The 144179-nt window shown below is 38.4% G+C and overlaps 3 protein-coding genes across 4 annotated transcripts in view; 2 read left to right on the top strand and 1 right to left on the bottom strand.

The window, feature by feature from the left end:
- Nucleotides 1-40797, bottom strand: part of gabrb3 (gamma-aminobutyric acid type A receptor subunit beta3) — a 60003-nt gene extending 19206 nt beyond the window's left edge. For both annotated transcript variants that reach the window (XM_061030330.1, XM_061030340.1), the window contains exons 1-4: nt 40297-40797; nt 11020-11067; nt 8878-8969; nt 8725-8792 (exon numbers count right to left, since the gene is read on the bottom strand). In XM_061030330.1, coding sequence (XP_060886313.1) covers nt 8725-8792; nt 8878-8969; nt 11020-11067; nt 40297-40391 — 303 coding nt within the window. In that variant the 5' untranslated portion in view covers nt 40392-40797. The remainder of the gene's footprint in view (nt 1-8724; nt 8793-8877; nt 8970-11019; nt 11068-40296) is intronic.
- gabra5 (gamma-aminobutyric acid type A receptor subunit alpha5) lies at nt 12191-46318 on the top strand. Its single transcript, XM_061030348.1, has 10 exons — nt 12191-12622; nt 15219-15303; nt 15511-15635; nt 18184-18251; nt 20274-20494; nt 27481-27563; nt 38054-38197; nt 43539-43691; nt 44027-44238; nt 45744-46318. The coding sequence occupies exons 2-10, from the start codon at nt 15221-15223 to the stop codon at nt 46032-46034; spliced, it is 1380 nt and encodes a 459-aa protein (XP_060886331.1). The 5' UTR covers nt 12191-12622; nt 15219-15220; the 3' UTR covers nt 46035-46318.
- Nucleotides 46319-57864: 11546 nt separating this feature from the next.
- Nucleotides 57865-134724, top strand: LOC132956690 (gamma-aminobutyric acid receptor subunit gamma-3). The gene is made up of 9 exons (XM_061030266.1): nt 57865-58147; nt 58378-58523; nt 80029-80096; nt 99295-99515; nt 110647-110729; nt 116090-116227; nt 120387-120539; nt 126119-126318; nt 130316-134724. Exons 1-9 carry the CDS (start codon nt 58095-58097, stop codon nt 130592-130594), a joined length of 1341 nt encoding a protein of 446 aa, XP_060886249.1. The 5' UTR covers nt 57865-58094; the 3' UTR covers nt 130595-134724.
- Nucleotides 134725-144179: the final 9455 nt, after the last annotated feature.

The following is a 144179-nucleotide window of genomic DNA, read 5'->3' as shown; positions in this document are numbered from 1 at the left end:
TTTCTGGCATTTTGGGTCTACTTGTATTGCGTCCTTTTTGACAGACCTTTAAAAAAGCTTAAAGGTCCCATATTATGCAAAAGACACTAACATGTTTTTCTTACACTAATATGTGTCATTAGTCTGTCTACAAACCCTCAAATTATGAGAAAAGCCCATCCTCTCCGTCTTTTGCCTGCTCCATTTTTCAGAAAATGTGTGCTCAAACAGGCCATTTGGAGACTTACCCTTCATGACATCACAAAGGGTAGTAACCCCTCCCCCAGGTGGGTGACACTCCCACAGCTAGGTGTTTGTTCTGCCCTCTGAGTCTGCCTTCTCACCGTAAACAATAGGACATGGAGCGAGAAAGCCCAAGCCACATCCAGAGAGGGGGCGTGGTCAAACACAGCTCATTTACATTTAAAGGTACAGACACAGAAACAGACTGTTCTGAGCAGGGCTGAAATAGAGGGGTTTATAGACCTGATCAAATACAGGATCAGAGTGGATTTAGAACAAGAAACTTCACAGACATGTTCTGAGGAGCTCTGAGACTGATTTACACTTGTTGAAAAGTGTTCTTTGTGACTTTTAAAAACTGCTCATGCCTGAAAATCATAAAAAAAAACCTTATCTGCAAAATGAGGGTCATCTCAGTTAAGAAAACGGCACTTAGCCCTAAAATGATACTAATTGACAAATCTAGAGTTATTCAGCCACAATTAGCATCATGTAAATCAGGTGTATCAACACAAGAAGAGCACTTTGAGCTCCATTTTTATTTTAAGCACCTTGTTAAAGTGACGAGTAGAGAAATTCTGCTGCTCAGAGGGTTTATATCCCTGCAGGGTCACGTCCCACTACTTTATAACAGTAAATGCAGCATTGTTCCAGCACAGTACAAAACTCAGCATGTTGTTCAAAGAGGACTATTTCTAGCTGACTTCTCCTTACCTTGTGAGTATTTGTGGCCTGAGGCTATTTGATGTGTTATGTGGCTGACTTATTAACTGAGCCCTTCGATATAAATCTGAGAACATCTGTAGTTTGAGTTTTTTAGGGCTACACTCCCCGCAGGCAGAAGGTGGATAATGTTAAAGTGTCAAACTGGAGGGCTGTTTTAGCATATGATGGATCTGTCTTCTCACTGGCTCAAACTGAGGATAGTGGAAAAACAGTGCTGGGGGGGATCATGCTTTACAGTTTAACGTCCTAAATGAGCCACGACAGGTGCTTCTTTAAAAGTGTAGAAACTCTTTTGGGTCACATCTAAAGGAGAGATCCCTATAGAGGAGCTCAAATCCATACATAAAGCACAAATATTATTGATTGTTCCAAAAGCAAAACGTGAATGTGTTATGTGTTTAAAATAACTACAGAATAGAAAAGCACACAGAGCACTCTTAATTTCCGAGCTATAAATAGAGCAGAGGAGCGAGTAAAGTAAGAAATATATTAATAATCCCATTTCCTAGACAACAAGCTCTGCAGCTCGCCCACACGGGCTATAACGGGCAAATACAACATGTGAATGTGGCTGTTTGGAAGCACAGCTCAAACACTGACATGCTCTCCACTTCTCTAAAAAAAGAGAGGGAGAGTGATTTGTGTGGTCTGTATATGGACCACAGTATGACTGAGCAGGGAGAACAGTCCTTTGAATTAATATACAAATGAAATCTCACTAAAATCTGTATTGTAGACATTTAAAGAGATTGAAAGGTGTGAGATGGTTGTTGGAAATCTTGCAATAACATATTGTAGTGTCACTAAAAAGCTTCCTGAAATTATGAATTTTTGAATACATTTTTTATAATCTACATTTTATCTCCTATTAATTTAAAAAACTGATCTCTCACTGAAATCAACTACACTCTGACGACCTCATACCCAGAAAGTAAAGCATACGAATTGTAAACAAACCATAAAACTTTATTGACGAAAGAGCTAAACCCAGAAGCCAAACAGGCTAACACATGGAATAATACCAGATAATAACAGATCACTTGTGTTGGTGTATGTTGCAGCATATACAGTTATTTTGAATCAGTTTCACTATTTCATAGTTTGACCACCAGAGAGTGCATATAAGAGATGATTTATTTGTGCTTTGAAACATCCCTCAGTGTGGTTCTTGATCTTTCAGCTTCTCTTGTCAATTACTTAGGCAATGCTAACGCTCCTCTGATTTCATGTATATATACAGTATATCTCTAGGAGAAAACCTAACACATAGTTCATGTTGTGAATCTGTTACAGTTCCAGTGACAGTATAGTGGAAAGGCTTGTGGTGTGATGCTAAAGGTAACATTATGCATCTTTAGCGGGCTGATTGTAATTTCTGTATTTGACAACCCGACCTCCCAGCTTTGTCACATCTCCACCAAAATTGTTTTGCAAAAGTTTTGTGTTCTTGTGTTTGTTGAAAAATGACACTCGTCTTACTTTTCCGTTTTAAACCTCCCACATATTGGTCAGCAAACTCTGTGCTCGGTCGCTTCTAATTAAAAATGAAACATTTAATTATTTGCACTTTTTTGCTTTTTAAGATAATTACAGAAGAAGAAAATACCTCGCTCATCTGCAAGGAAATAATCTGGATAGCAGCCACTTAGCCTATAGCCGAGCAAAAAGCAAAGAGGAAAAAAAGAAACAACAAACCTTTCTCTGTCAAAAAATAAATTAGATGCAAAATACAACTGAAAGTTGGGTCATTTTGCTAAATCATAATAACATGTTTAACAGGTTGGATGTTCAGTTCTGTGGCTGGATCAAACCATTACAGACCAGTTACTGCACGGTTCAGGTGTTATATTAAAGTTCCCCCCGTCCCAGAAAGAAGCCACTTTGAATTCAGCCACACAATTCCCCATGAGAGAAAGCGTACGGTAAACTAAAGAATAGTGTGTTTCAGTGTGAGGTATATGGAACAGAGCTGTGCATCATCGTCACAAGTATCCTGCTCTGTGAAAGATTCAGGGAGAGAAAGTTGATCATGAGCCAAGTTTACTTGTGTCGAGGAAACACTCTCTGCAGCATGCTCTGTTTTTCATATAGCTCTACTGTGCAGGGTCTGGAATACATCCTTAAACTGAAATTGTACGTTTTTTATTTCTACTTCATAAAGTTGTTTTTCAAACTCATGAAAACACACTGATAAATGAATTCTTAATAACATTAAATTGACACAGAAATGGCCCGACATATTGTCAATGTATGCCAGCTGTAGCCGAACTAAAGGCAAACTACTCCGGTGATCTTTATTAATTGAATGTGAAGAGAGAAACCACACCACTAACAGGAGTGTGTTGAGGTACATTAAAAGAGACAAGACGTGCACTGCATTGCAGATCTATCCTTTCTGTTTCCCAGCAACAACACCTTACACTAACTATTATAGGTAGTCTTTGATTTTATTTATGGATTAAAAGTTACTGCTAATAACACACAACACATACAACTACATAAAGACACAGTTCAGAGAATTCAGGCTCTTTCATGGCCTCCCTTTTTTTTAATCAGAAACACAAGGTAACTTTTAGCATCTGTTTCAAGGTACTCCTTTTAAGTCTTTTAAATGTTAATCTTTGAAGTCAAACAACTGTTTTAAGATATACCCTTTTCTTTATTAGACCTAAGCATGGAGCAAAGTTGCAGGACATGTCCATCCCGGCAGCTCTTTCAAGGACACCCCCATCCAGAAGCTCACTCAAACATCCCTGCCACTGCAAACGAGCTGGCCAATCAGAGGAAAGTGGGAACGTGGGGAGGGGCGCCTTAAAGAGACAGCAGCTGAAATGAAGCGTTTCAGGCAGAGGCTGAATTTAGAGTTTTCCCTGATGCCATGTGTAAGATAAATAAGAAGGTATTTGCGCTACACGTCTTGAAACACTTCTCAATACTAGGTGTCTCAGACTGACATATTTAATGTTGAAAGTGACTACATGTATAATAGAGCTCCTTTAAGTACACATTATAGTGCATTTCTCTTTGCACATAAACGCACAAATTGATAATGATTTGGTCGCATATTAACTGTTCAGTAGTGAAACAAATAATCTAAAGTAAAGACATAGTGTAAGTTTTATGAGCGATTTCATTGCGTTTAGTTCTGCTTGTTTTTTCATAAAGTTATGGCTTCTCTCTGTGTGGTATCGTGCGTCCCAGTTTTTGCCCAGGACAGATGACCTCTCCATCAAGCTGCACAATAAATGACTGACAGGTCTCATCCTCAATCCGACATCCATATGGAGGCCTCACTGGTCTGACTGGACACCACAAACGTCACACACCATGCAGGCTGTCAGAAATGTTCGCTTCAGATTTTTAACAGTAGACAGCTGCTTTTGATTTGTTATATTTCTATCAAATCATCCAAGCCATCCATGCCTAAATACATTAGAGACAAAAGAATATAAAGCACTTAGTTGCACAGAAATAACTTTTCACGAGTGTCAAGATGTTTTTAAAAGATTTGAGTCATTTCATCCACAGATTTCATACATCAGCAATAAGTCAGAAATGTATGAACTGGGCTCAAGAGAATTGACTTTGACGTGATATTTTTGGACAGCTAAGCTTGTAATATATAGTCTGGATTTGTTAAGGGATACTCTAGCACCTAGATTTATTATATTTTACAGAAAACATCTCAAATGGCTTATGGTCGAGGTGTGAAGGTCCTTTTAAAGGAATATCATAATAACAAAAGCCAGGTGTCAAGGTTTTGGGTTTGTAGCGAGGAAAAACAAGAGTGATGGAGACGGACGGTCAGGCTGTAACAAATACCGTAAATCATCATCTCTGAATCAAATCTATGTCAGCCCTGATTTGACTTCCTAGAAGCTCTATCGTAAATCTACTTTGCTCCTGGGTTTTTGTCTTGAATGTAACGTAGACAAACTCCTTCAGTGGTTGCCGACACTAATACTCAGAATACTCTGGTTAAATTGATCTTCAATTTCAGGCATTAAGAAACCAAAAGATGGAAGGAGCATTGACATGGGGTCTCTCTGCACAGTTTAAAATAATCCAACAATGTACAATGTTTCTACAAATGTCTGTGACCTCTTTCAATAAATTAAAAAATAACTACTAAAGATACTATACTATAAACAACTGTCCCACTCGAAATATATGTAGTTTAAAAATGAGAAAGAAAACAGGAAATGTTTGTCAGACCTTCAAAAGCGTCATGGTCTACTCTTGTTCAGTTAGTTTATACCTTGTTTTGTTGCTTGGTTGTAATTTTCTGTCTTATTTGGTCATTTTCTACCCTAGTGTTGCTTGTTTCCCTAGTGTGTATTCTTGTGTGTTTAGTTCTTTATGTTTTCCTGTTTTATTTTGAAGTTTGATTGTTACTTCCTCCCTTTGTGTGTTTCCCTCCCTTTTTGATTGCCTTCATCAGTTTCACCTGTGTCTTGTTTGACACACCTGTGTTTGATTGGCTCTTGGTTTGGAACTGAAAGAGTAAGCCTTTGTTTTTCACTTTTGCCTTTTGTTTAAATACGTCTTCAGTTTTAATTTGCACTTGGGTCTACCTTTTATTTTTGACAGTAAGATTAAGTATCAAACCTCTTTCAAATAAACAGCAAGGAAATGAACTACAGCAGATCGTACATACCAGTGACACTGCAGAGATGATACAGATTGATTTTTTGTGTGTTGCTTGTGTTTCTCCCTTTGCAGATGAAGTGCAGGTGAACTTAACTTTGAACAAATAGAACCAGATAAGTGAAAAGTGTCTCAGCCTGTTATCTGACCCACAGAGCAGGTCAGGAGTCAGGACATCTTCATTTAGAAAGACTAAGATAACAATGTGAATAAGTAAGCCAGCAATCTTCTTATTGTTTCTACTGTTCTTATTACTTAAGTCTGGTTACACACTACAAGATTTAAAATCTCACCAGATTTTAATGAAGTGGGAAACCACAGACATAAGGACAGTTTCAACAGACTGATTTGATTCAGCCACACCGCGAGACAGCAGTAGTAATTTCACAGAAACTCAGGCGATAAAATGTGACTTTAGAAGGAAAATAAATATGGAGGACGATCGCCGTTGTCATCTGGCTGTGTGGTACGTCTTCACGAGGTATAAAAAATTATTTCATGTTGTTTCCATATTTCCACAAGATCCTCTTCCTTTTCAATATTGCACTTGGTTTGGGGCTCAGTGGTGTTTATAAGTGCTGCCTTGTTAGTGAGCTGTGAAAGTCGCTCTCCTGGGCTATTGTGGATATCCCGTCCAGGCTATCTGATCTGTCTGATGCTCTGAGGCTCCAACTCAATGACTCTGAAGTGTTTTAACCTTCCCTTAATAAGTTGCTGCTTTAATTGGCTCATTGTTGACAAGTTTTAAGAGGTACAGAATTATCCAGAGTTCAATAAAAAAACAGTAAAAATCCCTGAAAAAAAGCAGTTTTGCTCTAAAGATCTGTGTTTCTCTGACATTCTTGTTGGGTTGCAGGTTGACAAAATAAAAAAAACCACAACTGAACAACCAAAGATGAATGACATACATCACTGAAGATAGGACAAAACATTCATAAATGTAGCCTACAGATAATTATAAGTTCCTATCCATTGAAGCACAAAAAGGGACCCTTTTATCTTAATAAATCCAAATGATGAAACCAGCTGAGTCGTGTATAAAATCTGAATCTCAGTTCTGAGAGGAGTGGAGTGTTTATCTCACTCTGCTGCTGCGTCTGTGCACAGATGCTTTAAAATGCACCACGGCTACATTTCGTCATGCAGACATGTCAGGACAGCGTGTCAGGGGCTATTTCCTGTTGGTAGCATGAGATCGGGCTTCAAGCTCCGTCAGCACTTCAGACCGATGATCGATGGCATACAGGCTTTAAAACCACAGAGCCCATTTCGTGCCAACCCAGTACACACACACACACACACACACACACAAACACACAAACACACTTCTTGTTTTTTTTAATATTTGAAATAAGATGACATGGCAGCAGAACTTGCTGACCTTATCTTCTAACAGGACTGGAGTCACACAACCAGTAAACCAGGTTTTACAACCAAACATGAGCAGAAGACCAAACCACAGTCGACAACACACGAAAGCATCTTTAAACTGCTTCCTGTTTACAAATCAGACCAAATAATTATTATTAGAGAATTCGAGAATGTTAAGCAGATTGTTGTATCTTAAATGATTTTAGATTTAAAACCACTTTCTTATAACTCACCTTTTTAAAACATTTTGTTCATGTAAGGATTAACTGTATTTATTACAAATGCTGTTGTTATGTAAGCCATATTTACATATTTTTTAGATCATCTCATTGTAGAAAGGTACTTTGCAAATGATTTTTACCTCTTTTGCTCCAACTCTCTGAGAAGTATGAAAGGTAATATGTGGATAATACTGCTTTATGTTTGAATAATAAGACCTTACCCAGTGATTTATACATCGAGTAAGATATTAACAGGAACAGCTTTAGGGGTGTTCTAGAGTGAGTTTGCAAAGCATCTGAAGAAAAAATGTATTCATTAACACCTTCTTTACAAACTGCAGACTGGATCACTGTGGAAACTCTCACTGAGTTGGCTAATTAGGAAGTGAGAAAAATGTTTCACAAGGTTACTGTACAAACCTTTTAAATTGATATTGTACATTTCATATTGTATTACATTTTAAGAATAACATTACAAAAACACCAGAAGGAATTTCATACAAAGTTTACTCATTTTACTCGAACTGTAAAGCATAAATCAAAGATTATCTATAACCTTCATTATCATCAAACATATTGAACATATAGAGAAAAGCAAGCCGGTAAGAAAACCCCGAAAACCCCGAAAACGCCTTCACAGCATGTCAACTCAATTTCTGTCCGTATTTTCTGTGAAATTTTTTATCTTGATTATAAAGAAACTAAATTATTATTTGAGGTAAGTGTGCATTTTGCATTAAGCAAACTTTAGTTTTAAAACTTGTTGATTTTGTGCTGTGGTTTCCCAGAATGTCTCCAAAATAAAAGACAGAGTTACCCACCTTATAGATTGTGACATTTTAAATAAGGACCAATGGCAAACATAAACACGACACATTCTATCTTTTAAAACCTGCAAAAACTTGCAAAACTGAGTGCTTTGACTTGTGGACCCAATCAATTGTTATTTATGAAAATCATTCATGAAACGAACAAAGTCATGACAAATTAAAAGTAGAATAAGGCACCTCTAAAAGAATCTGAGGTTGTGCTGGCCCCCCAGTCTGTCGGGTTGTGGGTTAATAAAGCAATTGTTGCACATATTATAAAGGGTCATTTACAAGAAAGAGAGTGATATGTGGTGATTATAGTTTATAATATTGGTGGTTTTTAATCTGAATTTGTTTGTATCTGTTTTTAATGGACTCCTGAGTCTGTCAACAAAGCTGCTGACAAACAGGATGTTGATGATGAAGATCCCTGTCACATAATTACACATTTTATTATCAGATTTATTTCAGTAGCCTATACTTTGCACAAGCCTATTCATCACTGCACTATAGTGTCTTATTCGTCTTGCTTATTTTGTGTTTTATTGTTGGTATTTAAGACTAGTTATAGGCTACAATGAGAGCTCAGTTCAGTCCACAAAAGTCAAATTCCTTGTGTGTGTTAACATACCTGGCCAAAAGCTGATTCTGATTCCGATTCTGAATTTAAAAAATATTTGAAAGTCCACATGCAGTTAATTGAGAGAAATAAAGAGTCTAAAACTTACCATATTGACTTCTGACACCATGTCTATACTCGCCACGTCTATACTCATGCCAACAGCAACCGGTCGACCTGAAATACAACAAATAAAGTTAACTACTGAAAAACTGTGGTATGATGAAGACGCAAGACGGGAAGCAATTAGGGTCAAACATACCTCCGAAGTCCGGCCGGAGACGGATATCATATCCTTTTAGCAGTTTGTCCACAGTTTCTTTGACAAAAGACATGTTACCCGGCTCGTTGACGCTGAAACAGAAAAAAAGAAAAAAAAAGAAAAGAATAAGTCTTTTTGAAGTGTTTTATACTATCACCTGTGTCCGGGTTGGAGTCTCAGACTCTCACCTCTGCGCGCAGCACATCACCACAACGACCAGCGGCAGACACACTAACTTAAAGCCCCATGATGTCCGGGGTCCCCACATCCCCGGTGTGGAGTCTGGGTGGTGGGTTGAATGACTTAAAAAAGGAGAAGCCCCGGTGTTCAAACTCCCGCTGAGCTCCGACAAATCAGGTGAGACTCCTTCTTCTTCCTCCACATGGTGTCTGACGGCAGGCTACACCTCCGGCTGTGTTAACATGCTTCATGAGGCAGAGACGTGTTTACCAGAGAGGAGTTCATCTGTGATGCAGCAGCGGAGCAGACAACCCTGACACACAGCTGCCCCGGATCTCCATCCTCCGCTAAGTTTTTCTTAAATATTCATTATCGCGCTTTAAATCCACAGGTCCTCTGCTGCTCTTATAAATAACCCCACACACTGAGCCTGCCCTGCTCACACTAAAGATAACTCTGAGTGTTGGTCTCTTCATGTCAGTGTGCCCATGTGACACACTGTATATTAGAGCTGTTTAATGAGCTGTCCTGAATTTATAATGTCAGATAGAGCAGCAGTTTAATGCTGTGAAGAAATACAGTGTGCAGAGGAGAGGAGGACACTACATGTTGTTAATCTGCTAGTTTATTACTGTAGCTTGTAGGTAGTTTAACTAAAGGGTGGATTAAAGGAAAGGTTGTCAATTTTTTTGAATTTCCACCTCCTGTTAGCTCTCTCAATCTCTCATATTACATTTCTTTAACACTCAGTGGTGGACAAAGAATACATCTTCATTAGGCCTACTTGAGTCAAAGTAAATATTCTACTGGTCAAATGTTCCTCCAATACAAGTGAAAGTTCAGTCAAATTATTACTTGAGTTAAAGTTCTGGAGTACTTCCTTTAAAAATCCATCAAGTATTCAAACTGTCTAAAAAAATCTTTAAAAAGTTGTTGAGTCAGGCAGGTACATCGGTGTACATTCTGCTCTATGATTATTTAAACAATTCTTATTTACATTATTTAAAGCTCAAAACGGATTTCCAGATTTGAAAATAAAGTGAACAGAAAAAGGAACAACCAAAAACACCTGGTTCAGGTACAGTACGGCAACAACACTTAGACAAACCACACCCAGCACCAGAATGGTCTAAAGTGGTCCAAAGCGTTTTTCTAGTAACATTTGGGTGATTGGGACAGCACATGTAATCATGAATTAAGGCTACTCTAAGCATATTTTGTCTTTCATTTTAATGTAATCTTTAACCAGTTCAACAGGGTTTAAATGTAGAGATGCACCGACTGCAGCAGTCAGGCCGGATACCGATGTTTACAATAACCATTTTGCCAATTCCGATACCGATGTTTGTTTCACGACTTCTTTTGGTGCAAGGCTCCCACAATGCCAATGCTTTTGTTTTTCTAATGTTTGACCATGACACAACAGATCAGAGTTTGTACAACATGTGACTTCCTCTGAACAGGTAGTCAGGTGTACTAGATGAGGTCAAAGAATTGATTCAACACAACATCGGCTTGGACATCAGTTCATGCCACATCACTTGCAGATGTTTTGATGTCAGTCAACAGGGCCGATATCGGCTGATACAGATGTTTAAACATTGGTGCATCCCCACTGAAAAGCCACAAAACGTTTACAGGCTGAGATAAATGCAAAAACATTTAGAGATCGTTTTCATCTTTAGCTATCATCAGATAATCAAAGATTGGAATGTTTGAGACTGTTTTTCTTCACCGATTGTTTTAAACACTGTTCCTGAGAAGACTTCAGGAGATCTGCTCTCTGTATCCTTTCTCTCTCAGCTCTTTTTTTTCTTTGCTACAGTATTCACTGTGGTGAGAGGAGTTCAATATCACTGCAGGGACCCAAAGTGCTCCTGAGCTGGACTCCTCCTAACAAATCAGACTTTTAAGGTCTTCTGCTGCATATAGAAGAAACATGTGAATGTAAGTGATTCTTACCTCGTATCATAGATGGCGAACAGCTTTTTGTTCCCATCAACTGCGTTCCTGTGAATACAAAAAGAGAGGCGTTACTGTCTTTGCAAAAAATTTAGTTTAATAATCTTGAGTCTCTAAACACAAAGCTTTCACCCATTTGTCCAAATCTTTTCTCTTCTTAAGAATGTGATAGAAATGGCTCTCTATATTGGACTGATTGTATTTGACCCCGATTCTGTTGGGGATGAATGCAGATTGATGAAACACATTGCAGAGTTATATTTGTTCTGCAGACAGACATTTGTGACAAACTGTCTCCCGCTGCATTCTGGACCATTAAACAAAGAAAGCAGGACGCTGTTTTTTTGGGTTTTTTTTTTCCAAGGTATGTGTCCCACTTCAGTCAGGCCAACAACAAACTGCAGCACCAAGCCTGCTGAAGCCGTTTCACAGAAATAACGATACAAGATCAATTTTTTCTTCCTCCGATAGATTCCTAAAGTAAAAATCGGAAAACTCTGTGCAATCTATGTGGAGGATTTAGTATTTCCAATTCAAACACCAATAATACTCCATATAAGGTCGCTGCTCATCACATATTTTGTTGCATGAGTCACTCAGGTATTGACAACAGATATGGACAAAGCTGTACCTCTTCAGTCTTTACCTTTTAAGGACTATAAAGAAATAAACAATGTTGTCGATGGTGGTCGGGTTTTGATTTTGTAGCTCATAAAGAGTTCTAAATATTAGTTTCAGTCTGTTTCATCACCACCTAAAACTCTCCAGAGGAGCTTTGGGAAAGGGACGTGAATACAGGACTTCTAACACCACTGCAGTACGGCAGTCACATTGATAAATCATTATTTAGTGCCACTTAAGACAATAAACTGTAAAAACGAGCAGCAGAACCCCAATGGTATATTGCAGTAACATTGCAGCAGCGTATATTGATTCTGTAAAACTCAAGTTTGTTGAAAATCAACCAAAATAAACAGTGTGATGTTTGGTGGCCTACATTTAACTGATAAAAGAGCAGAAGGTGATTAATAATGCTTTTCAGGGGGCTGCAGAGATCCCTCCTACGGTTCTCATTGTTACTACTCATATCCTTTTATTCCCCCCCCCCCCCTCTCTCTCTGACATGCCGCCCCCTCCTCTGCTATCTGCCTCCTCATCTCTCTCTCTCTCTCTCTCTCTTTCTCCTGCATCTCTCCTCCACGCATCCTCCTGCCTGCGCTGCACGCTTCGCCTCTTTAAATTCGCACTAAACTCTATTTGCATTGTACTTCGCCCTTTGGATACACTGCTGGATTTTTTTGTGCAGAGCTTGCTGTGTGCTGTGCGCTCCTCGGAGACCAAACAGTAAAGGATGGTCGGTCAGCAGAAGTGTTGGGACGCTTTTCTCGTCCCGCTGCCAACCTTTTAATCGCTCTGGGGCCAAATAAACCTCGCTGACAGAGAAATTAGTCCACCTCTCTTGTTTTTTTTCCTCCCTCTCTCCTTTTCCATCTCCTTTATACACTACCCACGCGCGGATGGAGGTGACGCTGTGCAGAATTGATGCCAAATAGTAAACAAGTGTAAATCTGCGGAGAAGTTTGACTGCGCATCGTCTTGTGTGGTAAGATTTTGGCAGCTGCGGCTCAGCCTGTGCAGCAGAGCGCTGTTACAACAGGCCACAGTACAGTGGGAGATGTGTGGGCATTGTGTGGAGAATGTTCCACTGTACGATGTAACCGAGCTGTGCTGGAGGAGCTGCGATGCTGTAGAGAACTGCGGAATGTGAGGTTCAAAATCCGGAGAGAGAGGGGTGTTCAGTCCTTCTGGGATTGGGATGTGAGTGCTTGAGTGAGTCGTGAATGAGGGGGATGCGGTGCAGTGTGCGTACAGTCACAGCAGAAACACTGAGGGGATTCACAGAAGGGTCCTGCTGCGGTGCAGGGGAGATTGCGGGGGTAACAGTTGAGCTTGTGGAGCACCTATATACCAGCACAGGTAGATGCGTTTCGCACCTTTTAGCCCTGACTTGATATCCAGCACAGATAGCCTGTTTCCTGTCACAAGTCATCAACTTCTACAGAGGAGGCTCTTGCAGAGGGTTGAGTGTGTAGGAGAGCAGGGAAATGATACAAATTTGCTACAAAAACAGGTTTGCATTGTGTAGACATCATACAGATGTTGGGCTGGAGGTTTCTTAATTGTGCATGTTGACACTTGATTTGCATCTGTTTTTAGCATTTGTGCACCTGATAAAGATGTATTGATCATTTTACACTTTTACGCTTCTATAAGGATCTTGCAGTGATATGGGCGGGATAGTACGGATGATGGTGAGATGTTTGCAAACCCGTATGGGTTTGAGAAAGAGGAACTTTGCACTATTTACAAATATGCTAACATCTGCAGGTCGTACAGATGTTCTGTCATGTCAAGCCAGCATTTAGTTGTGATTGTACCTGCATTTGTTGTGGCATTGGTGCACCTGGAAATATGAATTATAACTTAACGTTCTTCAGAAAAAAGGCTCTTCTGAGTGAGATAGCTGGGCCAGAAGTGGGTTCAATTTCCCATTACCTGTGCAGGTCTGTGCAGATGTTGGGCTGTAGTGTTTAGGGGAAAGAATGCATCAGTGTACACATTTATTTTAATGTTTTTTCATGAAACAGTGTGACTAGATTTGCTTCTGTGAGTTTGGGAAATATGGCAATTGGGCGCCTGACACCTGATTAACCTGATGAACTCATCATGTTACTCCTCTACAGAAGAGACTTTGGCAGCCTGTGGGTTCAGGCTCCAAAAAAAGGAAAACACATTGTTTCAAGTGTAGAGTTTTAAGGAGGATATACTCCCAGGTAATCAGCAGCTCCCACACATGTTGTCATGTTGGAGAGGCAGGATGGACCTATGTTCATATTTTGTTGTGCGCAGGTTGCAGCATTGAGCATTGCAACTCTGGATTTCCTTTGCGTGACTTTGCTTTTGTATTCAATTTGGCTTTTTCACACCTTTAAAATCTACAGGAAGTTCTTGTAGGGAGTAGAGTGGGTGTAGGAGAGGATCAACCAAAGAAAGGACACACGTTTTGCAAATGAGGATATCTGAGAAAGAGAAACTTTGCGTCATTCAGATACCAGTTTGTGTGCATGTCTTAGAGATGTTGTCCTGTAGTGTTGAAAAAGACAGAATGCAGCTGTGGTTACTGTGGTTACCAGGTGTGGATGTTCATGCATTTGCCACAGCTTTCAATTTGCTTCTGTGATGCACAAAGGTAGCATTTGTGCACTTGAAAAGATGACACCTTTAAACTTCTACATGAGGGGGCTCTTGCCTTAAATAGGGCGAGCTTTAGGAGACGGTCCAACCAGGATGGAAAAGTAATTTTACAAGTACAGAAAAAGTAACTCCACACTCATCATGTATCTGCTCATTTCTGCAGGTTCTAGGTGTCCTGTAGTGTTAAGGCAGATCATGCATGGGCATGATTTTGTGAAAGGAGGGTTGCTGCATTATCTCTGACTCTGGATTTACTTATGTGAAGTATACTGTTTGTGCATGTGCAGAGGATAGAGGATATCTGTGTTATACAGACATCTGCTAACATGTACATGTCTTACAGATTTTCTTCTGAGATGTAGCCGTGAAAACATTTGTGCTGATAATTATTTACTGATCACTTTACACTCTCAAAATGAGGCTTTTGCAAAGACATGGATGAGCTTTGGGAGGGGCTCAACCAAAGAAATGACACATCTGGAAGTTCAAAAGGAACTTTGCATTATTCAGACATCTAGTGACACCTGCAGGTGCTACAGATGTTGTTTTTTTAGTATTGAGAAAGGCAGAATGTATACCTGTGTGTGGAAGTTGCTTCATTTGTCATTGAGAAAGCGGGTATCTTATGTGAGATAGAGAATTATCTGGGCATCTGATAAATATTTACTGAATATTTTAAATCAGAATTCATGCAACGAGGGACAAACCGGACAAGCTGTGTGTTTATACCAGCAGAACAATGGTTGCGATACTGTTCCTTCATGCATTTCTAATATTTATTCATTATTCTCAGACTTCCACACTGCAAGGACAAGCGAGGCTTCATAATAAGGACTGCAGCTCTAAAATTAGATGATTTTGCTGCAGCTTTAATTTCAGCAGCCAGTCAACAAGGCTGAGTTATTGTAGCTCTTTTTTTCATTACTGAGGTTGTGTCTTTGCAGGAATGGGAGATGGAATGTGCTACTGCTTTGCAATGAGCCGACTGTGGGTCTGTGTCCTGCTTGTGAGCATCACCTGCCGTCTGAGGTGAGGAACTGACTCCTGCAAGTTTGCATCGCAACACAATACACTGAATTATTCACTCGTCTAGTTAATTTTATTCACCATGTCATATTTTCATTGATGCAATTCAGCTTGTAAATGACTTTTCTCATTATCACACTACACGCTTGTTTGGATTGAAGAGTTTTTCTCTCTAAAGCAATGACTTGAAAAATGCTCTTTTATACGCAGCCTCACCCAGGAAGTAGCTGGATCTTCCAAGGAGGCCGAAATAAATGACAATATCACCATCTTCACACGCATCCTGGATGGACTGTTGGATGGATATGACTACAGACTCCGCCCTGGACTGGGAGGTAAACAACACAAGCCTCAACACCTCCGCTATTTTTATAATAAAACAGTCACACTTTTTTTCAAGAAGAGATCTATGGAAATGTCTTTGTTAGGGTGTCTCAGCTCTGATGCTAAGCTAATACAGAGAGCTGTGTTCTTTTGGATTGAGATGATAGAAAAAGGTGTGTATCGACAGCGCTGCGTGACAGATTACATCCCTTCAGTCCTCACAGAGAACAATCCTCTGCACTGCAACATCTGTCTTCTGCTCGTTCCAGACAGGAAGAATGTGTCTCTGTACTCGAGGTCTCTGACAAAGAGACATGATCAGCTGTTTACAGCCCCTCTAAGTATGATTTAATGGCACCGTGAACACACCCTGAGGCACACAGTGTGCCGGTGTGACCTTGAGAAAGCCATTATTCCTGCCATTAAACAGCCGGGCCCATTGTTCTCAGCAGATACAGGCCGGAATCGACTCAAAAGTTCTCATCAGGGAGGAGAAATGAAAAGAAATAGAAAATGTTTCCCTTCTAGTTCTGTGATGTTTTAGTATTGCAGTTTTTTTTTCAAATAGTACATAAATAGCCTGCGAAATCATTATTTATCATGAACTCTGTCTGACTCTATATCAGAGTAAAAACATGATACTACAGTATATCACCTTTAAAGATGTTCATCCCTGGGATAGGTTGGGTTAGCTAGTGAGGCCAATATAACCTAAGAGTGAAAAAAAGTCTTTCTAAAAAGCTTCCTAACACGGACGCACAATCACATCCCTACAACATCAGCATGGTCTGCTAAAGGCTTCAAAGAGAAGTATTACTCTCAAATTCATTTACCTGCTCTTTTGTAATGTTAACAGACAATGAGTAAGGTATTTTACCTGCTTCTTGTAAAGTGTCTCGAGATAACACTTGTTATGAGTTGACGCTATACAAATAAAAATTGATTGATTGATTGATTGATTTATAAAGCACATCTAAAAACAACACGATCGCCTAATTGCCTCACAATCAAGCATAAATGACATTAAAACAACACCACAAAACAATAAGACCGATATAAAAACAACATTGGTAAGAAAAAGACAACAGTCATCAATCATGCAGCCGAAAACCCAGAAATAAATGTAGGTTTTGAGGATTGATTTGAAAACAGGCAGTGAATGGGGAAGCCCAACATAGTATCAGTTCTAATAATCAATATGTCTTCTAATATGCCTTTGTAATGATGCTTTAATTATGCTCATGCTGACATGCGTCATTGACTTTTTAGATGCTCTTAATCCATCCACTACATCCTCAGATACAGGTGATTTACATGGCACATACAAAATAAACATTTTGTATTTTACAAATAACTGAAGTTCAAGCAGTCAGAGTTTAAATTGTAAGGCAGTTTACATGTTAACATGTTGACTCCACTTTAGTGGAAAATGTGATGGTCTATAAAGGTTTATAAATTGATACTTAGGCTAGTGGAAAAAAGTCAAATATTGTTCATCCATAGTGACAACATATTAATTCAAATATTGACTGTTTATAAAGTAATTATTGTTAAATAAATCTCTTTAAGATGAGATAACCTTAGTTTTAAGTTTATCTACTTAAAATGAGGCAGCTGTGACACAATGGTAAGGGTCGGTATTCTGTCGGCCGGGGGTTTGATCCCCAGCTCTTTGTCACATGCCTGACGGTTCCTTGGGGAAGACATTGAACAGCAAGTTGCTCGTATGAATGTGTATTTATTGATCTATTTAATTCTAATGGTCACTTTACATAGCAGCCTCTGCCATCAGGGTGAGCATGGGTGTGAGTGTGTAGGTGTGACCTGTGGTGTGAAAAGAGCTTTGAGTAGTCAGAAGACCAGAAGAGCTCTTTACAAGCTCAAGTCCATTAACCAAAAAAAAACAAAAAAAAAGAATGCAACAAAGTCTTTATTCATGTCACCACTAGAGGTCACTTAAGTCAGACTGTTTTATTTTTTTGTGTGTCTCTACCTCAGTGGAAGTTGATTTACATTTTGTTTGTTTTTCTGTAACAGTCTGACCAGAAGTGGGAGATTATCTGTTCAGAAACCAAGGTGGCACGGAATCATTCTTTGTTTTAGGTGTAAGCAGTGATCGGCACTCTGTGAATAACTTACAGTATTCTGCTCGTTCATCCTGAATTAGTATTAAATTTAGTGTGAACGTTTATTTATTATCACACTGAGTGACCCCTCTCTGGTGTTGACTAAAGTTACTTTGTGAAAAAAAAAGAAACAACAATTGAGCAACGGTCATTACTTCCATCTTCAAACAAACAGATAACAGTCACATTTTCTGATCCGTACCTTATGATTGTGAAACTGCTGTAGCCAAAGACAGTGCCTGTTTGATTCAGGTTTCATTGAAGGAGAGGTTAGAACAACTGACGCCAAGTTCAGGCTCAGGGACTTTGGTTTGTATTTCTGATTTCTGTAACGTCCCAGAAAGCAAAATCCTGCGTCATTCCTGAAGAATAAATGTTGCCTATAATAACTCAGGAACTGTGTTTGTTAACAATATTCTTTCTATTCTTTCAGAAAAGGTGACAGAGATCAAAACCAACATCTTCGTCACAAGCTTTGGTCCGGTTTCTGACACCGAGATGGTAAGAAGCTACGTCTATAAAGTCCCATTTTTTACTCGTATCAAAAAGGTCAGAATATTAAGGGTCATTTAAAAGCCTCTATTGTGTAATAATACCCAATAATTACATTTCTGTATCTGTTTATATTTCCCTAAATGTTCTTTCAACACCATTAATTAGGGAAGATAAGATTCAAACTTAACCAGACACAATAAAATAATAAAAGAGGATGTAAACTTATTGTAAGTAGTGCTTTTAAATCCTGTGTACAAGCAGAGTGAACTGAATTCATCAAAATGTGTTAATTTGTATTGCAGTGTCGAGCCTACATTTACCAGGATGCACTCTGAGCAAATATGGCTGTATATCAAAGTCAGCAGTGTGATCCTCCTCCATTACATCCTCTACACTTGTGTTTTGGGATGTGTTTTTGGATCTGGTTTGCATTTTAAGCAACAGAGAGAGTGAAACAATGAAAGCAGAATTAGCTTTAAGTTCTTTAAGAGCGCAAGAAATGTCAAATGACGCTTTTCTTGATGCCAAAACAGTAACAGATTTATTTAGCTTTGCTCAGCTGCACCACAGACAAACTGGGCCTCATTCAACAATATCTTTGAAGTGTTAAGCTTGAATCTTTTCTTAAGAAAGTTTCTAAGAAAAGTCCATGTCTGATTCATGAGCCTGTTCTGAAACTGCAGCTTACACATGTGGTAAGGTTGAAGTTCGTGCCAGTTTTCCTAATTAGCATATAAAGACGCCCCTCTGATGCACATTTAAGGATATGAGACTTTGGTGTGCACAAACAGAACTCAAACAGGACTGAGAACAGAAGTAGAAAGATGTCGGGAATGTCCAAATTAAAATCTGAAACGATTACATGCTGGACGACACATATTAGAAACACTTAATGGAGGTAGAGCTAAGAGTGAAAAATAATCAGGCTGATTTATTGTGTTATATTATGAATGTATATGTAAATACTAAGTAGATGTCATGCATACAGGTTTCTAGCTGTGACTTATTTGCAGCTCCCATGGGTCGTTGTGGATATAAAACCTGTTCTACAAACAGACTGTATGTTGGATGATTTAAATCGTTAAGAGAATGCTGTTATCAGAAAATGATGCACACCAGGTGAAGCGAGATTCAAAAGTGTGGACTCAAATCTGAAGGAAAATAAGGCCAGAAATAGAAAATATTTGACCATATCACATTTGGCAGAATATATATCATTTTGGGTAACACTTTAAATTAAGGTCACAATATTCACCATTAAGCTGTTGCTTCAAAGTATAATGATGAGTAGCATACTGGCTGCTTATTAGTCATTAGTAAGAGCTTATTAGTACCTTTTTCTACGTGACCAATATCCTCCTCCTTACTGCTTATTGATAGTAAGTTGGGAGGTTGTTGTACATGAATTATGATCTTAATATGCTTTGCTCTGTATGGCCCTTTATAAAGTAAACAAAAGCATATATAAACATAATTCATTATTGGAATTTTTAACCTTTATTTAACCAGTAAAACCTCATAAAGATTACAAATCTCTTTTTCAAGTGTCCTTGCCAACACATGCTTCAAATGGATGGTACATCTGTTTTAAAGCAATGAAACATGACGTGTTTGTCATCTAAATATGTGTGTGTGTAAAAGAAGTCATCATTGTTTGCACATATGAAGTCACACCAAACATTACATTATTGAGATGACAGTTCATGTTTTTACATGATCAGCTCCAGCTCTTTTACAATAAGATTTAGATAAAAACACCAAAAATCGTCATCTCAGCACTCAAACGTGCATGAGTATACTCCTGATCATTTCTATATCTCGATCTCGCCAAAGAAAAATAATCCAAGAAAAGAAAACTTTTCTTGGAAACTGCACAAATAGGTTTTCAGCATGAATGCCTTTTGAAAAAAAGGTTGGTGATTGAGCCATTGTGACAGAGAACATTGGCTTTAACTGTGTGTGTGTTATATGACATACCTAACTGTGGTACACTGAGAGAAGGTTGACCATTGTGTATTTCCTCTGTAGGAATACACGATTGACGTGTTCTTCCGACAAAGCTGGAAAGATGAGCGACTTTGCTTTAAAGGCCCGATGGAGATGCTTGCCTTGAACAATCTTCTTGCCAGCAACATCTGGACTCCGGACACTTTTTTCCTCAACGGGAAGAAATCCATCGCTCACAATATGACGACGCCAAACAAGCTGCTGCGGCTGCAGGATGACGGGACTCTGCTGTACACCATGAGGTACGCTCACTTTTAACGCTTTAAAAACTACAGTCTAACAAACATAAATCACTGAATCAGGAGAGCTGATGGGAGTTCTTTAAAAAAATGTTGTGTGATCCAATTAGAGGCGCAGCGACGACTAAAGCCTCCATCAGCCTGAAGTGCTTCTTCTGGTAAAGCTTTTTAAGACCCCTGCTGCTCTCGTACAGCCCACTCACTCTCACTACACGTCTCAGTGGTGCATCGATGCGTCACCATGTTGTCCTCGTTCTGTAAACTGAGGTCAGAGGAACTTGAAATGTTTGCTTCGACCCAGCGCTCTGACTCTCCTCCTCCACCTGCCCTGCTCCTCTACCTATCACTACACCACCACATCAGAGGAAAACAAGGCCTTGAGAGGAAAACAGAATCAATGTTTTGGTCTAAAGCCAGAAAGTTTCACTTTCATATATTAAAGAGATGATTTTATTAATGAGTGAGATGTTTTATATAAGCTGCTATGGAAGATGTTAAAAAAATATGTTGAGCTTAATCAATATGGATTCATGCTAACAAATCTGATATTAAAGCTGATACAGATTTTATATTTTTGAGCTGGAATGGAAAACAGATTTTCTGCTTAGGTTGTTCGGCAACTTATCCACAGCCTTCAAAATGCAAAGGTACTCTGAAGGCTGCTTTCTTAAAACTATTCAAAGTTTTTTTTTTAAGATTATTAAAACACAACATTGTGGTCATAAAGACACAACATGACCTTTAAAGGCAGGGTTGGTCATTTTCGAAAACTAGCATGATTTTGAAATGAGCATTCCCTCAGTGCACCGTCTGCACCCACCCCCTTTCCCTCTGTGCTCCCTCAAAAGCCACGCCCCCTCACTTACATGCACAAGCGCCATTAGTCCAGAAGCGGACCTCAGCTCATGCTTTGAGTGTGGGCTTGTGCATGCATGGGGGGTAGAGAACAAGCAGGGAGACAGGGAGGCGTGTGATTGGTTCATCAGATCGGTACCTCGTGGCAGACATTGGTCGAAGTTTTTACACGCTTACAAACTGCTACAAATTATGGATTTTCTTTGTTCCTTTAATTAATGTCTGTCAGGACCTGAAGACAATTTCAACCAAAATCTTAAAAAATGGATCTGGAGAAAGTTACAGACCTTGCCTTTAAATGCAAACTGCAAAACCAAAGTCCATCAGGGAGAAAATAACTAAGTTCTTTGAATATTTGTAACCTCTGTATCTGATATATTTGGACAAACTTTTACTTAGAATTAAAAAGTGCAAAAGAATGAAAATCTGGGGCGCATGATTGTTTAGCGGTTATGTTTTGTGCCCCAAGTATGGAGGCTACAGTCCTCATTGCAGCGGCTGTGGGTTCAAAATCTGAACTTGGCCCTTTGCTGCACGTCATCCCCACCTCTCTCGTCCCAACATTTCCTGTCTCTCTTCAGCTGCCCTATCTAATGAAGGCAAAAAGGCCCAGAAAGAAACTTCAGAAAATGAAATCTTGAACATCTGACAGTGAGTTCGATGGTTAGAAGGAAGTAGGAAGGGATTTTTCATTGAAGAATTCAGCTGTTAACATATTCATGATTATAATAAGTTCTTATCTATAGAACTCCTCAAAGCCAATGTTACTAAGTGCTTTACAAAACATACAGTCGTAGCAGAAAAGTACACAAAATGAATAGAGACAACTTAAAACAATGGTTGACTTATAGAAACCTTTCCATGAAAACAAGTGTACTCTGGGGTCAGGTGGTCAGGCAGTATAAGTTCATTAAAACAGGTGTTTTGTTTATTGCCTCATAGTTTTCATTAAGACTCTTGCTGCTGAATTTAGCACAGTTCAAAATCCATGTAACACGCCATGACACATTTGTGATTGGACCTTATCGGCTAAATGATTATCAATCTTGTTTGCGTCATCTGTTACTCAGAAGTCACTTCAGACGGGGGCCAATATTTTGATTTAAAAACCTCTACATCCATAATTCCAGGATCAGTGTGTCAATTCTTTTGAGTGCAGCACATTAAAGTCATTAGAGTTCTAACATCGAAGCATCTCATTTACATCGACTTGAATGTCTGTTTCCTTTTCTCATCAGTAACTTAAATCCTCCAAATCGAACAATAGACAGAGAAGCTGGAGGAAACGGGCATGAGTGCATATTAACACAGAATATTGATCTGCTTAAATTGCTACAAATCTGCAGCAGATTTGCTCTGCACGCTACAAGCTATTCTAAAAGGGTTCACAACGGTCTGTTAATGGGTTTGTGTTCTGGGAACGAGGTTATTAGAGAAACATTTGATGTTTGTTTTTTCATAGAACGGACTGTGAGCAGTGACCCGGTGAGTTTATGAAAATAAGTCTCAGAGGAAAAGCCGAGTTTCCACCCTCCGACTCCTCTGAATCTAAAACCTAAAACATACCTGTGTGTGGGAAAAAAAGCCCACTGACAGCAGTAATTTATCTCTTTTGATTCAGTTTATAATTTCTCTGCTAGTCTCCATTGTTCTTGATCGTCATTATGATTTATTAAGGAGCCAGCAGCTCATTTATTGGACTTCACTAATTAAAGCCATTCGACGCTGCAGTTTACTGTTAACTCCCTCTGTGGACATTAGTCATGCTCAGAGAAGAAATGTCAGAAACAAAACTATATTAGCCAAAAGGACCTCACATTATCCATTAGAGTTGCACCTTATAATAAAAAAACCCATCTTTATTTCAGTAATTGATCTGGAACGAACACTAATTTATTAATGAAGATCACAGAAACTGCAGATCTCTCCCCGTGTGTTTTACACACCATGTCCCCCTCCTCAGGCAGAATATACACATTCATCAACAAACACACCTAAAAAAATAGATGTGCCATATATATTTAAAGCACAATAATTTCTTAGTTGTATTGTTCTTCTTTTATTGAATTTCTGGACTGTGGGAATACTTCTATTCACATAACTTCAACAGGGTTCATTTGTTAAGATTGTATACTTTGTGCTATGTTAGCATGGACTTAAACTTGATCAACTAAATGAAATAAACCTTCATGCTGTGGGTAAGCACACAGGGACAATGTGCTGTTACTTGGTGCACCTTAAAGTCCGTTATATTGATGTAAGTCACTATGGCAAGGTAAACCATCAGTTAGATTCAAATCCATATTATGCATTAGTATACATCAGTAAGTTCTGATCAAGTGTTCTTATTGGACAAGAGGCATTTCATGGGTGCTGATCAAGCGGCAACCTCCGGTCTTAAAAATTTAAGCCAATGTGGAAGTGCAACATCCTGCAGTCCGTCGAGGGTCGGCTTGAGGCACAGCATAAATGAACCTGGTGAAAGCATAGACTGTAAATATTAAGGGTTAAAGCCTGTTACAATAAACTGAATAGGTCTGATAAGTTATTGTCATCACGGGCACACACTGTAGGGGGGGTGGATTTATATAAACGGCTCCGTTTTGATTTTATGAACGGTACATGTTTTTCATAGTAAGGCGCAGAGGCGGGCGAACTTTACTGTTTTGTCAAGAAGCTTAAAACAGTCAGGCGTCTATGGTGCTGACGTCGAGCAGACATCACAGGGACTTTTCACAATGTGTATCACTGTACATCAGATGTACTGAATCCAGTGAGTTAACATCACAGCAGACGGAGTGTGTTCTGTTTAATGTAGCTGATACCTCTGAATCATAAAACACACTCGTATTTAACTCACTGCATGATGATATAAAAGACAGCAATACATGCACATAAACCAACGAAGCTGTTCTTTTGTAACCATGGAAACAAAGAAAGAAGCAAGAGCACAGGATAATGTTTGGGTTGCTTAGCAACAGATCAGTTTCAGTGAAGATGAGGTTTTAGTGGAATTGGAGCAAAATATCATAACCTGTTAAAATATCTTTATCTTGTCATCAAAATGAAAATGCTATAATTGTAATGCAATTGCAATGCTTGAATTATTAACAATGGATACATGTTTTCAAGAACCACATGTTAATCTTTCTGTTTTAGAATAACCATAAAACTTTTTTTTTTAATTAAAAATGAGTTTCATAATAAAAGGAGCCAAATTCAAATTGCCTGTTGGTTCAACCAACAATGACAGTGGCACAACAAAGCTGCAACCAGAGAATCTATTGATAAAAATAAACTTTATATGAATAGTCCTTTTGAACACAAAGTTCACAAAGTCTTTTTCATAATTAAAAAAAAGAAGTATAACAACAAAAGAAACTAAAAAAGATGAGTGCGGCTAATAAAGCACAACTGCTGTCAAGGATGCAAAATGAAGAATACAACAGTTACTGACTTTGAAAATAATTAAATATAATAAAAAAACTATTCTGTGGATTGACTAATTAGTTAATCATTACTCAATCAAATGTTTTCTGTGAGGCTTTCTAACAGCAGAAGGTAAGATGCTTGAAATGAAGTTGACTCAAAGTGAATCACAGAGGGACATTTTACACACACACACACACACACACACACACACACACACACACACACACACACACACACACACACACACACACACACTGCACACACACACACACACACACACACACACACTGCACACACTCAGCTCTCCCTGCAGCATGGACCAGTGAGCAGAGGCTGATTATCATACAGTATAATAACTCACTCTGTAATATATCACCTTCAGTATAATCTCAGACTCATCACTATTTTTCTTCTCTTCCTCACTGAATACCCATAAAGGCTGTTGTGTGTGTGTGTGTGTGTGTGTGTGTGTGTGTGTGTGTGTGTGTGTGTGTGTGTGTGTGTGTGTGTGTGTGTGTGTGTGTGTGTGTTGATGTGGGGAATATCTTCTCTAAAACTGATGACACAGCAGATGACCTTTAATATACTGAAATCCCTCGCCCCTGCTCAATTTACATCCTGCTTTATTTATACACTTGTATTAGCATATTATGGGAAAAGGCAGTATGGGCTCATACTTATGCAAAATAGTTCTATTCATAGTCGTATCACTGTATACAAGTGTATTTTTAAACTACTTCATATGAATGCATATTCTGTGGGTCAGTGTTGAGCTATATCAACAAACACTTTTGCATTAACCCTTTAAGATGAAGTTTTCTCTGTTAAAGTAAAATAGGTACTGCACACTTAACTACATGTTGTTTATGACTGCACCGTGATGAAAGTCTACAATACTGCTGTAAATATTGTGATATCGTGCAAGATTAGCACAAAAAAGCCTCTAATTGGTAAAAAATAAAGTCTTCAGACAAGGCAAACTTTGATATTAAATAGATTGTCACTTTTTTGTCATGAACATAAAAGAATAAAAAAACTGTGTCAGCACCCTATGATCAATATCACTAACAGACCTCTGCCTCCCACATCACTTTAACTCTTTAACTCTTTAACCACTTGTTAACATTTTTAAATACTACACAGGGGTTAGGCTCGTGAAGTTACACTTAAAAAAGAATCATATTCTACATCACCCTACAGTGTCAGACTCTGCATTTAAGACTCCATGTTTTTATGGCTGCACTGTTTTAATATAAGCAAAACATGTAAATAACATTTGCATCATGATGTACACGTTTTGATATCATTTGGCTTTCAGTCTTTTTTTAAATAGAATTCAGTGTGTTTGAAACACATTGTGTGGAACATCTGGAGTCACAACCACATGTTAAGGATCTTTTCATCTATGCGTGCTATATTATACTTGTTGTAGTTTCCTTCTAAGTTTGTGTGATTTATAAGTACAGATTTTTTCTTGTAATTCAAGCTTAACGACAGCAGAAAAATGAATGTCGTGGAAGTAAAGAAAATATTCCCCCTTAGATCTTTGTACAATCAAAGGACAAATTCAAAAACCTGAAATGTTGTGGTGGTCGGATGAACAAAAACTGGAATGGCTGTTTATGTGTGATGTCTCTTAGCTTGCTCATTTTGTCTCAAAGCTGGAAAAGGAGACAGGAGAATGAGTGTTTTATTTTGTTCCATGAAAATGAATACACTTCTACACACTCTGATCCTGGAGAGTTTAAATTCATGGTGACATGTAAGCTCGTAGAAAAACTTCAGACTAAAGTGTAGAACCTTGAAATACTACATATAATAGTGCTATGATATTGTTGGGAGATATCTAAATGTCTGTCTGTCATTGACACATTTCCTGATTCTGTCTGCTGGCATCAGTGTTGATGACAGCTGGACTGACTGTTATAAGTCTGTACAGCAGAGGGCAGCATTACATAAGACTGAGTGACTCATAGTGTACCCTCCTGATAAACTCACTTGGTGTTTTATCTCAGTCCCACAGACAGGTGGCAGCCTTACTCCAAAACATAATCCCCAGCTGTGGTTAAACTTTTTTTTTTATCTCATTATTGCACACATAGTAACATCATTCTTTTTTCAATGGGCTTCAGAACAGTGACCTCTAGTGGCTGCTTTTATCATTGCTCTGTGCTGAGGGAGAAAATTACAATTCACTCTGCTGTTTATTATCTGAGACACAATAATGAAGACAGAGCAGGATTCTCATTGGTTAAGGGATGTATACAAAATTAAACAGGCTTTATAAATAAAAATACATAAACAATAAAAGGACATGTTCAAAAATAGTGATCATTAAAAAAGTGTTACACACAGTCAATTTACCTTCAATTATTTGTCAGCAGGATTCATTCTCCTCACGACTATCTTCATCTTGATGCTTTTATCAACTATGTTTTATTTTTATTTCAAACCTATGTGATGCATTTTATTCAAATTTGTTCTATCTTAATTTTATGATAAAATTCACTTTCCATCGTATCGTTTTTATGACAGTGCACTTATTAGATCTTGTTTTTGTCTTGTGAACAAATGTATTTATGTATTTGTTTTCTATACTATAGAGCTCTTCTGACTGCATTTCTTGAATGAAAAGTGCTGTGCAAAAAAAGTTGATTATTTGTTTTATTATTCTGACTTTTCTGCATGACTTGTCTTTTCAGACTGACTATATCAGCAGAATGCCCCATGCAGCTGGAGGATTTCCCAATGGACGCCCATGCCTGCCCCCTTAAATTCGGAAGCTGTAAGTAAACATGCCCAAAGGCAAATGCACAACATTTAATAATTCAGGAAAAGGTCACATCTAAATGTTTCAACAGCATGCACAGTGACAAATGAGCATTTTAAAACATATCTCCAGACACGAGGTCACTAGTTAGAAAATGAGCCCACAGTTTTGACGTTGCATTAGTGTTAGTCTTTATATCCATTTGGAGGATTCAGGATCGATGTACCTTGGTGTGTCTGACAGCCCGTGTCCCTCAGGTGCTAAAACTATTGTTGTGGTGGTGCAGGAGACAGCCATGCAGACAGTGACACACTGCTCCTGATTAAGCCATTAATCAACATGCCAGGGCTGCTCTCTGCACCCCTCACTGCCTCAGCTACACTTAATGGGAAATATTTGAAACACAGAGTGGAAACAGCCCACACCAAGTCGAATCCTACACCTTGCACATGCACGGCTAAATCTTGTTGTAACTTGTTCCCAGCCTTTCACATGACTCCTAAGCTTTTAAAGGTGGTGTCACACTGCTGCGGCGCTGCAGAAAGATCTGGGGAGCTCCTGTCCTGTCAGCTTAAGATTAGGAATTTAGGTCTCCCTACTCTGACGTATGGCGGGTTATCCCTCGCGTCAGTCTGCTGCATGCACGACATGTAGCAGCTCCCACACCTGCTTTGGTCACCTAAACCCCCAGCTGGGGGATGGGTATAATCAGAGCAACTAACTGGGACTACCTCGGCTTGATTGCCCAGCAATCAGAGGTCAATTCAGTTATCAGGGAGCCCAAAAAGCCAAAACCTGCTTGGATTAATTAGAAGAGGTTTAAACACAGAGATCTTTATCCTGTGTCCTGCAAATTCTGTGTTACTGAGATTATAGCTTAATGAGTTACCTAAATCAAATTAATTTATTGATCCGTACAGGGATAATTATATTAATAAATACAATTGGAAAACTTCCAAATTATTTAATGCTTAGCCAAGGCGGAGCAGCTGTTGTATCATGTTTAAAAGTTTAGTGAAGCCAAATGTAATGAAAGTACGGTACGTCTCATGATTGTCAGCTATTTTTAGTTTTTGTAGACATGATATTGTAGGCAATTTATGAATAAATAAGATTATTTCATTTCAATCCCCTCAATCATTTTTTATTTGAGAATTGTAACTAATGAAACAAAACATATTCTCCTTTAATATTACAAAAGAACCTTTTGAATAATTTTCTTTAAAATAAAAGTTTATTTTTAAACAAATCTTTAATCAAATTAATACAAGTATATCTTAAATATGAAAAATCTGAAAATCTGAAAAAAAAAGAGGTGCAGCCTGTGTTTCAGAAAGTGGCAGAAAGCTTCTGCTGGTTAAAGAAAATTCAATTTCATTTGTGTGCCATATGTGTACTGATTTTTAGTGTTACTGTGAGGTAAATAATTGTTAAACATGCAAATATATTTATGTATTAGGGATGTCAAACGGTTAAAAATGATTGATTAATCGCTACATTTCTGTAATTAATTCACATATTTGAAATTCCATAACTGTTAGGCTTTTATTTAGAATTTTTGTACTTTCACAAACTAAGAGCACTTTACTTGCTGTTTGAATTCAACAATGCTTTTATTTTGAAATGAAGTAAGGACGTGCTGGTAGATAAGGTTATGACATTAACTAAACCACAGAAAAATAAACTTGTCGCACTTATAGTACTAAATAAAAACAGCTCAAAGGAACGGTAAAACGTGAAATGTGTGATGTCATAAGGCTGGACAATGACTACCGCCCACAAAGGTAATGGCACAGAATCCGGGCGCTATCTTCAAAAGAAGAAGAACTTTGTTGACCCTGATATGATTTTTAAAACCTAATGACGGTGTAAAACTACAGCCCGTGCAAGGTTATAATCTGTAAAAGTTACCGTGGTGCAGCATATCCTGTTTCCTCCGACTCCATTAACCCCCGCTAATCCTTTGACCTAATGGACAGCACTCAACCACGAGCTGCAGGCTTTCAGAGCGACAGCAGACCTGTCCTGTGCTGTTGTGTTAATCACCTCTCATGGACTGAGCTCTGCCATCAGCAGGCTCGCTCTCTGCCTCATGACTCTCTCGCTGTAGCAGCATGTGTAATACAGCTGTGTTTTTTATGACAATTAAAAGAAAGCGTTCTATAATTAGAAATGTTCTGAGTAATGTCAAAGTAATGAAATGAAGTGACATTTGCAATTTGTTGCTGTTGGCTGTGTTAAGCCAGGTTTGAGTTTTCGTGTGTTTCATTTGTTTTATTCAATATTCACAATTAAATGATGTCATTTCAGGACCAAGTAATCTGATTGGACAAGAGACAAAATTCATCAGTGCTGACAGTACAACAGCCCTGTGACCTTTTAACTTAATGTATCGCTCCGTTACAGAAGTTCTGACTGTCGTTATTTAACCACATCTAAAAGTCTTTGTCTAGATTGATCCAGCTCAAACTCCTGAATCCCAAACGCCACCAAGTCAGCTGTCAACAGACTCCAAACTCAATGAATGCATGATAAACAGACATATACAGATAAAGCCACAAACAACACTAGCATAGCTAAACGTAGCTGTTTTGCAGTAACACGCAGAAATACATGAAGAAGCAAGTATTTAAAAGAAGAGAGAGAAGAGTTTGTTTTTGACAATAGTCCAGATCCAGTCAAGTTGCTCTTCATGTAAGTATAGCCTTAGGAATAATTAAAAAAGACAAAAGCCTATCTGTTGTTGTTTTTAAATGTCAACAGTCATATGAAAGCAATTGTACACTTAAGGGTTTTACTGAATATCAGCACTACAGCAACATTATTATGATGCTAAAGTTGTTAGAACATCAACCTATATGATAGGCTACTTTAGCAGTAGCTCATTGCTTATTAAATATGTTTTTTTTATAAATGGTGAATTGTAATTTTCACATAACTACATTCTATACAAATGTAGGCTTCATTCTCCGTCAGTTTTCTTCTCTGTTGTATTTTTATGCTACTAAGTTTTAGCCTAGCTTATCCCCTTTCATCCCTGTAAACCACTCTGTGTGATTTTCTAATGAGTTTTATCTCTCCTTACATGTGCTCTCTCTTCGCAGAAAGGTGGATGAAAAAAACACAATTCCACTGTAATCCTTTCTTTTATTATAAAGCTACAGCTGCCGAGCATAAAAACTGCAATTAGTCTAGATAGAAAAAAAAAAGCTAGCTAGGCCAATGTCATTTAATTTACGTAGAACTAAAACTCATCAAATATTACATCTTCTTTAACTGACTACAGAAACCGTGGAGTCTGCAAAACATGTTGTTGTGATGATCTTGGTCATTTTTGCTGTTTCTGCCTCCTTCTTGTCTTATGCTAGGCTAAGCTAACATTTAGCTAGCTCTAGCTTCTTACAACAGAAAGCAGATGAGTGGTTTTGATGTTCTTGTATACTGTACATTTTGGCAAAGAAAACCCTGAAAATAAAACTCACATCAAACCTGACTATATTAAAAATATAGCAAGGTCTGTGGAAAATGGCGGAGGGAAAACTTCCCACAACACTCAGTTTCTTTTAAAATACAACAAATATATCCTCTATAGCCTTCTGGTGAGCTATATTTGAACAACTCTAAAGTTTTTCTCAGGTCTTAAACATATCCAGGTCATATCATAGCAAAATGCTCATTTTGAAATTAGTGTTCCACTTGTAAATTCCCTGAATTGCAAACAGAAAGAATGAAAGATAGAAAAATATAAAAATACACTTAAGTTTTGTTAATATGGCTTATATCGTCTTCCTTCATTATAAAAACATTATAGTGCTTGTTAAAGTTTGAAACTGTTAATTAGGTTGTATTTTTACGTTTCTGTTTGTGTCTCTATTACTGGACAGAACATAGACGTGTAAGAATGAAAAGGCAGCTTTAACTTTCCATTGAGAGGTGTTATTGAAAAGTCTGCCTAATTGGTTTAGTATGATTGGGTTTAGTGTTCCTCACATGGATCTAATTAAGCTCCTGAACATGAGCAGCTTTTGGCACCTAAAGGTCACCTGTGAACATGCAGTTTTTTTGTATAATAATTATTGTTTTAACCACAGATGCTATAGACTGGGATGCATTTCTAATCAGGGATTCCCTGTAAATGTCAGTGACTCTGTATTATAGGGCTGGTAGCCGTATACAGACTGCCGTCTCAGACTGGGACACCAATATTACGCCTTTGCAGAGTCTTTGTACGTCATGAACGTACAAAGATGGGATGATGGCCGAGTTAAGTTATTCGTCACTTTTGCAAGAAAATAAAAGGAGTCTGAAAAGATTTATAAAAGAGTATTTCCCAAACACACCACACTTGTTCTGAGGTATGATATTGTAAAATGAATGGTTGGTGCTCAACAAATGCAGCAATGCAATTTTAAATCTTAAGGTTAACGAGCAACATATACAGTAACAGTGTAGGAAAAGGGTAAAAAAACATTTCCAGTGGAAATAAAAGGATGCAATAATATCAGTTATATCTTAAATCTATTCAAAATCATACACGGCGTAAACAGGAAGGATGTGATCACATTACATGGTCATATATTATAGAGCCTGAAAGTTGAGTTACGTACAGATGTGAGACCAAAAACAGATCTTTGCTTAAGTTCTGTATAGTTAAGGTTTTTGGTACAAGATTCTCTCCACCTCGTCTCTGCACAGAAACACAGACAAGGGAAATGACAAGAGCCAATTTTATTTACGACTTAAATCACTGTAACTTTGAAAGAATCCTTTTTTTTACAGACAGCTTCATATGAGATAAAATTCTAAAGAAAGAGGAGAAAAGAGGACTGTTGATATACCTCCAGCTTGTTTATCAAAGGCAAATGGTTTTATTGGCCAAAAGTAAAAACCTGTTCATATTTGGCTTGTAAGTATTGTTCTAAGAAACTGTCTTTTAGGGGCACAGGATAGCCTAGTAGCCCATGTACAGAGGCTATAATCCACATCACAGCGGATGTGAGTTTGAATCCGACCTCTGCCCTTTGCTGCATGTCATCACCTGCTCTCTCCTCCCAGCATTACCTGTCTCTACTCAGCTGACCTCTCCAGTGAAAGCGCCCTAAATTGCCCCTAAATTAACAAAAAAGCAAACAACTACCCTACGAACAATTTTAGTTTTTACTAAATTAAAAAGCTTTAGTTTCAGTTCAGTGTTGCCGACCTCATACCAAAGGCTTTGATTGTCATATTAAGCAGAAATCTGTCCTGTTAAATGTCCACAATAAAAAATAAAAAAACATTTGATGTATTTTAAAGAGAAAAGAGCTGTCTCATAAACTAATACTCCTCAGACTCAGTAAGGAATCCTGCTTGAGTCTGACAGTGAACCAAACTAATTCTGGTGACATGTCTCTATATGAAGACAGAGCCAGCAGCCTAACCACTTAGCATGTAGCTTAGCATCAAGATGCAAAATGAGGAAACAACTTGTCTCTGTGACACCAAGAGCTGGTTTATTAATTTTGTATCTTGTTTTTTTATTCTAAATGAAAACTTTGAAAACAGTCAGTGGTTTCACAAAGTGTGTGGAGGCATTGATGTATAACTGATGTTGCCAGGCAACCCTCTATTCTTCAAAAGGCATCTCATAGTTGTTGAGTATTTTCAACTTGATGATGGCTCTGACGTCAGTGTTTCCTTCAAGATGATACTCCTACAATCTCATGGAATTAAGACACTTATGTTTTAGTAAAATCATTCTGGCTCACAGAGGATAATAAAAATGTCTATAAAACTTTAAATTGCTATAGATATGATTAAATAATGTTAAAGATATAGATAATCTATTTAGAGCTAAAATAACTGACTCCTTTTATACTTTTCACATTGAACATTAAAATATTTAAAAAAACAAGAAACAAATTTAAGCAGACTATGTCACCCTCTATCTTTTATTACACTGGATTAAAGTTCTAGGGTTTTTTTCATGTTACTTTTAGAGCAATGAATGGCTTAGCCATTACATAATGTGTCTTTTATCTTCCCGGGTACAAAGCGTAGCATTCCCCCACAGACAAAAAACACGCTCTCTGGACGGTTCAGGCACAGGCAGGATCATTATGAGGTGAATGGTCACTGTTTTCATTTTTCAAACCACATTTTGCTCATTGAATGTGACGTGGCAGTTGCATTTATAGGAAACTAACAAATTCAACCGCTCACGTAACACAGTTGCACAAAGACGTGTTTAAGACAATGCAGAGTGTCTCTGATAATCCACAGACTGGGGGACTGGACTCAATCTAAATTGCTGTGAAGTCTTCTAACACCACAGTTGCTGGATTAGTGCAATACTGTCGGATTGGACATTGCATGGCAGACGATTGAGAGAGTGTCACACACACACACACACACACACACACACACACACACACACGCACACACACACACACACACACACACACACACTCATACACAGACTTAGTGCAGCTACATTATGTGTGTGGTTTGTACTACTTTACAGTACTCATAGTTTTTGGATATTTTCTCGATCTAAGTGAACTTGCATGAATGAAAAGTGTTATTTATGTATCTGAGGCAAACTGAATCTGAGACTTGTGATCTGTGAAAAAAACAAGCGACAGGAAATCCAGAGCCAAAGGGTCCGACCCTGTGAGTGAACCTGGAATCATTTGAGGCCATCTCTCTCGGGCGTGCCAACATTCACACATAACACGGTACTCTCAGTAACATCTGCGTATTGTGATTCCCTACAACTGATTACATCAGCTGCAAACACGAGCTCTAAACGGTGACACCAAGTTAATCTCTGTGTAATGAAGCAAAGTGGGTGAAAGGTCAAGTGTTGTGTCACAGCAACGCCACATCCAACGCAGTGGAACACACACACACACACACACACACACACACACACACAGACAAATAACGTAAATGAGTGTTTGTGAGGTTCTAGGATCAAATCTTAATTTTCCTGTAGAAAATTTGGGCAAAATATTCTACATCTCTGTAAAACACTTAATTGACATTTCTGCTCTTCTACTTTATATAAAGTGATGAAAACGGTCCTGAAAGGATGAGGCCGGTGTTTTTTATCTCTTAATGTTCGAATTTTGCCTTTTTTAACATTTTAATTTTAACTTGGCACAGGATGGAATCAATCAGGATGTTCTTTTGTTCTTAGGCTATTGTTACCTCCAAGGGAAAAATTTAGTGGGCTATTCAAGGGGCGAGTTTTAATTTCAAATCATAATCAGACAAGCCTGGTTAAAAATGTATGTGTGTACTTTAATGGGGCAGGGGAATAACAACGGTATGGAAGCCCTAAGAGGATATGCATCCATACATTTTATTTGACTCTCTTTTCCTGCGATAGTTAGTAAATTATTGATTATAGTAGATTATTGAATTATGTTTTTCTCGAGCTCTCGACTTGTTTGTTCTTATCTTAGCATAACAACACTTGTCCTCATGAATAATGAGTTCATTTCTGTTGCTTTCTTGAGGTCTCAATAAATGAACTCCTTATCACAGGAAAACCAGATTGTTATCCCAAGACAACAAGAAAAAGAAGTGGAGATAACCTCAGAAGCTCATCATCACAGGAACACATGTAGGGATTTATGTCTGCTTTGGGCTTCCATACAAGGGGAATATTAAGATTGCAATTCTTTCTTATTAGCACTCATTCAACTTCAAAGTTTTTTCTTTGTTTGTTTGTTTGTTTTTTTCATTAAAAAATTCCATTAAAAGAGATAAAGCATCATTGATTTTATCATCCTGACAAAATGCTCTCTCTGAAAGCAACCCTTTCTTCAAAACCAAACAAACAACAGGTACATTAAATATTTATGAAAACTGGTTAAGTTGAATGTTTATTTAGAAGAACATGCTGAGACTACAGGACTTGTCTGCTCTGCATGGTCACTGACTTCGATTAGGAAAAAATGAAACATTTTGATGCTTTGTCTTATATGGAAGGACAAGAGTGCAGAAAAATATCTGACCTGCATGACTTTACCTCCTTACTGTGAGTTCAGATTGATTTATCAAAGCAAAGTTCACAGGAGGAGAAAATACTGTATGACCTGAAAACTTACAGGACCAGAAACTCTTATATAACGTTATTAACGTTACATGTTGTTCAACAAACTCATCTTTGTTTGAGAGGAAGTAACAACAAAAGCTTAATAAAAGAACACAGAGTTAATACAGTAAACATGCACACTGATGGGGAGTTAGTCTTTGTTCAGGCTCTGTTAATGTTTGAATTCATAGAGGTGGTGTCGTGATGTAGTTCTAATCATATCATTGTGACTGCTCCTCCTACACACATCATGAGAGATCATTTACAGTTCATCAAAGACCTTACACTTTTAAGAAAGCAGACATTCTGAACTACGTGCTTGAAGAACTTTTTTTACCTACTTAATATTGTAAATTAGCAGAAGTAGACAAAAAAGCTGTATACTGTAGGTGCAGCAGGAGTTCTGAAACTCCGCCATCTGAGCTCCTGCTGCACATCTAAAACTTTTCTGTTTGTTTCAGTGACCTCACCACCATCTTGAGGTTTAAACAACCATCTTCAACATTGTATTTCATAACATCCTCCATTTTTTATAGTCCAAAAATGAAAAACTAAAGGTACTTATACTTTAGACAGGGGTTTAATGTTCCAGCATTTATACCTCAATCATGTTTTTATTGAAACAAAATGTACAGATATAATGTGTCTCCTGAATCAAGAAAGAGTTCTTGTCAGTTCAAGACCTTAGAAATCTGCAGACTCCATCAAACAGACTTAAAAACAAGAAGATATAACAAGTTGACAATTCTGTAGGATATCAGCTGCAGGAATAAGCCAAAAGGTCAAACATGATAAATAATAATTGTATGTAATTATTGGCTCAAGCCTCCAAAGAAAGTTTTTATATGAAGATCTCTACTTCTAGTATATTTGTAAGGTCTGGTTTCTATACAGCCCGACGTAAACTTAATACATGATGAGTTCTATACAGGCATTTGTATGGAAGCCCAAAGTGGACAATCCTCCATACATTTAATTTACTCCAATTTCCTGTGATAATGAGAAATATCAAGCCATAATGTTTTAACTGGATTATTTGCTATGTAATCTAGAAAACAAAACAACAGTCTGGTCACTGTGATAGGACAAACCAATACATGCCATGATGCTTTCGTCAACACCAGTGAGGTGATGTTTTGTGCTTTTGCAACTGTGGGGATACAAAAATAAAAAAAGAAAGGAAGAAATAACATGTATCAATATATATCTGCTCAGGGCTTCCCTTGATTTGTTCACATAAAAGTACTGTTTTTAATATAAGATGGCACAGTGGTGCTGTGGTTTGCACTATTCTGGGCTGTAGGGTTGAACCTGTGAGCCATCTGGGGCCTTTCTGTGTGCAGGTTTCATCCATGTGCCAGAGTTACTTCTCTCTGAGGACTCTGGCCACATTTCACATTAAAAGCCATGCAAGTGAGGTCAATAAGAAACTCTAAATTCTTACGTATGTGTAAGTGGAGGTGAATTTTGCAATAGTTTGTGTGTATATGTTTCCTGTGATGCACATTGTTGGAAGCATGCGATATAAAGTAAGTTTTGCTTACTTACTTACTTACTAGCTCTAAAACATTGATTCCCAACCTAGGGTCTGGGCCCCCAGCCGCTCCTGTAACTCAGGTTTAAATTGTTTAAATTTGGTAAAAAAAAATTTATAAAATGTTTTACAGCAATGTATCACTTCTTTTGTGCGGCCCTGGCAGGGCTCAACTTTTGTTTTATATACAAGTAGAAGGTTTCCAAGGATAAATATTTGGAACAACGTCTCTTAAATATAAGAAATTGTTTTAAAAGTGACCACTCTATATGACAAAAAAATACAAATCTAGACGATAAAACCAATGATTGTTGTGCTTTTTGGCTAAATAAAAATTACTGACAAATAAATACAGTGGAACCAAAGTGGGATTTGTTATGATGTATATTGATGTCAATTTCAATACTGATACTGACAGTGATTTTAGAGGGGGGGAAATCTGCATTATTTACCTATCCAATAATTCAAAGATTCATTTTCATTGTAGTGCAGATTTAGATTTTATTCCTCATCTGTGGTGCTCTGCTTCGTGTACTGCAGACAGTGTTGAGAATATTGTACTCTACTGTCTAATGGAATCGAACTGTTTGCAAAAGTGTCTGATGACACACTCTTTAAAATACTCCAAGCATGGTTTTCTGCATTGCAGGATCTGCAAAAGAAAATCCTTATCAGCGCATTTCTATAAAAACACATATTTTAAAAATACTTGTATATATTTGTGAAAGGCCCATGTCAGCCAAATAGCATTGACTTACTGATATATAAAGGTGGGACTCTACGGGGAAATATGAGAAATGAAATAAGAAAATGTAAACATGTTTAATTGCTAACTTGTATCTGAAAGAACTTCAAAGTTTTGCATCTTTTTCTGTCTTGTTCTCACAGATGCGTATCCGGTCTCAGAGGTGGTCTACACCTGGACTAAGGGTGCAGCCAAGTCAGTGGTGGTGGCAGAGGAAGGCTCTCGACTGAACCAGTACCATCTGATCGGTCAGTCTGCAGGAACAGAAGACATCTACACCAGCCGAGGTAAACAAGCCACAGTAACCTGTGACCCAGGTACAGCTGGGATCAGATTAAAGATGACCTCCTACAGTTTACCTGGATGTGGGGCATTCCCTTGTGATTTCATGTATTACTCACTTGTTTCCTCCTTTACAACCCCATAATACACATAAACTGTATAAAAAAGCCCCTTTCCGCAAAATTTTCCAAAAACGTTCAGGAGGAAGAACATGACAGAAGATTGATTAAGAGGCTGGCTGGAAAAAGTCAAGGTAAAGTCAGGATGAAAAGCTCGCTGTTTAAATACACAAATTCAGCTCACTTCTACAACAAACTTCTCACTTGATTTCTTACATCAGTTCACATTTCTCTGATGACAATATGGTCTCAATCAAAAGATTCAGGTCTCCTTAAAATCAGCAGAATGCTCATTTGAAGTTGTGGATCAATTTTGTGCAATTTGGAGGATATAGCAGGTTGAGCTTCAAAGCGAGGCTACCTTGCAAGCAACAATTTTCTACCACAGCAACTTGGAAACTGTGCTATTAGTGCTTTGTTGTACTAAAAGACACTCTGAAGAGTCGCCTATTACTTAGTTTAAAGCCAAAGCTAACATCTAAATGAATATGACGTACATAAGGGTTTTTTCAAACACACTAAACTCCTCAGAATTTCCTAAAATAGCTTCATGTGTGAACGCCATTTTACTCCCCGCAGAAGATATATTTAAATATATAAAAATTCACTGACGTTAAAAAGCTGCTGCTGGCATGTGACTGGGGCACTCTCTATGCACATAATGATGCTGCTTCATTATTGTTTGCCAGTATGTTCTCTTTTGTTGATACAGTGAATATGTTGAACAACACATTGCATTAATATAATGTCAAAAACTGCCATCGTAGTACGGAGCTCCTGAAGTCCCAAAAAGTATTTTTTTTTAAATCTTGTGCGCACAAGATAATAACTTGATGATAAATTTTCTGTATTATAGCCTCAGTGTCTGTTGCTTGGTCCACAATTTCTGTGCCATCTTTTGTACCCCCAGCCCCCCTTAACCGAGAGAATGTTTTTGCTCTTAAAACACTCAAAGGCAAAGCTTACAAATTGTAGTCTACTAAACCAATGGGCAATTTCCCTCTGATGTATCGACTAAAATACGATTAATTGTCCACTGAAACTTCAGCAGGACCCCACCTCAACCCTTTTTTTTTTTTTTTTAGCTTTTTTAGCTCTGTTATTAAAGTGTTTGCTGAGCAGAGATGTTGTGAGAAGAACTTTTTTTATTTAAAATCAAGCTGGCTGGATAGAGACAATGAATGAATCAAGGATTTGAGAATGCCTCCCACTCACAACCAGCTGTCTCTTGGGCAGCCATCAAAAAGTAGAGAGAGGGGGGGGGGGGGGGGTAAAAAAAAAATCACTTATCCGGGGTCTGAGCCATTGGGTCTGTAGGGTTAATCCGCGTGCAGGCCCATCAGTTGTGCTTTTACTGAGTGACGTCACAGCGCACGGATTGGCTGCTGTGGTGGAGGGGCGTAGCTACATCTGCTTAATTCTGTTATGTAAAGAAGTATGATAATACATTTCTGCTGCTTGTTGCTGGAGAGTTTATCACAGAGGGGGAGTTCCTATATCTGTATTCAAACAGAGCTGATTGCTTTATACTGCCAGGAAAAATGATGCTGTGCACACTGGATCATGTATGAGAATAAAACACATTCTGTTACGTATGCTTTTGAAGCAGCAGGAGGAAATCCTGCCGGGCCGCCGGAAACACCCGGCGCTAAAAAAGAACAGATTAACACACAGGTTGCTATATATTTCTGTGTTCCTCTTTGCCCACCCTGTGCTGCTCAGACACTGAGCTAACACAGATTTAATTAGGGGTGCTAATCTGAGGTACAAACCCTCTTTAACAAGCTAAGAATAGCTCAGCCGAGAGCTCACACAGTGCCGAGGTGACCTTTGACCCCACAGGTTAAGCTGCTGCAGATTAATATAGACCAAGGCATTGAACTGGTGATATGCAAACTTGTAGTTTCATTACATTAACACATCAGAGCTCTCAGGCTGTTACAGAAAGCAGCAAAGCTCAACAGATGGTTCTGATCTTTACTCACCAGTTGACCAGCATAGCTGCGTTGTTCTCCGCTATGAATGGCAGTTCTCCACAGACACTCCAAAAACACAACAGTAAAATCCACCACAACCGCATTTTCACGCCTCACAGATTTCCATCCACTTCCAAGCCCAGCAGGCGGTCAGATCAGCGTGGAGTTGGCCCAGTCGTGCCACCACAGAGCAGGGCTGCCGGCCAGTAGTCCTCGGAGTGAAGGCGACACAGGTGCCCCTTTCAACATTAACATGATGCTTGTCCCCGCATCGCACGGAGCATCCAAACTTTAGTCCGACCCTCTCAGCCCCACTCCGCCTCACTCATCTGTGCACCTGCGTGAAATCAACTCTGAAACAGAGCTGCTGCAGAGTTCAAGCTCAGGAAAGAAAGCAAAGTATGTCCCCTTTCAAGAGTGGCCGGCCCTGACCGAACGGGTGGACTGTCTGTTGCAAACACACACACACACACACACACTCACACATTCAGAGAGAGTGAGAGAGAGGCAGAGCGAGAGAGGCAGAGTGAGATACAGGATGCAGATTGTGACAAGGGATTAGTGAGACAGAAAAATCCGATTTTGCCAGGAGAAAGCAGCAGTCATCTGTGGATTTCCTATAGTTTATCAGACTCTGCAGCTCGACAGGATTTTTGTGGTAATAACATCCTTCAAATGCAATCTTCAGTTGATTAACAGGATATGATGAATTCTACACCCACCTGCTTTTCAATAATTTAGCTCACATTTTGACATTGAGGTTGTCCAGTAAAGTTTACTCATGTATCCCTTAATCACCAGTCTCCATGGACTACACATCACCAACAGATTACTGAAGAAAATGAAAACAAAACCTCCCAAGCCTAGTTTAAAATGTCAACAAGCATGTGCCCAAACACATTTTTTTTTTTTACTTTATATGGGATAAATTAAAACCACATTTGTAGATGATTCATTGCTCAAAATAGTTGCCAGCAAATAAACTATTAATGCCCATTTAAGTTCAGTGCAGCATTTTAACAGTGCTCGTCTGTTGATGAAAATCGTCCTTTAAGCCTGAAAAATGAACTGATACACTTTGTGCTTGTGGCTTTAAAAGAAAAGAAACAATACAAATACATAAACCGTTTTATCTTTTCAGCTTGCAATGAGCCATACATTTATACCACCATTGTCTTCTAGAAATTACATTTAAATGTTGCATCAGCAATTAAATACAAATATTGAAACGCATGACGTGAACAGACGACTCTTCTCTTTTTCCAGAGACAGGATAAAAGTATTGAACAAAATAAAAAAGGCAAATAATGCAGAAATGCTGGTGGATGGTGTGTTGTAAAATTACCTACCTTGGGTGGAAACAAATTAAATAAATTCACGAAAACATTTTACTGATAATCAGTTCAAGCATTTTAGCTACATACCAAGTACATTGATTTAAAGCTGGTTTAGCTTGTTCAGTAGAGCAGGTGCTCAGTATACAGATGCTGAAGTCGTAGACACATCAGCCTCATGTTTCATCTAGGCCCTTTGATGAATTTCTAACCCACTCTCCGACATATTTCCTGTTTCTCCTCACAGACTTTATAAAACATAGACGAAGTCTTTGGTACGTCACTTATTGGATTCTAAAGAGTTTTCATGAAACACAACGATAGAAGTCACCGTATTGTAAATGCTGACTCAAAGTAACTTTCAATCCTATTAACAGCCAAAGAAGAGGAGAAGAGCTGAGCATTTAGCCTCCTGGCAAAGAGTTACAATGCATCAACATGCTTGTCAAATCAACCATGTCCCTAATTACACAAATTTATGAATAAGGCTAAATCCAAGGCTTAATGAAATCAAGAAAAATATGTTCTAAAGAAATCAGCCTCCTGTAATATGTGTACCAATAATGAATTAAGCTATTGATACTAAAATCTTTTTTTGTACCAGGGTGTAAACATGTTTATATCTGCTGTAAAAATGGGCACTTTAATATAGGACGTAATGGTGATTGCTTGGCTTCTGCAGCCAGCCTCAAGTGAAAACTCATGGAACTGCAGGGTTTTTTTTTTTTTAACAACTGCATTTGCTTCATTTTCAGTTCCAGAGTGATGTAAGTCTCTCTTTAGCTGTTCTTTAAATTACGACAAAGGCCAAAAAGATAATCAAAAAAGTAATCCTCACTATGTGAATTCTAAACTGTTTTTTATTTGGCATTGCAATTCATAAAGTATTTGCTGTTGAATGTATTAAAAGCTGTTACAATATGTAAAACTAATTTCAACTGGACAAGGCTGGTGTAAGTTTATGTCCTTTGAATTAAAGAAAAGTGTGTTGATTCATCCCTCAATCATTTCTGATTGGCCTTAATAGCCTGTGTAACTTCCATAAACAGCACTGTGGTTTTAGGTAAACATTTATATAATGGGTATACGTTATGTATTTTCTGGGAACTATTTTGAGCCATGAGCTATTTAAAAAGAATGATGCTCCAGTGAGTGTTTGTATAGCAATAAACACGGCCTTGTTTCATGTTAATGAGGCTGAATGATGAATATTGGTTTAGTCCATTAATAGCTCACAGTCCATTCATTCTCCGTGTCTTCAGGGAAGGCTTGTATTTTCTGAATCCGGCTGTATCTAATGGTAGTTTTCACTGTTGATGGATGTGTAGAATATTTTGTTGATTAGTATGTTAAGTGTGTTATCTTAAATGTCAGAAAGTTATGAAAATCCTTTAATCCTTGTTTCCTAATGCCTGAGATGACAGCCTTAGTTTTACCTTTGTACCTAAATAATACAAAGAACACACGCGACACGCCGACACAAATACTTGAAAGAATCTTGGTGTTCATGCGTTACTTTTAATGACAGCTGTCCTTTTCTATCAGAAAGGTATCCTTAAATGACTTATTTCCCTGATTTCCGACTCTATCCACTATCCTATCCCTACAATAAAGGCACAAAAAGCCCAAAAATAAATCTTTAAAAAAAATATATTTTTTTTTTACTTGACCATCAAGGGGGACGGGGGGACGGGCCGCCCCCCTAATATAATGGTAGGGGAAACACTGCAAAAGAATAGTCATATTTAAGAAGCTGGAAACAAATCATTTCCCCCCTTTTCTTAAAAATACTCAAACAGAATGAAGGATTACTGAAAAAGTTGTTGATTATTTTTAAAGATGTCTAAAGGTTTTTCAGAATACTGAAATGTTGACACTTTAGGAATTCCCACTCCTTTGTTTTGATGTTTATTGCAGGTCAATACACGGTGATGATGGCTCACTTCTACCTGAAGAGGAAGATCGGCTACTTTGTCATTCAGACCTACATGCCCTGTTTCATGACTGTGATCCTGTCACAAGTTTCTTTTTGGCTGAACCGTGAGTCTGTTCCTGCACGGACTGTCTTTGGTGAGTTTGGAAACACTCAGGCACATCTGTTATAAAAACAATCCTGGAAATTACTAATGATATGACCCTTTATTAGTATACTGTTCTGCAGGAATTTCACTGTCTAAAGATAAAAACATTTTGTGATCTGACGTGTGACTTTAATGCTCAATTAAGGATTATGTCTAAATTCTGAAATAAAAGTAGAATTAAATAATAACCAGGTGTTTCCACTGCATGATTTGTCTATAATACTCTGTAATGTGCCGTCCTTTTACAAAGACTTAATCTGTTGGAATTAAAACAGTGGAGTTAGTCTGGTTGAGTAAAAGTGACCCAGTTTTCTCGTCCACCAGGTGTGACCACAGTGCTCACCATGACCACTCTCAGCATCAGCGCTCGAAACTCGTTGCCTAAAGTGGCTTACGCTACAGCCATGGACTGGTTCATCGCAGTGTGCTACGCCTTCGTCTTTTCAGCCCTCATTGAGTTCGCCACAGTGAATTACTTCACTAAGAGGAGCTGGGCCTGGGATGGAAAAAAGGCAATGGAGGCCCAACAACCCAAGGTATACGTGTGTGTGTGTGTGTGTGTGTGTGTGTGTGTGTGTGTGTGTGTGTGTGTGTGTGTTTGACCTTGTATAACAGACATAGTGGGGACAAACACCTGAAAACTGACTCAGTATGTGGACACCAGAATATTCTTGGCACTAAAAAGGTTCTTAGTTAATTATGCAGCTCAAACTTGGTTCAATTGAATGCTATCCCGCAGAAAAAATGATGTCTGTCTGTTTGCCTTAAACGTGCAGTATGCAAAATCTGCTGCCAGGGTGCTCTCACTCCAAACAATAACAAAAGATGATGTTGAGGCTAGCTGGGAATCATGGGAGGGGGAGTGAGTAGCAAACGATATTTTGTAAATCATCGTTCGATTTTGAGAGGAAAACACAACAAATGAGGCCACGTTGTTTTCTTTTTCTCTTTTTTCTCTTTTTTTTTGCTTCTTCCATTAGAACGTCACTGCAAGTCTAATAACAAATGTATATGAAACATTTCGGCCTTCTTAAGTGGATTTCGCTAACATGTCAGCAGCTCAAAGGCTGTTTATTCACCCTATAAGCAGATCAGCATTAACATTTGCATTAGAGTTGTGTTGCTATTGCTCTTTAAACATTTCACTTTATGTTCTCAATCTCTAGTCCCAATCTTCTTCAATAGCATGTCCATCTTTATGAATTAAAGTCCCACCAGTCCATAAACCACTGGGTGACATCAGGGTGTCATCTTCCACTTCTTTCTATGAGGTATTTGTTCCTAATTGAATAATATATATAGCACCTGGATAGAGAGAACAGTAAGTCTCTGTAGAACTGAGGAGCGCTTCAGAGTATTGTGATTATTTTGATTGAAAAATGTGTCGAATAAATAAAAGAAAACTTTCATCGAGTGTTGCCGATGTTGCTAATGCGGTTTTCTACGTTTAGCTTTACTAGCAAACGCCAAAGCAGCTCAATCTCAACTCTTGGTTTGGGTTGTTGGGACTAGTTTGAAGTTGACTCCACATGCACTCTCGCTCCAGCATTTTCTCTTCTCTGTTTTTCATGCTAATAGAAGGGGAGGGGCAGAAAAAAATCCATGCCACACATAATTATTGAGAAAAAGATAAATCAGGCAATAAGTAGAAGTTCAGAAATGGTGGATCAATATATTCACAGTTCAGTATGATTGTGTTGTGGCTCAGTGCCAGTAATTTACTGCCAGGAGACATTGAACCCAATTCTCACCCTTCACCGACTATCTTTCTTTGTTCTGTGTATGTGTGTGTGTGTGTGTGTGTGTGTGTGTGTGTGTGTGTGTGTGTGTGTGTGTGTGTGTGTGTGTGTGTGTGTGTGTGTGTGTGTGTGTGTGTGTGTGTGTGTGTGTGTGTGTGTGTGTGTGTGTGTGTGTGTGTGTGTGTGTGTGTGTGTGTGTGTGTGTGTCTGTCAGCCTGTTTTATTTTGTTCGATAGAGGAACCCCACTTACTTCTTTTGGACATTGAGTACTCTTAATCAATGCCTTTCTTTGTCCCTGCAGAAAAAAGACCCTCTGGCTCTGTCTAAAAAGCCCAACAACACCTGTTCAGCTGGAGTGAATTACACAGCCAACCTAACCAAGGATGCATCCATCTCTACTATTTCAAACAGCACGGCTGTTCAGCTAAAAGCCTCCGAAACCAAGGCCCCAGACCCCAAAAAGACTTACAACAGCGTGAGCAAAATCGACAAGATGTCCAGAATAGTGTTCCCGGTGCTGTTTGGGACCTTCAACCTGGTCTACTGGGCCACGTATCTCAACAGGGAACCAGTGATCAAAGGAGCCGAGTAAGCTCTGCCATCATTCATCTTCCTGACCACCGCTTCAGGATATAATAACTGGATCCCATCAAATTCTAAGCCAAGCACTTAGTCTTTGTATCATAGCTGTGGATTTTTATATTATCAAAGTACAGATTTTCCACTACCATATATTCTTCTCTGATTCCGATTACACGACCTGAATCTGCAAACTGGCCAGTTCTGGGTACCAATCTGATACAAGACCAAGCTATATTCAACTAACCCTATTTATCACCTTGCTAAGAGATTGAATGTCAGCTCATTTTCTTTCATTACTAAAATAAGAATAGATAAATACATTAAGGAACAAATAATAAATCCATGTGGAGTTCTACTCGTTTCTGTTTAATAGCGTTAGAGAGAAACAGTTTTTTTTTATATAAATCTGCTTTATTTAGTGTTTTCTCTGGTTTTAATCACGAGGTCAGTATGTTTAAGAAAGGAAGAGATCTGTTTGCTTAATTTGGCTCCCATTAAAAAAAACTCACTTAGGGAAAACATTGAAAAAATGCAGACCCAAAAAACAAGCAAAGCTAAGAGCTGGGTTTGCAGACCCTCAAGATTTTCCACTGAAATAAGATGACATCTTTTAGGGCTAATATTTTTTTGTATCCAATCAGTGCAGAGAAAGCTGTGCAATCCCACATTTTAGATGATATCAGAGGCATATTCCGGTTCTGGCATCGGTATCAGAAGAACTCTTCATCAGATAACATTTGCATGTCTGTCGCTTCAGGGACATGTTGCCATGTTTGCCTTGCGTTTGTAAGTACGTATATGATAATATGACTTCTCCTTAAGGACAGATTAAAGAACTCAAGTCTGATTAGTTTTCCATCTCCTGATATTTAAACATTTTAGCATTTGGCATTTATTGTTTCTCGTCTACTCTACAGTACAGATGGTATAGCAAGGCCAAATGCTATTCAAACTATATTTTGATTGTGTTACCTGAATGCAGCTTTTACCTTTCTAACTATGACTTTGTACAAATGGGCTGGATGTCCTCAATGAAAGGCTGGGCCCAGGCCCATGGGACTTTGCTTCCTTGTTAAAAGCAGATGAATAGCCATGCTAAATGTGTTGCCTTCAGAGTGTCAAAGCTCATTATGAATGCACTGATATTGCCTGCAGTTGCTTTTTCAGATTTTCAGAGGCCAATTTTTTCAACTCTCAGTATATTGTTTTTTTTTGTTCATTTTTATTAATCTTTTTGTTTCTGTTTATGTCGAGATGAAATGGGGACAGAGTTGAAAGAACAAAGTGTTTCCAGGTCACCATATTGAGAATCCTGTATGTACTGTACGTAGTTTAACAAACATGTATATATGCTATGCTTTTAGAAACGCACCACTAAGCCTGTAAGGTTAGCTTCTATGTTATGCATACACAGCAACACAGTGTTACTCTAGCTTGAGCTTTAGCAATTTTGACAGAATATACAATGCTTTTTTAAAACACTGAAACATTTAAAATATATAAGTTTTTTGGATCAGTTTGTTCTTTCTATAAGCTTTTATGAAAACTTGCGAATGTTATGATAAATATTCCAATGCTTTGAGCGGGATCACTTTTTGTCATAATTTAGAGAGACTAAGAGACTTTTCATGTTGTAAGGCCGAAGAAAGAGATAGAAAGTCACAATTAAAAGGTTATTGCATTTTGACCTTTGTTATCCGTAGGGTTCCAGGTAACATCAAGTATTAATATAAATGTGTCATCATAAGATGCACAAGGTACCAATAGAGTCCTTATCACATCAGTGACCTTAAATAAAGGCAAATATTCCCCTCCAAAATGTGAAAAAATTATCATTATATGTAAAAGGAACAGTTTGAATATTGATAACAATATGCTTATTTACTTACTTTCTGAGACGTATGTGAAGATGTTGCCACCCTTATGTTTGTACTTTAAATATGTAACTAAAGCCAGGAAATTGTTGGCTTTGCTTATCATAATAGGCTGGAAACAGCATTTAAATTAAATATGTTTTCCCTTAAGAGTAAGCCCCTCAAAGGCTCGCTGATACAAATTCCTACATTAAATGTTTTAACTTGTAGAGAACAGAGCCACTTAAATTGTTCGGACTATCCCAGCTGTTGCACAAGCTAACATGATAGCATACTGTAACTGTCTTTATGTAATAAAAAAACAAACCTAGTTGTTATACACAACATAGTTGTTTTTTTTGCTTAGGGACAGTAGATTAATTAGTATTATAGAACGTCTGGAATACATTTTTAATCCAACTTTGTGTTAAGTATTGATTTTACATTCCAAATGATCTCACACATGGGTCCAGCTTGTAAAACAAGTTGCTGAAAGCCAGTGCTCCCCATCTGGAGAAAAAAATAATTGGGTTAAAATGTATAGTTTGTAATGAATAAGTGAACAAGGTTAAAAGTATCTTGTCAACAAGTGATTCTTGGCTGTGATGGGAACAGTTTATTTCTAAGCTGAACGTACAAGCTTTCCTTAATAGGAAGGCTTTTATGAGTTATTTAAGCTCCTGTGAGGAACTTTTGCATGTCATTCCCCTGTCTCTCTCCCTGAGGTCCTACTCTGCCTACTGTCCTAAAGGCTAACGCTAAAAAACAACAACACTATTTTACCAGTTTAATGCATCAGGCATGGTCAATATTTGCCACTGGAAAAGTAGAAAAAAAAGTCTGAAACCTACCCGGTGGCAGCGGTTACATGCATTTAAAATAACTAAAAAGAAAAAATCTATTTTGTCACTGATGGTCTGGTTTGCCTTTTTAAGTCATATAGAGTCATCAGTATCAATTTCAGTCTGTTTTATAACCAGTCAAAAACTCTTCACAGGAGCTATAAACAATCTCCTAATCTTACTGTATGTCTTTGACTTTGTCTTTTTTGTGTTGTTTTATCTGCTTTCCTTTTTGCCCCTCAACAATCTATTTTGAAGCATCTGCTTTCTTTTCTGGTCAAGGGTTGAATAAAATATGAATGTGATGATGATGTGACTTAATGCCTTCTGTGCAGCCGGGACACTATTTAATGCGTTTATGGAGCACACAAGATGTATTGTATTATAAAATTTAAGGTACAGAATGTTCTTTAAATGCAAATATCTGAAGCAATAAATAATGCTTTCATTATGGATAACTTCTGTTTATGGTAAAATGTCATCATGTGACTTTTAATTTGTCTTTTATTCCATTTTCGCAATAGTCTTTTTCTATATCTGACTATTCTCTGATTCATTTAGGCTCTGCTCTTCTCTCTTTGGAAGCACAGTGCTCTTCTTTCTTTTGGTAAAAGACCTGTGAAGGGGACTAATGAAAGGGTCTGATTCAAACCTTTACTTTTTCCTCGATTGTTATGCATACGTGATTCCAAATAAAGCTTCACTGACTCAATCTGTCTGCTGTGTTTGGTCAGAGAGCCCTGTGATAATGAAACACCCTCACCTTTTTATTTTTGACATGCTGTGACATGTTTGAAATGTCAGGTCAACACCAATCACAGATTTCTCTCAGTTTTATTTTCTGTGAGACTTAATTTAAGTAGTCACAGAAGGATGCAGCACGATTCAGTACATGAAGTATTAATCTACATATTTAAAGACATTTATGCAGCGGACGTGATAAAACGATGCCTTAATCTTGCTTGATGGAACAACAGCCTGCACGTACTGCCTCCTTTGATTACACACATGCACATCCAGATCATGCAGCTCTACAGTTGGCCAACTGGTAAATCCATCTTGGGGGGTCTCTGTGGTGGTGACATCTGGCTCACATCTGTTTGTCAAGGATTTAGCTCCATTTAAGTTGCTTTTCCATTCAGCTGGCCCTGTACTCTGCTGCAAATTAAGCTGTCACTGATGGCACCAAATGACATCAGTCATAGTATGGAGCTGTAAAGGCAAAGATAGGCTACAGTAGACTATGTGTTGGTGGAGAGGGGCTGTCCTTTCTTATCCACCACCACAGCCCTTATAAAAACACACTCACTCACAGAATGTCCTGTTGCACTGAAAAAAACCTCAAATTTAAGCAAGTGTATTTGTCTTATTTGTTGTAAAAAAAATTAAAATATTTATTTTAAGTCACGTTCCCCTGATGAAATATCTTAGTGTAAGATACAAAACACAAAAGTAAGGCCTGAAACAAGTAAAAGATACTGTATATGTCAATGGGGCAAGTACATTTCACATAATCAAGATATTGTATCTCATATCAAGATACTAAACAAGCAAATATGCTTGCCTATTTTGCTGATATTTCTACTTATTACAAGCAATAGTCTGGAATTCTTAGATAAACACGTTCTTGAGTCTCTTAATGAGAAGATGTCCAGTAAATGTCACACTTTAGCATTGGTGTCTCGGACATTAAAAAGTTAAAAAAGGGACCATTTCCCCGCCTCCCCCAACCCTCCCATAGGGTGCATTCGGATTGTCCCTCCTATCCCCTTCCACTATCCACTTTACCTTAACCCCAGGGAAAACATCATGAGGTTAAGGAAAAATGTTAGGAGACTTCTTAAAGGACTTAGGGAAAGGTGATCGCGTTGCTCTCACAATCCGACCAATGTGAAATAATCCTAATTACCAAAAGGTTGGCATTGAAATAATAGGAATAAAGGCTACCAAGCTACAAGTAACAAAAGTGAAACCATCACCTTCCTGTCCACTCAGAAATCAACATCAAAATAAGTACAATTGTATGAAATTAATTGTTACATTTATGCAAGATATACATAATGTTTTAAGCATACACATATACAACTGCACAAAGCATTCTTTTTTTCTCACTTTATTGCAATGTTCGTTTACAGTTTTCATTCACAACAGTGACTTCAGAATGCATTGCAACATTATTTTTTAAAAATCATTCTTAAGGGAATTAAACATGTTAAATAAAACATCATCTGGCAAAAAAATGTCCCTTATCCCTTCCTCCCTTACATGATCATTCCTAAGCAAAAAAGACAATTTGATCGCACCCTTAGTGTTTTCACTGAGTGCAGCCATTTGCAGGACAAAAAACCCAGAAGGGAGTGTGACTGCTTTTTTTAGAAGGTATATCGTTAGGATATATTTGATATCTGCTTTATTAATGTGTAAAATTTTGCATATTATATTATTATCTCTTAAAAATCAATCAATCAATGAATTCTCCACAAACAAGCATGAGCATTATTCAGACTGTGGCCCCGGGCCAAAAGAAGAACTGGGGAAGTGTTGAGGGTAAAAACTTGTATAGGCATTCTAATATAGGGCACTATTCATTATGGCTGCTATCTATGACACGTCTGCAGAACTGCTGAGTCAGGTGGGATGAGAGGACACTGCTGTGCCTTATGTTCAGACACACACTGCAGCTACTTTATCCGAACATGAAATATCTGAAGCTGCTGTATGTAGTCAACTGCTGCCATTTGATTTTAATTTGCTGAGTGAGCACTTTTTTATTGTAGCTGCAGAGCCAAGTGTGAATTTAACTTTACTCCACAGTGGCACAAAGGACTGTTATATTCTAGTGTAAAACATATATACCTGCACTTAAAATGATATCATCAAGCAGTTTCTTTCTGACTTGACCACTGCCTTATATTCAGAGGACACTTCAAACATGACTTTTTCAATTCAATTAAATTCAAAAAACTTTATTTGTCCCCGGGGGGCAATTCAGTATATTGTCATGTGAAAAGCCAAAAAAGTCATTGTACCAAAACAATACTGAACTTTATTGTTGTTACAAATTAAAAGTAGGTCACCTTGATTCATGGCTTGCTTTTATACGCAAGTGATAAAAGGTTTTTTAATTGAATACAGCACTAAGAGCACAGTTACAAAGCAGGTGATGAACAAATTCAACAGCAGTAATAACACAGAAAATTAATATAGAAAAATATAAAACAAAACTAAGCATCATAAAATGGAGGTCATAATGAAGGAAGGACAGCAACCAAAAACAAGGCGATAAAAAACTGTCCATAGAAGTCATATGAAAGTTAAATTAGACGTCTCCTCTTTAAGATTTTGTTTAAAAGTTTGCAAATTACAATAAGTGAGCACGATTATCATCACATGTTTAAAATGTACCCAAGCTTGAAAAACAGAAAAAGAGATGAGCCAAAGATTTGATTGGAAAAAAGGACAAATGACAAACACATTTTTGCACCATCATCTAACATTCAGCAGTTTTTAAAATCCCTGCACGATCAATACACTGTGCAGCAGTGTCCCAGTCATGTGTCATGTGTTTTTAATGGATGCTGGATGAAGGCTTACACAGTGGTCAGGTCACGTAAGCAGAGATTGTAAAAACTGTCAAAGGTGTCAGTAATTTAACAATGAGACACATGTTGTGGTCTCTTTGTGCACTGATGTTTATTTTATTAAGATATTCTTGAATGTAAATGCAACACTTATAAAAGTTTAATTACTTGTGATTCCAAACACAGTAATGAATCTATTCTTGAAAATGGTGTATATAATAATATAATATAATGTACATCTGGAAAATGTTCAGTCAGGAAGACTTTATTCTGCGTGTTGGTTTTATTGTCCATTCTCTGACTCTGTTGCTATGTTTCATTGATTCAGTACACTGTGCTCTCTGTAAGAACTAAAAATAACATATTGGTCGGTATTATGGCGGCCTCAAATGTGATTTAGATTTGACGCGGTGCAGTAAGTGGTTTTTTATAATGCAAGTGTAGTGAAATCTGAGAGACATAGTAGTAAAATGCTTACAGTTCCTTCTCAAAGAGATTAAAAAGGATTTGTGTTGGTACACGGACTGACAGGCTGTTATGGGACTGTTCTCTGTCCCTGTCTGCATTAAATAAAGCATCGCGATAGTTCATGGAGGAACTCTTTCACCCCATCTGGAATCATCTCAATGATTGGAGTATTGTTTCTACACACCGATCACTGCTTCACACACTCACTGCAGCTGCTGCTGGAAAAGCTTTATGGATGCAATTTGCCCTTATCGACTAAAAGAAAGTAAACAAACTGGAATATAAACCAGCATTTAGAGCGTTCAAAAATGTTACGGTCAAGACAAACAACGTTTCTTTGGCTTCATTCAACTGAATGAATCATCTTACAATAAATGATCAGCGGTGTCCTTGTGTTTCTTTTAGTGTTCTGTCATTCCTGCCCATTTATATACACAGTGTGTGTACTCCCATAGTAACTAATGACAGGATACGATATATGAGTTTCATATGTTATAAGATATGATACGATTAGATTCAATACCATGAGATAGGATAAGATTAGATACTACATAATATATGATATGCTACAATAAAATACAGTGTTTCCCATTATATTAGGGGGGCGGCCCTGATAAAATCAGATTCGATATAGATGGATAAATAGAGAACTTTAATTATCCCATAGAAGAAATGCATTTTAATAGCAGCTTCAACAACATTCAACAAATAAAAAACAGAGTTAAACTTTTAAAATAAAAAAAGAGAGATGATGCGAGTGGCAAGGAAAATATAGTCTCAAGGTGAGTTTAAGCAAAGTAGATAATAATATTTAAACAACAGGTGATAAAGGTAAATTACATTCAATAATAAACAGCAGGCAGGATATATTCTAACAGAGAGGTAAATGTAGAGGATAAATGAGTCCAGTTCAGTGACTGTGTGTTTGGCATATGTAAATTTCTTCTACAGTCTGATCGAGGCAGGTCAGAAAGATCTCCTGTATCTTTTGAACAGCGGTGGTTCATTATTCTGTTGCTGAAGCTGCTTTTCAGATTATGCAGCGAGGTGTGAAGAGAGGGGGAAACATTGTCCATGGTGGTCTGATGTTTTGAGAGCACTATGGACTCAACCACATCATCCAGATATACGATTCCATATACTGTATCATGCTATACAATCCAATACGATAACCGATATGATAACTAAATATATAACATGACAATAACAATAACATCACCATACAGTGAATCTGCTTGAAGAGATTTATTGCAAAACAACCATACAGCAATAGTTCACAGTGTCAGATTAACTGAAGATAATCTAATGCTTCTTCATCCTTAAACTGATTTTCACAGTTGTCTAGCCCGCTTTCTTCTTCTTTTGTTCTGCTGTTGTCTTCTTCTTTGACCATGTAACTTCTCCGATACCCTTATTCATGTCATAGTGCCACCATGAGGAGTCATGAAGTAGTGGTGCAGTGAATCGAGGCAACAGATAAATCAGTTGTGATTCAATAATTGTCTCACGAGAGTCCGGACAACAATCCACAACGATATACATTTTGCCGTGTCAATATTTTTGTCCCACCCTTAAAACACAAACGACACAAACCAAACTACCCTGTTCTGTCAAACTTTAAGCAGAAATAAATATTTAAATATTCCAATAATCATGCTAATGCTATCAAATTAGATTTAAAATCTTTCTTAAGAAATTCAAAATAAAACATGTTCAGACTTAGTGAACTAAATAAGAACAGGTATGCTGAGTCAGCATGAAACTATTCTAATAATACTCTGTCTCAATGTATTAAAGATACATTTAGAGTGTTCTTATGCAATAATAACTGTAATAACAGAATAAACATGCTCAGTATAATGCTCTTAAATCACTATAGTCTACACCTCACCTTCATCAGCACACCTGACCAAGCCCCTCCCCCAACATTATAAAGCCCGCCCTCAGTCCTGCCACTTCCTTGTTCCCTCCAAAACCAAACCAGACAATCAAGGAAGCACAATCTGAGTTATAAAAGGAACTTTAACCTTTTTGTAGTTTTGTTCAGTTGATATAAACGATGTGTTGTTTCCAATATAAACGTGTCTCTTAGTTACTTCGCTAGATTGTGAAAAGAGAAAGAAATATGAATGAAAAATGTAATATAAGTGTCTTTAGATCATGGTCATTATTATGTGAATCTATAAGTTAAACAGCAGTGTGCTAACATTAGCGTGCTAACACAACAATGCAGGCCACAGGAAATTCTCCACATTCTCAAATAAGTCCTCTTTTAAACCTTAAGACTCTTAATTTTTTAATGGCATTAGATCTTATGTTTAAACGTGTATGCAACATGAGGTTTTCTGTGAACTAACGATAGCAACAGCATCTCGGCTTTTTGAAAAAAAGTCATATGTGAAGACTGTGGTTGTGTATCCTGCAGTGTGCGGAACATGACTCACCAATTATCATTGTTCAGTAAGGTCCCAGTGCATTGATGTGAGAGATGCATGCTCTTATCAAATCTATATAAGCCCCTCCCCCTGCTGCTGCTGTTCTCCTGCTCTCCTGTTAATCCCCTCTGCTTGTTCTCCCCTGCCTGCACTTCTCCTCTTAACCAGCAGAGGGAGACAGCAGGCAGCTACAGCAGCAGCTGCAGACAGTCTTTAGTGTCACAGGAACATCACTGTCTGTGAAACATGTGGAGCCTGTAGCTGTGTGCAGAGAGTGTGAAGATGCTGGGGGTTTATTTTTCTGTCAGTGTGAAAGAGAATCTGCCGTTAAAGACACGATTCACATTATTTGGTTCCATCAAAACCAAACAAATCTATATTTACTGGCTGTCAGCAAGGGATTGTTTATCTCAGCAGTTAATTTCTACCTTTCAGGAACCTCGTGTATGTGTCAGAAAAACACAAGAGGCTGCATGGCAGAGAGAGAGAGTGTTTTGTTTTTGGTGTTTCACTGAGGCTCAGTCTGATACGTTTGTTCCCCTGGATGCAGCATGTTCTCATTTGTGTTATTTCTTATTTTCACCAGACTCCTGCAGTTCACTTCACTCTCTCTCTCCAGAGCATGTCTCTAAAGATAGAACAATCTTTATTTAAAGGGCAACTGCACAGATTTTCTGATATGAAGTTCAGTAAACTGGCTCCTGAGAGAGCTTCTCTATGGTGCCTGAGAAGGGCAAACATGCAACAACAACCTTTCTTTTCTTTTTTTTTAAACAGTTTACACAATTATTCTGAGGTCATAGTGACAGCTTCAGAGGTATTGGGCTTTTAGACTTGTCGTATATCCTGGATGTGTGGGAACATTCAGGGGCAGATGCTTTATGTGAAATGCTTGATTTATTTTGTATTTTGAGAGCTTTAGTCTAACAGGGTGATCACTGAATCGTAAACCTGCATTCTTTCTAGTGGCCACCAGAGGGAGACCCATCTGAATATAAATCAAAACAAATATCTAATTACTTTTTATTGCTAATTTAAAGTCTTCTTTAAAGCGGCATGTTTATTTAGTTAGTTACGATGTAAAATATTGAAATAAGCAGGATATGTTTTTGGTTATTATCATAATGGACATTAAATAGTTGATTCATATTAAAAGACTCTGAGGAGTTGACATGTTCTGTTTTTAAAAGCGATTGCTAGCTGAGGCATACACTGTCCTATTTCAGGAATGATTTTGAAATTGGGAGGACTTTTAGTTTGACTGTTCATCGTGAGCTGATCAACCCCAGATCTGCTGCTCTTGACCGCTCCAGTGAATTTCATGTTTGTAACACTGCATACTTTTGCAGTGAGAGCGGAGCCTCCAGATGATTCCCGGGTTCAGGGGAAGAGAGCGAGCGAGTTTCTGACGGTGTACATATTTCAGCAGTGCATAAGAATTGACTGTGACACACATAGATCTGACTTCAACGTGTCTGTGGGAGTTTTAAGCATAATCTTCATCGACTATTAAAGCTCCATCCCAATTTAACCCTGACAGTGTTAGCACTCAGGCTCCAAAATCACGAAAATCAAGTTTATTGTGCTTTGGTCATATTCACTAGTACAGTGTGACTTTATATTTACCATGACAGTTAGTCGTACATGTCCGGCCTAAGATTAACATTTAAATGAATATCATACTCATCAATGCACCTTGTTAAGAAATGTAGTGCTTGAGTTTTCTGATTAACTTGCTTGCAAACCTCTTGCTGCTCTACAGTCCAATTATGGTCACTTTTGACTCCACAAAAATGACATTGCGGCCGCCAAAAAATGATTGAGGCTGCTTTGTCCACCTCTATGAACCTGACCAATACTGAAGTTTAAAAATGAGGATATTTTGGCCTTTGTAGAAACAGATTTTCAATGTTTTCCTTTTGCCCATTTTTTACATGAACGCAAATAACTTTGTTTCTGAGTTCCTGAAGTGTTTAACATCAGTTGTGAAAATATAACAGGGACTTTACTGGAGGTAGACTGTGTAAACACAACACAAGGGCTCTCAATTACATTCACCAACAGTGCTACAAAGGTGCCTCTAAACTGTGGCAGGCAGCATGCCAATTAGTGGGATTTGGCAGCTTTGAAAAAAAGCTCCTGTAGCACTTTGAAGTGAAAGCTTTCAAATTAGTATTTGGGGACTGAAAAGGGCTCCAGAAAGGACAAATAACCTGTTCTCCGACCGCAGGCACATCATCTAAAAAGCATACATTATGGTTGGTAAGAGCAACATTTTAAACAAGACCAGAAGAAGCAAACATGGCATTTGCTTTACTATGTATAGGACTTGCAAAACGGGTTTACTTTGATGCAATTAATATTCCTGGCACATTTATTAACCCTATAGTTAAAACGAAATACCTTGCCTAATAGAACAGGCTTTAGGCTAATTAAAACCAGTCAAGAAATCGCAAGTGCATGTATTATTTTTATCCGGTACAATTTCCTAAAAATAAAGAGAGAAAAAATGGGGAAATGAAAGGAAACAAGTTTTGATCTGGTCAAAGTGTGCTGTAGACAGAGGTGTGACGCAGATTTCCCCCCGTTCCGGAGTTTGGGATGAATGAGGGGCTTTCGGAGGACGCATTCAGAGTGTGCGCACCTGCGTAAAACCAGCAGAGCCCGAAACAAGGATACAAGCACACACCTCACCCAGAGAGAAAGAGAGAGGAGCTGCTCCTCTGTGTGAACACGGCTTACAGGAGGGATCCGAAACGATTGATTTAAACAATGATTTCTGTTGGATTACAAACTATGAGGAGCTTTTCTCTCGGGTTATCCTCTGAGCAGCTGTGACCGCCGGACACAGACACAGACACATCCACACTTGTTGTCAACCTGCAACAAACATGACATCCAAATCACTGGCTTATGTCTTTTTGCTGTCTGCCCTGCACACTTGGTAAGTGGCAAATCTTTACTTCAAAACTGCCCTAAAAATACTGAAGGAAATGTTGTGTTGTGTTCAGGGATCCTGGAAAAATCAACTCTGCTCAAACGGTGACGTTTGTGAAGAAAACTTTGTGTTTTAACTTTACCAACGTGTCTTTTACGATGTTTCCGTGCACACAGTCTACTCAGTGTCCTGTGTTTCATTACCTGTATTCACTACCTTTCATTTCAACTGTGCAGCTCTCTGACAATCGAGTACGAAGAGGAATACGAGGATGTCACTGTAAACCAAATGTTGGCTCCCAAATCACAAGAAACGGACGCCACGGAAATACTCAACAATTTACTGAAAGAATACGACAAGAAACTGCGGCCGGATATTGGAGGTAATTCATAATTTTTTGTCTCTGCCCCCTGCCATGTTGTCGTATCTTGAAATATATCATTCACCAAACAAGACCTAAATTCAAGATAAGCAACAATAAAACGTCTCCAGATAACCTGTGTGAACCTCCAGATTCAGTTGGTATTGTTTGATAAAATTGCAGATGGGTTTATTCTAAGAGTCCTAAAGACACCATAAAACCACAATATATACAGTTGAATACCTCACAATAATAAAGTGTGGAAAAAAATGATGCAATGTACAGTCCTGAAGTTTCTGTAAACATCTTAAAAATCTATTAAGATGTTTCATAACAGCAGTCACATATAATGAGTGTGATTCTCTTCAAGGTCAGGCATCACAGCTTCGTCTAACAGCTCTATCCATCTTGTAAGTTAGGTGATGAGGTGACATCTCGTGTGTTTATGACACACTCTCACACCTCCATGACAGCTTATTGGCTGTTTGGATATCTAGAACAAGCCTCACACTATAGCTGCACACAGTATGTCATCGCAAATAGTATCAGGAAGCACAGTTAGACTAGAATAACAGGGTTTTTTTATAGCCGAGTCATCGTTTTGCAGAAGAAAATTGCAACATATTTATAAAGCTGAATGTGACATGCTAACATAATAAGTCTCTAATGTCAGTAAATGTTTCGGTTGTTTTTTATTTGGGGCGGTTAAAAATGCTAAAAATTAGGAATAGCCTGTCTCTTTTCTTTCAGGCTGTTTTGGCCTTCACATAATGGACACATCTGTGTGTATTACCCTTCCTGCACAATTGTTACTTGCGAAATGAATAAAAAAAAAAAAAAACACCTTTTATTAATGTTTAAGTGCGTATTCAATTCAAATCTGAAGTTTTTTTCAGAATGACACAACTCTTTCTGGACGTATACCTGAACTAATTACTATATCACATCTAGCAAAGTGAACATGTTTCACTGCTCTGTAGTCTAAGGAACATTTAATATGATGCTGCAATGCTAGTGCATTGATTTAGATTGGAGAACGGACACTTTCAACAAAGTGACCATTATAGAGAAAGCATGGACACCCTACAGCCAATCAATATTGAGTATTGACCAAGACATCTCTCAAAATAGGTTGCTATATAAGCTTTGAAATGCCAAGTTAAACTTAAAACATCCATAACTACAGCGGTATTAACCTGTTTATTAAGGGCGCTGATTTAATTATAATGTTACTCCTGTAATCAGTGTGGAGAAAAAAAAGTGTTTTTTCTTTCTAATAAATGAAAGATGTTTATTTACTGTGCAAAGTAAAGCAGCTGGATGGCGATGCTAATGATAAGGAATGTGTGTGACTGCAGTGAATGTACCGTGCACCTGGCTGCCATCAGGATGAATGGCTGAATATCTAACGAGGGAAAATACTGACCCACTTCTGGAAAGACAAAACTTTATTCACAAGGTTTACAAGGTTATTCCAGGAGAACCTGAATGTAACACGCTAAAAATAATTAGTCTCTAAAATGTGGGTAAAGGTTCCCAGTCATGTTTTTTTTTTCTTCATGTTTTTAAAATGCTAAAAGTTAGGGAACAGTATTTCTCCAGCAGAGAGAAACCCCCCCCAGTCTCTCAGTTGTTAGTTAGATTCTGACCTGCAGTAACAAAGGTCACGAAGAAGCTCATCAGCATCTCCTCATGAATATAAATTACTTTTGGAGGCTGGAACTTTGAGTGCAGGAGGGTGATATGAGTGTTTCTACAGACTTTCTCAGGTCTAATCTGAATGAGGAGATTTTCGGTGTTGTTTTTTCATCTCTGGATGTTTTCAGTGTCGAGATAAAAAAAAAGTTAGAATATTCTCGTATCTGTCCGCGATGTTTATGAGCTATAGTGGATGCATGCTCAAGATAGGTTTTATATAGTTCTGTCACTTGTTTCGCTTCAGTAATTGGTAGAAACAATTTGTGATATTATTGGGTAGGACAACAACAAAGAAGTTAAGTTCAGGTGTCCATCTACCTAAAGGGCCTGAACTATAACAGTGCACAGAGCAGCAGGTCCATCTGACACATTCAGTGATTCTAACTGCCTGTTATATTTCAGAGTGCCACTTTTGAAAGGACACACTTTTTCAGACGTGGTCGTTATCCTGGCTTACTGTTTGTCTGTTTTTGGCTGGTTGTGATTTCTCATATGTGATTGACAGTTTGCAGGAGAATGAGTTTGGAACTTCTCTCTTAAAGTTTGGTTTTCCAATCAACAAGTGCCGACACAAATGACTCTGAACACTACAACTAATCAGAGCAAAAGCAATATTAAGCAGTTGGTTGCAAGGTGAGGAAGATACAAAGTATAGACTGCAAAACACTGACATAGTCTCAGCGATGTTACGTATTTAATTTAATCATATTTTAAATGAGACACACTGTTTTTATTTTCCTCTCAGTCAACATACAACATATCCTCCTGTCAGTCAGCTCAGCAACACTCCCCCAATTAAGAGTCTTTTCTTCAATATGGCAAAGTAGATAAGTAAACATTTTTTAAACATGTTAATTTCCGGGCATTTCAAGATGCACTCTGATGGGGATTCCTTGGTTGTTGTTTTTTTGACAGTTCCAAGTGGCGCTTGAGGAACTGCAGTTTTTGCACCTCCGCATTGGCTTCATTTTTCTACACAGGAGGTTACCGGTTGGTTCAAACATTTATTTGGCTTCATGTTCTTCTTTATAAATAAATCTATGGTATGATATGAACTGGTCACAACCTTTTCTTAAGCAGTTCATTTAATATTGACTCTTACAGCAAATTCAGAGCTCTCCATGACAACCGTACAGTCATCTTTGGTGTTCATACATTTCTCTCAAAATGAAACCCCATGTACCTTGTATCTGGCCCATGTCTGACGAACTTAATGACTTTTATGCGCGATTCGAGGCTAGCGCTAGCACCGCTAATGTTAGCATGCCAACTGACGCAGCCAGCAGGATCTCCGAGGCCGGAGCGGCACACTCGCACCCGCTCACTGTGTCAGAGCATGACGTGAGGAGGACACTGAGAAAGGTAAACACCAGGAAGGCTGCCGGGCCAGATGGTATTTCTGGCAGAGTGTTGAAGTCCTGTGCCGACCTGTTAGCTCCAGTGTTTACCACCATCTTCAACATCTCCCTGAGTCAGTCTGTGGTCCCCACATGCCTGAAAAAAGCCATTATTGTCCCTGTACCGAAGAATGCCTCTCCAGCTTGTCTTAATGACTATCGCCCAGTAACACTCACCTCAGAAGTGATGAAGTGCTTTGAGAGAATCATCAAGATGCAAATCTGCTCCTTGCTCCCTGAGTCTCTGGATCCACTTCAGTTCGCATACAGACTGAACAGATCCACAGATGATGCTGTCTCCCAGGTACTGCACACCACACTCACCCACCTGGACAGAAGGAAGGGGGACTATGTGAGACTGCTGTTCATTGATTTTAGTTCAGCTTTCAACACCATAGTCCCCGCCCACCTCCATTTCAAGCTGATCAACCTCGGACTTAACACCTCCCTGTGTGCTTGGATCCTGGACTTCCTGACGAACAGATCCCAGGTGGTCAGAGTGGGCAGACACACCTCCAGCCCCTGCACCCTCAACACCGGAGCACCACAGGGCTGTGTCCTCAGCTCCCTGCTCTTCACCCTGTACACACATGACTGTGTGGCCACAAGCAGCTCCAACATCATTGTGAAATTTGCAGATGACACGGTGGTTGTTCGCATCAGCAACAATGATGAGCAGGCGTATACAGGGGAGGTTGGAAACCTGTCACAGTGGTGCCAGGACAACAACTTGCTCCTGAATGTCAGCAAAACCAAGGAGCTGATTGTGGAGAGGACAGCAGAGGGATTACACCCCACTGAGAATTGATGGGACGCTGGTGGACAGGGTGTGCAGCTTCAAGTACCTGGGGGTGCACATCTCTGAGGATTTAACATGGACAACCCACATAGACAGTCAGGTGAAGAGGGCGAGGCAGCGCCTCTATCACCTCAGACAGCTGAGGAAATTCAAAGTCTCTGTGAAGGTCCTGAAGACTTTTTATTCCGGAGCGGTGGAGAGTGTGCTGACTGGAAACATCACCCAGTGGTACGGGAACAGCACTGTACGTGACCGAAGAGCCCTGCAGAGGGTGCTGAAGTCAGCAGAGCGTACCATGGGTACAACACTCCCCACCCTCCAGGTCATCTTAGGAGGAGCACAGCCAAGGCAAACAGGATCATGAGTGATCCCCACCACCCAGGTAACGGACTGTTTACGTGGCTACCCTCTGGCAGGCGCCTTCGACACATCAAGGCGAACACAGAAAGACTCAGGAAGAGCTTCTTTCCTCAGGCTGTCCGGACTGTTAACTCCACTCTCCTCAGTTAAAAACAAAACAGAACTAAACAAAACAGAACTGTGACTACATGATGCACACACACCACACATTCCAATCTGCACATTGACACCCTGGAAAACTTTACACACTGACACTTTACACTGTTTACATTACTCTATATTTTATATTTTGTACATTCAAATAATTCTTTTTTTTAATTTTTTACATTATATTCTATATTACTGTATTTATGTGTATTAGTAATTTGAGTGTTTATTGCATGGCCTTGTGGAATAGTCCTTACATTTCACTGCACATCTGTATGAGCATGTGACAAATAAAAATCTTGAATCTTGAATCTTGAATGTGTTCTCGATCACTTCGTCTGACATCCTTGAGGCAGCACTGACAACTAATCAAATGTTTAAAAACATTAAAATGTATATATAGAGAGATTAGATTAGATTAGAAAACTTTATTGATCCCCAGCGGGGAAACTCATTTGTCACCTGGTCAGTTCATACACACAACAAACAATATCGACAGTACATCACAGTACACAACAAGTAAATAAATAACAAACACCACTGAAACCATTTGAATAATCATGTACAGCCATGAGTCAGAAACACAGCTAAAAAGAGATGGATATCAATTTATTATATCATGGTATATACATTTATTTATATTGTTGAGTAGACTTCTTTTCATATTCATTTCTATTTTCTTGTGTTAGAATAAATTAACTGTCGTTATCTTTTCAGTGATATCATTTTCTCCAAATACCTGCGTCTGTAACACCACATCTCATTATATCTCTCTATTCCCCCTGTATCTCCCCATCTCTCTATATCTCTTTATCTCTCTCTCTGTCTCTCTCTCTATCTCAGTATCTCTATATCTCTCTGTCTATAGCTCCATATATCTTTATACATCTCATTTTCTCTGTTTGTATATCTCTTATTCCCTATTCTTCTGTCTCTTGATCTCTATATCTCTATGTTCCTCTTTATCTCTATTCCTATATCTCTATATCTCTTTACATTTGTTTGTGTCTAAATATCTGTTTCTGTACCTCTTTCTCTTTATCTCTCGCTCTCATATATCTCTCTTTAGGTGTCTCTGTCACTATATCCTCTTCTCTATATATCTATATCATTTTATATTCACTCTCTGATTTCTTTCACCCCAGCCCTCCATCTGTCTCTCTAAATAATATCTGAAGTGTGACACATTGTTTCAGAATAATATGAGAAGTGTAGGTATGAGATAAAATGTTTGTAATTGAAACTTGAATGCAAAGCTGCAGTGACATTTAAAATCGTGTTTCCCTGTACAGTCGGTCTTATTAAAGTAGTTTTAACAGGCAGTTGTTAGCATCTGTTTTACTTCAGCCTTAGGCCAGTTGTTGCATTCTACACCTGTTACTATGGATACGGAGCCATGTAAAGAGGTGCTGTTCCAGGCGTACAACGAGGGGACAGAAGAGAATAAATATTACTGGTACAGTGGATGTCACTGGGGGGGCACACGTCAATGCCCTCACACATCGAGCGGTGGAAAAGACCTTTTGAGGCGGTCCTGAGAGAGTGGATTCATCTCTCACATCCTAAGTGCCTCTTTCTCTCTGTCACTTTGTCCATGTGTCACTTTGACTCCGATAAATAACCCCCAACCTCTCACTGGCCTCCATTTATGTAGCACATACGGGTTTGTTTATTTCACGTCCGCTCGCTCGGAGGCAATCATCTGATGCTTTTATTTATTCGATACAACTTGAAAGGTTTTAATAGCTTTAAAGTTTCCAGATCTGTGTGGTAGAGCAGTGCTTCCCAAAGTGTGGGCCGCGGCCCCCCTGGTGGGCCGTGTGGGTCCTGCAGGTGGGCCGCGTAAAGCCCTCCACCAAGTATAAAAATAAAATAAATATCACAATAATGATGATTTACCATGAGTCAACCCTTTAAGTGATTAGTAAGGCGTGTCATCACTATTCATGGACATCATGTTTAGTAAACTTCTGTGTCTCTCTTGCCATAATATCATGTTGTCATGTCCAATAATTTACCCTAACTGAAAGTGATACTTAAACTTAAGTTTGGGAAAGGCTGTTGTAGAGGAATGAAACCAGAACTTCTCCTTCCCTTACTCTACGCTCTAACTTCTGTCTCTTGTTGCACAAACAAACATTACTCACTGTAATAAGTTAAAGATTTTCCATCAACCTCTAGTGACCTATGGACAGTGGAACAACCCAGGTATTTACGTTGATAAATCATGCGGAGGCTTCTTCACATGATGAAAAGACTGAGGGGATATGAAGGAGGGATTTTGCACACTGAGGGTCTCTAAATAAACAGGTATTTATGGCTGTGGCGTTTAGCTTTTGGGAAGAACATTGAAAATAACAATATTTAACTTTTCCACCTTTAAAATAATAGTTATAAGGTCGATTTAATAGCACAATAACTTTCAACTGTGAGAAGGGTGTCTCTCCCATGGCCACAGCACGAGCAGGTTGCACATCCCTGTGGATATTGTTTCACAACAGCGATGTAACATTGGGCTGGATTGTTATTGTTGTCATCGTTGTATTATGTTTAGTAGCTTTAGCGGGTCAGAAAGTCATCTAACCCAAGTTATGTCTCAGGTTTGCATACAATTTAATAACTAATAATGGGGCGCTGGAGGCATAGAGGTTAGGCCACGCCCCTTGTTTGGAGGCTATCCTCCAAGCAAGGGTCCGGGTTCAAATCTGATAAGTGTCTCCTGTCCCGCAGTGCTAACCTTTGCTGAACCAGCTTGTTGCTCTCCTCTGCTGTTCGATGCTGTTCAGTGTTTAGCTGTTAGATTTTTTTTTTTTTATATAAAAAATTTGAGGTTTTCTGACAAGAAGAAATAGTGCATTAAAAAAGGATGGAAATGCCAGGGAGCAGGGATCCAATTTGTGCAGCCAACCGTGTTTAAAATATTAAACTTGGCTGCAGATTTTCATTTAAAAGATCGAATTCTAAATATTTAACTCATTTTCAAATTTGAACACGGTGAACACGAAGCTGAAAAATGTCCATCATAGTAACTGTAGCCACAAATGTTATGGGAATAACTTGTCAGTGCACAAATCGGAGAGAGGGTGATGTATTCAGCGCTCCAGGGAAAATAATGAACAGAGGAGGATTTTCAGGTTTTATGGATGTTGTCTTCGACATGCTCAGATGTCATGCGGCAAACAAAGTGTCTGAGTAATAAACACAGTGACCTTTTCACTAAACTACTTTGGGGACTCTCTGTTTTCCACTCTTTCTCCTTCACAGACACACACACACACACACACACACACACACACACACACACACACACACACACACACACACTCTCTCTTATTCAGGGGCATTTATAGGGCACTGGCTAACATGGAGGCTAATCGTCCAGTCTTCTGTGATGGGCAAATCTGCAAGCAAAGCCACTTTATACAGTGTGTCCCAAGGTTTTTCCAAATAAGAGCTCAAACACTTTTGGTTGTTTGAGTCTAATCGGATCCAAAATTGAATAGATAAAATCTCTGGCCGATGCGGGAACCGTCCACCAAGTGTTTTTTTTAAAATCAGGCCTTTACTGTTTTGTGAACCTGCTGACTAACAAGCAGCACAGAGACAGAAGGTCCTTGGCAGAGATAATTAATATCCTCCTTTGAATCATAGATCTGTATTCCACCCCGGCCGCACAGCCACAGATGACTAAATTAAGTTGTGCGGATAATTTCAAATCAGCGATGATAAATAGGATGTGGGCAATTAGATGTTTTTTTTTTTAATTCCCCTGACCGCAGACCACAGATAAGTAAATTAAAAAGTCGTTTGTTGTTCTGCGGCCCTCTGATGGCAGATGGTGCACTAAAGTCATTCGACCTTGTTCTCCTGAGCTTTAATGAAAGTGACTTTTGAAAGCTTGTAATGGCCTGTGGTTGAATAACAGGGGGGGCTTTCCAACACATGGTTTGAATGTTAAGTCATACTGGTGATATTATGAGACGGTCCACACTGAACAGAATCTGTGTCGACGTTGTGTTTGTGTGCCTGCTGTGGTATTTAACCTTTAATTACAACAGGATGGAAGGTGTATTTTAACTGAACTTTTCACCTGAACTCTACAACAACTTGAGTTAACGTGACCCAGTCTCAGTGTTATGCTTCATATGAACAAGTGCACCAGTTAGAAAACCAACGAGCAGAAGGATTTATTTTTTTAAATCCAGGAACCAAATCCTCTTTTCTAATCATTCAAATCTCTATCACAACTCTTTTTCCAAGAGAAAAGGCTTTGACTTGCAGCCGTTATTTCAACATAACAACAAACTTACATCCATTACGACCTTGTTGTCCATGCTAGCTGATGATGTGCAGTTTTGTTTTTTTCATTAGATTTTATTAAACGCATGGACATTTACAGAAAGAAAACGGGGGAAAACTTTGAAGTAAGAGAGGATAGGATAATTCAGACAAATTAAATGATATTACATGTGTTAAAGATATGATATGTGTCGAGTGAATCCCTCCATCCCTAACCATAAGCTCTGCCACCCAAAGGAGGGGAGTGTAATGGCCCCGCCCACTCAGAGAAGCTGTGTCTAGAGGCATTATAACAGAGTCGTCACAAGAGTAACAACTCGAGGAACCAACAGACCGAAGAAAAAAAGTGTTTAAGAACCGAAGAAAAGACTTCAGGATGCATATCATTGAAATTGATGGCAGAATCTTGATTTCAGATGTTTATTAGCACTTGGCTGCCGTCTCTGTCTTAGGATAAGAGAGATGAAGGAGGTGTGTCTAAAGAGAGAGCTTTGACTATGAGAGTCACATAGTAATAAGTCTTTAATAACAACATACTGCACTGACAGGTACAGCTGGAAAACATTGTTATTTTCAACATTAAAAAAATGATTAAGGAAGAGAAAAGAGCACAAAAAGGTTCAGTACATGTTGACTTGGACTAAGATGTGTACAGTTGTGTTTTTTTTAAATTTAGTTCCATACATTTCAGCGACGGTTACAGCGTTTAAGTGCAGGAGGCAAGCCATTATAAATCCAGCAGCGTTTTCAGCACAGCATGGAGCGCTGTCTTTCTCACAAAGAGAACCTGTGCCTGTTTGTGTGTGCATGTTTACATACCCCTGCACATAATTATTGTGCAGTTGTATGTGAATGTTCATGTTTTTTCTGCATTTTTTTAGTCTTCAGGCTGAAATAATGCTTAACTCGTTTGGATAAAAATCTTTTCCATGAAATGAAAATGTAGCACTGCGGAGGTGTCCTGAGTTTAGTGTTTTATTCTGTACCGGAGCTCTTCACAAACATTGTTTTCTACACCTCATAATGACATTTCACTCGACAGAAGCACCATTTGTCTCGGCACTTACTTCAGCAGTGAAGGTGTGCAGCTGTCACCTGCCCCTCTTTTATTTAAAAGCTCACTCTAGCTGCTCCTTCTCTTTTCCCATTGTAACCTTACAAAAGTTTAAAAAGTGGAAAATAATAGATAATGTGTTGTTTTGTAGAAACATCATATCTGAGTGTGTGTGTGTGCTCATGGCTGACCTGGGTTTGGGTTCAGTTGTTCATGAATGTTGTCAGTGGGAACATACAGTAACGGGAAATGTTTGCTATTTTTTTGCGTTAAAGCTTTAAGTACCAACGGTGGGATGTATTTAGTCAGACTTACAGTTTTAAAGATGAACATCAACTCTCGCCGGAATTAACATTTATTAAGTGAAAGTGTTTGTGTATCAAAGAGAGAATCCTTTCGATTTTGATTTCAATAGTCCAAGGTTTCATATTGAACTTCATGAAGAAAAAGCCTTAATTGGATTTTATTTCATATCATGAAAGATCAAAACATAACTTACCTCCCATCGATTCAGCTCCTTGTTATATTACAGCACTAAGATTTGCATGTTGTGTAAGTGAAACTGTTTAGTTTTCCTGTAAAGGTACCACAGCAAAGTTAACTCATGGAAACATAACAAAGGACTGTTAATGAAAAAAAAAAAAAGCATATAGATTATCAGGACAAAGAAGCAAAGCGTAGGTCAAACATATGGAGTGTATTATCAGACTTGTAATTTAATGTGTAAACAAACGAGAACAGACTTGGGCTTAGAGCAAGGACAACAAGCTTGATAATGTAACAAGCGTTATACATTCTACTATTTTGTAAATGTATTTAAAAGGAACATGAAAAAGATGTCAATATTTAGAATGATGGGGAAAAAAATTCACCAACAACAGTAAGAGTGGACTGTAAGGTAATTATTCAATGACAAGGAGTGTAAACGTGTGCTGAAATAAACATGATAAAATAAATAACACAACAGTTTGGTTCATTTATGGGTTTGACAGTGAGCACAGAATCATGTTAGATTAAGAAATAAAAAAGGGAGACAGTCGACGAAGCCAACCATTTTAGGTAGAGGCTGAAATAAAGGTTTCTATCGACACCAGAACAGTATAAGATAAATAAGACGTTTTTTTAAACTGCAAAGGAAGTAAAGCTACTCTTTATGTTTCACAGACTGACAACATGAAAGGTCAAAAAGAGCATATGAGGTCTAAATGGCCAACAGGGTACCCTGTTCATAGCCTCTACGTTCTCAGGCGGACACAGCTGCAGGAACATCCCATAAAAAATAAATCAAAACTCAACCTGCACCAGCCTGAGGAAGCTACAGGTGAAACACGTTGTTGGCTCACAATTAAATACACCAAAGTTATTTTCAGTGTTCCGCAGAGTTTAATATGGGATCTATTAAGAAAATGCTATGTGTAATTGGACTTGTTCACAAAATGAACAAAGAGCATACCAGAGAAAATAGTATGAAGCAGCTTATGATGTGAATGACAATTTCACCGGTCACTTGATATAAACATCATAATCCTCTCCTGCTCACTTGCAGTGAAATGTCCTTAATATTACACACTGTGTTCTCACATTAGCTGACCTTGACCTCACACAGATATTTCACTAGGGGGCCGACAGGAGAAAGCCTGGATGAAGTCAGGGTGAAAGATTTTACTGTTTGTGTTCGATGTGTTTTCTGCATGTGTGAAAATGGTTAATATGAAAAAGAATGGTGCACTCTTAACACCAGGGATTAAAGTTTAAAGTATCAGATTGTTGACTTTAAATCATAATTCTGTTGAACATTAATAGTTAGGTACTAAAGATTACCTTGTAAAAACCTTTAGGATTAGTGTTTAAACAGGAAAGTCATCTAAATGTGAATCCCTCTGATGGACTCTTCTCATTATTAACAGCTGTGTTTTCTCTTCTATTGTGCAAAATGTCAAGACAAAAGCACTTAAAAGCTGACACCATCTCAGTAATATAATAGGCTGTGAAAGCAGCGGGCCAGAACAGAAGAACGTCAGCCTGCAGAAAAGGATTTAAACAGTGAAAGTGTTGATTCAAATGCCACCTTCTCCCGAGAAAAATGTCCGAGCCTTTTGTTTAGAGCGTCACCTAGTAAATAAGTTTGTAACAAAAGAGTCTGTCAGAACGTGTCTGACGCGACCCGGCAGACGACAGTGATGGATTGATGTGGCAAACACATCGTGTGTTTGGTTCACTGTAATTAATCAGAGCTGCAAGACTGAATGTCGAGGACGAAACAGGAAAAAAAGATCTGCAGGTTTTAGTTACTGAAATGTTAAAGCACAGTCAGAATCATGTTTGATGTGGTAGGTGTGTGCTCAGCGGTTAAATTGTTTCTTTAAGGTGTGTCAGCCCAAATAATTTACTTTGATTCAAGATGTTGACTCGATGCATTTCATAAACCCAGTTCTCTCTCTCTATCATGGCTTCCTTCATCTTTTGATCCTGACAGTCCGTCAGAGGCAGAGGGCAAAACTCAACAAAAAATATTGACTTGTATATACCCTAAAAACAACTTTAAAGGATTTGCGTGATCTTTTTATGGGAAGTAAGATAACGCAACAAATGCTTTATGATTAATCATCAAAATTCAAGGTTGGTTTGAGTCATATAGGACTGACAGAAGAAGATCTTAGAGCTTCTGTGAGGACTTTACTGAGGAAGTTACTGATGCCTCTAAATGAGCTACAGAATCAAACAAGACCATCAAAACTAAGATTTACTATTTCTATGAAGTCATTTGAAGTCAGAAACCTCTCCCATGAGGTACAGGTGTCAGGCCACGTGGTTAAGAAACAACCTTTTTAATTATTGTATTCCTCTACAAATACTCAATTGAATGATACATTTGACTGTTAAATTAAATCAGAAAACACAACATGTACTGGACAAGATTAGCAAAAAGTTCCTAGGGTTCCCTGATTGTCTACTCTATCCACTTTCTGTTTGACAAAAGCCCCAAAAATATATTTTTTGAAAAGTTAAATTTGCAATTTCAGGATGTATTATGACATTATGTTGGGCTTCATTAAAAACCACTTATTTGTTTCCACTCTACACTTCAATTGAAAAGCAATCAATCAAACAAACTAGATCCCTTCAGTGAAAACTGTATTGATCATTGTATTGTCTCAGAAATATGAAGCTTTGTTTCAGACTGACCACCTACCTGATCCAAACGTATATACTTTAAATGTTAATACAAAACTGGAGCAATACTTTCACACTACTTCAGGCAAGGAACTTGAGCTGCACTGACGTGTCATTCCTCACAACCTCTTGACAAACACAGCATCCTTCTTATTTATAAATGCTGCTGTGCGGCTGTCGGTCTACCCTCATTTGTACTGGTCTAATCTGAACTGTGTTTTAAATTATTGTACATAGGTTTCTGGTCTTATTACTGCATGGGTATTGTACATTTCCTTGGTATAGGTCTAATTTGTAATTGTATGGGTTTAATCTTGATCTCTGTAAGGGATCCTTTAAATCTTCTTTCAGGTTAATACGGTGGGGGGGGGGGGGGGGGGGGGGGGGCAGCAGGTTTTTTAGATGTGACAATATCTCATGTAATGTGTGTCTTAAAAGCTGCTAATGGATGCTTTAAATTTCCCTCGGGATCAATAAAGTATCCATCTATCTCTCTTATTTAACGCTCTATTAAAGCTGCAAGCTCTCCAATCTCTGACTCAGCTCTGTCAATGCAGCGGCTGCCCCGCACCAGCACTGCACTCATACTGTCAGACCCACCACCTGCAGACTCTGGCTATGGGGGTTTAACATAATATCTCATCACTCCTTTAATAATAAGGGCTGTAATGAGGTTAGGACCCTTAAGACGCCAAACTCAAACATGTCAAGCCATTACAGAAGGACTGGTCTCACTGGATTCCGGTAATACAAAACATAAAGGCACTTTATGTCCAATCTCGCCTGACGCATACTGACTCATGTTGTATATATGGAGTAAGTGTAAATTAACATTTATGATTAATGATCTAACAGTGAACTTATCAAATGAGGTCATAGTGACGTTATTATTATTTGATGATGATGATGTTCAACAGGAACTCATTATACTGTACATCCTGCATAAATCCATGCATAAAATACTGAGTCATAAATTAGCATGCATTATTTTTTTAAGTTTTAGCTTTAGCCAAGATTTTATCCCCCCCCCCAAAAAAAACTGGAAAAAAAAGGGTTACCTTTTATTCAGAATTCCAACAAATACTGATAAAGCGTTAAACACACACAGATTGAACTGCATAGTGCAGCCTCCGTCCTTCACTTTCATTAAAGAGCCCTTCTTAAACTAGCTTCAGTGTCTCGCTGCTCTCTGGGTGACAGATGATCGGCCCGGGTACAGTTAGCCCCAGGGAGGTGATCTGTTCTGCTTTTTGAATATTTCAGAGCTCTTGGCATTTCTTCTAGTAATGAGCCCGGACACTGAGAGGAGAAGCTGAAGTTTTTGTGCCATAAGTCATTATTCTGCAGCTCAGAGTCTGAAGTCGGAGGGCGAGAATAGGCTGAGACTTTCCCACATGTAGTTATGTCATCGGGAGTTCCTGCTGGCTCGTGTGATTAATGAGTGGACGGAGAAGCGATGCAGTGGAGACCGGTTACTGCAGAGATGTGGAGAGACGAGAAACAGTCCAAGTTTGAGAGAGAACAACAATAAAGTTCTGTTTTGTTCTTGAAGGTTACAGTAAGCGAGAGAAGCAAAATAAGTCTGATTGTATACTGTAAAGGAGAAAATGAACCTCTGCCCTTTGAATTTCATGGTTGAGTTGTGGGGGCGATAAGGGGCCATGTGGTGGGGAAGGTAGTATCAGCATTGTCTATACTTGGAGCTCGTATAAACGGAGCCTGGGTCTGTTGAATGCTGTTTGAGTTGTGTTGGCCACTGAAGGCCAAATATAGGCCAAAAGCCTTGTGATGAGGTTTCAATGTGTTTGTGTGTTTATTTTAAATGACTTACTATTTTCTTTGTACCTCAGCAAATATTTCACTTTATGGTTTCAATCATAAGTTTCAACACTTTTCCACTGCAGCATTGTGTTCATGTTGCGAGTTATGGTGCCTTTGTGAGTTAAAGAAATACATAAAAGGAGAAGGCGGTAATTAACTACCTCAGCAACCAGGTTAGAGGTGTAGCGTTGTATTTAGATTTATTGTAAAACGTCCTCTTCTGCGTATTGTGATACTAATATCCAGTTTAGTTTTTCAGCTCATTTAGCATTCAAAGAGCACGTGATCCCCTTTTTTCCTGCACTGATAAGCCATTGTTAATATGCAATGTGTGCTGCACTCACTCCCTGCCCCCATCTTATTATTTGTGATTGTTGTCGAGGAGTTATTGGAAATCAAAGATGGATGATAGTCCTGACGGGGGAGCCATTGAGGAAAGAACATGGTGGGAAAAGCCCAACCCACTCAGGATCACACTCAGGCCAAACACAGATCAGAAGAATTGATGGGTTTGATGCTTTTGTTCGAGTGGAAAGTCAAATAAACTCATTCCATATTTCAGACCTTAGCTAACAGAGAGAGTTACCCTTGGTCAGGACAGACAATATAAATCTGTGTACGCGATTGCTGTTCCCATTTGCATACTTTTGATGTTTTTCCTGTTTTTGTTTAAGGTTGTTGCTCAAACAGTCTCTCTAAATGAGGCTGCCAGCTAATGTGGCCCCGACAAGGACATTTCTAATTTTATATTACCATAGAAAGGCAACTATCCAGCCACTGCCAAGTTCTTGTTTGCCGTAAATATCACTGTCAGCACGTCAAACAAAGAGACGCGGCTGTAGTTTGTCCTCACTCTCCAACAGCAGCTTAATGCACCTCCGGTTCATCAGGACGAGCCAGGCTGCAGAGCAAACCTGGACGCAAATTAGCTAACGTCTCTGTGGACCTGTTCATCATCCTCTGCCTACCTTAATGACAAATAAATCTCACCAGAGGTTACGGCTTCCCTCTGCCCGTTGCTGGATGATGGTTTATGTGTCTCCAAGTGGTCGTTCTCCATTGCAGAGCAGATTATACCCTCCCCGGAGAGAGTTCATTCTCTGTTATTCTTTTGTCTTCATGTCTTTATTTAAACTGCCCATCTGCAGACAATATACTTCTTCTATTTAAGCATCTGAGGAGGCAGCTTCCTGAACATCGGTTTATTTAAAAGATGACCATTAGAAATGTTTCACTGATTGCTTCGCTGATAAATTACCGCCACACAACCACTAATTATTTTCTAGTTAATGTTATCCTTTGTCCTGGAGCTAATGAGCGGCCTCTGTTTAGCTGAATGACTACTTGCAGCCTTGTTGCTGTTCAGTGTCACTGTAGGCAGGTGCATAATTATAGCCTGTAAAGTAAAAACAAAGCAGCTTCATTTCTAAACCTGCACTTTTTCAAAGATATCGAAATTAAATGCCACCGCTTAGGATCTATTTTAGTTTTTGTGCAAAAAAAACCCTCAAGCATTGCTACAATATCAAAACCATGAACAAAATAGTTGTGTTGTTAGTTAATGATAAACTGTTTGTTGATTACAATGCGTTCGACACATAGACTGGATAAAACATGGATGTAGTCTAGCAGTGTGACAACTCAGGATTATTTCCCGGAGGAGTTGTATATGTGAACGCAAACAGACACATTTTTCACTCAGACTTCACCTGGAGTTTCTCCGGCCAAACCCCTAGTATTTTTCCCACAGCAAGTCCGAGTGGGCTGATGTGTGAACGCCGCAGGATATTCTCTGGAGAATTCAGCTTGAGCCAATAGGAAGGGGCGACCACTACGATCTCCGTGCACGTAATTAAATGGCTGTATTATGTTTTCTGTTCGTCAGTATGTTCTTCTCCGCTATTTTGTTGATGTTGTCATTCCGTTGGATTACACATAGCATTGATATAAAGGCAAATATTTTCATTATAACGTTGTGTAGCGCGTTCCTTTTTTTACATCTTACCTTGGGAGACCACCCGCCTCCCCCCTCCCATCTGACAGGGATAGTCTCCAGCTGTGAGGAGCATACAGTGTGTGAACAGCCAGGTCAGGAGAATCTCCGGAGGGGTCCTCCTGATATTATCTAGATATTATCCGGAGTGCATATGTGAAAACGGCTTTAGTGACATTGACCCTTGCTTTTCTGCAAAGAGGCGTGATTGAAACACTGACTCTGCCTTACTTTCTGTCAATCTACTAACAGACAAAGAGGCAGAGCCGAGGCAGGCCGTAGGCCTCGATGAACAGCTACAAAGCACCCACCTGCGTGTCAGTTCACACTCCTAATGATGCAAATATATGCATAACTCTAAGCCTTAATGAAATCAAAATTGATGTTTTTTTTTTTTTAATCTTTCCCCTTTGGTTTTAATCAATAAAGAAATGAGTTATAGAGAGCAAACCCATATAGACATTATAACTTGGGTATTAATGGGGATTCCTTCCTTCTTGGAGACAGCCTCAAGTGGACACTCGAGGAACTGCAATTTATGCAAATGCATATTGGTTTCATTTTTCATTGTCGGAGGTTGCCGCTTGGTTGAACATTGACCCCTTTGCTAAGCCCCACCAGCTTACTGACTTACTGTGTAGAATGCAACACATGCAGATTGCATCAGTTGCAGATTTACAACAGGAGCTTAGTTTGCATGTAAGAAGTGGACGCAGCCACTGTGATGTCACCCATTGTGGATAAGTATTTTGCATTTTGATTGTCTTCATCTTCAGATTTTGGAGCCACAACCAAACATATAACAGGCTGAAGTTGGAGAAAATTAAGGGGTTAGCAGACACTTGGGTTTTCAGCAAACTTTGACTACAGCTTTTTGCAAGCTGCATCCAGAGTCTAAATAGGAGGTATGAAAATGTGTGGATCAGTGTTGTACAAAATTAAAAAGTATAACATTGAGCAGTTTAAATGTTTGTATCTGAGAATCATAATCACTCTGACTCATAGCTACTTCTCGTCATGTGACTTGTGTCTGTATGAATGAAGCACACAGATGCTTTTTTAACAGGCTGTCATGGATTCATATGATCACATGTCAGATCAAACATGGATATCACACTGATTTTTCTCTGAAGATCTGACGTAGATAAGTAGACAGTAGATTGTGGGTGCAGATGTTCCAGCTGGTCATCTTTTTATATCTGCACAGCTGGACCTGATGTCACATCTGTAGATGTCTAAATGAGTCACTATAGTTTCAAAGTGGGCACTAGAGACACAAGGTGAGGCTCATACGAGGAGAATGTAAGAGGATGAAATGCTGTCGGTGTATTTCTATAACACCTTTGTGTGTCAGACCCCTACAGAGACCTCCGCATTCCTACTTTTCTTTGCACTGTTTGAACTCGCATTACATCCTACTGAACAGAAATTACGGATACTAGTTAGTTGCATATGAACTTAATTCATAGGACAGCTGTGTATAACTAATATAATAAAGTCTATACTGAACATATTTAATCTAGAGGAGATTGAACTCTTTCACTCTTAGATCTATTCTCTCCTCTGGAGATGGTGTTCTGTGGCTGTTTTTTCTGTCCAATGGGGTTACAGGAATGCATGTTTTTTTTCCCTTTTTCTCTTTTTAAAAATAAAAGTAGCCTTGCATTTAAGATCCAAACTATGTTACGTTAGCATCTATGACGTACCAGTAAGCATGTTTTCCCTTCACATAAATAACCGTATCATAGTTTAAAACTCTTCAGATAAGGGCCTGTCGTTTTCTGATACAGTCACTAAGCTTTATATCTCTCACTTGTCTGAAAATCCGATGATGACATTTGCAAGCTCTGCCATCTTTTTGATGTATGAATCTGATATCTGGTATTCTTAGGGATACTTACAGATATTTTTACATTCATCATACGAAGACACTCTGTAAACGTTTTTGTATACGATATGGATCCATAACCTAAAGCTTGTTTTCACATGTGCACTTCAGGACATTCTCATGATCTGGTTGTTCACATATGGAGAGCTCTTAAAAGCAGCAGCATCATGTTCAGGGTCATCCAGCAGGGTTCTGCAGGGTTGTCTCTTATTCATTGTTTTGTCTCATTGGAAAACTACACCCGGTCACACAATGCACTGCTCTGCTGTATTGAGTCAAATAAGCTTTGCATTTCTGCACAAGGGCCTGCAATGTTCACGAATGACATTTTCTGGCATTGGCAGCTCCTATTTTCATTTCTTTACAAAGCTAATGATGCTCAGCGTTTTCAGGGCTCGGCATCCTAAGCACAAAAAGGTTGTTGTATTTACGCTGCACTCACAGTTGAAAATACAACTCAAATCAAGAAGGGGCGAGATTTATGATATGCACTTCATCAACTACAATGCTGCAGAAGAAATGAGAAACGTATCCTTTCCTCGCACATTGCTTTTATGTTTTCTTTGTAAAAATCTCCTTTAATAAAAAGCAAATGTTTAGCATGCAGTGCAATTTAAAACACTTTTTTTATGGCATGAAACCATAACTCGTTATGCTGTGATTTACAGAATTAACAAGAGACAACAAGAAAGATACCATGAGGGATTTTGATTCATTTTGTCGCTCGGATCTTTAAATATATAGGTGTTGTTTTTCTTTCCGGGGTTTATTGCAGTTACTCCGTTCAGTTAGCTCACCAGGTGTTGTGTGCTTGTGCATATAGCGGTCTTGAAAAGCTGTCTCAGCAGGGGCTCTGCAGAAGTGTTCTCCAGTGTGCCATCTGTTAGTATGTGATTGTGAACTGAACATAGGCACTGGAGGCTGGCAGGTGGAGAAACTCTTGCTGCAGATTTAATTGGCCAAGACGTGAAGGCTCCATAGACAGGTGATGTAAAGTGATGGAGGAGGCTCTCTGCTATGTAAATTTGATCACTCACGGCAGCAGTGTGTGTCACAGCTGTGTCTGAGCCGGTTTAAAGGTTCAACCTTTAAATGACACTTAAACACTCAGCAGGAGATCCTTGAGAGCGGTGAAGTCAGGAACCGCCGGGAGTGTTTCTGACAGCTGACGCTAGCTCAGCTGGGAGAAGTTTGATTTCAGACAATAAGGAAAAGAAAATGTTTGAATATGTATCGTGAGCATGCACTATGAGAAGGGTGTGGGTTGATGTTGTCCTGAAGGCCATAATGTGTGGCTGATAGACAACATGTCTAGCAGGACCTTCCTGGTGGAGGCGACATGTTGTCGAGGGTGTAATTATGTGACTCAGCCTCTCTGACAGCTCACAACAATGGTCGACAGGACACCCAGCTCTGTCTTCTCTGGTATCAATATCAGTTCTGCTGAGAGAGGCATGATTCACCTTGATTCAAATATCTGCTGTCACCTGTCAGCTTATTTAAAAAAAAGAAAATAAAAGATTACAAAAATAGTAACAAAACAAAAACTATGACGGTAAAAATTACTAAAATGTGACTAAAACTAACAAACATTTGAATCAACAGACTAGGACTAAATCTAAAATATCTGCCGAGATGAACACATGTTTGTAGTCTTATGTTTAACTCAATCTCGATTAACAGAACATGAATATAAATGCAGAATCTGGCTTAGCTCAGTTAAGGGGGTGATGTCATCACCACACCTGTGTCAGCCTCGACTATCAGTCCTGTCGCTGTGTGGTGCATATTTCACTTTCTTTCTTTTTCCTACATCTCCTGTCTCTCTCAGGCTATACAATCAAAACAAAAGGGGGAAAGCCTTCAAAACAAACTTTTAAGACGATGCAGAATTTGTATGCAAATGACATGGTTTTGGGAGAAGAATGATTCCTGTTTTTCACAATGCATTTCAGTAGCCATCGCCTGTATGCAGAAAAGAAGTCAGATGAGCTTAAAGGAGATCTATTATACTCACTTGCACCATTAATATGTCAGTCTGATACACTCATGAGTGCCCCCCTTCAATGTGCCCACTGTCCTCCGATTGGCCTGCTCTGTTTGCAGTCCATTCTGCCCAAGTCTTGTGAAGTTCTCGTAACATTTCGTTCAGAGCAGCAGGACACCACGTCTGGGGATTACACAAATATATATTTTATATATGTATTTTAATCAATCACTCAATCAAACCTTTATTTATTCTCAAAGGACATTGAGGTTTCCCTCGTATACAATGCCGTCGAGATTACAAGCACAGTAAAACAGGCAAAAACAACAACAAACACTTCAAATCAATTACAAACTGAGATCATTAAAACACTAACAATCCCTAAACTCTTTATAGAGTTTGCTGAAGAGCCTTCCAATCATTTGGGGCATCAAAAGAAAAGTAGTTTTACCAAGATCAGTAAAATCTCGAGGGACTTCAATATGGATCAGCATGATAGATCTCCTTAAAATCATTCTTTATTAACAGATTTCTGCGTGCAAGTGCACAGCTATAAACATTTTCTTTAAACTTGAACCCTACTCTCATTTCTCAAGTTGCGAATCAGACTGTAGACGAAACAATGCATGGAAAATTAAGTAATTGGCCGTATCTCTTCATACACTGGAAGCCCTGAAAAAAGATTGTTTTTACCTCCATGACATCACAGAGAGGGCCCGGGTTAAAAAAAGGACTGCTGATCCCCCTGAGGAATGCTTCACACAGAAGCTCCTCTCTCTTCAAAGGATTCAGAACAACAAAGTCTCATTGATCCACCTTCACTTTCCCCCACTTCGATTCACAAAAGAGGCAGGTACCCGGCTTAAAGTCTGATCAATAACTGTTTTTTCTTTCTCTATATTCCCACAGTTAAGCCAACAGTCATAGACGTGGACATATTTGTGAACAGCATCGGACCAGTGTCATCAATAAATATGGTGAGTCCATGTACATCTCTGTCACTGTGGTTACGTTCTTCTTCTTGTTTTTTTGACTGTTGGTCTGAAAATGTTGTAATGGTACAACAATGCTGAATCTGAGTTTTACTCTTTGAACTGAGTGTGACGGTGGACTTTGAAGAAGTGATTGTACCCACCAAGATGTCACACTGAGTATCAAGCTGCTGTTAGATTTCAGGGGCAGGAAGTCCCGCCCCCTTACTAGCTTGACAGCCATGCAAAACAACCTATCAGGGAGAGTGTTGCCATAGCAGCATGCAAATAATATTATGTATCATATTATATGAGGCTGTCTTTTATTTCTTCAGGAGAAAGACAAACTGTGTTTTCTCTGTCTAAACTTTTTGTTCACCACAATGGCTGCAGGATGTTTGACTTATTACTCAGAGACATTATTTTTATGAGGTCTAGCTGTGTGTAATAGGTGCTTGCAAAGGTTGTGACTCTGACTTCTGACTTTATGCTCCATTTTAAATCACATGTTGCACGAGTTTACGAGCCTGAAGTGATGTAGTGCTTAGGGAGTCAAGGATGGACATAGAAATAGAGAATGGTTTAAGATTTCAGGAAACTCGGGAGGGTTTGGGAACTGAATGGTCTTTAGTCCAGCGTTACAGAGAGTATAAACAGTCAGCTGGAGATAAAAGCTGTTTATTCAGGAGGGGAAATAGATTGAAAGTCTTGTTAAGAAAACAACAGATAAGGCATGTTGGATCAGTAAAACTTCTATCTGTCTCTGGTATAAAGACTGTGTGTGTGCAGTGTTGGGATAATCTTACTAAGCTGTATTCATGTCCTAGGGAATATTGTATGTACCATATTTACGAGTTTTGAGCGCATGAACAGCCCTCCAAAGTTGTTATTACAATAATACCGAAGATGTGAGTTGTGACGTTTGTGTGTCGTGTCAGGGCAGCAAAAAATGGCAGAAAGGTCGAAAAACGGTGTCAACAATTGACGATTACAAAATATGTATTTATTTTTTTTGTTCATAATGGCTGTCACTTATTTTTAGTAGTTGCAGCTTATATTATATGAATCTGTTAGCTGTTGCAAGCAAGCACACTTTTAACTATAAAGCATGCAAGTACAGTATATTAACATTGATCAAATATGCTTGTTGATGTTGTTCATTCTGCCGCTGAAGCACAAAGGAGCTCTAGGCTACTTTCTTTAGATGATTAAACATCAGCCACAAAACTTCTAGTGTTCATGTTCGGTGCTTTTTCCTGCCAACAGCTTGTATGTTATCATGACGACTGCACAACTGAGAAGTACGACAGTTCTGTGTAGCACATGAAGGCAGCATTATAACAAAATACTGTAACTCTACTAACTCTACTATTTGAATTATTAAGTTGGTCAACATGTAAATTGTTACTTTAAAGGACAAATACAAATTGGGTATTACTTTGTGTTTGATAATTTACTAATACTTGTTAATCCTGTCATCTGCTGTGCTTGATGTAATGTACTGTATCGAAATGAAAAGCAAAGTCATGTGCTTTATGTCTTCATGCCTGGAATATTCAACCTGCATACAGAAGAGAGGTTTAATTAAAATAAGTATTTTTAGTGCTACAACAGCAGCACTCAGACACTGTGTGTATGTGTGTGTGTGGGGGTGTGTGCGTGTGTGTGTGCGCGCGTGAGAGACGAGCTCATTTAAGGCGTCATTGTCAGAGAAGAATTCATATATAGTATCAGCTGTCATGCTTGTATTGTCTTTAATTACAAAGCTGAGTGTAATTCGGGGTGTCATGACTTCTCCTGCAGACAGACGCTGATTAATTCTCTACGCTCAAATGAAAAGAGGACGATTCACAGAAAAATAGTGTGCACACCTGTGGACAAAAAACTGTTTTAAAATTCAAATGAATTCCAATTTAAAACCCAATTCACGAGCTCACTACTGCACTGCAGCAGGTCGTTTAAAATAAAGGTGACGCTGCCTCCATCCTGCAGGTGCTTTCACACAATCGCTTGACGTCTGAACGACTGAAACAGAAAGTGAGCGTGAGTCATTTGATGTCATTGAGTCGATTCTATTTCAAACAAAAGCTGGAGGTATTTTTGTACCTTGAAGCCCTTACTGTATCTGTGTATATATATATATATATACATATATATAGATATATATACATTCCCCACTTACATCACCGAACAATCTATTATTATTTAATCAATCCTCCAATCGCTCTTTGTATAGCATCAATTCATGACAAACGGCATCCCGAGACACTTTACGGGTCTAGACCGTACTTTACTATATTATTTATAAAGACCTAACGTTTATCCATCAGGAGCACTATGCAACATTTAGCAAAGTGATAGAGGCAAGGAAAAACTTTCTTTTAAGACGCAGAAACCTCGAGCACCAGACTCATGATGAACAGAGACGAAGAGAAGAAGAAGGATAGAGACAAACAGAGCAACAACAACAATGAATCAGATTTGTAGCTACAATGTTATAATGGTAAAGACATGTGTAGTATCAGCAGTAACAGCTAACTGATGATCATAGAGAGATCAGTCTAATATTAATATATTAATGTTAGCAACAATGGGAGAGAGGGAGATGAAGAAAGACACAGTAACTCTAATAATATATTATAATTGTTATTGTCATCAGTATTTTAACTTCTTGTAACCTGTTTTTGAAAAAGGTGCCGTTTGAACCGAGCTTTATTGTTTCAATTATTGTTCAATTGATCAATATTGATGAAATCATATTAAATATTTAATTAGCACATGCTGCCAGTTTTAAAAAAAGTATCCAGTTATGTAAACTAAAGTTGTTCTCACACATTTTGAAGGCAGTTTTTCTGTATTCTAACCTGTGAATAACAAACAGCAGAAACATTTTCGGATTACACATTCACTAAGTGGAGCACAGAGCACTTTGGTCCAGAGCAACATTTACCACAAGCAGGAGGGATCATTTAAAAACATTGAATAACGTTTACGATAAGTGCCCGAAAAAAACTGCTTAAAGATCGGACACAGACTTCTGAACAAAGTTCAAACGTCACGAATACAAAAAACATAAAAATAATCCTCGATATGTGGCGCTGATGGGCTAGTGGTTGGTTTGTATGCCCCATGTACAGAGGCTACCAGTCCTCAAAGCAGACAGTCTGGGTTTGACTCCGACCTGTGGCTCCTTTGCTGCATGTTATTCCCCTCTCTCTCTCTCTCTCTCTCTCTCTCTCTCTCTGATTATCCATCCACTGACCTGTCTCTCTATTGATGGCAGAAAAGGCCCCTAAATAAATCTTTATAAAAAGCATCCTCAATATATTCATCAGGGTTAAAGTCAGCATCTCCCCCTGTTCTTCAGTGGACACGAGAAGTCAGGACGCTCTATAAACTGAGCTGCTAATCCCTTCTTTCTTTCTTTCTTTTCTTTTTATTCTTTCCTTTTATTTTGGACGGCAGTTTATGCCACACAGCTCTGTGACAAAACACAGCTTCCTTTTTTTCTGCGTTCTTTTTTTTTTTTCAAGAATAATTAGACATGAACATTTTTAGGTAGATTAAGTGTTTACATAGGAGTAATTAAAACGTATCACTGAGAGAGTCGAGCAGAGGAAAAGTAAAACAGGAGTTAAAGAGGTTTGAGATAAGGGGCCTTACATACAGTAATTAACCCACCTGGTCCAAAGTGAAACAACAAATATCTTCCTACCAAACAAAAAGTGTTATTTTACACAACACAGATATCATATACTATATTAATATATTCCTGTATTGTGGAGGGGTTCAGGAAGCAACCAGCGCCATAGTAACAGCTTTTTTACATGCAGAAATCATAATAAAAAACGGGTATTAATGAGTACATCCTGCCTGAAAATCTCGTTTTAGGAGCTTTTTTTTTTTATTCCCTCAGTAATCATCAGAGCATTTTTACTGGGAGCAAAAACAAACTAAGATATTCCTTACATTGTGTTGCCTAAGAAAATCTCCTTAAATTCCCTTCCACTGTCTCATCCATGCTCCTCAGTTTACTTCGTTTACTCCTCTTTTCCAGAGGAGGACCGGACAGAACCAGAAGGTCAAACAGTGTTGTGCAAGAGGACAGGAACTAGAGCATGGACATGTTGTTAAAATCTGCAGTATCTCCAGCTACTGGGGGAAATAATTCCAAAGTTAGACATCCATAAGGGCATTCATTTTAACATCACTCCTGTTTAAAGATTCTTTTATCACCCAGCTGTACCTTGAAGGACCGCCGACTTCCCCTGCTGGCACTTCCCTGCCCGAATCCTCTTGAACTTTTTGCTCTTAAAATGTCTAATGATACCTGTGCGTTGAATTTCAATAAACCTTGTTTTTCTGTTAAACTTCAATCAAATCATGTAGACCAGCCGAAGCTTATTGGCAAGGACAGGTGGGCGGTTAAGTTTTTCGAAGTGCTGCACACAAATTTGCCTTTAAAGAGTATTTTGACTTCTTTCCAGCTTGCTCCTGATTTCTAAATTGAAAAGAAATCTCTAAATAAGCCGTCATGAAATCTGCAACCTGCTATCAGCCTCCTGCAGTACACTCACCCTGCATCGTGTGTAAATTGGAATCCTGTCTGCTCTTCCTCAATTTCCTCTACATTAGGCACAAAAGGATGAAGCACACCATGAATGACCCATTCAGAAGACTGAATGTGATTTTCTTTTTTTTAAGCAGTAAACATATGTTGAGTTGTAGAAAGCTGCATTTGTTGTAATTATGAAGAAGACATTTTTATACTTGTGGCTCTTTCAGAGTCCAAGACGGCTTGGTGTCGTCCAGGATTTCGCTGCCAAATGGAAAGTGGTGCCAGTGTGTCCCTGATGCTATTCTCACCCTGTGGAGGAGCTGCCCACACACACAGGCCATCACACTCTGAACACCAGGACAAATACAATATTCATGCCAGTTCATTTCCCACTGTGTAAGCGAGCTGCTGGCAGGACTGCAGCAGCATCCCTCTGACTGTGTTTTTTTCTTTAGCTCCAAGCATAATTTTAATTCGTAATGTTCCTGACATTTTGCTTCTTACTGTAATTGTTTGGCTCGTACCTGCTGCGAGAGAAAATTGCCTTGAATTTATTTTGTCACTCACTTTCTGAAAATTAGTCTCCAGTAGTCGGTCAACTGGTTAGTTACAGGATTGCTCAGAAACAGGAAGAAAATAACGTTTCAGTCGGAGGCTCGAGTGATGCATTTAATTTTTCTGGCTGGTAGATTTAGGTAATGAAGTCATCAGCATGAGGATCATAATGAGGAGAACAAAAAGAACAGAGGAGTATTAATAGTCTGCTGGTGGGTTCATTCAGCATGTAATGAACTTGTAAAGATATGTTTCTGTTTTAACCGTGTTCAGGACTTTGTGTGTTACCTGTGTAACCACAGTACTGAGCATCCTCAGTCAGGTTTACAAAGATTTACAGACACGAGCCGATCTGCAGAAACACGGCTTAAAGAAAGAACGCGTGACTTTTTGATCCAGTAGATGTCGCCCTTGGGCACCAGCAGCATGAAACCAAAACAAATGCTGTTTGGCTGCACCTCTGCCGCTGAAGTCTCAACTCTCCAGTTGTCCTTATCTCGAGCTGCAATCCCCTGGGGCCTGCATTGTTGTGTTAGCAGGCTAATGTTAGCGCTCTTTAGTTAGCTTGTAGAATGAAAAAGTGAGCTGTACCACATCAGCTTAAACTTCTAGAGACTTTAAGATGGAGTATTTCATGACGGAGTGAGGATTGGAAGCAGACTAACTCGTCAATTAAAAGAAAGAAGGACTCAGGATGTACAAGATTTTTATAATGAGTATGATTGAGCAGCTATCAAACAATTAGATACAGCAATACTTATATTACTATATCTCGCCTAACAGATTAACAAGTGTATTTTTCTCATTTCTAGTCAAAAACGTCTCATTGAGCTAAATGTAAGCCGTGTTCACCTGACAAGTCCTGATAAATTATTTCAAGATATAAAAATCACAAAACTGTCCGAGTTGATATAATGAGTAAAAAAGGAAGCTGCGTACTCAGCGAGAAAAACTTTCCGTGCTTCATTGGTAGCTACATGCTATACTGGACACTCAGAGTTTGCAGTGTATTTAAAGGTAAAATATTATGTAAAATACATTTGCTTTTAAAGCTACAGTGATTAGTGCGTGCACCCCATGTATGGAGGCTGTAGTCCTCCAAGCAGACAGCCGGGGCTTGAATCCAACCTGTGGCTGCTTTCCTGCATGTCATTCCCCACTCTCTCTCTCTCCCTGATTTCGGACTCTATCCACTGTCCTATCTCTCCAATAATCTTCCTGGTGCTTTTTGTTTTTTTTTCCAGTGTGGACCCGAGGAGGTACAAGCCTTTAACGACCATGTGTGTGACAGTCTGAAGGTTATGCAGAGACAAACTGTAAGAACAGGGCTGAGAGAGAAAGAAATATGAAGGACATTTTTGAAGAGGGTTAATGTCATCAATTTCAATCTTTCAAAACAACTAGTGTTTCATTCACAACGTGTATTTTCTGTACGGGGGTTTAGAAGTAAAAGCATTTTTTCTCGGTGGTCCAGAGGGGTGGAGTCAGAGTCCTTTCCAGCATTAATTCAGATTTTCCAGTTACCCTGACTGTCATAGAAAACATGCAGATATGTCTTTTAAGGGGTTTCCAGTAGGGGTGCAAACGAGTACTCGGGTACCCGAGTCCATTAAATAATAATCGGTTACAAAAAAAATGTAATCGATAATCGTTTTGTAGTCCACATTTTTGTAAATGTTTCTTGTTGCATTGTGGGTTCTAGGATAGGTCTAATTCAAAACAGAAAAAAAGCAGCACGAGCGCAAAAAGAAAATGGATGACAAACAAAGCGCTGATAAAGGCTCTGTGCTGAAACGCGTCCGTTATTGATCCGTACGCTGCTACCCTAACAAAAATATCCATTTAATTAACCCCCCTATGAATTCACAATGAACAAAAAGTCCCAAACAAACGAAATATGCAATATGATCTACAAAAGTTCAGTTCAAATTGTCTTTTTAGTCCACAGAAAAAGAAGGACTTTCACTTTGCGATTACCGCTTTACTCCGCTAAACCAATGACGTTTGATCATCCAGGACAGAGCAGCAGAACTAGATGTTTTCCTATATTTTGGAATTTTAGATGATTATTCTTTTAATAACTACAAAATGGAACAACCTTATAGGGAGACAGAGCTCATAGCAGACAGACGAGCGAGATTGAGCGAGTGTGTCATTACGCACAGAGGAGAAAGATGAAACAGACAGACACTTAAATTGCTCACCTGTTCTATTGTAACTTCATTTCCCAGAGTAAAGTGTGCTCTACACTGCAGACTGTAGTCTTTGTTAACAGAATGTTGCTGTCAAAACAGCTTCAACATACGATGAGTGCGCATTGATGTCTGCACGTCCGCTCGCCACACTCACTGCTCTTAATTATAATAAATAGTGTTAAAACGGTCATAACACGTCTGTGTGAAGTTTTATTTGAGGTTTGCTGTCTGTTGAAGTAAGAAATGTCATATTTGAATGTTAATACAAAGGCCTCTTTCTAACAATTATTAAAATCCCGAAGATTCAAATGAATCAATAGATACAGTCGGCATCGCGTCATAGTTGGGGGCGGGGCCTCCCGTGGGGGAAAAGAATCACAGAAAAAAAAAGAACTACAAAATGATTACTCGAGTACTCGCTTTAACAATGGGAAGAGTAATCGATTAGAGAAAATTTTGCATTTCTGCACCCCTACTTTCCAGTCCTAACATATTGTATCCATGTACATAACACAACCTCAGATCAGCAGTTCACACCAGGTGGATGATGAAAGTTTGTCTTCTCATTCAAAGTGACCTCCATTTTCTTTAACGAGGGCACGAGGAGAGAACCACCAAGAGCATATGATGTGACGTATCAGAGCACAGGACGGATACTATATGCACTGTGTGCTCTCTACTGCATTATCGTAAAGAGGCCGTGTCACACTGCCGAGCTTTAGCTGCATGCTTTGCCCTACTTTACAGTTACAGCTGCAGTGTCCAGTGCTGGACTTACAGAGATGACTTTTAACATTTTAAAAGACGTGTTGTTCAGACTGTTTCAAGGGACGGCGGAGGGCAATCGTGCTTCAGTGCGGCACAGTACCGATTGCCATTATGACCCGACTTTAGACGCATTATTCATGCAGCAGTAAGTATGGATAATGCCATTATTCTTTGATAATGGACATCTTCAAGGGTGCTGTTCACTTATACCAGAGGCTTATATAATGAACCCTTGAAAAAGAAAAAAAAATACCATTAATAGGCCTATATGAGCACTCAATCTAATGTATTTTACAAGCATAAACGCTGTTTCCATGGTATTCAGTCTTCAAAACAGGTCATTCATGGTGTGTGTCATTCTTTTGTGCTTAATGTAGAGAAAATGTACCTGTAACAGACTAGTCTCCTATTCACACAGGGTGAAGGCTGCATGTGCAGCAGGGCGATGATAACAGGTTGCAGGAGTCATTTTAGATGGTTAGAGATTTCTTCACAAATAACAAATAAATCAACTTTGAACTAGGAGGATGAAAAGACATTTTAAATTGACTATGGTGTCAGTTGTAAGGTAATAGTGGATAACATACAGCCAATCCCAATAAAGTATGTACTCAGACACTGCCTATGTGTTATGTCACTAATATGTCTGCTCTATGCATGTACTGTACAGATACTATGATTCTGGGAATCTACCCCAGCTCAGACCACATCATATGGCGCTTCACTTTCCGCAAAATGTATTAAAAATCATGAATGATATCTTATTTTCATGGGGGGTAGGAGAGTCAGTGGCATATGCCTCTGATCTCTCTTTACAGAAATGAAACTCTGCAGCTCTGCAGGCAGCACAGAGCTGTGTGTTTTCATGGCAGGAGGCTTCCACCATGCTGCCTCAAATCCAGCTGTTTATTCCAACCTGAGCTGTTAGTCAGCCCAGTCACGCTCTGATTTGTATTCTGGTCATTTTAAACTGCGTGTAAACAGTGGCAGAATAATTCCCCACATATGAGAGTCCACATTAAGCCATGTGGAGGCTTTCAATAATGAGTAATACTCCTTATTTGTCCACCTGATGAGAAAACTGATGAGGAAATATTCTGTTCTAAGAGTGAATGTGTCAGTGTGACCTGACGTTTACACCTAGTGGACAGGAGAGAGGATGATGAATGATGGAATTAAACAATTCACTTTCCTCTCAGTATCTTTGAAAGTAGAACTGCGTCAGAGCAGAGGAGAGGTTCAGACAGCACTGACTGGCAGGTCAGCACATGTCTGACATGACTCAAAGTTTCTACATGCTTCTCACATGGTCTCAAGTTTGGAAGTCTGTTTGTGTGAACTTGGTTGGTTCATGAGCTCTAGTGTTAAAGTATGGAAACATTACACATATTAACCCATCCAATGACCAAACCCTGTTAAAAAAAAAAAAAACCCTCCAGTGTTGAAAAATGAATCTAATGTGGAAGTGGAAAAAATAAACTGCAGTTCCTCGAGTGTCCACTTGAGGCTGGTAGCCGGAGGTCACATAAACACCCATTCAAAAAATGCCCATTTTTACAGCTGAAATGAACATGTTTCCAGTCTGGTTCAAAAAATTATTTTGATCTGAACAGCTCATATCTTCTTTGGTGCACACTTTATCAGAGGGGAATTTTTTAAAACTCATACGTTTTGATTTTATATAGGATGAGAGTTATTCTTAAAGAGGCACTTAGCTGGCGGGACGATGATTCTCAGAGCCTCTAAAATCTTTAAAAATATTTATAGCTGTTTTAAGGATTTCAGATTTTGTCAATGTTGTGATGAGAAAAGTCTGGAGTGTACTCCCAGGGCTACTTGGAGAAATACTGTTGTCAACTGTTATCATGTTTGCTAACAGGAGCATGCTAGCACTAGCACTAGTCATGATAACTTTACCAGGATGTTAGTTTTGAAAACTACAGTATTGTGACTTTAACTGACTGACTGACTGGTTACAGTTGCTCTCATAATGTAGGCCTTACATCATTAGTTAAATAGATCCAAATGTGGATTTCTTTCTTTGTCCAACAAATCACTGTGAACAGAATCTCACAGGATGTGTAGTAATCTGCTCAGCTCTTGTGCTTAAGGTGAGTGAACTACTTTTGATGCTCCTACACTTTTCAGTGTTTCTGTCTGAGAGTCAGCTGACAGAGGGCTGCTGCAGTCATGCAGAAGAGTTCACCGTGGTGTGTAAGGATTTTTTTTCCCCCGCTTGAATGGACATATTGATTCAGAATGTTGTTGTCACACCACAGAGGATGAACAAAGGCTCTAAAAGTGAGTCTTACAGGTCAAACATGAGAGTCCTGCAGGATATTAGTTCATCTGCAGGTTAGGCAAACTGCAACAGGGAAGCATGCATGTGTGATTTAAAATATATGTAATATATACATATATCTTGTAACTGAGGCTAAAATGTTTTGAAGGAAAACATCAGTAATAATAGGTATTTACATGGAAAAATCTAAATTTGTTACAACATATTTTGTGACTCAACATGTTTTACTTCTTGACTCCTCATTGTTGTCTGTTAAATCAGCTCTCTCATGTCACTTAGCTTATGACCTTTTTAGACTTGTCTCTACGATGCCTTTATGTGAGCCCCGATCATCCCACAAGAAAGTTGCAGTAAAGCTGGATGATGCAACACAATGAGCAGGATACCTTAGCCTCCCTGTTTGGTCTTCAGTGATAAAGTCTGACCAGCAGTTGACATTCCAATTTATCCTGCAGTGATGATGGGGTTGAGGTCAGTGCCCTTTTCGAGCCAACCCTTAAAATCAAATCTGTGTAGACCTGGCTTTGTGCAAAAAGAAAATATCACCTTAAAACTATAAGTGGCTCTCACAAAGTTTAACCATCAAGTTATTTCTCATATTTTGGTCAATAGAGAAGAAAAAGTTAAACTGCTTGGTTATAAATTATAATTTTGAAGCCTTATGCAGTAAACATTGTTGTCTGTCCGTATTTTATCAACTTCTCCAAGGCCTTGATGATCACAGAATCGTATTACATCGTTTTAAACCTATTTTTTGTTCTCAGACCATACTGTAAGTAGTTTGCAAACTACCTTTCTAACTGGCTCAGACTAGCAGTTTGGGGTGTCATCTCTGATGTATTACTAATCCACAAATGGGTACCTCAAGGTTCAGTTATGGGCCCACTTTTATTTACTATCTGTATTAAAGGCAGAGTTGGTAATTTTCTCCAGACACACTTTTTAAGATTTTGGTTGAAATTATCTTTAGGTCCTGACAGAAATGAGTAATAATGTGCTCTGAAAAAGGAACAAAGAGAATCCATCATCTGCAGGTGTAAGCATGTAAAAACTTTGACCAATGTCTGCCACGAGGTACCAATTTGATGAACCGTTCATTCCTCCCTGTCTCCCTGCTTGCATGTTCTGAGTCTAGCCGACACTCAAAGCCTGTCACCGATCACTGAGGTTATTGTGAGTTTGTCGTCGGCTGTGCCTTTAATTGCCTCAGTGAAAATGTTCCAAATTCTTTGTTTCCTTGTTTTCTTGTTTTAATGCTGATGACACTGACATTTACTGCTGTACACGCTTTCTTCAGCATGAATTTGATTTAGTACAAAGAAGTAGTACAAGAACAGCTCTGTCAGCTGTGACTTGTTCTAAATGTAGACAATACTATACGTATGTTCTTTGCATCATCAAGGATGGCAGCAAAAAGCAATGTCCGAGAAAATTGGACAGTGAAGAAATTGAGTTGGTATCGCCTTTTAAATACTTCAGAGTTTTTACTTAATGACAGCTTGTCTTTAAGGTGGGCCATTCAGTATGTTGCTAAATAGCTGAAGACTTTACAGAGATTTTACTACAGAAATAAGTCCTGCCTCTCCTTTTATGTAAAAAGAAGCTAGAGCCTAACGGATTATGGTGATGTACTGTACATGAACATCTTTTTATGCTGCATAGTGTGCATCATTATGCACTGAAATGTATTACGAAATGTATATTCCAGACACATCACTGTACTTTGTATATTCTGAAGTCAGTTGGACTGATTTAAGTAGGCCCTACATGCTGGCTTGCACATTGGTATATCTTCATTTATAAAGGTATTCTGGGATGACAACCTTTCCTCACTTTTAATCTTGAAGGACAGACTCCACAACCTTCGTTTCCTGACGTGCAATTTGTGGTTCCCAAAGTTAGACCTGAGTTGGGAAACATAGCTTTTAGTTTTACTGCACCTTTAAACTGCTAAACTTAGTAACACAGATGTTTTTAAATCTTGAATGCAAACTTTCTTGTATTGTTATTTTATTATGTACTTTATGAGTTTGAGTGCATTTTTTGTGTGTTACTACTAGTCTTTGACAGGTCTTCCTTTAAAAAGAGATCTATGATTTCAACGGGACTCAACAGAAAGGTTCAATAGAATAAATCTTGAGAGGTAGCAACAGACAAAAGGGGAAGCTAACCCAAACCCTGACCATGAATGCAAGACCCAGACCATGTTTTTCAGGGAATGTGCTGATGTTTTTTTCAACCCTGAAAACACCCCCTCAGTCGGACTGAGTGACAAATAATTCACAATGTGGCTGTCTTGAGCAAGGGAATGACCAAAAAAAGGTGTGAAACAAGCAAAATCTGCTTAAATTAAGGACATCAATAGACTGTAGAGATTCCCACAGTCTTGTTTGTGACCTGGAATCTGTGCAAAACAACTGACTGAGTGAGAAAGAACACCATGTACTAGTGCTGTCTGAGTGCTGTTGAGTTAAATCTCTTTGGTAAATAAATGAGTTTAGGGGATCCTACTGCAGCCCTTCTACAGTCAGATAAGTTCAATGTTGATTTCATCAAGAAACGTTTGACCCAAACAGACACCCTGAAGTCCGAAGAAATGTCAGAGAAATCATCCACATCAAAGTATTTTATGTGTCATCAGGCTAAACGTTGACACTGTCACTCACTACAGGCTCTCTGCCACTCAGTGGGTGTAATCGCTGTGCATCTGTTATGCCTACAGTGACGTCACGGGCAAAGCCGCCATACGCTGTAAAGGTTTCTTACTCAATAACAAGGTGTACTTCAACAATACAGGAGGTATTTTCATGCGGTTTCAAACTTCTGATTAGTCAGCCTGAATGGATTAATCATGCAGGGTTTATTATTCATGTACAACAGTATCTTTGATTTTACTGCAGGTATATATAGTACCTCTAAATCAGCAGACTTATTATCGCAGCTCCTCTGAGGCTGTCGAGGTAAAAAAAAAAAAAAAAGACAACACTCTTCCCAGAAACCCCTGCTCTAGAGGCTGAAAGCAGCTGCAGGCGGCGGGGAAGGGAAATGAGATCGATACTCTTTCAGCATAGTTAAAATTACCTTCTGATGTGAAATTATATAAAAGATTAGGCTGGAAATATCGGTGCATTATTAGAGATCTGCCTCCCTCTCTCTCAGTCTGAAACTCACTGCTTTCAGGCATGATTGCTTCAGCTTATATTAGTTTATTTGATTTGCAGCACTTTTCCTCCTCTGGTCATTAAATCCTGGCTAATGTTCAGTTTTTTTCGAATCCCCTGAGCTCAGTACAATTAAAGGTCATGAGCGCCCCGCTGTTCTCCTGATTATAGACTTCTGTCTAATTGGTAAGCTACTTTAACTAGTGCAGAGACGGGGTAAAAGGTCAAATGCATTTCAAGCAGTGGCAGCAGTCTGAAAAGGTGTGATTTTCTGCAGGACAGACTGTTACTCATTTCACTCTTCTGTAAATCTTTGTCTGTATTGTTGCTAAAGACGACCCAAAGAACTCTGCTGGTGCCATGGAGTGGTGTGGCTCTGATAGTTGCATTATTATTTAAATGATTATTATTATTATCAGTATTCTTTTACATCTATAATTTGATATATTTGTCATCTTTTTGTTCGTATTGTCTTTGTAGCATAGAGTAGCATGCATAATTTTACAGTTAATGGAGTCATTTGCGTCCTTAAATGGCATCTTATTTCCATAAATGTAACACATCAGTGAAGTGGCTCTTTAATTAAAAACTCTGATACATTTGAAAACAAATTAAAGAGCAGCAGATGTTTGCAGATTAATTTATCACTGTACGCCTCAATTATGTTCCCATTTGTATCAGTGAAAGTACAGCTTTTTTTTCTGAAGTTTTACCATTCTCAACAGAAGAATATTAATCTTCATTTCAAGTAAGTTTGTTTTTGTAACAAACATTAATTAAGCACATTAATAATTAATTAATGTGCTGGCCTTCTTAATAAAACCTTTTCAATATATTTATTAAAACCGTACTGTCAAGTTCCACCCTTCTGTTCTGTGATTGGCCATGAGAGCCAATAGCTCAGCTAAATTCTTGGAAACAGAAAATGTGAACTGTGATTTAATATTTTAACCCGTTAATCATTAAACTAATCAATTTTATGGATAATGTTGGGAAACAATAATTACAGTAACTTAAAGCACAGCGCTACACCAGGGCAAGGGGGTGTTAAAGCCCCACCACAAATCTGTCCAGCCTCGGTTAAGCCCCCTCACGTATGTCTGCTTTTATTTGGAAAAAAAGAGGGAAATTAAAAAGCAACTATGAATTCATGAAAATCGACTATTCATAACACCCCAACATATTAGTCAAGCCCCCAGCACCGGGAGAAAAAAAATCCTGGTGCCGTCCCTGAGTAACTCCGATCCCATATTATCCTCATGTTCACCTAGCACCTTGTCTGTGAAACCTATGGAGAAGCTTTGCATGATTTGCAGCTCAGATATTCCTTATTTATTTTATCTTGGCATCTGTAAAATCCCTTATTTGAGCCTCTGCCTGGAACGGTTTAATTTAGCTGTCTTTTTAAGACCCCCCTCCTCGGGCCCACTTTGTCCTGATTGGCCAGCTCTCTGGAAGCCTTCCAAGTGGCAGAAGGCTGCAGAGCTGCCAGGGGAGGGTTGCTCTCCAGTGCAAGGAGAAGAGAGCCTATGAAAGAGGTTTCACAACTTATGTAGAGGCTCGAAGCTGTCTCTTGAAATTCTTGGCTTCATATCAGGGAACTATCGAGTGATAAGCAGAACAAGCCGTTTAACGGACTCTGCAGACTTATCCTGGGATTACTCTTAAAATAATGTTACCTCAGGACCTGAAACCTTGCACAAGTTAAGCATTGTAACACTGTTTTAAATGGGGATCCGCAAAATATTTCAAGGCACCACAACAGCTCAGTTAGGTTTAGGAAAGATCAAAGATCGACCTCAAAGTCTGAGGGAAACTTTGGACCTAAAGGTGCAGCACTAATCACTTCAGGCAGGGTGTGGGGTCAGAACACATTTTCTTTTACTGTTCAGGTGTTATTGTGTATCAGTAAGATGCAGAGTCAAAAGCTAAGGCTCAAACCCCTAAATTCCACCAGCTGCGTGTTTGGTCTGTCTCCGGACCAGCTCCTGCAGTCCGGAGCATTCTGCAGCAGAGATGCAAGGCTTCTTTCCGGAGCTGAAGCACAATGCATCAATTTACCACAGAAAAGATTAAGAGGGAAGTCAGACACTGAAACAACATTAAAACATCAGCTTTACTTTCAGAATAAAACACTCAGTTTTAACGGTCCAGAACAATTACCTTATGTGTGTTTGTTGTTGTGTTGTCATACTTATGCTTATTATATTGTTATTACTATTTTTATTTTATTTTATATTGTGAACTTATCTGTACTTCCTACTGTTTTTTGGTGTTATGAGCAACTGTAGCAAACACATTTCCCCTTGGGATTAATAAAGTATTTCTGATTCTGATTCTGATTTATTAGGGTTTTATACAGTTTTATTCCACTGCCTCTGACAGCAGTTGCGAGAACACAGATTGGTTGATAGCAGGACTGAGCTTGTACGTATAGAAGCCCCTAAGTGATGATTGAGCAGCATTACTTTTGTATAGGTCTATATTTAAGTGTTTAGGAAAATGCTTCTTCTTTTACCTTTAATTACCTTGCAGTTGGCTAATATCCCAACATGTAAACACTCTTAAAACTAGGCTACCTAAAACACCTCGAAAATGATGTTACTATTAGTCTGTTTATTTACTTTTGGTTATGTTCGTGACCAACATGGTTGTTTACTGTTGATACTTTGCACCTCAAGGTGTTAAAATCAACAGAAACCACCCACCTGAGGGTATACCATATGTATATGGTTTCCCCCTATATCACCTGAGAAATATGTTTGTGTCCAGATGTTGAGAAAAAAAACATTATCTTTCCCAGTTAACACTTAACCTCATTGAGTTTATCAGTTAAGTTGAATCAAGTTTAACTTTGTAACAGACATATTCATACTTTTAAAAACATGAGATTTAAGTTTATGTCATACATTTCTAACAACTGGTGAAAGAGACCCTGATGTGGTATCTAGGAAGAGTGTGAATTTAACACTTGGCAGATTGCATTATGGGAAGGCTATACAGTATTTTTCACAAACGACTATTTTACATTTTACGAAACAGAAGTTTAATTACAAGCTCGACACCTCTCTCTTTTATATACATGCCTGGATGCAGCAGTCACATAGGTCTGCTATATTTGTCGCTGTTTCCTTGTAATCAACTCTAAAACAATGTATTTTTTTTCAGTTATGTGTAATGCCTTGTTGTTGATCGTTTATTCCACTGTCCTGTCACTTGTCCTTTTGGATTTACAATGCTCTATCTTACCTGAGCACAGTGGTTCCCAAAGTGGGGGTTGGGACCCACCTGGGGGTTGCAAGACACCAAGAGGGTGGGTGAAGAAGATGCTATAAAAAATTCCATTAAAAAATAAATTGAGATGACAGCCTCCATACATGGGGGCGCGCGCACTAACCACTGCGCCACCAGAGCACCACAATAGACTACTTCATGCAATTATTTTATGTTTTTTTTGGGCTGTTGTGTTTGCAGTGTTTGAATCGGCCTTTATTGCGTGGGCAGCTGTGCGCTACATTGTCTGCCTTAACCACTTGAAGGGACAGTGGGGGTCCCCAGTCTCTGGCACCCTTCTTTCTGGGGTCATAAACAGAACAGCTTGGGAACCCACGGCCTTACCATCGAGATTGAGCAGAAAATAACTCACCTGGCTTGAAATCCACCCACAAGCAAACTTTAAAAGGTAATGGAAATGCTGCCCACACCGGAACATAAAGAATAAATCACGACATAAACATAGTGACAGTGCATCCCCGGTCTCGACCATGCATTCATTTGAAGTTTTGAAACTACATTTCCTCTTCTGCCTGTCAGTCGCCCTCCTGACTTTCCTGCTCCTTCCCCCCCCCCCCCCCCCCCCCCCCCCCGCCGTGCTGATTACTCGACCACAGATCTGCAGCTGGACTTACAAAAAGCGAATCGGTGACTTGGATAGATTGTTCTTAGATTAGAGGTGACAGCAGCCTGAATAAAGAAGTCAAAGGTTCCTGCACAGCTCCAGAGACATTTTAGTGAGGGGCACGTATGCCTATAACCTCCTTGGAAAGTTTCAGAGAGACACAAGTCGTAAAAAAGTGCTGCTGCATTTCACTATTTTTGTGTTATTTGTCTCTTTTATGGCACAAGGTAATTAAACTTTGGTACTGACTAAAACATCTCAACAACCTTTGAACTGATTGTTATGGTCACAGAGGATGAAGACTACCGTACTTGTTTTTAGTGTCACAAACAATACAACGTTTCCACTCATCCATTTAAATATTAAACAACTGTTTATGGGCTCAGTACCAATCTCATGCAGACTTACAGTTCCCAGAGGTTGAGTGATCCACTGACTTTCCCCTCCCAAGTTTTGTCTGAAACATCGCTATAACTACTTATAGGAGCCAAGTTACATTCATACATGTAAAAGTAAATAAATAAGCAGTGCAATTTTGGGTTGAAAGTTAATCTTTATAAAGAGTGGGTTTCATTGTATAAGTTAAGTTATAAAATGTATTAAAAGTCAGCTAAAGGTAATTTGATTTAATTCATGTGGATTTTCTGTAAAGTTAAAAGCAGTATGGTATTGCTGTTAGAGCAGTGAGGTAGGTTACCGTCCCTTTAAGAGAGAGAGAGCTCTTTAGTGCTGTAGGATTTCTCTTGAGGGCTCTGATGAACTCTGTGTATGCATTAACTTTATATTAACTGTGATCATTTTTACATACACACTTTGTTTTATAAGTGCAGTGTGTTGTCTGACCCATCTTACATCCTCCATCTGGAGTATAAGTTCTTACCATCTGCCAGAGGATACAGAGATTCCCAATGCAGAATGAACCATGTTGAAAAGTCAATTGTGCCCACCTCAATCAAAAATGAAATAATGCAACTTGAAGCTGTATGGGTTGTGCAATTCATAGCTTTCAGTGATGTGGCCAGCACGGAGGCTCGGAGGGCAAAAAGAACTCAGGAAAGTAGAGGCTACCTTTGAACACACTGTGGAGCTCTCTGGGATTTGTTTCTCACAAGCACAACCCATGCTTCTGTTCTTGGCGGTTAGTGCATCCAAATGAACAGCAACCATCTTTCATTAAAAAATATAAAAACTGACTTCACCCATCTGTTACTGCAGGGGGCTCTGAAGGCTCATCGGCAGCAGCCCCCGTGCTGGAAATGCTGTCTCAGACTAACTGTCAGACCACCGAGTCCGAGACAATCATGTCGTTTCAAATGATATTGTGTTGTAACATAGTGTATTGTTTTATGTAATGAATGCACACTTGAGACAATTTAAAAAAAAATCAACAGGCTTCATTGTTTTGTGTATTGACTGGAGAGTGCAGCCTCAGGGTTTCTCTTTTTCTGTCAGCTCACAGTGTTTAAAGTAAATCAGAGAGAGGTGTCAGGTGAGGTCTGTGCTCCACATGCAGGCTCTGTGATCGACTAAAATGATAAAAGATCCCGCTGGTGAATGTGATGAATGATAGACGACATACAGAGACGAGTTGCTGAAACACATAATCCTCCTATTCAGTGTCATTTAGAGAGAAAATCAATACGGTTGAGTAGCAGGTGAAGCTCTCTCACTGAGGACGGAGAGTAGATTTGGATGAAATGAAATGGCTTCAAGTCAAACAGCGCCGTGTTCACATTTCTATGTCTATTGTTCTATCTTTTTTTTTAGGAATATCAAATAGACATCATTTTCGCCCAGACGTGGATAGACAGCCGTCTCAGATACAACAGCACCATGAAAATATTGACTCTGAACAGCAACATGGTGGGACTCATCTGGCTGCCCGACACCATCTTCAGGAACTCCAAGAACGCAGATTCACACTGGATTACAATGCCCAACCAGCTGCTGAGGATATGGAACGATGGGAAGATACTTTACACCTTGAGGTAAACACACCTTTTTATTCTTGATCAAGTCAAATTAACAAGACAATTTGACACAGGAGTACAATACTTCAGTACAAAGTCAAGCTTCATGTTCTGCATACTCAAGCACATTTTAAAGTGAAATATTAAAGTTCTGTTAATCATTAATGGAGACCTTATTGCTTTCAGCAAAGGATCAAACACATTTCATAACTTCCTGTTAGAGACTGACTTTCCTAACTTTATCTCGACACATACCGCTTAACTTTGATCAAATTTAGACCATGGACCCCCCCTCTGATAAGGGGGGTTCTGTCATTGTGTTACTTATGGATGGAATTGAACTGAACAAAAATCTCTTGGGATCCCCTGGAACCCCCTCAACCATGCAGAAGATTACCCACCATGAGAAACACTGGATCAGAGTAAATGCTATCTGACTGTGAGCTTCTCCAGGATCAAACTACACAGTTGTGAGAAGGGTTTGTGAGTCCAAGGCTTGACCAGACGCGTCTCACCCATGGGTGTTGTGGGTGTTGCGACACTGAAACATATTTTCATCCCCCACACTTTTTACCAGTAGAGTCATCGATAAAAAAACCTATTGGACATAAGATTTATTAAGTGACAATTAAGCCAATCGTAGCTGTTCGATTACAGTTGAAGCACGGTAAAGTTACGCACATTTAATCCTCCTGTCACTCATAACTGGTTGAGTCAGAGCTCAGAGCTAACAAATGGATACATACTACATGTAGCATCCTTCTGAAAGAGAGTTAGTCACCCAAACAGATGTTTTTAAGATAAATCCACCTCACAAAACAACGTAAGTGTAACATTTTCTCCTCTTGGTTGTTATTTTAACTGTATTTATTTACTCCCATAACTTTACGATGTAGTGGAAGTCCCTTTTGCAGTTTTTCAAAATAAAAGCACATTACATTTGAAGACCGGAAATAAAGAGACTGAGGCATAGGGCAATAAGAAAAGCAAAATAAAAGCATCACAAAGAGCAGTTTTGAATCTGTTTTTTTTTTTAAAGCTCACTGGGTTACTCACAATGGATGTTCATAAAGTTAGTGTCTAATTATCTTTTGTAACTTTGTCTTGTTGTAAGATGTGTCAGCTAACATTAGTTATTGAATATTAAATGAAACATAATGTGTTGATTTGCTAGAGGGTGGTAATATACTCACATTAGAACACCCGCACTTTTAAAATCGCTGCTCCACCCCTGGGCTTGACATTATTGTTTTGCTCACCAGCCACTGTGGCTAGTGGTTTTCCAAAGTTACTAGCCACTTAGCATTTTTAACTAGACACAGTTTTGTTGTTAGGAAATCACGTTTGATAGGATTTAAGTTCACCATGGTACGCAAAAATGTACTAGATTTACAACTCTTTTAAATGTAAATGACCAAAGGACATACCCAAAACCAAGACTACATCAAATTTGAAACCTATATCAAATGTATGATGCATCCTACAAACGGTGCAGTACATAATTTTCTTGGCTGGATAATAAAGCAGCCATCGTGTTTCAAGTTCCATCGTCAGTTCTTCTCTCGTGTGAAATCTGCTCTCCAGGGTTTCTTACACCTTTTATGTGCTGCCAAACAGCTCCTTCTCTTCACATCTCCACCATGTTCACCACAGGAACTACAGTGTTGTCGGTCACTAGGGCACAATCGAAAGGCAGTAGGCTTAACGAATGGACCAATGAGCTAACACTGTGTGCAGTCAGTGTCATGGTGTCAAAAGTCAGTTGCAGCTTTGGGTTTGCTGGTGTAATTGTCAAGCCCTGGTTGTCACAATAGCAAATGTGTAAAGTTATATACGATCCAAGTTCAAATCAAATGGTATTTGATACCTGTTTCAATACCACTGCAACCAAAATTTAAGTCCTTACTAGCACCCAATATTGAGTAATTTCTTGTTTTTAATTACCAAAAAAAAGCATGCAAACTTCTGCAATCTGTCTAAATTGTACTTTGGTACTGAAATTATGACCTGAAGTTTTCTTTAAAGCTATGTCACTTTTTTATACTATAGATAATAAAATAATATGAAATTGTATGTTTTTTATGGAAGTATTGGACATTTGGCAACCTTGAGTAACACTGCCCCTTACGTTAGAATACTTGTTTTTATTTGTTAAGGATACAAAGTACTCAGAAGTTTGAAGCTGACGAAGCCATGGGCAAACACGTTCTTTTTAAAATGAAGACTAAATAAACAGAAGTAATTGAGCCCTCTTGTGGGAGGTGAATCTACTTATTTTCCTCCAAAAAAAGTTACATTTTAATGATGCTGCATTTCTTACAGACACCTTGCGGTAGCTGTATTGTTTTATTTATAGGATATAATAATAACAGTCTATGATCTAAAAGCTGTATCAACACTTCTCAAACTCTATAATGACCTTCAGTGTGTCCACTTAAACTTTCCCATATGGGTTCTCTAAGGCTTATAAACTAACCGATCAGTTTAAATTGTTTCAGACTTCTGCAGTCTTGATCACTATGGAAATTATGCAAAATAATTTGTGATGCAAACTTTCCTTAAAAAGAGCGGCGCAAAAGCAATCATCCCCTGTGATTATCAATAGTAAGTGCAAATTGCCTGCTCGAGTCTTAAGACCAAATTAGAGAGGCAGTCGCCCTCGTGCCCTAAAGCTCTCTTTGTAATTGGAGCACTCGACATTAATTTAAACGGCTCCTTCAGTAATCAGCAGCTCTACACCGTCCTCCACGTCCTTGACACTGTCCTTATGTGGTGAGACATTTCCACATTTTTTATAGATTATGTTGAGAATCAGAATCAGAATGAAGTTCTTTTTCAAAGTTAATTTTTTGGCCTTTTTGCCTTTTATTGGACGGGACAGCTGAAGAGAGATAGGAAATGTTTGGAGGAGAGAGTAGGAGATGACATGCAGCACAGGGACGAGGTCAGATTTGAACCCGCAGCCGCTATGACGATGACTACAGCCTCTGTACATGGGGTGTGACATAACCACCAGGCTGTGAGCGGCCCCCAGAATCGGAATGAACTTGATTGTCACTATACCAAGGTACAATGAAAATACATTTGACATCTCTCTCTCTCTCTCTCTCTCTCTCTCTCTCTGTCCCTGATTTCTGACTCTATCCACTAACAATACGTATTAGTAAACAGGTAAAAAAATAGACCTGTGTAAAACTATAAGTGTGAGAATAAAAGTGACAATTATGCAGATAGTCTCTGGCAGACTTATCTTGGGGGTCGTGAGCTGAAAAGTTGGGGAACCCCTGAGCATGTTGTACGATAACTTATAAAAACACATGCTAAAGGGATTGATGTGCGAGAACAGCAGATATTAAGACAATGAGATCATGCACTGTGATTTTGTGGTAACAGTCTGTGAGGAGGGAGGGGCTGTCATTGGTGTGTGTTGGTGTTTAAGGTATTTTCTCTATGTTTGTGGAATATGTTCTACAAGCAAAATGAGGGTTTACAGTGACCAAACAACAAATATTTAACTGAAATGAAGTGATTTTACTGTCATAGACATTTTCCAAAGTCAAAATATAATCAGGAGAGTTTTCCTGGAGTCGTGGCTCACTCTTATCATCTTATTTGTTTGATGACTGCCCAGTTGATGAAAAAGTGAAGTTCAATGATGTGATTACTATAGGGCATTTTCAATCTCCATGTCCTAAATCCCCACAAATATCTATAAAACACTAATATGTCCTGGTTTTTAACAGTCCCTGTCCCGGTTTTCACCTCCCAAAACTATGCACCATGGTTGCAACATTGGTTTCTCTCTATCAATCAATGCTGTTGCCGAGGTTTTTGCTGTTTTAACTAATAGAAAAACATCAGAATGCATCCTGAGTCAAAGTTCAACTGATTTGTCTTGGTTATCATACAAAGGGTAGCCGACCCGTCATGCCGAAAAGGGAGTCAGTGTTTTCCAACAAGCTCCAGGAGAGTTACAACAAAAGTACCTTCGGTCTCAGTACAGTCTTTTGCATACGCTGCAAGTCTCGATTTTCAGTCACCCACGGTGGAAATGCAGAAATCGAAGCCGTATTAAAACGGGAAAACGCAAAGGTGGATTCAAGCTGGAAGTAGCACTGCTGCAACTTCAGTGAGGCAGGCGTTAATGACAACCAACTTAAACTGGCTTCTCAGGAGGAGGGCACCCTTGTCTACCTCCTTGTGTGACCAGTTCAGGTCAACAATCTGTGGATCTATACTGTACATGCTGCTTTGTGGAAAAATGATAGTGTCCCGATTTGGAGGTTTTGAAATATGGTCACCCTAGATTACTGTCAACAACCAGGTGTACTTTCTCTATCTGGCACCAAAAAGAGCTAACACCTTTACTCTTCTCTTTCCTGCTGTTTGCACAGCAATGTCTAGGTCCAGTGTTTGTTATCAGAAAGAGTCTGTATGGACTTAAGGGAACGGGAATATTTTAAAAGACAATAACAAGGACAAACAAAAAGCAGTGTTGTGTCGCCTTAAAACAGGTGAACTGACCTGTATACTGTAACATTTTTGCTAGCTTTGAGCAACTATCTGGGAAATTCAGTCAACTAGTAGTGTAGTAGCAGCTACAAATCAGGGACTTTGAACAGGAAAAACTTTCCATTTATTTCCCCATTATCACGCCTAGATTCTTTGTTGAAGGTGAACACACTTGATAAGAGTAGGGTCTTAATGATATATATATACTCATATCATGGATGAATATAATCCCCCTATATCTGATATTAGGGAGGGATGGGGAAACTGATGTAGAGGTTACTCTCTTGGGTAAAGAATGGGACTTGGTTCTATCGGGGGTTCACTGTCCTTTATATGTGCGAGACATGTCTTAATACAAATCAACCTCGACTACATCTTTCTAAAGCCAAACCTGCAAGAACATTTCCTGACCTAAGCCTCATACATATGTGACAGGTGTAAACAGGCCCTAGCAACTATATATCTTGTGTTGTGGTCCTGCTCAAAACTCGCACCTTTCTGGTCCTTATTTCTTGACATCTAGCTGCATGCTGTGCCCTCTTACACTATTGCCATCTTCTGTGTTTTCTCTGCCCCAGCAGGTTTAAATATTCCTCCTTACTTCTAGAAGGTCATTTCATTTTCTTCTCTAATAGCTAAACCTTCAATTTTATTCAAGTGGAAAGATGTAACCCCTTCCATCACACAACCGATCAAAGATGTAATGAACAACATTGAGCTGTAAAAAATCTGATGCACCCTTAATGGATCTATTAACATATTCCACAAAACCTGGGACCCATTCATGAACTATTTGAAGAATGTATCTGGCCTGGAACTATTACATCCCCCCAGGTGGTCTCTCATATTAATGCTTGCACTTTTGTCTTTTTTTTGTCTCTTTTTTGTCCCTCCACTTTTATGGATTTGTTTGTTCATGTTTGTCTGTGTGAAAGATTCGTTTGATATTTGATCTGGATGTTGGGCTGTTTGCCAGTAATCTTTCACGTTTTTGGACATTTTAGTATATCGTTCTGTTATTTAAACCCTTTATAGATCAAATAAAAACAGGTGGAGTATCTTTATTCAGGTACCTGAGCGTGTAGCAGGGCGCACATCACCAGATAGCTAAACATAAGAACTTGACTGTTGTAATGCAAAAGATAGCTTCAATGAAGAGAAAATGTCAAGTGGATTTCTCGTTGCACGCTTGTTTAATTGAAGAATCAGCTCTGTATCCAGCCATTCTTAGTTCTTTATTATGTACAACGGCAAATTAAACAACACAGAATTGCTTCTTTAAATAGCTTTACAATAAAATGTATAATATTCCTGAGGACAATGATTAACTAAAATACTTACAAACAAAGCTGAGCCAAGGCATACACAGGAGGATGGCGCTGGATAGAGAAGCTAGTTAAGCTGGGAATAGCTGACATGAACTGAGCTGCTGATCTCGTGACTAACAGACATGTGACTCTCAAGAGCCAATCACAAGAGAGCATCTATTCTAACAGGAATAGGTTTCTTTTCAGAATAAAATAAACAGGGATGTTGCATTACAATCTTTGATAAAGAGTTGAAAACATAGAGTTCAACTTGTGTATTTAAACACTGTTCAAAAATAAAGCAACATAAACTAAAAGTAAGAATTATGCGACTTTTTGATCCAGCAGATGTCGCCCTTGAGCACCAGCATGAAACCAAAACAACTTGCGCTACATTGTTGTGTTAGCATGCTAATGCTAGCGATCTTTATTATGCTCGTATCTACACACTGCATGTACATTTACCTGAAATGAGCGTGATCTAGAAACACAGTTAAGCAGTGAGTACAGTATGTTATTCTTCTTTTCTCTAGTCCCTCAATTAAACAACTTTTATACGCGAGGGGAGGAGTCAGCCGGCCGTCCCATCTATGTAAACACAGTGTAGATACGGCTCGGGAAACATCACAGCCAGCAGGACTCGGGTGTCTCACTCATTGTAGATAGTCATAACTCAGAGTTATTTTCAGAGGATATACTTGATTTCTGCTACATTTACATGTAAAATGTCACACATTCATCCTTTAAAGTGAAGTTTGTGTTGTCTTTATGTGCTTCTTACTGGTGAAATGAAATAAAAATGAGATTTGTATTTTTTTTATGTGGGACATTTGAAACTCAGTTTGTTGTTGAACTTAAACATTCCAAAAAGGGTTTCAATTGAAAGGTCAGAGTGCAAATCTGAAGGAATCCAAAGATCTTTATGGATGTTATAATAATTCATTCTTTCCCTGGATTTGGATTGTGTTGATGCAGCAGGTCTGTTTTTCTTGTAATGTTATGATACTGTGAGAGTACAGTGAATCTTTAAATGGTAGGCTAAATCAAAAGACAGGTAAAAATGTTGTTTCTTTGTCTGATGAATGCGTAGATTGTGGTTGTTGTGATTTCAAGTCTAGAAGACAAATAGTTTATTTCATGTGTTGAGAAATGAGAATGAGGATTAAAGAAACGTTAAAGAAAAAAATAATAATTGAAGATTAAACCCGTAAATTAACGAGAATAAAGTAATCAATTTATGAGATTAATGTTGTTATTTTAGTCTACATTTCTATGAGCAGGCCACAGTCAAAGCTTGATTTTTCCACACACTCTTCTACAATGTTCAGTATTCAGGAGCGTGCAAACTTTGAGAAGTAATATCCGTTGATGGCATGAGAGAAAGACAATGAAATGTCATCGGGTATTAATTGTGCACTGGCCTGGCTGCAGTAAACAGAGATGACATTTTGTGATATCCATGCCTCTCCCACATGCATGGTATTGTCCCATTTCCATGCTTTAATGAGGTTTAAAGATCATATCAGAATGAAATTACAAAGTTTTCTTTCCACTTTCTTCTCCTTTTTTATTTCAACAATTTTACACTTTTCAATCTTCCTTTTCTCTCATGGACTTAATCTCCAAATCTCTGTATCCAAGAAGATAAAACATTGAATCCTATCCCCAGAAAAGTGTTTTCAACATACCTCTTTATGTGGTCTTCTTGTTTTCGCAGGTGTAGTATATTTCCATGGTTCGATGTAATCTTGATTCATTAAAGCATCAGTCTTTTTTTTTGGTCTTAATGATTCCCGCAGCCTCTTTTCCCACTTGGATAAGAAATATGACTTTCTGGTTTATAATTGGAGGTTCAACGTTACATGTACGTAATTACCGCCACAGGTCTATGTAGTCTGAAAGATAGTCAATTGCTTTTTCACACAATAAATAGACTTATAAAAAAGTAATGTGGCTCATTCATCACTGATGAGCCTCCATACTTGTGTGGTGATGACTGTCTGCAGAGACCCTGTCCTCTGTCTGGATTTTGATGTTTTCCTTTGTTTTGGTTGACTCTGGGTTTCTGGGTGTGGGGCAGGTGTGTTTCCCACAGCCAATGACAAGCATGTGAGTTTAGGAGTGGATACAATTCAGTGATTGGGGAAGAATCAAACCGGTGAATATGGAAGATGCTGGCGTAGCGGCAAAGAAGAGTAGTGAGGCGAAAAGCCACATGGATTGTTTCAAAACGAGGTTAAACCTTGGGTTGGCTTACACACACGGGCGGGGAGTTGGTCTGCTTTCTGACACCAGAGGTTAGCTTGTGAGTGATAAGGATACCCCTGTGATGAGCGCTGACATATTGCCCTGGTGACGTCATATGGAGCCTCTTCTGCAGTTTTGAGGTCCTGCCCCTCAGCTAAACAAAACAAATATTTAACAGTTTGAAGCAACATGTATCACGAGAACGGTCAATCATGTAAATTTACCCCTTTTTTATTATATCAAAAGGCGAATTAGTTGAAACTTCTTAGAAAATTCATCACTTGAACATTACTTTAGAACGATAACATGTAACTCAAGGAGAGAAACATTTCAGAAAACCTTATTTGACTTGAATGAATAGTTTGACCCATGTCCAATCTGTTGACTTGGAGGAGGCGGGGCTTATGACCTGTACTGTAGCCAGTCGGTAAAGGGCAGTCCAAGCACTTTGTCTTCACTTTTGGTGAGTCACAAATCAGAATTAACAATCAGACAACAATGTTTTGAATGTTTCCAATGTCTTGAATTTCCCTCGGGATCAATAAAGTATCTATCTATCCATCTATCCATCCTTTAGGATCCTTTTCAGAGTGTAAACACAAATCCTTTTGAAAGTCAGGTTAAAGACTATAATGAAGCAATAGTCTGCTTGTGGTTTGAAGGCTATGAATCAATATTTAAAAGACAGGACATTCACAAAGTGGACTGGACGTGTAGGTCTGTGTGACTGAAGTGTATTACATATATGTTTATGTACAGCCTGTACCTTAACTGATGTTTGTGCAAGATTAAACTCAAATCACAATCTTTTATCGAAGAAGTTTTGTTCCCCAAACCTGACCAAAACTGTGGCAATTTAAAACCCCATAAACAGTAACAATGGTAAATAGACTGCACTTATAAAGCACTTCTCTAGTCTCTAAAAATGCTTACACCACATGTCACATTTACCCATTCACACCATATTCATACACTGATGGCAGAGGCTGCTATAAAGTGTGACGGTCACTGCCTTACCTTTATAGTCAGGCTTCTACTAATTGGTTCTGTCTGCCTTGTTCTCAGAGGAATGAGCCAGTCCAATCCAGAGCTGCTGGGCCTGTTGCTCTCAGTGAATTAAAGCCTTGGCCATATATTAGGCAAACGTATTCTCACATTGCAGTGGGGATTATGGGACTGGTGGTGCCCTGAGCAAAAGTTCAGAGGGGACTTTTGTGAGTGGATACACACAAAAGTCCCCTGTGCACCAGAGTGCATCTCTATTATCTTATAAGTAATCATCTTATTCCTCTTAATCTTCTTTCAGCAATTTTCATTAACAAATGTTTTTCACACAGTAATAAAGCATGTGATGCTTGCTAGTGCAACAACAGTGAGTGCTGTCAGACGGGGCCCCCTTCCCCCCAGGATTTCATACTGGCATTGCAAACTTTGCACATTTTTTTATACTGGCCTTGGCCCCGAAGCAGTTTATTACGTTGCTTGTTGACAAGCTGCACCTCTGAATACATGTAACCTCGATATGTGGTGTAAGAGGTTGTGTACCATTCATGGATGTCTGTGAGCTCAGGGTGATTCGAATTGATACTTATTATTAAGTTCTAGTTACTTGTTTACCTGGTCTTCAACAAACCATTATTTTTCTATGAACAGTCGTGACATTATTTTGGGCTTGAATGTAGAATTCCTTTTTGAAAATGTCTTTTTTTTAAAAGCCAACAGTCTCACCACCCAAACATGTTCAGTTTATAACCATGTAAAATGTGATTCTGTAAAAGTATTGTTATTTTTGGGAATTATGTTGATTACATTATGGCTATAAAACTTTTTGCAATAAGCAGGATATGCCAAATAAAAACTCTTGAAACCAAGCTGTTATAAATCTAAGATACAAATATATATATGTATAACTTACATCAAGAGAACATTATATGTTGTGCAAACAAGCCAGGACTGTGTACAGGTTCTTTTTTTAACACACACACAAAACTCACGGCTGGATAGACAATGATTTTATTCTATTTGTGTACAACATTAAACTGCTGTGTAATTATATGCACAAATGATTTGCATACTGAACCTCAAAAGAGTAATCAATGTTTTAAATAGTTGCAATTAAGGTCCTTTTCAAAAAAAATTGTTTTTGATGAAAAAGCATTGTGTGAATCAGTTCCTGGCAAAGCTGTGAAGTGTACTCCTTTACAAAGTGAAATGATTAGTGAAGCCCTTTTTCCCAAAAGATAAAACCATACAGCCAGCAGCTGTTGATAATCCATGGTTACAGTCGTCTTTCTTCTTTGATATTTGGCACAATTAAACACTTTTCTCATGTTTTTTTGTCCATTGGTGGCACTTGTCATTTGGTCATTCAAAACCAAATGAAACTGGTTGACGGCTTATTCTTCACAACAGTTTTTCTTTACCCTTAAAAAAGTACCCCTTACTTTTAACACAAAGATCAATGGAGTATTAAGAATGGATTTATTGGGTGTACGTTCAGTTTGTTGACGATCATATTCCTGTCTAAGTGTGAGGAACTTTAAAGAGACTTTTAAAAGACTTGTGTGTTTTTTTACAAGTAAAAGTTCCTTTTTTTAGCATTTGTTTTCTTCAAAGAGCCATGAGGAGAATTTCAAGAAGCACTTAATAGAAAAACAAGCTGCAGAGTTCCAGATTTTTCCTGAACCTCTGCACCTGGCCTTCAGGAGGAGAGCAGCCTGTTGCTTCAGTGTGCACAGACACTCACATGTCTCACACTGACTGATTAAGGTCCTTCATGCTCTTCACTGTACGTTGATTATACGTTATATACATACATTATAAATTGTACCGCGATTTAAAAATTGCTACTCCACCTGAGGCTGAAAGGTATTTATTTTTTATTTAAATGCCCTTCATTACTGATGCACATATTCTTGTAATAGTTGTAGCAATCATCTGGAAGACAACTTAAAAGATGTAGACGTGTGCTGTAAAGCCTGTGATCATGAGATGAGGTCGCACCAGAAATCTTTGAGTTATAGAACAAATATGACACATATCAAACTGATTTATTTTATTGTTGTTGTTGGTTTTTCTTTCAGATTAACAATAAATGCAGAATGCCAGCTGCAGCTGCACAACTTCCCGATGGACGAACACTCCTGTCCGCTCATCTTCTCCAGCTGTGAGTACCGAGGATATATTCAATATAATGTTTTATAGGGTCTATCCTGCTGCGTCTGTCCTCTGCATTTATCTGCAGTCATCTCTTTACATACACAATGTCAATGAATACAAAAGCTCCTGGGAGAAAGAAACATTTCTTTGTGTTTACTGTAAAACTTCAATAAATGGCCCGGGCTTTTATTTTTTACTTCAATATGAGACGGACCTTTAGTTATTTTTAACTGTATACAAAATTATCTTTATATTTCATCCGCAAACTCTGTCAACACTAAATGCACAAGGGCCTTTGAGTGAGAGCTGCCTGGAATTGGAATGGGCTTTTTTTTTTTTTTTTTTAAGTTTAACAGTATATCTCTTTATCTTAGTATATTCCAGGTGATAATGCTGGTTTCATGTTTTCGCACTTAGAAAAAAAAAATCTATTTCTCTCTCTTTACACCCTGTTCTTTTCCCCTGTGCACGGCCTTTCAGCACCTCTTTCCGATCGGTTGTTTCTTGTCATTCTCTGATGGGTTTTCTCTTGCACAGATCCTTGCATGTGTACTAACTCTCAGATGAACAACACTTTTGACTAAAGCATCCGCTAAATGAATTGTAGAATTGTAGAAATGCATGACCCGTGCAGCAAGGCTTTAGTCCTCGTCACAACCTTGGGTTCAAATCTGACCCTGGCCCTCAGCTGTCCTGTCCAAAAAAGGCAAAAATGGCCCAAACATAACTTAAACAAAACAAAAAAGTTCCCACTGATCGAGTTAATGGATGTTGCCATCCGTCACTGTTATCATTACAGGGTACAGCTGCTTGTGTGAAAGAAGTAGATTGGAGTTTAACTTGCTCAGGGCTGGTAGCAAAGAGGGAGGTCACACACAGAGAAAGCAGTACAACTGGTGTAGTTGCAGCAGGCCCAGCTGAGAGATAATGAGAGTCTCAATCAGTCAGACCTTTATGTCTTTCTGAAGGCCCCACTCAGCAGGTAACAGCTGAGGACCCCTCCAGCTCCACCCACATGCCGACTCCAAACACCTGAAAGAGCAAGACCGGACTGAGAGACAAGCAAGCACGCAGACATGCAGGCAGAGTAGGAGCAAAGTGAGAGGGGTCGTGACAGGAGCCATGAGTGACCATATTTCTGGGCGGCAGTAGCTCAGTCTGTAGGGTTGGGTTGGGAACCGGAGGGTCGCCGGTTCAAATCCCGGTGCAGACCAAATATGGCTTCTCTCCATTAGTGCATGTCCATAGGATCCTGTTTCTGCATGTGTGTGTATATTTCAGCCTACGTGTGTGTTCATGACTTACAGAGTGTAAAAACTGAAATTTCCTCTTGCGGGGATCAATAAAAGTAAATCTTAATCTTAATCTTAATTTCCACAAGTTTGAGGATCTTAAGAGAATCAATGGTTTGATATTTAGTGAGGATAACTATTTTAGTTCGCCAACTTCTACAACAACTAATCCCTGGACTGTCTCTTAGAACAACTGAACACAAACAAGGTGGTCTTAAGGTTGCATCAACGATTTCACAAAAAGCATGTTTAAATAAATTCTTGTTCTATGTTCAATTCTTATATACACCTTATTTTACTTTTCCTGCTGGAAAAAAAACAATCACATGACAATAAAAGATGCAAAATAAGAATATTACTTCATGTTTGTGTCCAGTAGCCCCTGTGTTCATGGCTCTGGGTTATTTCCAGGCACAATTAGAAGCTCATTTTTGCATTCACTGAATACACTGAATAAACAATGACGCTACTAATAATGCAAATTATATTTGAAGGGCTTCAAGTGTTAACAGAATTTATAAAAGAGCTTTGATAAATAAGAAAGTACGGAAGCCCTAAGAGGACATGCATCCATACATTTCATTCTGCTTCATTTTCCAGAGACGAGTATATTTTAATAGTTTTTTTGCAGATCTCAATTAATTTATCTCATAATCGTGAGATAACTGTTTTTCCCGTGAAAACGAGTTAATTTCGGTTATTTCTCAAGATCTCGACTGAAATGTAATTGTTAACACGAGTCACATAAAGTGTATAGATGTACAGTATAACAGCTTAGGGTTTCATGATCAGAAAGACGTCCATATTCATGGGGAGAAACTGCTTCATGTTGCAGTTGTTCTGATTCTGATACAGGTTTAAACATTGACTATATGAGCACAAAAAAGACGAGAAATTACACAGAAGTTTGAGTGAAAAAAATACTTTCAAACGTAACCATTGCTCCAATAAAAACAGAAACGCGTATAGGAAAATAACGGCGTTGTCAGAACATGCAAACATATCATTGCTAACTGTTGTTTAAAATGCAGCCTAAATGCTTAGAGTCGGAAGGATCTCTAAATAACTTGAATAAAATATTATTAATGTCAAAGTATTGCACAGTTGATATATTGCACATAATGACGTACTGTTATGTCTGCTTCGCACAGTTTAAATTGCAATTATAAATAATTTATGGGTTCCTGACTCTGTTGGGTATCGTAGGGAAACAACATGTTGTTTTCTACATTCAAGCTGCTTTAATGAAAACTCGAAATGTGAACAGTGTGAGTCGGCTGAGGCTCGTCCAGGGGTGCAGAACTTACAGAAACTTAAGCATCAGTGCGTTAAAGGACGTGAGAGTGCAAAAACTCATCAGGACACTGCCTCATGATTGAAAAGAGAAGTAAACAAGTGTAGAGCTTAGCAAGTTGTCTTTAAATCAGAGAGTGTGTAACGTGCATCACTTCACTACTGAGTTCACTCACAGCTTAACACGTTTACTCGACAGTGTGAAATTTTCTTCTCTTCACAGCCGTAACCCGACCATAAAATGCACATTATGATGTTTAATAGGACTGTTTGGTGTGTTAATGTGACATTTCAGGGATTTTAGTCCATATATCCTGAATATCCATATATCCTCTGCGGTGGACCTCACACAGATCTGTTATCCTCATCACAGACTGAATTAAGTTGCTAAGACTTTGAACCTTGTGCAGCACATTAGAGCGTACAGCCTGCCTAGATCGGCTTCCTCACTGAAGGGACTCATCAGACTGTACACTGGTTTCCATGACAACGTCTCTGTTTTCTGATTAAGTCAGATTTGCCTATCTTTATTAGCCATCATGCCTCGTGGGGGGGGGGGGGGGGGGGGGGGGGGGGGGGGGGGGATTTGGAATAATCATCTGAGTGGAAGCAAATAAGAAGCCGAGTTGAACGGACAAACAACAGGTGGGCAGAGAACAGGTTGTGAAGACAATTACTAAACTAGAGCTGTTTTTGCAGCTGCTTACACATAGAAACAATATTCACAGTCCACAACAATGACCTGTCCAAAATAATACAGTGCCTCTCTGTAGCCATTCCTTATGAAGGCAGTTAATGCACTTTTGTCTCTGGTCACATATCATTCATATACATATGTACTATACATTTACACATTTCCTTACATTATTGTTTGTTCTTACACATATTAAATCTAATATTAGCCAACTACACTCTGTTACAGTACTTGTTACCAAAGGTTCTGCAGAGAGAACAAAACTGTGTTGTTTGATATCGTTACTTTAAGTTTAAAGTACTTCATCACGATGCGGTTAAGGTCCGATATTAAAGCATTCATTGTTTTGAATCGCATTAATTGCATGCTATTTTGTCCCTCTAGGCGCACCATAGCTTAGCCAATACACAAACAGCAGCAGCTCTGTCAGCACAGTGATGTAAAAAAACGACACCTTTGAATGTCTCATTTCACTTAAAAATAAAATCTCTCAGACACCTCGTGACATCAAATATTTCACTTATTTATTGTCCTCTAACTGTTTCGAGTCGTAACAAGTTCCTTGTCTCTGTGGTTAAGTTAATATTGTAACCAAGGTCTACCACCAGTTTCTTATTTTCTCCCTAAAATAAAACCAGCTTTGTATCCAAACAGGAAGTAAAGTACCCTTTAGGAGAGCGTCGGCCGTCAGTCCTAGTTGGCCTCTGCCTCTTCTTTTCTTTTTCCGCTAAGACTAAGGGCGTACAACACCAGCGCCATTTTCAACTCTTCATCAGACATTATTCTCGATAAGTAAGCTACCTATAATACGATGCAGAATGTATGTGGTGGTTGGGTGTCGGCTGTAGTCTTTGCGGTGTGTTCTAGTGCAGCTTTTTGGCCAAGACATGAGGCGACGCCACAGGCGGCCTTCGTCGCCACTAGTTCTTTGTCGTCTGCTTGGTGTGTCAGGGCCTTTAGCTTAAGATAGTACAAATATAAAAGCCTAATGAACTTTTTGAATTGCAAAATATTGGAATTTCAGACGTGGTTAAAAATGCAATGAATCCCCATTTGCTCGTGTCCACCTTCCATGCACCTTGTCCAGGAATCTGGATTAAAAAAAGCTATTTAGTGTGTTGGGCATCCCCATGTAAAAGCAAAGGTATTTAAGGGGGAACTGCTTTGGTGTAAACTTCAGTTTAAAATCTATTCCAGCCTCGTAACCTGGTGTGACACTGAGGGTTTAATGGTTTGTTTTAGTGACTTTTGAATTATTACTTTTCATGTCATTTTTTCTCTTTGTCTTGATTCTTTTGGTGTCTCGTGTGAAGCACTTTGAATTGCCCTGTTGCTGAAATGAATAAACTTGTCTTGCCGATGCCCTACACAATGTACTAGTCAATATTGTTAATTTATAATCACGAGGATATATCATCACGAGGATATAAAAACCTTTCAGCGTTGACGTTTCTACTGCTTTATTTGTGTGCCAAGCTGTTTGAACAATACGATTTTATTTTCGGAACGATCTGAATTTGAATAGCCGTTGCTGAATCTTTAATGACATCATTAGCAGGAAATGAGAAGAGCTGTGGTAAATGTTAATGAAATTCATTCATCATGCATGTTTGAAAACAATTAGCAGCTTGTGCAACATCTTCCCTGTTAATGTTTGTGTAAATTGACGGCCTGTTACATCACATTGCTATCAGGCGTGATCATGAAGTAGTTAGTTTTCCTCCATGAAATGATTATGTGCCTGTTTAAACCAGCAGTGACTCAGGCTGGTGCCAAGCAGGAATCATTAACCCATCATTAACCTCCCATGATCAATAGTAAAAACACTCCCAGGCTGTGTGCACGTCATGTGAAGGTCAGGCTCAACATCAAGACGGATTCAGTGCATTATTGAACCAAAGCTTTCATTTAATCCACTTTCTCTCTGCCTTCTGTCTTCCGCTCCAGACCGTCTTTTCATTAAACAGCCTCCAGCACAAGACTAATGTTGCTCTGGGTGGCCTTAGGTCTATCTCCACCTCGATATCCATCATTAGGATGTGCCATGTAGCGCCCGGGGTCACACACACATGCTCTTTGTAATTGCAGATGGATACCCGCGAGACGAGATGATTTACAAGTGGAGGAAGAACTCCGTGGAGGCGGCGGACCAGAAGTCCTGGCGTCTCTACCAGTTTGATTTTATGGGCCTGAGAAACACTACGGACATAATAAAGACCACGGCAGGTAGGATGTGTCTACTGTTTCTACTTGTAATCACTGACATATTAAAACCTCATACATTTACAATAAGACATATATAAAAAAACACAATTCTGAAGTATTTATTAATACACAAAGAACAAATTAAAAGTGTATTTTAAGAAAGGTGTGTGGGGACAGAAATATTCAATTAAATGACGGGAAATAAAGATGTGCGAGGGGTGTGATATCAAACCTTAGGAATATCTTATGCGGTGATCTTTTGGGATATGATTCGACTTTTGAATTTACGCTACAGAAAGATATACAGTTCGGTAAGGGACTGTATGATCCATAACATACGATATGATAGGATATCCTGTGTTAGTTTGTCTTTTAAAGGACACAAAAAGAGAAAGAGACATTAAAAAAAGGCACCCTTGATAATCTGTTCCACTATCAGTACATTGAAGTTTGAGGAAATCTTTCTTCAAATCAAAGAGAGGTCTGACTGCTGGGAATACTGGGAAGTGAGCAGAGCTTGAGACTACAAAGCTGGATAGATGCTTGTTTTTAAAATAAGGTCAGGAGTCTTTCTTTAGCCGTTTTCACACGTGCACTACTGAAAATATCTCTAGATGATTACTGGAGGACTGCTCCGTAGATTCTCATTCTCTTGCTGATTTGGATCATTTTGGGTCGTTAGCATGTAACGAATGAAGCTCAAGATTAGGTATTTCCAACCTGTCACTTGTTGTCAGTTTGTAAAAGAAACTAGGGGTGTTACAGTAGTAGCAGAAATCACATTCAGTGCATTCTCGTTTTAAATGTGAACAAGGTGTTCTTTAACAAACTATAGACTTTATATTTGTGAAATCAAAATTCAGAGAGACAGGTCTAAGAAAAGAAACTCTCTTATTGCATGGAAATGACACCAGATGACATGTTTGAATAACATTGGCTCCACAAGTGACCACAAAAAAAGGCAATAGACATAACAAGTAAATGTCCTCAGAGTTTTCTCTCACTGCACTTATTTCTACTTGCCACAATTGAAATGTGTTACAAATGAAAAAATGATTAAGCCGCTGTCGAGACCACCAAATCAATTCCAAGATAAACAGACAAATCCATTAGTCAAACCACTCGCTGCCCCATGATCGTCCATGTAATCCCATCAAAAAATAGAGAGTCACAAACACATCCGTACATCTCTTCCCTTCTCCATCTGTCACTGCCAGCTTCTGCATCCAGTCGTTTTTTAAACCACTTGACTTTACTTTCAACAACTTTTTTCTCACAGGAGACCCGCTGAACAAGATGTCCTCATTATCTGAGACTTAGTTATGAAGCTCAGTTTATACATGTCCTCTCCCACATGGAAATAGAGTTGTCGTAGTTCAGATGATCTATCATGTGATTTAAGTTAAAGTTGTTATTCTGTGTCAACGTTGTTAATGTGGGGACACCATGGTTTATTTGTGTTAAGCAAATGCCTTTAATTAGTATAGGGAACGCAACTTTATGAGAAATAACACGTGAGCAAACTCATGTTAAAACCACAGCCTGTATGAAACATGGACGCAGTCTCAGTGATGTCAGCGTCAATTATCATCCCTGTACATTGTGTACCAATCAAAAAATGACACTGAATACAGACTGAAAGCATCTGCCCAGGGACAACAGATGGAAATTAGCTAGTTTGCTTAAACTGGTACAAAGCATCTTTTCTCTTCTTAGACATTTTGTACACTGTCCCTGATTCAAATGAATTATCTTTACTGCACAATTGAACATTTTAACATGTTAATGGGACTGACTTGGATTATTCAGACAACCTCAAGTGGACACTAAAGCAACTTTTCAACTACTACTAATGACTACTACTTAAATACTTAAGTAACGACTTCAGTCAGGATCTAAGTAACGACTGTAAATCATTATACTTTTAGTGATGAAAGATACAACAAAAAACTCAAAGAAGTTGGTCTTTTTTGAATTTACATTTTTAGACACTTCAAATCCATTATTACCCCTTTACCTTTTCTGAATATTATTCCTTTTTAATATAGATAGAAATGGAAATAATAATAATGAAAATGTACTGAAACATTTAGAAGTGACACAAAATACAGCAACTGGTATTCCCAGGATAAAGTGCAATAAAAAAGAGACAAGGCATTTTAGGAGAGCGTTGCTCTTAAGTAACGACTTATGTAAAGACTTAAGTAACAACTTAAGTAACGATTTAAGTAACGACTTAAGTAACAACTTAAGTAACGACTTAAGTAACGACTTTAAATCAATTCTGCAACATTAACTCTGCGTTACCTTCGTGAATTGTTTCCTTCATGGGTTTTAAGGTTGTTACCACATGTTTCGTTGGTATCGAAAAGTACCAACGCTTATTAAAAAAGTCAAATTGTTTCATAAGATAAGATAAGATGAGGTGCACAGGATGCCTCCATTAAAAAATTGCAAACTGCACACAGTCTTTATTGCACAGAATATAATGTGCAATTTAGTTAGTGTGCAGGAGTTAACCTGTAATTTTGGATCATTAAAATAAGTCTTCACCCAATATTGCAGATTGTCAACTTTGTTGCCATGGTGCTAAATGGTGACCTCAGCCAGAACAATGAAAGTCTCTGTACATAAAGACAATAACCAGATGCAAATTAATGAACATAATGTATGTAAATAATGTTTATTTAATATACAAATGTAATTTCTCTGAGTAAGCCAAACATCATTTAAACTATGATTTAAGAATAAGAAAACAACATCTGTGCATGAATGCATGTGAATGATATTATATAAATTAGGATCCTAATAGTGTGAAAGACTGGTGGATTCTTTAGTCACCATTAAAAACTTCTGAGTCAGAGAGACACTTAAAATATTGAAGAAAATAAACAAAGGTCATGTAAGTGTGGTTTGATCTCATGAAAATCATAAGGATTATAAATTGTGGAAAAGAAACCACACATGTGTATCCCCTTCAGGACTACCAACATTCATATCAGACGGCATTAAATGTTCCTACCGGTCTGATTAACTGATATCACTTCTGAGAAAGTCAGGGTGAAGCTGTACCATTCTGCATAAAGCTGACTCAGCTCTTCTTTTTATAGAAATGTGTTTCGTCATTTGCATTTATAATTTCTCCTGTATAATAACCTGCACACCCACACGCTCCTTTTTCACACCTGCAGGTACTAAACACCTACAGTGTTGTACTGTAGAAGATATAACAACACTAAGTCACAAATGAATGTGTTCCTGCTTATTTCAAATGTAGCCGGTGAATATACATACCTGATGTAGGAACACATCGGGAATGACGTGAGCAGAAACTGAATATATGAAATTGTCACATAGTTGTTATTCATTTAGATTATAGATAATTGATATGTGAACGCGGTATGATGTTATTAAAACACACAAGTCTTTTAGACATTTGTAGTTCCTGTAACGTCCTTGTCATAAAGAATGAAAACTACAGCGTAAAAGTAAAGTGTCTTCTTATTTAATAACATTACGATCACATAACGCTTAATCAGTTGTAATGTCTCGTTTTGAATGCATACATAAATATAATCGGCAAAAACATAAATCACCACACATTTTATAACATTTGAATAGAACAATTAAGGTTTGTCATTTCAGTCTAATCGTCTCAGATGCATCATATGAGGAGTTACAGGACTAGCTGCTGAAAAAAGACATTAAACACCTAAATGTATCATTCGTGATTATCTTTTTATCATAATACTACTGTGCTGCATATGCTGGATGTTCACTTCAATTTTCATCCATTTTTTTCTACCAACATTTCAGAAGATATTCTGAAATGTATAATTTATTTTGGTAAGGCACTTTTTTGCAACAACACAACTTAAAAATATCTCAAATAAAAGTGTAAAGATATACTGCGTTTGTCCACACATTAAGTTTCTCTGCTGTGAGATGTGTTGTGTATAAACCTGCCTCGCCTGGATGATGATCACTTAAATGTACATAAGTTTACTTTATCACTAATTTAGTGTTTTTTTTTTAAACTGTGTGTAAATGCTTACTATGGAGGTACAAATGTTGCTTTTAGAGTTTTTTTTGTAATCTTGAGCCTCATCATTGTACCCATGCTTACAGGGATTTACGACATGTGCAGTATGTGCTCAGTTGTGTTTGTTTGCACACTCAGGTGACTATGTGGTGATGACGGTGTACTTTGACCTGAGCAGGAGAATGGGTTACTTCACCATCCAGACGTACATCCCCTGCATCCTCACCGTGGTCCTCTCCTGGGTTTCCTTCTGGATCAAAAAAGACGCCACGCCAGCCAGAACGGCTTTAGGTACTTTGAAACATGTTTGATACATGCACCATCTCAAGGTCATGCTATTGAGCGTTTCATTTGCACACTTTTATTATGTTTTGCTCCATCTTTATGTGCAGCTGTCTTTACTGTTTGTTTGATAAACTGGGTCACTTCATTTGCTTTTTTCTATTTTGTTTCAACTGCTTAACTATTTTGTTCATGCTCTCTGTTTGTTGTCGTGCAGTCCTGTGGAACATTTGCATCAAGGTAATGAATTTCATACATTTTTATTTTACATTTTCTATTTTAAATTGTATCCATTATACACACCACACAGGTTGTCTTTGCACGGAGGTAAGGTAAGGAAAAAATGCCCGGGAAAGAAAGCAATTTCAAATTTTGGACATGACAAAAAAACATCAAGTGTGTAAATGTGAAAAAGTCCAAATAACTTTATTATCTTTTTGTTGCCAATTTTTGTTAGAAATGATAGCTGTTTGAAATTGAGCGCCATCAACCCACGAAAGGGACAAATCTACAGAATGACACAACTCGACTTTCTGGTAGCACCTTTTGAGCGACTCACTGTGCAACAATTCTTTCTATTCTTCTCAGACTAAAATAAATCAACATAGAAATGGTACACAAAATGTACAAAGACATAAAGAAATCTAACATAACAATTTAGAAATCACTCAGGTAAATCCATACAAAGTAAAACATGGAATATAAACACCACCGGGAAAAACATATGGTAAATAAAAGAAAAGTAATCTCAGACTAATTAATTATTCTAAATTATAATGATACAGTTTTTGTTTTCCTGATTTCTAGAGGAAGTGAGTTGCAGAGTTTAGGTGCTAAAAAGCAGATTGCACTCTGACCTTTACTTCACAATATGATATTAATCCCCACAGTACGATTGGATTTGGTTTAATTTAAACTAGCTTGAAACAGAAATTGTACAATATGAAATGACACAAAACCCTACTAAAAATTATATTCTGCTTGATACAATATGGTATGATACGATACATAACGATACCGTACGATTTGATCATAGACTGTAAATATTAATGGCTGACGCCTGAGTCACGTCAGCCATGATGGAAATCCTGTCTCAGCCTTCAGTCAACCTAACGACAGGCTGAGAGCTGGAGCCTCTTGAGTCTGGACGAACTGTTTTATCGTGCCAATCTGTCAATCATGTCAGATACAGGCCTCACTATGAAAAGCATGTAACGTTCAAAACTCAAAACAGAGCCGTTTAAAAAAAATTCACCCCCCACACAGTGTGTGCCCGTGATAACAATAACTAATCAGACCTCTTTAGTTTTTTGTACCAGACTGTAAACACGTTAATCTATGCTGTAAAAACTGTTTTTTTGCCAGTCATGTGTATGTGACTTCCGGTGTTCCTGGAGCTAGCCTCAAGTCGACACTGGACAAATGAGTTTGCATTTCCACATTGGCTTCATTTTTCAACACCGGAGGTTGCTGCTTGGATTCAATAAGATACATCACTATATGATACAATACATGACAATACAAAATTATATTACCCTACAAGTCTGTTATTCTCATTTAAACATGATACAATACAACACCATTTAATTTGATATGATGACAACTGACACAATATAAAACAATATGAGACGATACATTCTGCCTTTGCTTCATACAGGTCTATTCTAACTGATAGAATATAAGTTGCAGTACCATTTTATTAGATTTGACACGACACGATATTTAATTAAAACAAACAAGTCCAGTCTATTCAACACAGTATGATACGATATAATACAGTTAAGTTAGATCAATTTAGATTTGACCTGATGCGAAATGATACAGTACATTATGATATAAAATTATATCATACTTTTTTTTTCTCACGGGATACAAAGACATTCAAAAACAAAACAGTTCCACTCAAAATAAACTGAAAGAGTATTTCATGAGGAACAAGGTAAAGTAAAATAACTTTTAAATTCTGCTGTTACACAGATTATGTTGATACAGCAGTTACGGTACGTTCTTTTCTTTATTATCTGGCTACAGCGTTGTGAATCAGACGTAGTTTTCTTAGAACAATGTGTGATTTTATTCTGACAAATTTGCTGCAAAGGATCTGAATCAGCTTCAGATAAAAGAGGTATGGATTGGGGGTAATGAACGGATGTCAGATGAAGGCTGATTGTGGGAGCACAGGAGCTGTGTGGGAGGAAAGATAAAGCCCTTCAGGTGTAGAAAAGGACAGCTGTGAGTCATGCTTTCCAGCTCAGATTTGAGTCTTAATAACTGGTAGTTACAGGACTAGTTTAGCTCAGTAAGTACTCACACACACTGTTCAGAGTTTTTCTTCTCTTCAAACCTGCTGCTTTTCTATCGTTCACAGCCTGAACTCTGAAAATCTGTGCCACAGCATCAGCACGAGGCAGTTAAGTGCTATCACTGTGGCAAGCAGGGGCTAAAGGAAACGTGTGAGATGTCTGCCTGAAATAGACGAGGCCAGCTTGTTACCATGGGAACCTCGGCGAAACAGTCACAGATGTGTGTGTTTTTTCGTCTTGTGGGCATCTCTTTAATGCTCGAGCAGGAGAAGAGCGGAGAGAATGAGACCATACTTGAGATAAAGAGGCTTTCCTCACGTCTCTCAGTGACGTCATCAACGTCTACTCTTCAGTCAAAATGAAAATGTCAGCTCCTAACTTAGCAGCTAAGGGTGTCTAAAGGTTGTTTAACTTTAAATAAAACAGCTGGATAAAAGGAAGGTGCAACTTCCTGCAGTAAATCAAGGAAATGGCACCCGCTCACTATGTAAGTGAAACCTGCTATTAGAGAGATTTTCATCAGCCAGCCTACCTTTCATGAATTAAGCACTATACCTAATACTGCTTGAAGGGCTTCAAATTCATTTTTAACGCTGCAATTTTTTGTAATATTCAGACCTTAAAAATAAATATGACATTTGGCTAAAACAAGTCATTCAAATTGTTGACTTAATGACTCCGTTGAACCCACAGAAATGTCACAGCACCATCATCTAACCTGTACAGAAAGTTTTCGCAACTTTCAGCTCGGTATTTAGTTTTGCGGGCCGCAGCTATTATATATATTATATATTTCTAGTCCGGTCTTGTTCCTCCATCATTATCTCAAATGCAATAGCTGTTTCTAGATTAAGTGAATAAAGCTCAATTATTAGCTCAGTGACCACCCACCCTTTCAGCAGTTCTGTTTCTAGAAGTAAATTTCCTCATTCAACTCCTCCATTATCCTATCACAAAATCCTTATATCAAGAGATTGAAGCCTGGAACTAAGACAACCAGCTACGTCAATGTTAGTGACTATAATACATTTGATACGGTGCAAAAACGGCATTGGTAAAGGTACAAGACTGTTCACAAAATTTTGTCCAGAATCAAGGAACTACCCATCCCACAATCCATTGTGAATGATACGGCTTCTTCTTAAATGTAACTTTGGTCTTTGTTATAGTGTTTATATACTGTTAATACAAGTGTTGTAATGTCTTTTAGTTTGTGTTGTGTGAATATATACATTACATTCACTGGTGCATGACAATGTCAGTAGTACATTCTGTGTTCGCTAACTAGCTTTCCATGCGAGCTCCACCAATCAGGGACATTGCTGTGACACTTAATGATCGCTGGTAGTGTAGATATTTTCCCCCGAGATTGCGATAATAAATCAAGTGTTGAACTTGTGTCTTCTAAGGGTGCATATACCATCATTACACACACAGGTAGCTCGTGGTCATTCCACCTTCGACGGTTATGACATTATGGCTAACAATCAATTCCACTATGAAGGAAAATGAATGGGATGTTTCCTTCTGAGCCACACTGTTGAGCCACATAACACGCTGAAAACATTTCCAGTGCACCAACTGTGCATAAAAGAGGAAATAATTATATCAGACACTTGCAGCTTAAGAGCCACAGATGTCCCTCAGCTGGAGCTGACGGAGACCAAAGTCAGAGCTTATAGGAGATGGAGTTTTCCTTGATAACAAAGCCCTGATATTATAGCTGAAGGGATATGATACTTTACGTACACTTGTCAGATGTCCAGAGACTTTAAATGAATTATAATGTTCAACAGTGCCCTGTGTGTTTATTAGCAGCTGTAAGGTAACCAGTTCCATCCCTGTCAGTATAAGTAGAAAATATTTCAGTGCTGTGTTGACTCAGGATGATCAAGTTTACAGTCTCTTTGGAGATGCAAAAACTTTTAAAATAATGCAGCATGCAGGGAAAGAAGAAAACATATTAACTCAAAGTATAACACTCACAGGTGTAGTCAGGCTTCCTCATTGTTCATGCAAAAATTCCCTCTCAAGTTTTGTTCAAAGAAAAAAAAAAGCTGCAGAAGTCTGAAGTAGAAATGTTCAGAGAGGTAGAGCTGTCTTTTTTGAAAATTCCCTCTTCGGTTTTCCCCTTTCTCGTCCATGGTCATTTCATTTTAAACTATAATAATAAAAGGGATGGTGAAGTTTGGCAGTTTTTACCAGAATGGACTTTGAGGAAGCACAGCTCATGTTTTTGTATGTGAAAGTCTCACAGAATAACTTTGAAGTCTGTGTCGAACTCTGGCTCTGGCTTAAGGATTTTTTTACTGTAGGGTTTGGACATTTTATACAATTCTCAAAAAGGTTTTTATTGTGCACATATAAAATGAAGTAAATCAAACAATCAAATTAAAAAATATTATGTGCATAAAAGGTTGTTAAGACTTTTATCATTGTGAAACCTATTAGAGGTAAACAGTGAAAAGCAATTTCCTAATGCAGTGTTTGTTACAGTGCTGCATCTCGTGCCTAATTGTTGCTGAACAGTCTAATGGCAGAAAAAAAAATGTGTTAACTGCCATCAATCCATAAACAGTAACAAAAATGTATTTCAAATATGACAAAGCACCAAGATAAGGTGATAACAACAGCTCTAATCTCTGTGAAATAACACATAATGCCTGTTCAGTAAGTTTTAATTCAGTTAGAGGAAATATTTAAGAATTGACCTCAAATGATTTTTAGTATCACATATGAGCAGATCAAGAATTAAAGAGGACATATTATCCCCCTTTTCCACCTTTTCAAACAGTCCCCTGTGGTCTAAATGAAACATCTGTGCTGTGCTTTGGTTCAAAATATAACATGAATCAAGCACCAGAGGAGGTTTGTGACCCTGTATAAACCAGCTCTCTCAGAACGCTCCGTTTTGGTGTGTGTGTCTCTTTAAATGCAATGAGACCCCCCTGAGTTTTCCCGTTAGACATCACTTCACTCTGTAGCGAGATTAAAAATGGCAGACCTTTTTTTCTGGGCTGGGGGTGGAGATACCGGGGATGGGAGGTTATTTTTTTTTACCAGAATCCAACTTGTGACATCACAAGGAGAGCAAATTTGAAATAGAGCATTTTTCTCTGTGTTGTAAGACTTATGCAGACCATAAACAAAGGACTGGATGGATTTATTTCACATTATGTGGGTCAGTAGATACTCAGGTTACCCAAATATATGTTCAAAAACACTGTAAAAGTGGATTCTTCACAATATGTCCCCTTTAAGTTTGTCCTTTCTTCTACCTTTCAGGTATCACCACAGTGCTGACCATGACCACCCTCAGCAGCGTGGCCCGGACCTCTCTGCCCAGAGTGTCTTATGTCACCGCCATGGACCTTTTTGTCACTGTCTGCTTCCTGTTTGTCTTCGCTGCTCTGATGGAGTACGCAACATTAAATTACTACTCATACAGCACTCGAAGACCCAGCTGCATGCACCCGAAAAGATCGGTGAGTATGCCTTGGAATACATGTACTTTGTTTCAATGCAAATATTAGATATTATTGCAGCAATATTGATAACAAACTTATCAGTGATTTATTTGTAAAACCAGTTCAAGTTTATGCCGATAAAGTATAACTTTTAGTGTTTTAGAGCTTTGGTTTTGTGATCAGAAGACGATTAGAAAACCTCCCAGGCTTGGTGATGTGAGTCTGTCTTTTAGAAGCTCTTCTGATAAGACCGGTTCTATTTTAAGAGACACTGCATCAGTCTGAACAAGCTTCCCAAAGACAGGTCTTTTCTAGACCATCAACAATAGAGGCACGGGTTTCAGACTGCCACTGTACAATAAAGTCAAGCTTTATCCCTTAATGATAAAACTGCCCTGACATTGATGCCCTAAAGATTAAAGTGTGCCTCTGTTGATGAAATGTGAGATTGTTGCCTTAGAAAATACACCTGTCTTTTATCAAACTACATAATATGTATACATTCAGAAGCGTTTGACAGTTGGTCAAAATACTTAACATGTAAAACGTGTTAAAATGGAAAATGAGCAAGAATTTGAAATAAAAACAAGATACCTGTTCCCAAACAGAGAACAAGCCGCATCCGAAACCCCGCATCCCAACCACCCCCCCATGCCCCACTGATAAGTATCATAAAACTACCATTTGGCCCCTTTTTGTCATAGCAACCCCAATAGATCCATGCGAGCCAGCCAACAGTGACAATGCCGATACTACCCTACTAATTGCCTCCCATCAGACCCCCAACCCAAACATCAGACCGATGGGCAGCGAGCAAGCGGCAACCTCCAGTGTTGAAAAATTAAACCAGTGCCGATGTGCAAAATCCTGCAGTTCATAAAGTGTCTGCTTGAGGCTGGCTCACAGAGCCCCGGTAGTCAAATACACACCCCAGTCAAATAAGTCATATTTTACAGCATAAATTAACGTGTTTACAGCCTGGTACAAAAACAATAATAGTCTGATTAGTTATTTTCATTATGGGCACCCACTGTACTGGGTGATGTTTTGTATAACTCACCCATTTTGATTTTGTGAACAATACATGTTATTCATAGTTAGGTGCTTAGCTGACCTGATTGACAGGCGTGTTGTGAAAGTTTGTCTAGAGGCTTAAAACATGCCTCACCTCCAGCTCTCAGCCTGTCGTTAGTTTAACTAAGAGTTAAGGTGAGACAGCTTTTCCAACATGGCGGCTGCTGCCGATGAACCTGCGGAGCCCCCTGCAGGAACAGATGGGTGACGTCACTCAGGCTTCATTCATTAATATCTACAGGCTATGGCAGCAAGATGTCAGCACACAGGACACCGTTGAGCCCCCACTTCAACAGTGTCTTAGCCAGCCTGTCAATCTATCCTATTTTTAATCAAATAAAGGCAGAATTCAAAGAGATACTAAATTATCTTGATTTATGTTAGATTAACACAAAATAAAAAACAAAATAAATGATTAAAATATTGAAATTTTGTTCAAAATAAAGATTCTAAAATCATTTTTTGTGTCCTGTATTTCGTTTCCCTTTATTCCTGGCAGAGCTTTTCATATTCAATCTAATGACTCGAGAGTGTCTTCACTAAACTCTCCAAAAGAAAACTAAAGAATAAAAAACCTTTTACTGCCTTTACACATGAAAATTAGATTATTATTAATAAAGAGGAGTACACTGTGAAAAGATCTGTGCTTTTACTTCTGTGACCACAAAGGAGCTTCTTTGAGTCTGAGGTTATCCCAACATTTAGATTTAGAATTTTAATAAAAGTCTGCCTTACAAAGTGGAGACATGGATTTGAAGGATGCCTGTATTTATTGAGCATGAATAACTCTGCAGTGTCACTATGGTATTATTCTGTTACCCCAGTTTACACTTAAATACAACAGATATAAAATACTGAAATTTCACATAAATAGTGCTGATATCTTTGTCTCATTTCAACAATTCATTACTAAATAATAATTTCCCAGCCATGGTAAACCAGTATGCCCATTAAAGCATAGCATAGGTTGAAATTTGGCTCGAATAAAACAGAACAATAATCAAAGACATAATTTTCTTGTAAGAAAATGACAATATTTCCCCAACAACTCAAGGGGTTCAGGAGAAACTGGAAATTAATATCACATAAGTCACAATTCAATATTTATTAAATGTCCAAAAAAAGGACATCTGTTAATTGTAAAAAAAAAAAAAAAATCACCCACCATAACTCTTCAGGTTGATATAATGAAACCACTGACTTTCATTACAAGTCAGAGTTTTGTCACACTGACATCGATGAAATCCAGTGGAAATCATGTGCTGTGACAAAGCTTTGGTTTAATAGATTAACTCCAACATGCCTGGTTACTGCTCTGAAGACTCCCATCTTTGTCATATAAGTTTGGTCAATGGTCAAAGTGTAGGCGTTTTTGCTTCACACGACACCATTTTTAACCTCTGAGTTTTGATTGCGTGCGGTAATAATAAGACGAGGACAGCTTCTGCTTTTCCAGGGGAATATATTCTGTGTACAGAATATTTGAATCAGTACAACAACTTCAGTTGTTTGGTTTCTACATGCACACATCTCCTCATTGAGCCTGAAGCCGTCTGAAGAGAATAGAGCGAAAACACAGGAAGTTACATCACCAAAATGTCAAAGGTCACATAACAAAAATACAACAAAATAAAACTCCCCCCAAAGAAATATACACATATACAAGTTTATACAAAGAAAATAAAGTGTGAACCAAATTGGACATTTGGTGAAATATAACATTAACCAGGGCGTTACAGAAGGATTTTACATGGAAAGGTATAGGAACCCCTCTGGCATCAGTTTGCATGTGCAGGGCTCTGCAGTCTGCTTAAATAAATATGTTAATCTTTTATGGTGCACCGATGGCTCAGGTGAAAAAAAATCTATAGATTTCTAGAAATGGTACCCACAGTTTGCAAATCTGTGTGCACAGATGTGCCAAGCAATGGTATACATATCTTAACATCTTTTTACCTGTTTTTTTTTCAGAGCAACATGTGTTACGCATCTTATTGAAAAGGTTTCAAACTTTCTAAGGAAGTCCAAATTGATTCACACAAGAATCTAACACAAGTTTCCTGGATGAAAGCGCAGGGTTTGTTTGGCCCATTCTTTGCTCAAAAATTCTACCCAAGAGGGTTTTTATCTGTCTTTGTACTGACACATAAGACTTTAAAGGCACGGGGTGTGAGGCTTCTGCTCAGAGCAACAATGTGGCTGCACTTATTAAAATGGTTAATATCAAACATGTTTAATATTAATGATCTCCTGTTGTGTGTGGGGAACCCCGAGAACAGCTACACACACACCCTGTGGATTGTCATCTGAGACGAAACCATTCCCAAAGGAAGCACAACAACCGCAACAAATCAATTCTTTCCCTCCTTCACCTCGCGCCCCATTTACAGCCTATTTATGCTGTCAGCTTCACCCATAGTTTATTTATTTTTTCTTTGTGAATTTTCAGTAAAAAAATATTGCCAATTCTTTCTGCCAGCTGTCTGCCATACTTGTTGTCCGACTGCAAGAGAGTGTGTGAGAGTTCCAGGTTTAAGAGTCCGGCCTCTGGACGCTGGTTGATGGTGAATGGAGTCTATTTGTGAATGGTGTGCTGTTTGGGTCATTGCTCTCCTCAGGTCCTCAGGACCAAAACTGTAAAATCGATCATTATTTTTTCCTCATGTGTGGAGTCTCACATTTTCAACACCTGTTCAGATTTCAAAAATCTTTTAGGCTTAAGCTAGATGACAGCATCTACAAATTGCACACGACTGGTACCCAGCTTCTTGTTTTGAAGCATTGAGCCACTCACACATCTGATAAAGTGGATGTGTTGTGAGATAGAAAAGACTAAAACATTCAGAATTTCACCTATAAAAGTAGTTTGTCTGTAGGAAAGAACCTTATTTGATGACTGAACAAGACTTGAGCTGAATAATCACTTTTCTCGTCTTCACAGAACTATTCAGTCCTGGATGTGAGAGCCCAACACACCACCATCACTTTAAACAACTCCCTGTACTGGCAGGACTTTGAGGACGCTTGTGTCTATGAGTGTTTGGACGGAAAAGACTGCCAGAGCTTCTTCTGCTGCTTCGAGGAGTGTAAAGGCGGAAGGTGGAGGAAAGGACGTCTCCACATAGATTTACTTGAACTGGACGCATACTCGCGTGTCTTTTTTCCCACCTCCTTCTTACTGTTCAACATTGTATACTGGGTGGGTTATCTCTACCTTTAGCACTCTGCAGGATCAGTTCAACTAAAGAAGTGCAAGATGAATAAAGAGGTAACACCAAATAAACTCTTTCCTGTGGTACCTGAAGCAGTAGCCTGGAGACAAACGGAGAGGACAGGCCTGTGCCAAGAAGAGATTTCTGCCTTTGTGACTTCAGGTATGAGAATACAACACAATACTGACTCCCTTTAACATGCTGTACACAGAGGAGGATGGACTGTGTGCTAATGACGATCTGAAGACAAAGAGGGAAATGTGCTTCGCACTGCTCCCTGAAAAGTTCTCAATCAGGAGGATGACTTATGTTGTAGGGAGAGTACCGGCACGTTATTATCCAGCCATCAGTCAAATCCAGTTGATGAAAATCCAAGGACATTCAAACCATTCATAGTGCCTTCCTCTGGAGGGGTAGATAGTATCTGCTACAATAATCAGGGAATAATGATTTATATGAGAAAAAAGAAGAGCCTGGCTTTGACTGATTATGGCTGTTCTCATTCAGAGCTTTGAGGTACATTTATAAAACAGCCATTTGTTGTAACAACTTCATGAAAAATCATTTGGGTTTTATCTCTTCTCACTTACTTTCAGCCATTAGTCATGACTCATTCCTCCTGCATGCTACACTATAAGCAGCCCCTGTAGCCTACACTGTAATACATAAAGTGGTTTCCAGGGAAGAGGAGTTGGTGTGAATTAACCTTACAGCAGAATTTATATGTGCTTTATTGTCTTAATTGTTTTAGGTTTAGTTACGCTTGTGTTTATACAGACACATGTTGACATTCAGGCACAGATCTCTCATTAGACACAAAACAACACTTTAATGTAAAAGTCCCTTTATTAAATGCTGTGGGGTCAATCCTGCACAGGGCACCAACTGTGACATATTAAAGGATATCCTTTCTTTTAGGAATTGTTTTCAGATTATTTGTTATAATCGTTTACTTTACTTCCTTTCTCACAGTCGGATAAGAAGAATGATACCACGCTCATGTAATACTAGCCTTTGGTTACCTGCCAGTTTGCCCAGCTGAGCATAAAACCTGAAGCATGCTGACACTTCTCCTGATTCCACAAATTGTTAAGATCTGTTATTACATTAAAAGTGTTTTAGCCTGAATTTCTAGGAATGATTCATGAGTTGTGAAAAACATAAAACTATGGCTTAATGTAATTAAGGACAGGGCGAAAAACACAGCAGTTCCTTTTCTCTACAAACTACATTGTCATATATGGACTCTGTGTGATGAAGCACCCGGGGAACAAAGGCAACCATGGGTGTAGTTCGATTTCATTTCGATTTGATGTACTGTCGTTGCAGAGCAGCCACTTCTTGCCAGAGCTCTGAACACAAACTAGCTGAAGTGAAAAGGCAAGAACTGGGTGTTTGATTTTCTTCCTCTGTGAACGAAGTGCACAAATTAAATATAATGGCTGGCATTAGCACTTCTCCGCAGGCACAAATGTGATAATCACACTCGTTAGTCTTTGTCTCGGTTGGTTCTAGTTTAAAGGCAACTGACAAATTAACATGACCCTGAGGAAGTTGTAAATTAACCACAATAGACTTATAGTTTAAATATTTACTGTTTATTTTAATTTGATTTCCCTTTGTTTGGATTTGGCATTAGCAACCGTTGAATTGCCTTAGTGTAGCCAGCCTAGGGCTGAGATGAACACATATTTACCTCTGATTATAACCTCAGCATGGTGAAAACATCACCTCAATGAAGGCTACTTCTTTGCCCGGGGCAGTGAGAAGAACTTTTTATATCCCTTTTTCAAGTTTCGTTTCTATTACTTTTGTTTTGTACTGTATGTACCAAATATTTCACATATGTGCCCAGTACATTTTGTTTTCTGAGAACAGCCCCCCAGTAAATTGGTTACACTTGATGTTTTGATACTTCACATACAGTAATGGTGTAATGGTGTGGTGGACAAAATGTGTTTTGAATGTTGCTTTTGACTTGTGGAGTATTTGACAATTGCTGGTAATGATGCTGCATTTACATTGTGGCTATATGAATACAATAGATATGAAAGTGAATGTTTATTAGCAGGAGAACAGTACAGCTAGCACTGATATGAAGTGCCCCAACTGTGCCTATACAGACAAACAAGATGCTGTGTGAAAATGGATTGATAACTGAAAGGGGAGTCGATGGTTAAAATCTGATACAAAGGCATAGCTAAAGGAATTAGCACTTCCTCGCTAAAAAAAGAAAGATATGAAAATGTAATGATGATTAAATTGGATAGGTGCAAAATTCCATCCAGTTTGATCGCATTATAAGATTCCTGTCAGGCAGCTCAGTTTAATAATATAATGCAATAAGACACTTAAAACTCTAACCGTTGTTTCTTGCCATTTTTGTTAGCTAACATTGCTGTTTGATAATGTCACAAGACACGCACAAATAAAAATGATATCTTCACGTGATTAAATTGGATAGGTGCAAAATTCCATCTAACAGTGGCATCTAATTACTGTATAAATTGGCCCACCGTTTAATAGCATTATAAGATTGACAAAAAATCCTAGCTAACAGTTCCTAGCAGGCAGTTCATTTAGCCTACAAAATGCAAAAAGATGCTTAAAGCTTAAAAAACAAATAGATAACATTGCTGTTTGATAATGTCAAAAGACACTAACAAACAAAACTGATCAATTAGATAGCTGTTAAATTCTAACTTACATTTGCATGTTATTCTTTAAATAAAACCATTTGATGCTTTACTAAGTACAGTAAGAAAAGTGTACACACCTAGCTAAAGGTAATAGCACTTTCTAGTTTAAATAAATTGGATGGGTTTAAATTCTAGCTTCTTGGAACAATACAATTTGCTAGTTTTACAATAACATGAAAAAAGCAGGAATTTCAATCTGACACATACATTATTTCAATGCTAACTTTAGCCTCCTTTTTGATGGTATGACGTGATGTAGACGTGTTTACCTCACAGTAGCACCTATTTCAAGCTAACAATACAGTTTTTTATAGTTTTAAATATAGGACAAGAATGGTATAATTCATGCACATTAATCAACATATTGGCAATATGCACCTCTGTAAATATGCTAGAATTAGCACAATAGCAAATGTTCATCCTTAGGCCTAAAATAGGCCTACTAACAAAAAACATGACACAGTTAGAAAGGAGTAAAAATCCAGCTATTGCACCTATTCCTGGTACCAAATACTGTTTGATGGTCCTATAAGAAAGGAAGTCTACTTTGCTAAAATAATAATAATACTAGGAAGTGGACTGACACCTCTCCAGCTATCAGGCCAATTTCCCGACTTGGTCCGTGCTGGGACTTGAACCGGCGACCCTCCAATACCGAACTCAAGTCCCTACAGACTGAGCTACTGCCATCCCAAATGTCATACTTTCTAGCTTACACTACTGCTACATTATTTTACAAAAGACAATGATATAGGAACTCCTCCTTGCTTAAAAAAGTGTTGGAAATTTCAAAACTTTATGTTAATAAAGGAAGTAACACCATTTTGTGGCTAACAACACCAGTAAATAGGTTTACATTGATATGGAAGGAAAGGCTTAAATGCCTTGCTAACTGTAATGTTAGCCTGAAAGAGGTTAAATGCTAATGTTAGTGGAATCTTTCAGTTGCTAGTAAATGTGGGATCAGTGAAATGCTTGAATGAAACACTTATTCAGCTTGACTATGTTTATATAATTTACAAACTGATCTAATTTATAAAGAATTTGAGCTTCAATAATCACTAAATTGATCATCATTATAACAAAATTGGAAACAAAGGCTGTGTCCAAAACCGCATTTCATACTCGATGAGATGTCAAATTGAGTATGTAGCACGATCCGAAATCTTTGAATGCAATTTTGTGTAAAGAAGACATGCCTGCATGGACAGCAGCCCATAATAGGTTTGCCAGTTTTTTATTATTTTACAGTAGCATACTGATCATATTAAACTGCCCCCAAATACATTGCAGCTCTCAGACGTCGGAGCTCACCAGCAAGCCTGCTAGTGTGAAACAAATAAATAACTGTAATGTAATGTTTTATATGTTGTCAAATAATATTAAAATTACTATGTAACTGAATTCATAATGAATGGATGTATTTTTTTGTTAGATTCTATTTAAGGACTAACGGTCGTGCTAGCTTGATGCTAGCTTGATGCTAGCTTATCAAACATAGCTTTGACCGGAGGGACGTCACATGACCCGTACTTAAGCATGCTGCAAACCACATATTAAGGATCGAGATAGCAGGCAGTATACTGTTTGAGTATGTAGTAGGCAGTATGTTAATTTGGGGTTTTGGACACAGCCTACGTTTTTTTAGCCACAATGTGAATGCAAAACTTCTGTTTGATATCACATTAGTCTGTGTTTAGAGGTGTTTAATGATTGTTCATTACTCTGTGGACCACGGATGTTTCTGTGTACTGAGGCCCTTCCACTAACAAATGGATTGTGATGCAATAAGGTAATTTGATTGGTGCTAAACTTTACAATAACTTGTACATTTCCATGAAAGGATGGAAAGCAACTCAATAAGCCAACATTAGACAACGAACAGATAGGAGAGGTGTGAGACAGGCTGGTTTATATGAACCCATTTGTATGTTTGTATTGTGCAAGTATGAACTTTCAACAGCGCCTTGATTGTTAAAATCATAGGACCTTTGACTTACTCATTCTGGTCTGACTCAGTGTTAAAAATAGTATGGAAAACACTAGCACAACAGCAACATGCATAAAAAAGTACTCACAGTATTTTATTGTAACAATATCAAGAGTTGAATATGCAGCTCAGTCTTACAACAGATCCTGAAAGAGTCATCACATTTATCAATGTTCATGGACATAAATTTCCCTTTTATTCCCCTTTCAGTCAGCCAAAATTTCTGTATTTTTGCTAAGCATATATTTTATCCGTTTATGGAAGTCAAGGGATGTTATGTAAACCCTGAAAGTTAGCGAGGTTTGAGATCAGAAGAAACCTCAGAGGAAAATGGTCAACCGTTGTATTGAAATGCTTGAGTTTAAAATTCTGGGCAATATCATATAAAAAGGGAAATTTGTTTCCCTACACAAATCTATTCTGTTTTCATGAACATATCAACAACTACCATGCAACCAAGATGCTACAGAGCATTTTCAGTCTAGGTCCCTATTCTTACATTTTCTGTTAGATCTTTTGACATTTATCTGTAGATTGGAGTCGGTGTGCAGGTGTTACCTTTGACCTATGAGTTTACAAAAAACAAGTACTCATCCCATGATGAAGCTTTTTCTGTTGCCAGGTTTTAGATCCAGACAAAATGAATTCAATGTGTTTAAATTGACTTAAAAGATTTACTGTGGAGCCTTCGGCGTTCTCATCTGAAGATGACAAAACCCCAATTCTGCCTTCCCTGATATTTCTTTCATCATCTTTTTTGAACTGGACAGTTCACATTTCTCAATGTTACCTTCCAGGCTCTGGGAGAGCAAAGCAGGTAAACACAGGGAGGGATTCGGCTGGGATTTGATCTCAGGCCAGTACGGACATGTGTGTTGCTCCTGACTGAAACAGTGAACGAGCTCTGGGCATCCACTCATCTGTGCTGAGGATCAGCAGGATTATGCAGATGGCCATGTGGGAGACCAACATTTAGACATGAAACTTATCTGTCGGTCGCTGATGTGCTATAAATCCCTACCAACAAAGCAGTTTTTGTGATTTAGACATTTGGTATTAAAGCCTTGAGAGGTCCGTGACAGAAACACATTTGTTGCTCTGTTATGAAAGTCTGATCGAAAATTATTTTTATCAACAATTTCAATAAAACAGACTGTGAAGGACATTTCTAAAAAAAAAAAAAAAAGAACATTTCTATGTTCCTTTTTTTCTATGTGAGAAAAGAAAAAAGAACGAAAACAAGAGAAAGAAGAAAGAAAAAAGTTTTGCCAAGAGGGGAACATTTTTTATTATTTCCAAAAGTTTTAATCTGTTTTAAACAGGGTGGGGGATCAACCACATGATCTAAATTATTCCCTTTTCTTTTATGATAAAACTTTTCCTTGTTTTCTTCCACACTCGTTACAAATGAAGTTTATGACGAAATACGAACATAATTTTTTTTAAAACACATTTTTTATTTGCTAATTTTTTCCTTCACAATGATTTCTGAGATTTAAAAAAAAAATCCCCCCAGGACACTTTTTATTGTAATTTTACAGATTTAATAAAAGGAATGTAGGAAATGTTTTTGACACTTGCCCCTCAGGGCTTCTGTTCTTTGGTTACTTTAATGGATAATTCTTGCAGTTCTGGTGATTTAAAGTTTCATAAACTCAGTGCAAACACGGCATAGATTCTAAGCCACATTCAATAAGTATTTTTGTGATGAATAAGCCAAAGACATGTCCGTTTTTTCTCTGATTTTCTGAATCATGTTGAGGGTATTGTTGTCTTTGGGGTTTTAAACTGGAGTCAGTGCTGTACTGTGGAGTATCATTTGGTGGGAAACTTTGGGCATGAAAGAAATAATAAATAGCCTAGAAGTGTTTTAAGATGGTCGATGTTATGTGAAAGTTCAAACACTGCTGTATCATCTGTGGCAGTAATCTACTGAGGTGTGAGAGAAGTCTCTGCTTCTGTACAAAAACAGTTTTTTTTCTACCACAAGTTTTCATTCTTTAGTCGAACTTTTACTCTCTGCAGTGTATTTCAACATAGAGGTGAATCATATTTTGGTTGATTATCTCCTCTCTAACTTACTGTACCAACAACACTGAAGTGTACACTTCCCCTGCTTTGTGTTTTCATTGTGGCTCCAGTGTGACATAGATATCTCATTACTCAGTGGAAGTGCAAGTGTAGAGACTGTACTCCTCAGCAGCGTGTTGTCCTGTGAGTGGGGTTGTTATGATGATTTTTCTGCTTTGGCTCCAGCATCTTCAAATCATTTCTGATGCCCATGCTATTTTCATACCTGTGTTTCTTTTATATCTGAAACGTACTTTACTACCAAGGGAAATTAAACATGGAATAAAGTTTTTTTTCATAAATGTACATTAGTGCAGTCCATTTTGTACTTCTAATCATCTTTTGTTTGAAGCAGCTCGAAGGATCTTTGACTTTGTGTTGTTGCCCATTTATCTGAGGTCTGAATCGCATTAGATCATACGGGAGAGTTTTCAGGTTCAGGTTACTTTATTTGTTCCCGTAGGTATGTTTGGTTGCAGGGAGAGTCATATTTAATAAGTGCAAATGCATGGTACATGGGTAAAAGTGCAATTTGATAGACAAGTTGATCAGTAAATGTAACTGAGAACATTAACATAGATAGTAAATGAATAAATGAACTATTAAGAAGCATGGGATCAGCTTCCCAGCCTGCAAGAGCTTTAATGAAATCAACAACCGCACAGAGCACTAAAGAGGAAAAGAAGAAGAGAAAAACGAAAAGAAAACATGATAAACACAGATACCCTACGACTTGTTCCGCTCAATAATGGATGCTGGGACAAAACTGTTCCTATAGTGTTTGTTCTGCACTTTGGAACTGAACTACCTATTGCATTTGTATGTGTAAATATATAAATCTGCTCTGTTTTTCTGAATTTGCAAGTTCACTTACTTGTTAATTTGTAAAAAACCGAGCAGATTTAATAAAAATAAAAAAAATCTAGTATTTCCAAGATGAGTTTTATTTTCTCAGTGAATACATGCTTCTGTGTATCATGTTATTTTAGTTAATTATTCATCTGCTTCATGTATCTGTTTGATTCAGAAGAGGTTGCAGCTAAAACAGTCTGAAACTGTCATTCGCTCCATCATACATGTGGGCAAAAAGATAATTGAACCTTATAAACACATGTTATTACAGTCAGATCTGTCAGGCACTGATGGAGCAGTGATATTTAAAGCCTTAAGTTGCACATTCACACAGTCTGCTTTATTTCTACCAGCTGTACCTTCTGCACTTTGCAGCTGCAGCTGTGATACCCGTCTGTTCTGTGGTAACCTTTTTGAAGGGTTTCTCTCAGTTTGTTACATTTGACGCTCTGCAAACAGAATACTTCTCCAGGTTAGAGATCGGTAAAATGCTTCAAAAGTTGCACCATTTATCTGATCGTGCTCGCTGAACCTCTTGGTTGACTTATGGAGTTGATAACCAGTGTTGTGTGACAGCTTCCAGCGATCACATTTGTTGGCGTTAATGAAGCCAGATGAAAGATGTCCTGAAAATGTTGAACTTTCTTTATAAAAACAGGTCCTCAGCCACCCAAAGACATGATATCTACAGTGTCTAATACATTTGTTTGAACACACATGTTGGCAAGGTGAATAGAAATGCAGTTTGTTTAGATTTGTGTCTGTAGGAAAATGAACTGCAAATTTAAACTCTTTTTAGTGTGACTTAAACATCTAGTTGAGTCTTTATCTGACAGAATGTGTTGATCTGAAAAAGTTAAGAAAGCTGTAACGTCTTCATATATTATTTCAACAGAAGGATATACAGTACCTCTGGAGAAAGACGAACATGAACGTCACATTAATCAACCATGTTGTTTCCAAACATATCCTCTATGACCTCCATTGAAAGCTCACAATGTAGAAAAATAGACAAATTACACGTTTTTTTCAGGTAGTGGAAATAGCTCCTTTGTTCCTCTGGCAATCCTCTGCATTTTAATGCTTTGCTGATCCTGATTCCATGTGATCTTCAAAAAAAATGACTAAAGTACCCGAGAATGCAAACATAGACTTTTAACCAATCTGACTGGAATATACAGAATTTTTTTTAAGTATTGTGAAATTGTCAGTCGATACTCAGGTTTGTTTTCGTAGATCAATTAGATACAAAGCAGGGGTCTCAAGAGTCAAGAGGTAAACTTTGCAAAAATGCCTCTGAGCCAGTCCAGCACAGTGCAGAAGGTTGCAAAACACTGAAACATGGTGCATTAATGACGTGCAGGACCAACTACACTGAATGCTTCGTCCTCCAGCTGCACACAGGGATTCATTCAGAAAAATTCACCGTGTCTGTGGAGTCATTAAAACTCTCTCAGTTTATGAGCCATGGAGGAGCTGAGCAGAAAAACAAAAAAGTCCTTTTTAGATCTCACACTCAGATCAGACCTCCTCTTTACCTGCCTACTCGGCCCTACAAATTGCCAGTTGCCATAGTAACCGTTTTCTTTCTGGAATAATGAAGCAACTTAAGACCAGGCAACAAAGGGCAACGAACTGTTTGTCTACCTGACTCTACAACATTTTGCTTTTGTACTTTCAAAAGAGAATTTCAAGGTTTTCTTGCGTTGGACAGATATTTCAACCTCTGCAAAAACGTAATTGAATGGGATTTGTCTGGCCTCAGCATACAAATTCTTCAATACGTTCCACCTAAGTTTTTATTTTTTATTTTATGCAACTTCTAAATATTAACCTTTTTTGAAATAGTCATTGTAATATATATGTAGAAGAAAGGACTAGTAGTTTACTTTTGCATTTTATTTGACAAAAAAATCATTTTTAAATGTGTAGCAAATGTTGATTAGAATGATATGGTTGATTAAAAAAACTTGTAAATCTAATAGTGTTTCTAATAACATTTTAATGAAGGGAACGAGATGTTACACAAGCCCTTGAATAGTCTGGCAGCTGAGTGTCCATGAGTGTAAGAAAGAAAGTAGATGAGGAGGTTTATTTGGGACAATAGTTGAACCAACGTCAGTACAAACTAATCCTGACACCTAATGCTCTAAAAGCCGAGGACAGAAGAAAAGCTTTCCAACAGGATCGATGGTTTCAGCTAACAAGAGTAATAAATCATAAGACGAAGAGCTTCCAGCCCTGCTCACAGCTTTTGTAACAGGGTCAAATATATGCACCTGAAAATTTCACTGTTATCCTTGTTATCATTTTATTACCTGGCAGTTGTCTGTTTTATGTTTCAGGACTTCAGGGCAAAATTATGTAATAATAATAATAACTTTATTTATATAACACTTTTAAAAACACAGGTTTACAAAGTGATTTGACATTCAGCGAAGGCATAACCAGGAACAAAGCAAAATTAACCAAACACAGAAGAACATAAACAACAGCAAGAATATAGACAATGCAAATTAACCAGAACAATAAAAGACAATCTAACAGCAAAGAACCAAAACAGCAAAATACTCAACAAACCTATTTAACCCGACCATCATAAGATCCCAAGCAAAATAAGAATCCAACAACACAAGCCGAGACCAAGAGGACCAAGAAACTAAAAGAGCTCAAATCACACTTCAGTTCAAGTCTGAGGCCCATCCTTCCATCGTTTCCTTATTCTTTGGTTAGTTCAATATGTTAGTTTTTCTCGGTAATGCCAAGTCAGCTCATATAAGCTACTTTGTGTTTGTTATTCTGTAAAGTGGCTTACTAATGTAGTCGCATGTGGGGGGTTTTGTGGGCTTGTTTCTCAAGTGTAGTTGCTTGTTTGGGCTTGCCTTGCTCCCTGTATCTCCAAAAAAGCAATACATGATCGTTTGTTCTGATGCAGGATCCCCCCCCCCCCCACACACACACACACCTAACAGCCCGCGCACACACAAGCACACAGGTGACAGACAGTGAGTGACAACAAAATCGCAGTCTTTAGCTAACATTTACTGACTGAATTTACTGAAAAAAGAGAAATGTAAAATTACAACACACAGAATATTTTTGGTCGTTGCATATGTTATGCAAAAATACATTTATATATCGGCCTCTATAGGACTGTGATCAGGCGGCTCGTTTCCATAGACCTGGTTGCTTGTTTCTGTTGCAAGATCTGGCAACACTAACCCCTTCCCTTTCCTCTTTTGAACCACTTCCTCTGAGGCTGTCAGAAACCACATACTAACATACTGCCTACTACTGTACATACTCAAACATACTGCTATACTACAGTACATACTCAAACATACTGCTATACTACTGTACATACTCAAACATACTGCTATACTACAGTACATACTCAAACATACTGCTATACTACTGTACATACTCAAACATACTGCTATACTACAGTACATACTCAAACATACTGCTATACTACTGTACATACTCAAACATACTGCTATACTACTGTACATACTCAAACATACTGCTATACTACAGTACATACTCAAACATACTGCTATACTACTGTACATACTCAAACATACTGCTATACTACAGTACATACTCAAACATACTGCTATACTACTGTACATACTCAAACATACTGCTATACTACTGTACATACTCAAACATACTGCTATACTACTGTACATACTCAAACATACTGCTATACTACTGTACATACTCAAACATACTGCTATACCACAGTACATACTCAAACATACTGCTATACTACAGTACATACTCAAACATACTGCTATACTACTGTACATACTCAAACATACTGCTATACTACTGTACATACTCAAACATACTGCTATACTACAGTACATACTCAAACATACTGCTATACTACTGTACATACTCAAACATACTGCTATACTACAGTACATACTCAAACATACTGCTATACTACAGTACATACTCAAACATACTGCTATACTACTGTACATACTCAAACAGTATATACTGTATACTGCCACCTAGCCATTAGCAACATACTAAACTAATGGGCATGCGATGTACTTCCAGTCCGTGCTACGCTGGATAAGCTAGCATCAAGCTAGCATGATCGTCAGTCCGTGAATAGAATTCAACATCAGTATATTTGTTTATTACTAATATATCTATGTAGTCATTTTGATATCATTTGTCAACATATTAAACATATTTCAGTACAGATAATTTTATTTGTATGCCACTGGCGAGATCTGAGATCAGGTAGTCTGAGAGCAGCAATGCATTGTGAGGCAGTTAGTATGACCAGTTTGCTCCAGTTGCATACTTCCAATTTCTCCCATACACAAAATTGCAAAATATGATTTTAGTTCATACAACATACTCAATGTGACATTATATTTAGTTCAAATAGTATGAAAGTTTGCAGTTTGGGGGTCATTGAGGAGAATCCCAGTGTCACAGCATAATTTACAACTATCACAACAAAACGCAAAAGCCCAAAGATTACACTTTGAGCAAAGTTAAGTCACACCCCCTTTTCATTTTTAACTTTGTGTGCATGCAAATGTTTGTTAAGTAGCGATGAGCACAAACACAGCTCAGGGTGTGTTTTAAACATATTGAACGATTTGAAAGTAAACCAGTGCTGACTCAACAAGAACAGTCAGAGAATGCCCAATTATTTTAGGGTTTATCATCTGCACATCAAGGATTCCTGTACCAAATTTCATAGTGCTCTAATTTCATATTTCAGGAAAGCCAAAAGTGAAAACCTGCTGGTGGCATCAGCAGGCAAAATGCAAATGTGTGTTTAATCTATTTTGCATTGATATACAAGTTAATTGGCAGCTAAACGCTGACATTTATTCCAATCTGCATTTGACATTTTACCTTTTTTTAAATTGTTGTTATGTTGAATTGAATTGGATTTATTTATTTCATAGGGACAATGCAACTGAACATTGTTTCAATACAAAGCATGAAACTGATGTGATGCATAAAGAGTATATAGTTTATCTAATTTCCAACTCTTGTCCCTAGTTGGGCCTTTGGGTAAACAAACAGAGTAAGAATGTACAACATTCGATCACATAAAACCCCATAACACTATATGAGGATACATTAAAATACATGTACAACAACATGACAATACAAATGCTATAAACCAATTTAAGATTCAGATTTAAGGTACAATTTAAATTGGGTACAGCTCTGGTTTGCTTTCAGCCAGCATTTCACCTTTTTTGTAAAAGATTTTAAGTCTGAGATTAATTTCGTTTCAGGTGTTTAATGTATTCCAGAGTTTACAGCCTTTGATAGAGAGGGGTGATTGTCTAAATGTAGATCTACATTGTTGTATGCTATAGTTTCCATTCATAGTGCTTCTTGTTACCCTGTTTCTGTCCTGTCTTTGAACATAATAGCTTGTTTATTTTCACAAATGAAAGAATTGTGACATTAAATTGTCTGCTAATTTGTTTATTTGAACTATTAATCACCGAAGCATCACTTCTTCATGCTTTCTTACTTTATGTTTATTAAATGAAATGCATAATCCTGCAAGTTGAAATCTGTTAATTATCCTCTTAAAATTAAAATATAAAGGTCACACTTTTTCTCATGTTTGTGTTTTTAGATTCGTTTTCACCCCCTTCACTCTCCTGGTTGTTTCAGAGCATGACAAAAAATATTTTTTTTCATGGCTTAAGAGTAATAGTTACCCTACAACAGAGTCATTAGCTTATACATGCAGGGAGGAAGCTGTGCAGGTAAGTGGGTTCACTTCCTCTCTCCTTCTGTGCAGTTAGCAGGTGAAGAGGAGGAGGGAGCAGCTATAGGATGTAAACAGTTAGCTGTTGGAATATTCTCTTTCTCTCCTTGTTCTGCGTAATGACTCCACTTTAGAGCGAGCGCTTCACTCTCTGTCTGTTATTAGAGAAGCCAGTTCTTAGAAACCAGAGAACATGACGAAATACCCTGAGA

Source organism: Labrus mixtus, chromosome 3 (assembly GCF_963584025.1).
Source record: "Labrus mixtus chromosome 3, fLabMix1.1, whole genome shotgun sequence".
Classification (NCBI taxonomy): domain Eukaryota; kingdom Metazoa; phylum Chordata; class Actinopteri; order Labriformes; family Labridae; genus Labrus; species Labrus mixtus.
The sequence above is the reverse complement of the archived record's forward strand: the minus strand, read 5'-3'. Positions and strand labels throughout refer to the sequence as shown.

What these genes read in the sequence shown, in the direction of transcription:
- gabra5 (XM_061030348.1), top strand. Translation starts at nt 15,221, where the DNA reads ATGGGAGATGGAATGTGCTACTGCTTTGCAATGAGCCGACTGTGGGTC. An exon ending in AGACATCTACACCAGCCGAG is followed by an intron (nt 38,198 to 43,538) that starts GTAAACAAGCCA and finishes TGTTTATTGCAG; the next exon opens with GTCAATACACGGTGATGATG. An exon ending in TCCTGCACGGACTGTCTTTG is followed by an intron (nt 43,692 to 44,026) that starts GTGAGTTTGGAA and finishes CTCGTCCACCAG; the next exon opens with GTGTGACCACAGTGCTCACC.
- LOC132956690 (XM_061030266.1), top strand. Translation starts at nt 58,095, where the DNA reads ATGACATCCAAATCACTGGCTTATGTCTTTTTGCTGTCTGCCCTGCAC. An exon ending in CAGTGTCATCAATAAATATG is followed by an intron (nt 80,097 to 99,294) that starts GTGAGTCCATGT and finishes CTTTTTTTTTAG; the next exon opens with GAATATCAAATAGACATCAT. An exon ending in AAGATACTTTACACCTTGAG is followed by an intron (nt 99,516 to 110,646) that starts GTAAACACACCT and finishes TTTTTCTTTCAG; the next exon opens with ATTAACAATAAATGCAGAAT.